Source organism: Panthera tigris, chromosome D1 (assembly GCF_018350195.1).
Source record: "Panthera tigris isolate Pti1 chromosome D1, P.tigris_Pti1_mat1.1, whole genome shotgun sequence".
Taxonomy (NCBI): domain Eukaryota; kingdom Metazoa; phylum Chordata; class Mammalia; order Carnivora; family Felidae; genus Panthera; species Panthera tigris.
The window spans coordinates 107,779,764-107,887,270 of record NC_056669.1 but is presented as its reverse complement, the minus strand read 5'-3'; the positions used below and the strand labels follow the sequence as shown (position 1 = coordinate 107,887,270).

Sequence of the window (107,507 nt, the reverse complement as noted above, 5' to 3'; positions counted from 1 at the left end):
TAATACTGAATGTATGTGAAAATGTTCATAATTAAAAGGTTAAAATAATTAAATAAAATCTACTGAGAAAACAACAGCCACAGTCAGTTTTACTGGTGAGTTTTACCAATTGTTCAAGGAAGAAATCATTCCAAACTTAAACAGACTCCTCAAGTGAATAGAACAGGGGAGATTTTTCCTCCAATCTTTCTGAGGCTGGTACAATTTTGATACCAAAATTACACCAAGCCGGGGGCGGGGGGAAGGAAAATGACAGCAACTTCATTTACAAATATAGTTGCAAAACCCCCTCCTCATTTATCAGTGAATCAAGTCAACAATGTAACGCACTGATGACCAAGCTAGTTTTATCCCAAGAACACAGGACTGTTTCCTATCAGGAAGTCCACATCATACTCTACATTAACAGATAAAGGAGAAAAATCATCTGCTCTTCGCTATAGATGTGGAAAAACATTTGAAAAAAAATCAGGGTGCCTGGATGGCTCAGTCAGTTAAGCATCTGACTTTTTTTTTTTAATTTTTTTTTTCAACATTTTTAATTTATTTTTGGGACAGAGAGAGACAGAGCATGAACGGGGGAGGGGCAGAGAGAGAGGGAGACACAGAATCGGAAACAGGCTCCAGGCTCCGAGCCATCAGCCCAGAGCCTGACGCGGGGCTCAAACTCACGGACTGCGAGATCGTGACCTGGCTGAAGTCGGACGCTTAACCGACTGCGCCACCCAGGCGCCCCAAGCATCTGACTCTTGATTTCGGCTCAGGTCATGATCTCGTGGCTCTGGGTTCAAGCCCGGCATTGGGCTCTGTGCTGACAGCGCGGAGCCTGCTCTGAATTCTCTCTCTGTGCCTCCCCTACTCTCTCTCTCTTTCAAAATAAATAAACAAAAACTTTTAAAAAGAAAAAAAATCAACACCTACTTACCATACACTTTCTTAGTAAACTAGAACGAGAAAGGAGCTACCTTAACCTGATAATGGATGTGTACCCCAAATTATATATAACCTAAGGACAAATACTACAAAAATATATTATATTTTCAATAACTCCACGCATTATTGGTGGCAGTTGGTGTTATTCTGAGAATGTTTTGTGTACAATGTGAAATACATCAAATGAGTAATTGGTCGATGTCATTGAGAACAGAGGTATTTATTTATTTACTCCTTTATTTATTTATTGTGATAAAATATACATCGTATAAAGTTTACCATTTTAACTATTTTAAGTGTACAGTTCCATGGCATTAAGTATACTTCTATTGTTTTGCAACCATCACCACCATCCATCTCCAGAATCTTTCCACCACCCCCAGTATAAATTCTGTACCCATTAAACACTGACTCCCCATTCCTTCCTTTCCCCAGCCACTGGTAACCATTATTCTATTTTCTGTCTCTATGAATTTGACAATTCTATATATAAGTAGAATCATACAACTTGGGGAGGGGGGAGGAGCAGAGAGAGAGGGAGAGAGAGAATCCCAAACAAGTTCTGTGCTGTCAGCACAGAGCCGGACACGGGGCTCAAACCTATAAACCATGAGATCATGATCTGAGCCAAAATCGAGACTCGGTTGTTTAACCAACTGAGCCACCCAGGTGAGCCCCCCGCCTCCACTATGCTTTCTTCTAAGAGCTTTATGGTTTGCCTCTTTAAGTCTTCAATCTATTTTAAGTTAATTTTTGTATATAGAGTAAGGTAAGGGTCCGACTTCATTTATTGAAGGTGAAATTCCAGTTTTCCCCTCACCATTTGGTAAAAAGACTGTCCTTTCCTCATTGAATAGTCTTAGCACTCTTACCAAAAATCATTCAACCACATATGTGAGAGTTTGTTTTTCTATTTGTTTGTTTTCTATCTATTCCATTTCATCAATCTATGTCTGTACCACATGGGCTTGATTAGTATTCTTTTGTAGTAAGTTTTGAAATCAAGAAGTCTTACTCTTCCAACTTTGTTCTTCTTTTTCAAGATTGTTTTGGCTATTCAGGGTCCCTTGAGACTGCATATGAACTTAAGGATGAATTGTTCTATTTCTGTAAAAAGAGAAATGAGATTGTTTTCTAACACTGGAGAAATATGTAAGATGATTGAGGGTAAGTTAAAACCCTGTAGTCCTAAATTTAAAAAGGAGATATCAATATGAACTCCTAATACATTTTATATTATATATATATATATATAGCCTAACTGTTCATTGAAAAGATCTACAATGACTAACCCAGTACAGTAAGGGATCAGTAAGGGATCAGTAAGTACCCCTAGCACTCAGGCTGTGGTCTCTAAATACCATTTCCCACTAGGAGGAATGAGGACTCTTCAGAAACCTTCCCAATTCCAGATCTTAGACACTAGAATTGCGGAACTGTGTCAAAAGGAGTGAAGAACAAAATTGAAAATTTTTCCACTGGCCAAAGATGGAACAATTTAAACTTCAATAAGGAAAACAATAGATCAAATATTAATAGATCAAAATGCATCAAATATGTTTAAATCCATGCATTAAGAGCTTTTTTAAGACTGGCTATCTTTAAAAACAATTTTTTTTTAAGTTTATTTATCTATTTTGAGAGAGAGCACAAGCTTGAGCAAGGGAGGAGTAGAGAGAGAGAGGAAAAGAGAATCCCAAGCAGCCTCCTCGCTGTCAGCACAGAGCCCTACACAGGGCCCAACCCCATGAACCCCTGAGATCATGACCTGGGCTGAAATCAAAAGTGGGAGGTTTAACCAACTGCGCCACCCAGGTGTCCCAATATATGTGAATTTTAAAAAGAGGATCATGCAAGGATCAATGATTGTGTATCATTAACCAAAGATTTTAAGTAATCACTTCTGTCGACCTGAATGCCTCCTTCTCAAAAGTGAGCTGACTCTTCAAATCGGGGCCCAAAACAGGAGAAACTGAAATGAGTGGGAGGGGTGGTTAACTGTTTTCACTTTTCTCTTCCTGTTTTTTCAGAGCCTGGGAAAGCAAGTCAGAATTTCCAATCTTTTCCAATTCCCACATGATTCCCTAATTTAGAACGAGTTCAGTCTTTCTCCATCTGGGGAAGAATCTACCGCCTGCCTTGGAGCATCTTCGTTTGGGGAAAAAGCCCGGGGGGGGGGGGGGTACTCCAGCCTCCTCCCTCACCCCACAAAGAGGCCTTGAGCTTGGCCTTGGGGACTATACCTCCGCGGAGAGGTCACAGGAGGGTTAATTAGTGGAATTGCTTTAGCAGATGGTTGGACCCTAGCAGTAGGCCCTGGGGAGATGGGCGGGGGAGGGGGGTGCAGGACTTTGCGGGTTTAGGTGGCCCCAGGGGTCTGGGACCTTCCAAGACACAGGCATCAGGCTATAAAGACGAAGCTCCTCGGAAGATTTACCCTTGGGCGCCTCCAGCCCTACCATCGCCCCTGGGGGCGGGGGGCGGGGGGGGGGCGCTGGGGGCCTGGGACCTGGGGCTGACAATGTGAATGAACCATAAGCGCATATGAACCTTAAACCTACTAGCCCTCGGTCCGCCCTCGCCGGCGGGAGCAGATGCGGCGCAGTGTCCTGGTCGCCCCTTGCGTTCTGCAGGCTCCGTGAAGCCCACGGTCCAAGCACTGCCAGGTGGAGAGGTCCGGAAGTTCCCCTTTGCCCCTGCTTTGTTAGATTGGGGTGAATGGCTAATTAAAAAGTGCTTCTGCCGCGACACCACCAAGAGGCACCTTTGGCGATTAGGAAACTTTGCGGAGGTCAGCCACCTGGCCTTTGCGGGCGAAGCAGGCCCGGGCCTTTCCCCGCGCAGGGCGGGCGGCCGCAGCCCAGCAGCCCTGGCTGGGCTCCAGACCCGGCCCGGGTGACATCACCCAACTCCTCCGATCAGCGGGAGGGGGCCCCGAAATCCCCTAAAAACATTGTGAGTAATCGCTGGGCCCGCCCTCCAGGCGGGGCCTGGACCCGGGAGGCAGCCCAGCAGCCCCGCCAGCCTCGAGAGTGGCGTCGGGACGAGCAGCCTCTTGGTTCCCGGAGCGGCGCGCTCTGGTTCCCAGACTCCAGCGGCGGCGGCGGAGGCGGCGGCGCGCGCGGCCTCTCAGACTTGAGCGCGGCGCGCGCCTGGCCCCGCGCGGGTGGCGGCGGCCGCGGCGGCGGCGACGGCGGCCGAGCGGTGCAGCGCGCAGGCGCGGCCGGATTCCCGGCAGTGACGCGGCGGCGGGCGCGCGCGGCGCATTTCCGCCTCTGGCGAATGGCTTGGCTGTAGCGCGCGCTGCGGGTCCAGCTGCGACCCCGGCCCCGCCCCCGGGACCCTGGCCATGGACGGTGAGGGCACCCTCTGACCCCGCGGGGTGGCCGCGTCGGGGTCTCCGGGACGGCGACGGGAGCCCCCCGCGCCGCCTTCCGCCCCTTCCTGCGCCGACGGGCGCTGCGCAGGGAGCGGCCGGCCGGATGGTGGCGCGGGGCGGGGCGGGCATGGAGGGGTCTGACTCAGTTTCCCCTTTAGGTGGCGGAGACTTGACTCAGTATCCTCTGGCGGGGGGGGGGGGGGGGGAGGGGGGAGGGGTGGCTGTGAGCTCTGACTCAGTTTCACCCCGGGGCCGTGGGGGCAGTTCCGACTTGGTTTCCTTGTCAGGGGAGAGACTGTGTCTGACCCGGTTTCCTCTCAGGATGAGGTGTGGGAAGTGCCCTCCCTTAGTTTTCCCTATGGAAGTAGGAAAGGCCCCGACTCCATTTCCCTCCGTAAAGAGAGGACGCTATACCCAGGGTTCCCTCGCGAAGCAGGTGCTTCTGCCTTCTTTACCCCTTCTCCTTAGTTTCACCCGCAGGTCCCAGGGAACAGGCCTTGACAAAGTCTCCTTCGGAGGGAGGGAGCCTGGCTCCATCTCCTCTCCGTGGGGAAGCAGGCCCTCCCTGGTAAGGATGGGAAGTGGGCTTGTGCTGACCCTCGTCTCCCTCCCCTTTCAGACCTGTTTCCCCTCATCTTCCCGACTGGTAAGTGGACCAGCCTTTCCCAGTGACTGGGGAGGAGCTCCCCAGGGTTAGGGGCAAGGAGGGCAGCCGCCTGACCTGGGCTGGTCCGTGTCCCCGCCGCAGAGCCGGCCCAGGCCTCTGGCCCTTATGTGGAGATCATCGAGCAGCCCAAGCAGCGGGGCATGCGCTTCCGCTACAAGTGCGAGGGTCGCTCCGCGGGCAGTATCCCCGGCGAGAGGAGCACGGATACCACCAAGACCCACCCCACCATCAAGGTCAGCATGGCTGTTAGCGGTGGGGTGGGGGGCACAGAGAGGGTCTGCGGGAAGGAACTGTGGTAGGCTTGCTTCCGGGCCCCGGTGCAGTGTCTGGGAGTTGGGTCTGGAATTCCTGAGTTTCTCGATGTTCTCTGTACTTTGAACAGATCAATGGCTACACCGGGCCAGGGACAGTTCGCATCTCATTGGTCACCAAGGACCCCCCTCATCGGCCTCACCCCCATGAGCTGGTGGGAAAAGACTGCCGGGATGGCTTCTATGAGGCTGAGCTCTGCCCAGACCGCTGCATCCACAGGTGAGCTCCTGACCAGCAGGGCATGGGGGTGGGGGGACAAGAGGCAAGGCAGTTGTGTAGCTGTTACTGTCTTACTCCATCTGGACAAGGGGCCAAATGCCTCACTCCCAGCTCTGCAAGCAGATTCCCTTGGTCTTGGAGTTACCTGTTGGCGCGTCTCCACTGTCAAGTAGATAAGGGCTCTGTGGGCTAGGGCTGGATCCCCAGTCACCTCAACACCTGAGATAACTTCACAGATGAAAATAAAACGGTGTTAGGTTGGAAGAATAATCTCCTGGTGGAGGGGAGGGAGGGAGGAGAGCCAGGAGGTCAGGAAAGGCCTCTCACTTAAGGCTTGAGTAGTGAGAAAGAGCAAAGAAGCATGGAAGGAACATTCCAAGCAGAGTGAACACATGCGAAGGCCTCAAAGTGGGGCTGAGTTTGGCGTGTTTGGAGAACAGACAAGAAGCCGCTATGGCTGAGGGCAGGGAGCCAGCAGGGACCGTGGCTAGGGCCGGGTCGCAGGGCACAGGTGCTTTTCAGCCAAAGTAAGGAGTGGGGTTTCTTTGCAGCACAGGAGGAAGCCATTCGAGGGGGTAAAGCACAGAGGTGATCTCGTGCGTGGGGGGAGGGGGGCAGCCTGGGCAGAGACCGTGGGACTGATGCCTGGTGGGGGACTCAGCTTCCAGAACCTGGGGATCCAGTGTGTAAAGAAGCGGGACCTGGAGCAGGCCATCAGTCAACGTATCCAGACCAACAACAATCCCTTCCAAGGTGAGGGGGCGAAAGCCTGGGCCTGCTTGAAGCACCCCTACCCTCTGTCGCCCCTCTGAAGCCACCTTCCCTGCACCTCATTGGCCAACAGTCATAGCGCAGACGGAATCTTGCTGCCCATTCAGTACACACTCCCATTTTACCATTGGGGAAACTGGGAGCCAGTGAGGGGACATGACATCCAGGGTCCCATGAGGGTCATACAGGTCAGTGATGGGTCTAGAACCTTGTCTCTGTCCTGCTTTAGGACTCCTACTGTTTGACACACCCTCAACTAACCCTCCTGGCCCAGAGCTCCCTGCCCCCCCTCATTCCCTGCCATGCCTCCCAATCTCCTGACCATGTGCTTTTGTGGCAGTTCCCATAGAAGAACAGCGTGGGGACTACGACCTGAATGCGGTGCGGCTCTGCTTCCAGGTGACAGTGCGGGACCCGGCAGGCAGGCCCCTCCGCTTGCCACCTGTCCTCTCGCATCCCATCTTTGACAACCGTGAGTGGCCGGGGTAGCCGTGGAAAGGAGAGGGGGATGGGCCTGTGAGGAGGAAGGGGGTTGGCTGGGTATGGCCTGCGAGAGGAGCTCTCGCTTGGTTCAGGCATCTTGTGGATTTGTCACCTCTTCTGTGTCCAGCTCTGTGCTGGCTGGGGGGACAGGGCAAAGAAGACCCGGAGCTGCCTGTGAGGTGTCGCTTCTAGGCTGGCAGGGAGTCGATGCGAGACAGGCATTTCCACTACATGATGGGAGGATAGTGTGCCCGGAACGGTACTAACGACTCCGGGAAATGAACTCCCAGGAACAAGAAGATGTTACCAGAGTGGTAATTCAATGATGAAATCTCATAGGAAGTTCACAGATGATTTGGGCCAATGTTGATCAGTTGCAGCCTTTAATCAAGTAATCAGCAGGATGAATGGGACTAAAAGGGCTCTGGAGCCCCAAGGACAGAAAACCAGGATGAAGTGGAGGTCAGGAGGGAAGGGTCTGTTACCAAGCAAACTGGGTCTTGAAGGGTGCTTGGGTCTGATGGAAAAAGAGGATATGTGACCAGATTGGTTCCCCCAGACTATAAGCTCCACGAGGGCAGAGATGATTAAGTTTTGTCGTGTTTTCCGTGCGTGGAACAGTGCTGGGCACATAGTAGATAAACAGTTGCTGAATACGTTGGGCTGAGGGGTCCTGGGAACGGGGCAGCCTTGGCTGCGGAGGTGTGGTCCGCAAGCTGTGAACAGCCTTGACTCTGGGATGGACAGGGATGTTGCACCCCCTGCAGGCCAGCCCCGGAGACCTGCGACGGTTCAGGGCTTCCCTCCTTATTCCCACGCCCTCAGGTGCCCCCAACACCGCCGAGCTCAAGATCTGCCGAGTGAACCGAAACTCAGGGAGCTGCCTCGGGGGGGATGAGATCTTCCTGCTGTGTGACAAGGTGCAGAAAGGTACACACCAGGAAGAGGGCTGGACTCTGGAACAGGAGGTGAGGGGCAATGCTGAGCGGAGATGGTGTCAGGAGACTGGCTTTAAACACTCCCCCTAATGCCTCGGGGGCAGCAGAGTGATGTATCTCGGGAAACAAGTCTCAGCGATTGTGGGGGGGCGGGCGGCGAGCCGTATGAGTCGAGCACGGTGACCCACATTGCTCCCCGTCTCCCGCAGAGGACATTGAAGTGTATTTCACGGGACCCGGCTGGGAGGCCCGAGGCTCCTTTTCTCAAGCTGACGTACACCGACAAGTGGCCATTGTGTTCCGGACACCTCCCTATGCCGACCCCAGCCTGCAGGCCCCCGTGCGTGTCTCCATGCAGCTGCGGCGGCCTTCAGATCGGGAGCTCAGCGAGCCCATGGAATTTCAGTACTTGCCAGACACAGGTACACAGCTGGGGAGGGAAGCAGCAGGACTGTCGTCTCCAGCCAGCAGACGTGAGGCTAGGGCTAGACGTCTGGGGCTGTAGTAGTGGGTCAAGAACTAGAGTCGGGGCAGGGATTTATACAGGAATCAGATTCTCTTTCTTGTCTCAGTTAGTAGTAAGGATCCCTGAGATTGACTGAGTCCTTATATGTTTGCTCCTATTCCAAGCGGATCAGTGAATTACCTGATTTTGTTCCCTCGTGAGCTTTTTGAGGTAGAAGATGGCATCTGAGTTGCCTGAGGTCACGTAGATAGTGGCAGAGTTAGTATTTAAACTCAGGCCATCTGGCTCTAGGGTCCTGTTGCCAGGCGATGTGTCTCGTCCCTCCCACGTAGCCATGATTTGGTCAAAGCTTTTGGGCATCTGACCACATTAGGAACAGCCAGAATGATCTTCGATCCAAAGCCCGTCGTCGAGCCTGAGAGTGTTTTCTGTCCCAGGAGCAGTCTAATAGCGTTTGGAAAGCAACCCCCGAAACAGCCATCGGTTCATTCCACAAATAGTTACTGACAACCACGTGGTGTCAGGGCCCGTGCCAGGTATTGTGAACACAAAGACGAATGAGATGTGTTCCCTGCTCTCCAGAAGCTCAGTCTCATGAGAAAGACAAACAAGCAGGACAGATTCTTAAGTGACAGAAAAACCTGTGAAACAGAGGGAGCTGCGTGCAAAGAGCTGGAGATGGCTGCATGGGGCAGGAGTGTTTTAAGGCGGAGAAGGCCCCAGAAGCACATTCTCCGGGTAGGCGGACAGACACCTGGAGGCGCAAGGGCATTGGAGGGTGCCCATCGCATTTGGGGGCAGCCTTGTGGGAGCTGTCGGCGGGCACTGAACAGGTGCTGGCAGGAGGGCCTCGAGTGTCAGACTCAAGGCATTCATCCAAGATCTCATCCTAAAGACAGTGGGGAGCCACCAAAGGTTTAAGAAGGAAGGGACACGCGTGGATCTGGAAGCTCACTCCGGCAGGAATGTATAGAGGATCCGAGAGGGAGAGACTCCAGGCAGGGAGGCTCTTGCGGAAGATGCCGTAGTCCGGTCCAGGAGAAGACGTGGTGTGAACCTTGCAGAGCCAACGGCAGAGGAAGACAGTCTCCTCCAGCGCTGTCTCCCTTGGGTGCCCTCCGCCCCCAGGCCCTCCTGTCCGACACACACTAAGCTCAGTCCCTCCTCGGGACCTGTGCTCCAGCTGTTGCCTCTGCTTGGAATGCTTGGATCTCCACATGATGGGCCCACACTGGTGTTTCCACGGCCGCCTCTAAGCTCGACTCCCCAACCTCACTTCCGGTTCTGTTACATCAGCCTGTGTCTCTTCCTCAGAGCTCCTGTCACTTGTATGTGGTTGTGTCCCCGTCCCCCCGTCATGAGGATGTCCACTTTGGGGGGAGCAGGAGCCTTTGTCTGCTTACAGCCATACCCCCGGTGGCTAGGATGGAGCCTGCGCATGGTGGGTGTTGGTCAACGCGTGTCGTGTTAGTGGACGGTGGAGAGTGAGAGAAAGGAAGATGCTGAGGATGATTCCAAGGTTTCTGGTTGGGGTGACAGGGCAGACAGGTGGTGAGGGGCCACTGGAGAAGGAAGGACCAGGTTTGTGAGGTGAGATGATGAGGCTGGCTTCGGACTGACGGTGTTGAGTACTTTGGAGTCATCCATATGCTCCGATACTTAGCAAGGCAGTCCTGGAGGCTCCAGACTGAACTAGCAAACCATCAGAGGTAAGAATACAAGTCCTCGTTGGTCTTTAGCAAGCCTATTATGCTGCCCCAGAGTGCAAAGATCATGGCCAGGCCCGGATCAAGGCTGGAGGTGAGCTAGGACGTGGGCAACGCAGGTAAGAGAAAAAGCTGGAGACGGCTTCACGAGGGCTCCTGTCCCCTCAGAGCATGACCCCTACTTGGAGGCACCCACGTGGCCTTTGAGGGGGGTGGTCAGATTCAGTGACCAAGGCCTCCTCAGAAAGCTGTGGGACTCTCAGAATTGCGTGTCAGTGTCATGAGGCCCTTCTCACTGGCAGGCAATGTTTGGAGAAAGGGTCTTACGGAAAGGTGGTCTCGTCATCTTCCTCCTGCGGGTCCTCTGAAGGCTCTGGGGATCCAGCTGAGAAGAGCAAGACCCACTTCTCCCCATTACTTTTCTAGATGATCGTCACCGGATTGAGGAGAAACGCAAAAGGACATACGAGACCTTCAAGAGCATCATGAAAAAGAGTCCTTTCAATGGTGAGAGGGGCAGTGCAGAGAATTAGAAGGTGGTGGATAGGGGAGGGGAGACCCTGGGGGCTAGGAACTGACCCAGCCTTGCCCCACAGGACCCACCGACCCCCGGCCTCCACCCCGGCGCATCGCTGTGCCTTCCCGAAGCTCAGCTGCCGTCCCCAAGCCAGGTAAGGATTTCCTGTTGCCCCACCGGAACTGTGGGCTCAACTCTATTCAGCCTGTGGCTCTGGGCCGGAGGGGGTCAGCTTTACCAGCGGGTGTCTGAAGCTTACTGTCTGTGGGGCTCACAGGGCTTAAGGTCTCGTTACCCACATCAGAGTCATTTGGGGGGGTAGTGAAGATGCCCATTCCCCGGGCCCATCACTGACCTGTGCAATCCAGAGGCTCTGGAAGCGTGGCCCAGGAACCAGCTCATGAATTAATGCACGTTGTGGTCTGAGAACCACTATGTCAGCTAAACCCCATACTGGATGCTGCAGGAGACCGTTCAAAGATGCAGTCTTCGCCCTCAGCTCTCAGTTGAATTAGGGAAGCAAAAGCTCCTCCAGCAGAATGGGCGTGCTGGTACGTAGCTCACAAAAGAGCGACCAAGTGCCCTGCTTCAGGCTTTGACTCGCCGGGCGCTCACTGGGCTCATGGTCTGCGGCTTGGGTTTTACCAGCTGATCTCTGACAGCATCCCTTCCTCTAAAAGGCTGGGAGAGCTTTGCGGGCTGGAGGGCTCCACAGGAGGACGTGGGGATGGAACCGAACAGGTCAGACTGAGGAAGAAGGAGTGAGGGTGCTAGCCATGACCTCCTAGGGAGGGACCTCCTCCTAGGGACTGATCCTAAGCACTACTGACAGGGGCTGGGGCACAGGTGACAGGGTGGGTCTCTGCAGCCTTGTCTGACCCGACTCTGTCTCTCTCTCCCAGCTCCCCAGCCCTATCCCTTTACGCCATCCCTCAGCACCATCAACTTCGAGGAGTTCTCCCCCATGGTCTTCTCTTCCGGGCAGATCCCAAGCCAGACCCCTGCCTTGGCACCAGCCCCTGCCCCAATCCTGGCCCCGGCCCCTGCCTCTGTCCCCGCCCCTGCCCCGGTCCCCGCCCCCGCCCCCGCCCCGGCCCCCGCCCCCATCTTAGCCCCAGGCCTTGCTCAGGCTGTGGTCCCGCCTGCTCCCAAGACCACCCAGGCTGGGGAAGGGACGCTGACGGAGGCCCTGCTGCAGCTGCAGTTTGACGCTGATGAAGACCTGGGGGCCCTGCTTGGCAGCAGCGCCGACCCGGCAGTGTTCACAGACCTGGCATCCGTCGACAACTCTGAGTTTCAGCAGCTGCTGAGCCAGGGTGTATCTGTGGCCCCCCACCCAGCTGAGCCCATGCTGATGGAATACCCTGAGGCAATAACTCGCCTGGTGACGGGATCCCAGAGGCCCCCTGACCCAGCTCCCGCTCCCCTGGGGGCCTCGGGGCTTCCCAACGGCCTCCTCTCGGGGGATGAAGACTTCTCTTCCATTGCCGACATGGACTTCTCAGCCCTTCTGAGTCAGATCAGCTCCTAAGGGGGTGACACTTACCCTGCCTGGGGTACTGGGTTGCAGGGGATTGAAGCCCTCCCAAAGCAAGCACTTACGGATTCGGGGAGGGGGGTGTGCTCCAACTGCCCCCAACTTCTTTCGGTGATGTCTTCCGGGGGGTGCATTTTACTCTTTTACTGGCAGTGTCTATCTCTCTCTCTTTTTGGAGGTGCTTAAGCAGAAGCATTAACTTCTCTGGAAAGCGGGGAGCAGGGAGGACTCAAACTCTTCCCCTATCCTGGTGTTCCGCTCCCTTCTCTTTACAGGGAATTCTGGGGGCCCCCATCCCTACCTTCCAGCTTCTAATACTCTCCTAGAGAGAGGGACAGGCTGGAGCTATGGCCTTTGAGGCCACAAAGCCTTATCACCAAGTGTCTTCACATGATGGATTCATTCACATCTTGTGCCAAAATAATGCCTGTTACCAGCCCCTCTGTGGTGCTGGCACGTTGTCCTTGAACTGACACCAGCATTCGAGGGCCTGGCCTTCTGGCCCTGCAGAGGTCTCTGCCAGCTCTCCTTGCTCAGCTGTGGCTGTAAGGGAAGCGGTGGGACAACACTGGCCCTGTCCGGGATCCCGGGAGGTTCGGTCTGAGACCTCTCTGTTCCCCCTTTCCTCAAGTGCCTTAATAAGTAGGGCTAGTTGTTTGGAGAGTAGGGGGGAGGGCAGGCTGGCAGCTCTCCAATCAAGAGGCTCAGTTTTTACTGAAGAAATCAAAGCAGTTGGACTCTTGCTCTTTCTATTCTGAACTAATAAATTTGTTGCCAAGCTGGCCAGAGATTCCCCTTCTTTCAGCAAACAGCACGCTCTTTGCTGGTCGTGTCAGGCTGGACATTAGCGATACAGAGTTGGATGAATAGTTACACTGTCATCTAGAAGCCTGCGGTCCGAGGATGTCCTTGGAATGAAATGCCCGTGGATGAAAGCAAGCAGCTAATAGGGGCGGTGTCCCAGCACAGGGAGAGCTCAGCAGGGCCCAGTGGCTGTGGGGATGGAGTAGTTTCAGGAAGAGCTTCACAGAGGCCATAGGGGCAATCGGCTTCAGGGCTTTGATCAGAGGAGGGTCAGTCTTGCAAAGGGTCTAGCCAGCGTTGGAAGGTGAGCGGGGTAAAAGAGACAATGTTGGAAAAGTTGGATGGGGCCAGGCTATAAAAAACATGAAGGACGCTGGACCGAGAGGTTTGGATTTCATCTCTTGGGTGGTTGAGGGAGAGTTCGCATCTGTTGGGGAAGGGAGGTGCCAGGTAAAGGTCTATGCTTTGACATCCTGTTCTGCGAGGACCAAAGAAATCTTAAACCCGCGGCCCCGAGAGCCTAAACAAAAGCCGGGCCACAGCCCAGAGGCCTGGAGCTGGACGTACTTCCGGCTTGACCCGACGCAGGCGCAGTAAGGCAGTGTTCGCGAAGGCTCTGCCCGCAAGACCCCGCCTTCTCAAGTGCGCACGCGCACAGGCGGCATTCCGCGAGGGGCGGCCCTGTAATGCGCTTCGGGGAAATCGCAGTCCTGAGTCGGATGGCATCTAAGTTCCGTGCTCTGCACGGCTGCGGGAGGGTGAAGGTAGAGGTATGCGGGTTACCGGTGGCGCTTGCTGCAAAAACTAGCGTGTACCCTGGGAACGACAGTAGGCCCTGGCTGCAGACTCCGGTGGTGGACTGCCTGCCGGCGAGGAAGACGCCAGACAGCGGCGAAGTGCCGGGCTATCGGAAAGCGTCTGGAGAGCCAAGCTTGCGTTCCAGCCTCTAGCCCAGCGGGCGGAGCCAGGGGTGGGGCCCGAAGCGGGGTGGGCCACTCAGGGACCAGGCCAAGCTGCGCGTCCGCGTAAGGGGCGGAACCCGAGTGTGGTCGCCAGGTCAGGACCCCTGCGAACCCGCGACCCGATCGCCCAGAGAGGCCGCGCTCGGTGGAACCCCGGCCCCAGAGGCGGGGCCCGGGCGAGCCCGAGGAGGGAGGTGAGAAGGCTCCTGACCGGAGGAAGCGGACGGCGTAGCTGCGTACGGTGGCCCCAGCCTGAGGCCCGAGGGGAACGAACCGAGTGAGCCCTGGTGCCCCTACCCGGGCCACGCCTCTCCCTTGGCCTTCCCAGTGTCTTGCAGTCACCTGCCAGGGGTCGAGGGAGCTCCAGTCTCGGGGGCTCGGTGACTACAGAGAGGAGAGGTGGGGCCTTCCCTGGAGGGCAGGGCCTGGAAAAGGACTTTCCATCGGAGCATAATCAGCCTCTCTCCTTGACCCCTAAACTCCTCCCCCACGCCTGCAGGCCCACCTCTGTCCCTCTGCCCCTGGTCTCACTCCCTCAGGTTTGGTTCCAGGGCAAGGGCCTGGCTGGGCCTGGCTCCCAGATAAAGCCGAGTAAGTGTGGGGCGTGGCCATCTGCTTCCCAACAGAACAAATAAATGTTTGTGGGAGAGAAACCAAGGGGTGGCCTAGCCTCAGAGAACCCCCTCAGCGAGTGCCGACCTGGGCCTGAGCCAACGTCCCCAAGGCCTGTCCTTCTAACTGGTCCTGGGAACTTGGCAGGAGCCTCTGGGGTCAAAACCGATTTGCGCCCTACTCCCCCCCCCCCCCATCGTGTCATGAACACCCGCACAGACACAAATAGTAGTGGCTTCTTTACTCCCCAAAGTCCCCTCTTCTCCACAGAATATTTACAAACAGGGACGGGGGGTAGGGGCAACTTCACCACCAAATAATGGACTGGGGAGTGGGGGCAGTGCTAAGACGCGCCTCTGCGCGCAGGGAGAGTTCCTGAGGAGGGCCCCGGGCCCGTTGTGACCCAGGTACCCGGAAGGACCTGAGCAGTTCCAGGCAGGTCCACAGCCAGGCTGAGGCTGGCCCAGACGGCTCAGTCCAGGTCGGCAGGAGGTGAGCCCAGCTGCTTGGAGGCCAGGAGCAGGCGCGTGGCTGCGCTCTCCGATTCGGCCTGCAGCCTCCGGTTGTTGTGGCGCAGGCTCCGCACCTCCTCCTCCAGGGCCGCCTTGTCTGCCTTCTCCTGGGACCGGTGGGAGGCAGGTGTCAGAGCAGCGGCTCCTTTCCCAGGGCGGCCCTGTAATTCCCCGCCGACCCCCGATCCGCCCCGCGGTCACCTTCTGCAGATCTTCCTGCAGCTTCCTGAGCATGGACTCCAGGCGAGAGACCTTCTCCGACAGGTTCCCAGGTTCTGGCCTGAGGACGTGGGGGACAGGTTCGTGGGACCAGGGTAGGTGTCAGCACCTCCGGCGGCCTCCCAGCCCGCTTAAATGAGACGGGCCCAACCCCTGTGTTCGCAGACTTCTGTGGGTGTGAGCGCGGAGCCCCGCCCGGGACAACGCTTAACTCTAGCGGACGGGCACGTATGGAGGCCACACAGGTACAGCGAAGGGGCTAGATCCGCAGGGGGAGGCTTACTCAGCATCAGACTTCGGAGTTCCCTCGGCATCCCCGCTCTCTGGGATGGGCTGTCCTGTGGGGACAGAGGGACCATCTGGGCAGGAGGATAAAGGGAGAAAGATCCCCGCCCCATCCTGGCTCCTACCCCCGGCGCCCTGGTGGCCTCACCCTCCCGGGACAGTGACTCCAGGATGGTGTTGCAGGTGGAGGCGATCTCTGAGATGGACTGCCACTCGTCCTCCAGGGTCTCGCTGCCCGCCTCTGACATGACTGTGGGCACAGGGAGGTGGGCTCAGCCCAGGGAGAGCCCAAGCCAGCCCCTCTTCTGCCCGCCCCCACCCATGACCCACACCTTGGTCCAGACTCACTTTTGCTGATGGAGTTCCTCAGAGACAAGGTTCGTGGCAGGAAGGAGGCCCTCAGCTCTGGGGCCGGGTCGCCCCTGTCCTCACAACCACTGGGGCTGCCTGGCCCATCCTGAGGGGTGTTAATGGGTACGGATGCAGTGACGTCCACCCTCCCTACTGTGCCCACCACCGCCCTTTGGGCTCGAGTCTTGTTTTTGCTCACCCGGGTGGGTGGGGTCTCCCGGCCAGCACCGGGTGCTGACGGCTTGGCCGTGGCGGCCAGGAGGAGGTCCGGGGTGGTGTTAGGAAGGACCGGGGCCTCGTCTGACAGGGAGCTGGGGAGAGCAGAGACAGTTCAGCGAGAGAAGCTGCACCCCAGGGCCCCTGCTCTCACAGACTGCGGCCGTCCAACTTCACTGGGCTGGACGAGAGGGAGGGCCGAGAGGGAGCACCTGCGGGGTGACGGTGACGGCGAGTCCTGGCTGTGCAGGAACTCGGTCCTCTCTTCAGCCAGATCCCCAGGCCCCGTGGCGCTGCCACCCTCCAGCAGGCACGCTTGTAGCAACTGCTGCGTGGTGGGCTGCAGGGTCGCCGCCCCGGGGGCCTCATCCTGCACGGGCTCTGGGGCCCCCCGCCGGCTGGGCTCCTGCAGAGACAGCGTGTACAGCTCCGAAAAGCTCCTGGCGGGAGAACGGGGCGGCGTCAGGCAGGAACACCCTGTCCCCGGTGTCCCGCATCTCCAGCCCCACTCCCGGCTGTGCCCGAGGCTCATTTCCAGGAGGAGAGCTCTCCAAACACCCTAACGACAACGAAAACTGTTTGCCTGACTGCTGGCCATTTTTTCCAGACCCAGCGCTGCCCCTGTGTATCCTGGGCAAATCACTCTGAACACCCGTTTCTCCATCTGCGAAATGGGTACACTGTACCAATTCACAGCCCGCTGTGAGGATTTAAGTAATGACACAAGTAAATCACCCGGGGTAGAGATCTAAAACCTCCTGCCTGGGAGCCAAATCCAGCCTGCGCCTTTTTTTTTTTTTTTTTTTTTTTCCTGTTTTAGCAGATGTGCCTGTTTTCCTACTCCTGTGAGCCAAGAATGGTTTTTACATTTTTAAATAGTTGGCAGAAATCAAAAGAACATTTCATGACACATGAAAATCAATAAAATTCAAATTTCAGTGTCCACAAATAAAGGTTTAGTGGAACAAAGAAAACGAATTCATTCATGTGTCCTCTATGGATGCTTTTGTGCTACAGCACCGTTGAGTAGCTGTAGCCGAGGCCAGGTGGCCCAGAAAACCTAAATATTTACTGTCTGGCCCTTTGGGGGAAAAGTTTGCATATCCTGGCTTAAGCCGGTAAGTGGCCGGTTGCATGTATGCGTCTGTGGATGATACTTTTAAAAAGACGGGGCTGCTGTTGGATCTTGGCTTCACTCTGCACCTGCGACTCAGAGAGATTAAGAAACGTGGGATTCTCTGGAGGGGAGCCCTCCCCACGGGTATTCTTGGGAGAATGCTAATGGCGACACGGGAGGCACAGGCTCCGCGGTGGCCAGCTGCCAGGTCCTCCCACCTCCCCGCATCCAGGCCCTGACCTGCGGGGCCGGCCGCTCTCGTCGGGGGGCAGGACGGTGACGCAGACCTTGGGCGCCGAGCGCAGCAGCTGGGCAGCGGCCTCCGGGCCCAGCCTGGGCAGCGGCTGGCCGCACACGCGCAGCAGGCGCGCCCCTGGCCTCAGCCCCGTTGTCTCCGCGAACGTGAAGCGCTCCACGTGCGTGATGAATCCCTCGGCGTCCACCTCGAAGCCCAGGCGGCCTTGGCCTTCGCGGGGCAGCGCCAGCTCGAGGGTCTCGCAGCCTCGGCTCACCAGCTGGGGCGGGGCGGGGCGTGAGCAGGGCGGGCACTGCGCCAGCTCCAGTCCAGGTCCCAGACCGCCTACCCCGCACCCCCGCACCCCTACACCCCGGCAGATGAGGGCCTGAGGCTCAGAGACCGGAAGTCACCTGCCCGACGACCTCCCCGCTCCCCCCCCCGCCCCCGTTCCAGCTCTGCAAAGCGCCAGGGCAGGGTTTGCCCCCGACCCCCAATTTCCCCTTTCGCGGGAGAGGCGGCAGAGCGAGGGGTTCCACAGCCCGCTCCGCCCCCGAGGTGGGGAGGGACCCGGCGGCGAGTTGCCTTACTCCCGGGCCTCACCTGCAGACGCGCCACCACCTCGCCTACGGCATGGCCGGGGGGCCCGTCGAACCGCAGCGTGATCGCCTCCCCGCGGCCGTGGTACAGGTCGAGCCGCTGCTCGGAGAAGGTCCAGGCCAGCACGTCGCGACAGGCGCAGTTGAAGACCACGCGGCCGTCGCGCGGCGCCACCAGCACCAGCGTCTCAGCGGAGATGCCCAGCAGGCAGGGCACCTCGGCGTCGTCGGGACCACGGGCCTCGGCCCCCGCGGCGCCCCGCGCTCCGGGCGCCGCGCGCACGGCCCACACCAGCGCCCCCGCCGCCTGCAGCTCGGAGCCCGGGCCCCGAGGGGGCGCCTTTCGCCTCCCGCCCAGGGAGGGCAGGCCAAAGCGCGAGGCCGAGTCCAGCGACGTAGTGGTCACCTCGTTGGTGGCCAAGTCCTGCAGGTACTGCTGACGCGTGCGCGTGGCCATGGCGTGGAACTGGCGTGCGTGGCCTGCTGCCTGCTCGCCATTGAGCGCCTTGGCCAGCAGGAAGGCGCGGAAGTCGGCGTTGGCCGGGAAGGGGCCTCCGCCCTGGGGCAGAGACGGCCCAAAGGCAGGGGTGTCCTGGGTGCGGCTCACGGCCACCCTGAGGGGAGGGAGGCGGTAGTTAGGGGCCACCGGGAGGGCCCGTGGCGGTGGCAGAACCGGGACCACCCCGGCACCCACCTGTAGGAGGTGTGTGGCGTGCAGGGTGCATGAGCCCGCACCACCAGGAAGACGTGCTGGAAGTGCGAGCGGATGGTGGCGGGGCAGAAGGGCTTGCTGCCGGGTTCCTGGAACACGATGGTCACGATGTCGTTGCCAATGTGGCGCTTCCGAAGGAGCTGGGAGTTAGATGGCAGGAGATGTAACCCGGACCTGTCTGCCCAAGTCCCTCCTAATTCTGGCAGGGCGGAGGCTGGGCATCAGGGGCTCCCCCACCTGCCCCTGGGGAAGGTCTGGGGTGATTGTCTTTGGGGAGGGTTGTTTAGGCCTCGAGAGATCTCAGGTCAAGGTGCGAATGCCACCGCCCACGTGACCCCCCTCCATGGTTCCCCAGAAGCCCGTGGCCATCCCCCAGCCCCGTCATAGCTCTTCACACCTGCTGCTGGTTATTGGGGGTGTAAGGCAGCATCGTGGACACGTGGAACATGATCTCGTGGTCCTGGTACGTGGTATACAGGGAGTGTGTGCCTGTGGAATCCGCTGTGGCCAGGGGTTCGGGGACACGGGGGGAGAGCAAGAGGGATCGGCTCGAACTTGGCATCCCTGCTTGCGGTCTCGAGCTCCTGTGCCCCCCAGCCAGCAGGCGGACCACCCCTCATGCCACCAGGTCACGAAGTCGTGGCTTCACCCGTGGCCGCTCCCTGCCCCTTCCCCCACAGGCTCCAGCCTCCAGCCTAGTCTCGGCGTGGGCGTGCGGAGATAGAACGAGGACCTCAGTGAGGAGTGGCCTGCTCTGAGGGGGGGGCGGAGGTGGATGTCCCAGGAGAGGACAGATTTGGCCCAGGCACCCGTGGAGCAGCTGAGAGGGGAAGGAGGCCAGAGGTGCTCCGCAAGCGGCCGTGGGGCCCTTCTAACCCGGGAGGCAGGGGCATTCCCGAGGAAGCAGGGCTGGGGGAATATGTGTGTTTGACGGAGGGAGCGGTGCCTGCCAGCCCGCGTGGCTCCAGCTCAGGCAGTAGGGCATCAGGGCCTTGGGGGACCATCCTAGTCCTTCCTTGCAGCCCGTGGCTTGCCTGGCCAGTGTGGCCCCTGACCCACGTCCTCAACCTGCCCAAAGAACTCTTCGACCCGGGCCTCAGACCCAGGACACTACAGGGGGAGTGGTGACAAGCCAGGGGGCTCTCACCAAGGCCGTCTGCCCCTCAGCACCGGTCCGCCCCCACTCCCAGCCCCCCGGGCCTCACTTTTGGTGTCCAGCTGGGCCCTGTAGCTCTCAAAGCCTTTGAGCCGCACCACGTCGCCCAGCAGGGTGAGGAACTGCGTGAAGGCCGGTCCTGCCTCCTGGTTGTTGTACATCTCCTCCTCCGAGCCCTGGCCGGCGCGGCAGTACAGGATGCCCACCTTGCGCTGGAAGCTCAGCTGCGGGGCAGCACAGGCAGAGGGCCCAGGCCTCAGTCTCTCGGGCCCTGCGCCCACCGGGTCTTGGGCAATGGGCTGGGGGCTGGGCTGTCTCTGCCAGCGGCCCTGAGCACCTCCCTCGCTAAGCCACCTCTGTGTTTCTGCCTGTAAGTGGGCTTGGTCTGTCCTGCCCCCTCCCCCCACCCCACCCAGTGCTCAGGAGGGTAGAGGAAGTCACAGGTGGGAAGGGACCAGGAGGGGGGTGGTTCTCATGTGACCACAGAAGAGGTGATTCGTGGAAAGGACCCGGCCCACGGTGCGCTCGCTCCATCTCTGTGAACGTTCACATTGTCATCCTCCTTATCTCAAGGCTAGCCTGTCCTCCCCTCCCTCGAATCCCAGGCATCCCCAGCCCAGCCTCTGGAGGCCTTGAGCCCTGCACCCCCTCCGCTCACGCTGCTCCCGGCTCCTTTCCATCCGGGGTTAACCGTGCACAGCTCAAGGTGCTCTGGCCCCTCGGGCTCCAGCCTCCTTTCTTCACGAGAAGCTTGTCTACACTCAGTCCCCACTTCAATTTCATCACTCCTGACTCCCGTAGCCCCGCTTCCTCCCCAGCTCCAAATCCCTGCGGCTCCTTCAGCCCATGGGCGTGCCTTACCCTGGCACGCTGTCTCCATGGTGGGCGCCTGGGACAACTGGAACTTCACTTTACCTGAAACCCTAACGACCCCACTGTCTCCGGCCTGGGCCTCTTCTCCGCCCACGGTCTCTGCCCTCGGTGACGGTCGCAACCGTCTCCACGGGAAGAGACTCCAGTCTCTGCCTCCAGCTCAGACCTTTCTTCTGAGCTCCAGACCCGTTTCTCCGGCTGCCCAAGTGTCCTTCCCCCCACTTGGCACCTCACCCCCCTCACTGTGCCGCTCCCATCCCACCCACCTACCCCTGGACTGTCATCTCCTCTTCACCTCTGCCATCATCACCATCAGGTCTGGCTTGGATGACTACAACAGCCTCTGGCCTGGCCTCCCTGCCCCTCCAGTCTGGCCTCCACACTGCCACCTGAAGGCTGCTCTACCTTTCATGCCTTCCATGGCTCCCCAGTGCCCCCAGGACCAAATACAAGCCTTCCCCATCCCCCTTCCCCCCAAGTGCTACTCCTGCCACACAGAACTGCCTATAGGGCCCCAGTGTGACCTGCCCTCAGTCACTAAGCCTTCACACAAGTTGTTTCTTCTGTCTAGAAGACACCTGTTCTTCCTGAGCCAAGCCCTTACATTTCCACCATGATACTAAACCCCAAGCCAAGGAAGGGCTGTCAAGACTACCCTTGGCGCCCCACGGAGCCTTCAATATTCCTCTTTCACCGCTCCACGATTAACTGTGGGTCTCTCTCTCTCTCCCCGCTGGCTGTGAGCTACTACTCCAGGACAGCACCTGGTCTGGACATGTCCCCACGTGTCCAGTCCGGGGCCCAGCCTCAAGTTGTGAGAAAATGTTTGTCGAATGGCTGACAGACCGAATGACACAGAGGAGGAGAATCGGAGCCAGTGGGCAGCTTTCAGCACAGGGCCGGGAAGGACTTCCACTGGCTTGATCTGACCCACAGAGGAACAGGCAGCCCCAGGAAGGAGTGAGCACCCCACACTGAGAGGAGACTAAGCAGCACCTTGCAGGGCAAACTGACAGGGAAGGAGAGGGACTTGCAGGAAGGGGAGCAAGTGTTTCTCAACTGAAATGTACATGGCAATTAACTTGCGATCTTCTGAAAGTACAGGCTCTGATGCGGCAGGACAGGCAGGGCCCAAAAGTCTGCGTTTCTAACAAGCTCCCAGATGGTGTGGATGCTGCTGGTCTACGGGTTATACTTTGAGAGGCAAGGCTCTGGATGACCTGTGCTGCCCCCTCTGAAAAGCCAGCTCTCTTGGGGTCACCGTCCAGCCCAGGATCAGGGTCAGGGCTAGGTGGCCGGGAGCTGAGCAGACTGGGTTCAGACCAGGTCTAGCTGTAGGGGCTGCGCGGGGACACCGGCCACTCACCACTTGCTCGTCCAGTGTGAGCAGCGTGCGGGGCACCTTCGGTGAGGCTGAGCCCAAGCGCAGGCAGGTTGGGCTCAGCCGCGGCGCCACGTGCTCCAGAAGCTTCCTCGGGGACAGACCCCGCGGGGGCCCCGGCGGCAGCGCATCCTCCGAGATGGTGCCGCGGAGGGTCCGGAGCTGAGGAGGGGACATAGGGGCGCTCAGGATCCACACAGGCTTTCGAGGAGGCAAAGCGCGCTCGGGTCCCATGACCTCGGCCCACCTGTGTGGTCCGCACGATGACGCGGTAGCTGTGCAGAGTGCCTCCTCCGCTGCCTTCCTTCTCCTCCCGCCGCAGGCTCACTGCCACCGGGCCCAGCACCTCGTCCAGTCCGAAGAAGTTCTGGTGTTCTGGAGGGGGGTGCGGGGGAGGGCCGGTCGGTGGATGACCGGCCCCACACCCCCCCAGGGGTCCCACCCCCGCTCGACCACGCCCATCACTAAATCCACCCCCCCCCCCCCCACGCCCCATCCCCTCACCTAGCAGGGACCCTAGACTAAGGCCCACTCCCTCCGCAGCCCCGCCCCTGTTCTACCAGGCCAAATCCCTATCCGTGTTTGGCCCTCTGCCCCGCCCCCTGGGCGGCTCGGCACACCTCACACCTGCCCCAGACCCAGGGGGCCAATGCCCGCTGGCTTCCAGGCCTAGATCCTGCCGGGGCCCCGCCAGCCACATCCTCCCGTCTTCTGCTGCAGGACGTCTGGGGCCCTCCCTTCTGGGAACTGACGAGAACGAGGTTCCCAGGTGCAGAGGTTTTCACACCTCACTCTTCACCTCACAGAAGTGTTGATAGAAATTCTCTCCCCAGCCCGGAGGGGTAGGAGGGGTAGGCTGAATCGATGCAGGCAGAAGGCCTCAGGGAGGTGGTTAAAGCTAGGCCCTGCAGGGCAGTCTTGGCCCCAGAGGCAGACCCTGACCCTTCACGCAGCTGGCCGGAAACTTGACAGGGAAATGACAACTCCTGAGCCCTACCGTGTGCTGGTCAGGTGACAGGGCCTGCTGCCCAGCCCTCCCCTTACCTTTGCCGTAGAAGTACTTGCGGTAGTAGCCAGCTCCCAGGTCTGCGTGCTCCAGGCTGTAGGCCGAAGTTCGGTTCTGCGGCTCCTCCAGGATGGACACGGCCGCGTTGGGCAGTGCAGGGGGCACGGGTGGGGACGCCGGCCCACCCAGGCCCAGCTCGCCCTCACCCCCGAGCTCACTCACGAAGCCAGGCGCTTCGAGCAGCAGGTCCGAGCTGGCGGACGGGTCCTCAGCGGAGGCCGGAGTCCCAGAGCCAGCCTCTGCGTGGCCGCCCGTCCCCCGCGGCCTCGGAACCCAGTCAAAGAGCAGACTCTGCACGTCATAGTGGGCGAACCAGTGGGGCTCAGGCACCGGCGGGAAGGCGGGCTCCGGCTCCTCGGCCGGGAGCCCCAGCAGTGCCAGGGGGTCAGTGAAGAGCCGGGTAGGGGTCGCGGCGGGGCGGCTGGCCTCCTCGTGGCTGTGGGCCCGGGCGCGAGGGCTGGCCGGTGTGGGGGGCCGGGCCTCGCCGGCATCGCTGCCGCTGCGCAGGAGCGGGCCCCGGGCTGGTCTTGGCTCGAAGGTGTGCGGTGTCAGCGGGGGCCGGGCCGGCTGGCGCAGCTTCCGAGCGAAGAGGTCATCGGTGGGCGCAGGGGCCGGGCCCCGCCGAGGGCTCCCCACGCCACCGGCCCACATGGGCGTGATGTGGGCCTGGCTCTCCGGGGGCCGGGTCGCATTGGCAGGCACGGGTGGTTGGTGCCCGGGCGGCAGGCCAGTTCCTGCCCTGAGGGAGGAGGGGGCTGTTCAGTGGGGCCTGGGGAGAAAACAGGAACCCGGGGCCCCCAGCCTGGCCCTCCACCACGCGGGTTGGCTTCCGGCCCCCCTCCGCGACCATCAAAGCCTCTTCCGCTTTCCTGGCCACTTCCTCGTCTGCCCTAGGCTGAGGTTTCCAGCCCCCTCCTCCAGCTAAGTGAGGGGCAGGGCCAGGGGCCGGGCTGTCTGGGCCTTGGCCCCGAGGGTCTTGGAGTCCGGGCAGCCCTGGGGCGGTCAGTTCCTACGGCACACACCGTGGCTCTGGCCTGGGCCCAGAATGAGGGTCCCCACCAAGTCCCGGCCCAGCTAGACAGACGATTCGTCTTCACTGGGACGGGAAACCCATGGGGCCACTGATGTCTGGGTCTTACCCACTTGACAAAGGGAGGACGTCCTGTCCCCAGAGACTTTCCTCCCTGCCCCTCCCACTTCCTTCAGGGTCCCGCAGGAGCCGAGCGCCCAGAAGCTGGGTCTCAATGCCCGGGCCCTCATGGCCTCAATACCTCAAGGACACAGAGGTTCCCGGGGGGCACTGGGAGGGCAACAGAAACGACAAGAGTACTTCCTTCAGTACAGGAAGTGGCCCCAACTCTGAGCCCAGCCCCCTGCCCAGCACCATATCCTGAGGAAGGTGCTGGGGTCACACCAGCTCAGTCATGGGACCCATCCCCCTGGCCCGAAGGACAGGCCCAGGCTCACTCTCTGCAGCCTACTGTGGCCATGCCTGGGGGCAGGGGAAGGAGTCACACTGACGGAACCCCTTTGCTGGAACTGGGACCCACGGGGCAGCTGCCTACCTGGCCTCACTGATGCTGACAGGGAGGTCTGAACCCCGTGTGACAGATGGTCAAACAGATCCAGAGAAAGGGATGCTCTTGCCTGAAGTAATTCCATGTTACAGCAAGGGTTTGAACCCGGCTCTGTCAATCTCCAGGGCCTAGACAGCGCAGTACCTGCCCACTCCCGTCCCTGTGTGTGTAGGTGTGGGGTGAGCGGGGGGTGTTGGGCTGAGGCTCGAGGTCTCACGGGATGTAAGACTGAGATACCCAAGGTCCCAGGGACCTGCTAAATGCGGAAACGTGTCGAGGCCAGGGGCAGGTGCCAAGGGTAGTGTGAGAAGGTGAGGGAAGCCACCCCAGGTGAACTCAGGTTGGTGTGGGCAAGCAGGACAGGGATGTGGGACCCTCCACTAGGAACACAGGCGACTGCCGGTAGGGCTTTGGGCATCCTCCGGTGACACTGTGTGTGGCCGGGGTGGGGGCCAGGGCTCCGTCCACCCCTCAGCTTAAGCTCTAAGACAAAGCAAGGGTTGGCCACCACGCTCGGGGTGCCTCCTCCCTTAGTTTCTCCTAGGACAACCTCTGACCTCACCCCTGAGCCTCTGTTCCCTCATCCCTAAAATGGGGTTAACCTTCTGCCCTTTCCCAACACCACTGGGAGCCTGAAAGGAGGTTGAAGAGTGTGAGGCTGACCATGTGTGGTGATGATGCAGGCCCTGGTCTTGGGCCTGGGTTGTGAAGTGTGTGTTGGAGTGGGAGGGGACACGAGAGAGGGGAGCCGTGTAAGCCCCTGCTCCGCGTGGGCTGAGCTCTGTGTACGTGTCTGTGCACAGCCCGTGGGGTGCCTCTCGCTCTGGCCCAGTGCTGGGCTCTAGCCTTGCCTTGGGGGGTGTTCTTGGGCTCTGCCCCCCACCCGGCAGCTTCACACAGGGTCCATTGAGGCCGGGACATTCCTCGCAGCCTGTGTCACTTGGGGGGAGGGGGCCGGCCCCGCCCCCACAGATCCGGAAGGCCTGGCTGCCCCAGGAGGAGGCCCTGGACGCCTCCCAGCACATCTGGAGGTCACGACCCCATTTCTGCTGCCAAGGGGGCGACAGATGTTTCCTCCCAGGCCAGGCCCGAGACTGGGGGACGGTGCGCAAAGGCTGAGGAGGAGGCCGCCCCGAGACAAGGGGAGCCCCAGAACAGGGGGAGCCCCTCGCACAGCCGGCAGCAGGGGCAGTCGCCAGCGCCGCCCAGAGGAGTCGGGGGCCGCCGCATCCAGTCGCCGGCACACTGGACGGGCCGGGCCATCACGCAGAGCAGAGTGGGGGCCGCCGGCCGGAGGCAGGGGACTGGACGTACTGATTCGGGACTGGAGCTGGAGCCCGGACGGAGGTTGGGAGGGTGCAGGCGGCGAACGCGCCGAGGACCCCCCTTCCACACACACACCACCCAGGCCCACGCCAAGCCACCTTTTCCCCTGTCTGGCCCGACCTCGGTGCTTCCACTCCCCCGCTCCCGCCGGTACCTCTAGGGCTCCCGCCTGGTGGCCGCCTCCCGCGCTGAGGTTCCGCTGCCTCTCCCGTTAGCGCTAGGGCGCTGGCTCCGCCTGGGGGCGGGGCCGTGCCGGGGGGCGGGGCCGCCGCGGAGCGGGCGGGGCCGGCCTGGGAGCAGCCTGGGCCGGCGGGAAGCACCGCGGGCGGGGACTGGCCAGGCGTCGGCAAGGCGGGCGCGCAGTCCGAGCGCTGTGGGGCCTCCAGCCTCCGCCGAGAAACGCTGAAGTGTACCTGCCGTCCAGACCAACTCCGAGGGCTACAGCAGGATTCCTGGAGCGTTTAGCAACCCCCTCCCTTCCCACCCATCCACCCCACGCAGCAGGTGCCCAGAAACTGAGTATTCATGAGCACTTACTAAGCACTGAACCCTACTCTCCACGCGCTCTCATTTATTCTTAAAACATTTTGGACAGGTGTCCTCTCTTCTTTATAGCTGGATAAATTGAGGTTCAGAGATGGGCTTCGGCTAAAGTCAAGGCCGATAATTATAGGCACTAGCCTCATGAACTGGAAGTGTTTGAAAATACAGGGATGAGAAAGTGAACAAAATGAACTTCAGACCAAGGCTTCAAAAGGAACAGGTTAGGGGGGGAAGGGACCTAGGGCTACGTGAACCCTACCTGGGCCTTACCTCTATCTCCATCATAACCCAGCCCCACATCCTTTATCCTCCTCTTGGTGCTCATCTACCTTGACCTGGCCGCCACCTCTACCCTCCACCCAAACAATCCCAGACAGAAAAAAGAAGACGCCAACCAAAATCAAAAATAGTGTTATTAATTCTGGTGTCTCTGAAGCACGAAAAAAAAAAAAAAAAAAAAAAAAAAAGAAAGAAAAGAAAAAAAGAAACCACCCTTCCCACATTTCAGCCCCTGGTCCAGGCCAAGGGACTGCCCCTGCAGGCAGTGCAGGCCCAGGGGCCAAGACAGTCCTGGCCACGGGCTCGAAACGGGACCAGCCCATGGGTTTGACTTCTAGGGCCTGGCTGGGAGGCTGCCTGCCTCAGTTTAGGGAGCCCAGGCCCTCGACTAGGGATGAGAGATCAGGGATCAAGGCCAGAGGTCTGGGCCACTTAGTTCCGGTACGCTGGCTAAGGCAGCCAGAGGTCAGGGTTCAGATGTGGAAGCCAAAGCCACTCAGTTCTGTGGTCCAGCAGAGGGCCAGAGACCAGGGATCCAAGTTACTGAATCCTAGGGCTGGGATCCAGAGGGTACCAGGCCACTCAGTACTGATGCTCCAGCAGGGGCTGGGCAGCCGGGCTCTCACGCTCCTCAGCAGGGGCAGGCCAGTCACCCAGGATCCCAGTGGGTGTGCCACTTTCAGGAGCACTGCTGTCCAAGCAAGGAATGTCCTGGGCTGCTCTGGCGGGCGAGGAGGCATTGGTGCTGATATCCGGGCTGAGGCTGAGGTCTAGGGGCGCCTAAGGGAGGGGAGAGAGGTTGGTGGGAAAGCAGACCCGAGTAGCTCAGGACCCAACCCTTCCACAGGACCCTTACCTGAGATTTGGGGGTGCCTCCTTTGGGGCTCCCTGAGGCTGGCTCTGCCTCAGATCCCCCCAGCCCCTTCCGACCCCCCAGGGTCCACTTCCCGCTGGGACCCTCAGAACTGAGGAGACCGGGGCCAGGGGTTCTTGAGGGCCGGGGACCCTCAGTGGGGGCGGGAGAAGAAGGGGTTGGTCCAGGGAGCCGAGGGGGTGGCCACTGCAGCAGAGGAGGGGGGCGCCCGTCACCAGAGCCGCTCAGGGAAGGCCGAGGGCCCCAGCCTGGACCCGGAGGGAGGGGCTGGTCTCCACTGCCTGTGGGAGACAGATAAGAGGGTAGAGATCTCAGCTAGGCCGTCCTCCTCACCCACCAGTTCGGCCCGGCCTCGCCAGCTCACCTGCTGTGTTCTCAGGTGTGGGGTGTGCCAAGGGGGGGTTATTGCTGAGGGAGCCCAAGCCACCGCCTCCGCCACAGTCCGAGTCATCCACGTTCCCGCCACTGTTGCAGCCGGCGCCACAGCCCTTATGAAGCCTGGGATGGGGGCAGTGGGGAGGGACAGGTTGGCAGGGGGAGGGCCAGCGACCTTGCAGGCACAAGCCCCCGGCTCCAGGACAAGTCACCTAACATCTCTGAGCCCCAGGATCCTGTCTCTAACAGATTTTGCCATCTACTGTGCAGGGTCTTCTAAGAGAGGCGTTAGCAATGGCTCTTAAGGCTAAAGGCCACCTTCAACTCTGGGAGAGCAGGATGAAGTCAGGTCAGCTCTGGGACGGTGTCAGCTCTCGGGGCCCAATCCTGGCTCCAGCACTTCCTCATTCTGAGCCCTAGGAGGAAGTGGCTTCACCTCGCTGAGCCTCTGCTTCTCACTCCAGGACCTCAGCCCCACAGGCTCGGGGTGGTGTTCTGGGCTCACCTCTCCCAGCTGTGCAGAAGCCAGCGGGCAATGGCACTCAGGCTGACAGGGCCACCCCACAGTGCCCGCAGCTGGGGGTGGCTGCCGGCCAGCGAGGTGGTGAGGGGGGACACATAGATGGGGTAGCCCAGTGGCTGGTCACAGGAAGAATTGATCATGTTGCGGAGGGCCTGCTTGGCGTTCTGGATGCTACCGCGTTCGGGGTTGCGGTTGCGCAAAAACACCAGCTCCTGCTGCTGCCCGGCCCACAGGCCGCGTACGCACTCGCGGTTCACCTGTGGGCGGCCACACACAAGGGTCAGGGGGTCAGTGCCAGGAAGGGGGCCGAGCGGGCACGGGGCGGGAAGGGGCATCCCCACCTTGATGACTCGGAAGCTGAGGTGGCGCCGGTTAAGCATGATGATCTTGTACTCGTCGGAGGCGTCATCCAGGACGTGACGCAGAGCCAGCAGCGAGGGCGTGTTGCTGAGGATGGCGCTGCGCCAGGCTGGGTCGCCCTCATGCGAGATGACCAGCCGCTCCTCGTTGGCTGCGATGGCGTCGTACAAGGCGGCAGGCTCCTCATACTCATCTGGGGACGTGAAGTGATCCTGCGGGATGGACCGGAGGGCCGCGTCAGTGGCCCCGCCCTGGGGAGGGGCTTCACCCCACGCCCCGCCCTGCCTGGGGGCGTGTCCCCTACCTGGTGGAGCTTGAGGGCCATGCGAACTCCAGGCGCCACCACACGATGAAGTAGGTCCATGTCAGCAAAGACCCACTCGTCGCGTGGGGAGGTGATGCGGAAGTCCCCCTTGAACAGGGCGTGCAGGCCGTACAGGAAGGGCTCCAGGCTGTGGAAGAGAAGGCACAGGCGAGCGTGAAGGTTCCTGAGCTCTGGCTCTCCAGGCAGTGGTCAGAGCCGAGACCGCTCTTCCTGCGGGGCCTCAGTTTCCCCAGCCTGACAAGGTCCGTCTCCATCTGGGTCCTTCACGGGGTGGTGAGGAACAGGCATGATCATAACTGGGAGGTGTCTTGCCCACAGAGAGGAGCCACCCTGAAGGAAGGACTGATGTGGTTCCTGGGGGCTTCTGGCCCAGAGCTGTTCGTGGAAGGGGCAGGGGGAGCACAGGAGGCGCGGCCAGGCCTGTGGCACTCACCTGGCAGACATGCTGTGCGAGGCAGTCCCCAAGGCCCGCCGGCCCAGCACGCACAGGCCAAAACACAGCGTGACCAGCGGCGAGTTCCAATCCTGGTCCACGGGCTGCGGCACAAGGACCCCGTCCCCAGAGCCCAGCTCAGACCAGGACAGGGAATTCGGGGCGGGGGGCAGGGCCCGGGCCAAGGGAGGCTGAGAGCAAGAGGGACTCGCACGGGGAAGGGAGAACCGGTGGGGCGAGGGAGGGAGGCAGCCCCAGGGTCGTGGTGGCCGGACCTGGCTGCGCCGGGAGGCGCAGTACTGGATCCACTCGAGGTGCACCGCGCAGAAGGAGGGCAGTGAGAGGCCGGAGAGGCGGAGGTCATAGTCCTCATCCACGCTCAGTGAGAAGGTGGGGTCCGAGTCGGCGTAGCCCGGCGCCCTCACGGGCCGCAGGGCTGCCGCAATGCCCTCGTGGCTCAGCCACGCCTCCAGCTTCGGTGAGCGGCTGACGTAGTAGATGATGCTCTAGGAGGAGAGGGCAGCCATCAGAGCCGGGGCTGGTGACTGCGGTCATGCCCTAGTCGTGGAAGAGAAAGCACCAGGATGCTCCCTGGGCCATCCACCCTCGGCCCCTCTGAGTTCCCTGAAGCCACGCGGGCAAGTGTGTCCCCCTCTCTTAGGCCAGGAAGCCCCCCTCCTTACACAGCATCGCCTGGAAGGTTCTGCCCTGTGGCAAGTGCTTGTCTGCTTGCTTCAGAAGATCCCTCATTCGAAGAGAGACTGGGGCTTAGAGAGCAGACTTGCCTGAGGTTACACAGCAAAGCGGACGGAGCTAGGGGGTTCTAAACTGAACCCCCAGAACTTTCCACACCATGATGCTGTGGGATCCAAATCTCAGAGACCTTGGAAGGTCAGGCTGAGGTAGTGGGGCTGCCTGCAGGCCATGCCCGTAGGTCATGGGTCCCTTTAGGCAGGTGAGATGTGACAGCCACAGGGCTTCCACTCAGAAAAAAAGGCAAAGGCACAGTACCCTGTGCCCAAAGTCGGCGGCTCCTGTACCCCTTAAGTGAATGCTGGTTGCTGAGCAGGTGTTTGGGCAAATGGAGAAGAGCTTCTGGAAGATAGACAGTCAGGATGGATGGGCAGTGTGTGGCTGGCAGCTGGTAACCAGCAAGGTTACAGGGATTCCATGGGCACCCTGGGATGGAGCCGATCTGGTCCTGTGCCTGGGGACAGGGTGGCCAGTCCGGGGCTGGGGAGGGTGCTGCAGCCGGCCATGAACAGAGGGCACCCAGACAGCAGGACGAGGAACGTCCAGCAGGGTGGCTCCGGTGGGGCACCCTGCCCCGCACACCCGCCACCACGCCCGACTCATCCTTCCGAACTTCACCCCACACTGTCCTTGGCAGAGCACCCCCCAGGTCCTCCACAGACACCTGTACCCAGCTCTGACCGCGCCCAGCTTTGGAGGCAGCTGCATCCGTGGCAAGTCAGCTTCCCCGTGGCACATTAAACTTGGCTGGGGTGGAGCTCGTCTCAGCCTGCCAGCCCAAGCCTGGCTAGGTGCCTGGTGCACAGCCCTGAGAAGGCTGCTGTTGGCCTTGAGCTGGGTTTCCGGGAGGCAGCAGGGTGACCTCAGTAAAAGCACTTTTCTGACAATGGGGGTGGGGGGGAGAGGTGGACAGAACTGTGACCCCTGGATGACCTGAAGCTGGGAATGTCCCGGTCTGGACCACAGCCTCCTCCTAGGTGACAGTGAGAGGTGTGAGGCTCACGAGCCCTTCCTTAGAAGTGGATGGGTGGCTAGGAAAAACCACTGAAGAATTACAGTTTCTCTGACGTGTGCTGCAGAAGGGATGTCACTGGAGGCGAGAGGACAGCTGGGAGATGCAGACGCCTGGCCCAGAGATGACCTCAGGTGAGCAGGCCTGTCTGGGCCCCAGGAGGCCTCCCCTCCAGACCCCGCGCCAGGAGCCCCAGGGCAGATGTTAAGAGGGCACAAGGGACTGTGGCCAGTAACCACCCTCACCCCACTCCCTCGGTTCCCTTACTCTGGGGGGTCACAAAGCTGCATCATTCCTGCCATCTCACAGAACTCCAGTAATCCCCACTTCTCAAGCGGATAAACCAGACACAGCAAAGGAGGTGACATCGCAGGCTTCCCAGAACCCAGTCCAGGGCTCCTGCTGGACCCCACACCATGCCTCACAAACCCCACCACCCCCAGCAGGTGCTTGGCACACCCAGACTGAGACAGGGAGGCCCAGGCTTGGGTCTAAGACTGGCTCTGCCACTTTCCTCCTGATTCTGGGGCCTCAGGCTAATCGCCTCCTTCTGCGAGCCAGCTGCCATGGCCGAGACATCAGGACCTCTCTTGAAGGGTATGGTGGACTTCAGCCAGTTTAGGAGCCTGTCCCTTGGTAAGTACCACCGCTTGGCAGCCACTTCTATGATTATCATTTAACGCCACCATTGGTAGCATTATCGTCCCTCTGTGCTGGTGGGACCTGGGCCAGGGTCCTGGTGGTCTAGAAGACTGGCCTCAGCAACTGCCCTTCCCAGGACCAGCAGCCCAGTGAGGGGACCCATGCACATACTGCCCACTTTCCCCCGATACTGCCCAAGGTGCATCTTCCAGAGGAGGGTGACAGGGAGACCCCCGCCCCCCAGTACCCTACTGCTAGAGCCACACAGGCCACTGAGGCCCCCGAGTCCTGCTGTCTGGTGGTGGGTGGCACCTTGGAGGATGCTTAACCTCTCTAAGCCTTCTGCTTCCCTTGGGAAAAACAGGTTCCCAACAATCCAGAAGATGACACTCAGGACGCTCCTGGTCAGTGAGCATTCGCTAGTGGGGACCCCTGCCGCCCAGCCACCCGCCCGACATACCTTGACGTAGTAAGTGATGAGGATCTTGCGGAGGTCAAACACCTGCAGCATGGAGGCGGCGTTATTGTCGCTGATGCTGTAGCCCTCCAGGACGTACTTGCTGGCCGTCACCTCCCAGGCCAGCCAGCGCTGCCCAAAGGCAGCATTGAAGGACAGGACCCGTGGCAGGTGGCCAGGCTCACAGCAGCAGCAGCCCTCATCCTCCTCCACGCCCTCCGTGATGGCCTCTACCTCGCGCTGCTGGCAGTAGGTACCTGGAGGGGGGGGGGGGGGGCAGTCAGGGGGTCACCAGGACATCCCGCCTGCCTCTTCCCCAGCCAGCACCCCGGCCTTCGTCATTCCCTGCCCGGGGATGCCGTGTGAGTAAACGTTATTAAATGAACGGATCGACAAATGAACCCTTTCTCTTCCTGACTCCCAGGGGCCACAGCAAAGACCGAAGCTCGGGGGCGCCTGGGTGGCTCAGTCGGTTAAGCGGCCGACTTCGGCTCAGGTCATGATCTTGCGGTCCGTGAGTTCGAGCCCTGCTTCGGGCTCTGTACTGACAGCTCAGAGCCTGGAGCCTGTTTCAGATTCTGTGTCTCCTTCTCTCTCTGACCCTCCCCCGTTCATGCTCTGTCTCTCTCTGTCTCAAAAATAAATAAAACGTTAAAAAAAAAAAAAAAAAAAAAAAAAAAGACCGAAGCTCATAGAGAAGCGACCTGCTCAAGTTCATGGTGCTCATGAGCTGTGCTTAGAGCCCCTCTGCACCCTCAGGGGCCTTTTCTGAAGCTGACATCCAACATGGACGTCTTCCGAGGGCAAAGAGCTAGCTCACCCACCAGGGGTCATAGGTGGCACCCAACCTGGGCCAAGCCCAAGACCACAGGGCAGGCAGTTGGGAGCGGAAGGGCGATCCCAGAGCTCCGGGCCCAAGCTTGTACGAGTGCAGCCTGTTCAGTCCCTGTGGACCCAGAGTCAGGGCAGGGACACAGCTTGGCCAAAGGAGACCCTGCCGCCTCACCAGTTATACCGGGAAACCCAGGCCCAGGGAGGAAGAGTGCCTTGCTCAAGGTCACCCTGCAAACCAGGGCAGGAATGGACTAGAATCCAGCCCTCACGCGCTATGCAACGCAGCAGCCCGCGTCAGGCCCAGGCCCCGCGGCTCACCCCGGAACTCAAGGCCACGCAGCTGGAAGGTGACGAGGCCATTGCCAACCTCGATGAGGTGCACCAGGGCGTTGAGGTAGTCAGAGGCCAGGACGAAGCAGTCGCCGGGGCCGTAGTTGCCCCAGCGGCCCAGCACCAGGTCCCCACACAGCGTGTGCTGCAGCGAGCGCGTCAAGTGCTCGTAGAAGATGGAGTTGAGGTTGTTGTCGTCAGCGCCTGAGACCCAGGACAGACAGACAAATGGGCAAAATGACAAGTAAGCGAGGCTCCCTCCCCAGGGAGGCCCGGCGGCCCTAAAAGCCCCCAGATGGCCAAGTACACACCTGGGTTCCGATCTAGCTGGGTGACCAGGCGGGTGTTGGAATGATCCACACGTTTAGTGCTGTTCAGAGAGAAGGACAACACAGTTGGCTGAGAGGGTGAGGCTGCCCAGGATTCAGACGATGATTCCCGCCAGCCCACCATCGCGTCCTCTGAGCCCACACCCCTGTTCTCTGGGCAGATGCCATGACAGCCCCACTGCACACGAGACTGAGGCTTCGGGACGTGAGGGGACTCACCTAGGACCACATGGCCAGGAAGCCCAGGGTGTGAGCCCGAGGCTCGGCCTGACTCAGGTTTTGCCCTCATCAGATCACCCATCTGAAGCCCACCGTGCCCGAGCACCTGCAACCTCGCTGTGGCACCCCCCTGCACCCCACCCCACCTGGGCCCCGAGCTCCTCTCCCTTCCGGGTCCCCTCTGGGTGACCCGCCTGCTCCCGCAGTACTCACTTGTAGTCGCGCTCCCAGAACTTGAGGGGCCGCGCGTAGGACATGATGAAGACGGCACTGCCCAGCAGGGGGTTAAGTGGCGTGGAGAAAAGTGCCGAGAGCAGGGCCTGAACGAACAGCATGGCCGAGTCTGGGCGCAAGTCAAGGAGGTGGCAGGCATACAGGACCCTCCCTGACCTCCCTCACCACTCCTTGACCCCCGTCAACCTGCCCCGTGCCCCCAACCCCCCCCCCCATCCAAGCCACAGCCCTCCTCGCACACCCCCACCCAGGCAGCGGGCGGCAGGCTGGGTACGTGGCACGGCAAAGGGCTGGGCAAAAGCGTGGAAAGCCGAGCCCCAGGTGATCTGCCAGGGCGCGATGTAGGTCAGCACAAAACGCAGCTTGTACAGCAGGTCCCACAGCTGGCAAGGTCGGAGAGGGGAGAAGTGAAAGATACACAGGTCACTCACAGAGGTGGGGTCTATCAAGTACCCATTCACAGCCTCGAGCCTACCCCAGTGGCTGCCCACGTGCGAGTCAAGCTCAAGATCACTCCCGGCCCTTTCTCCCTGGACCTGGCTCAAAGTATCCGTTACCGTTAGCAAACCCTCTACGGGAGCATTAGCCATCTATTTGCAGGACCACCCTGGGAGCTTCCTATTGCTGTCCCATTTCACAGATCGGAAAGGTGAGGTTCAGAAAAGGTAGGGCAGGCAAATGACTCGCTCAGGCCATCAGTCAGTGATGAGGCTGGGCCTCAACCATGATACTGAGAGTCAAGAGACAGTCACAGGCCCCACCCTCAGAAGGGGATACAGTTTGGATCCCTACCACTCTGGGCCAGACCAGAAAACCAGACCAGAACACCCATGTAAAAGAAAAAGGCTCAGGGTTATGCTGGGATCTTTGCTGGGATCCCAGGGCTATGAAGGTACCACTACAGGCTTCCAGTATAGTGCCGAGGAATGGTTCTTTGTTCACAGTGATCCCCTCCCCCAACCCCTGGTCAGGGGATCCCACAGCCTGGCAGAGCAGTCTGGATATACCCAGGCCCCAGGGGCTTCTGAAACTCAGCTCTTAACTGCTCCCCAGGGCTGTGGCTGGCAGAGGGGCAGAGCTCAGAGGCTGGTATCTAGAGGACAAGGCCAAGTCTGAACTGCCTTAACTGCTTATAAGGAAAGTGACCACATACCATGATTCAGAGAACAGGCAGCCAAGTGAGACAGACCTGGATTCAAGTCCTGGCTGGCTACCAATTCTCTGGGGGACCTGAGGCAAGTCACTTCAGCCCTTTAAACCAGTTTCCTCCGTGCCCCTGGATAAACTGCTGCGAAGGCCCACGGTGGGGCTGATGTGGAACAGCAGCTGCGAGGGCCGCAGGCCCCTGGGGGAGTTCTCCCCGCCACCCCGTTCCCGCTGCACAGCCCAGAGACTGCAACATGAGCACCTCACCTTGCTGCAGAGCAGAGACATGAGGAAGTAGTCAAGCAAAAAGCCCTGGGAGAGGCGTGGGTAGTCGAAGTGGAAGAGCAGAACAGTGAAGGCCAAGGTCAGGTACTGCTGGGGCGGGCAGCAGAAGGCTGAGCGCAACAGCTTCAGCCCAGCCACGGTCATCAGCAGCGCCCGGCAGCTGTAGACGAGAAGCAGGCATCATGTGCCAGGCAGGGCTCAGGAGGCAGAGGAGATGGCTGCCCATCCCTCCCCGGCCCTGGCCTGGGCGCCGCTGGGCTGGGCCCTGCTCTTTGGGGCTGGTGACTCTCAGCCTCTGCTCTCCAAAGGGGTCGCCCTTTTTAGACACATCTGGGAGACACGTTTGTTTTCCAAGAGGCAACTGTCTCAGCAGAAAGGGTCAGAAGCCCGAATCCTGCTTTAGTTGGCTGGGCAGCGGAGGCAGGTTTTCATTCCCTCTGTGGGCTTCAGCATCCCACGTGTCACGTGGGAACGCAAGTGGTGGGATGGTGGGGGCGGGGCAGTCCTCACTAGAGGCAGAACTTGTCCGGGTGGCTGACGACAGCATGGGCGTCCACCGTGAGGGCATTGAGCACCACGGCGGGGTAGATGAGGTACTTCTCGATGCACTGCAGGCCGGCATACAGCTTCTCAAACCACATCACCTGGGCAGCGCCTGTGAGAGAAGGCAGGACTGTTGACTCTGTGTGTTCCCCTCTTACCGCAGGGCCAAGTCAGGTGCGCTCCCAGAGGGAACCTGGAGGGAGGGCAAACCAGGGGACATGGCTCTCCAGGTGCCTAGAAGCTTTGTGGCAGCTCAAATGAGGGCAATGAGGCCCGGACAGGGCACATCAGGGGCCCAGGGCGCACTCTTTGCCTGTTCTGCTGTCTGAAAACAAATGGAATGAGGCCATCCAACATGCCCACTGGAGCCACGGCAGGCTGGGTGAGGCCCCTATGCGCTGTGACCTTGAGCTGCAGGGCCCTTCGTAAGGGGCCACTGCCACCTGGCTTGAGCTGATCATCGTCACTCGGGGATGGGCAAAATCTTTTATCACTGAAGTAAAACAGGGCACGTGGAACTTTGCATAACAAAACCAGATGATTAAACAGAGACTTAAAGGTGTTTTTATCACAGGGCTCAAATGAAAATCAGCCAGGCAGACCTGGTCTACTGGAAACCAATCTGTGATCCCGGACGACAGATCCCTTTAGAGCCTTGGAATTCTACTTCCTCCATCTCCTCAGAGAAAGCAAAAGAGGCGGGAAAAGGGCAGGACAGGCAGGGTGAGAGCAAAGCAGGGGCCAAGCTGGGGCACAGCAGGCAGGAGAAGGCAGGCAGGGCCCTCGAAGGGGCTGCAGGGTCAGCGCGGTCAGGACAGCCTGGGGGGAGGCTGCCCCCTGCCGGCAGGCTGCAGGTCAACCAGGAAATCAGGGCAGGAGGGGCGGAGGGGTGGGGGCAGGCACTCACCTCGAACTTCATACTGGCTGTACTCCAACGGCTTCAGCACAGGCTGCGACAGGCAGAACCAGGGCAGCTGTTTGCGGAGCTGCGGCAGCAGGTAATGCGTGAAGAAGCCCACGGCCCCAGCCAGTGCGTACAGTACGAACCCCAGCACCGACTGCAGGAGGGAGAGGCCAGAGGCTCAGCCAAGGAGAGCAGGCCAAGGAGCCAAGGGGGCCTGGGCACGGGCTGGGCAGGGGCAGAGAAAGACACGAGGCCATGGCTGCCCAGGGCCCTCAGGTGGAGGAGGCTCCGGCAAAGACCCAGGGGACAGGGGTGGCCCATGCCACACGAACCTTCAGGGCGATGAAGACGGTGCTGGCGCTGATGGCAAAGGTGAGCACGGCGATCACCACACACATCACCAGGTCAGAGTGCAGGACCTCACGCTGCAGGGCCGGGAAACACCAGCGTGGGTGCCCGCCGCCCGGGGGGCTGACCACACCCTGTCAGCTCCCCACCCCAAGACTAGAACCCCACACTCCAGCCCCTCACCACCGACTGGCGCATCTTGTCTGGCAGTGGGTCTGGGGGCTCGGCCCGAGCCATCTCCAAGCTCCGCTCCTCCAGCTCGGGGAAGAGCTTGCTCCGAATCAGAGACCTGGGGTGGGTGAGAAGAGGCAGAGGCCCGGGTCTGCAGAGGCCACGCTCCTGCCGCAGGCACCAGGGTCGGTTGGGGCCAGGCACGTGCATGGAACCCCCCCGCCCCCGCAACCCTTGCCATGCACGGACACACACGCAGACACACACATGCGCACGGACAGGCACGTGCAGGCACCCACCAGAGCACGGTGGGGTCACTGCTCTGACGGCTCAGGTGGTAGGACAGGGCCACCAGGAGGCCACAGAAGACCGAGAAGAGGACAGGGACGTGCTGCTCCGGCCAAGGAGTCTGGGGAGAGAACCCATGCTGGTCAGGGGAGGCAGGGTAAGCGTGGGGGGGAGGGGAGGATCCACCGCCCCCTCTCCCTGCCCCGGGAGAAGCCACTGCTGAGCCCAATTCACAGTCCTGCCCCAACAACACCCCTGGGCCTCAGCATGCCCCCCACCCCACAGGTCATCCCTACCTTGATGGCCCCAAGGCAGAAGCCGTAGAGCAGGGCAGCAGCCAACAGGCTGCGGGAGAGGCTAAAGACGGCAGTGAGCGGGCTGGTGGCGGCTGTCAGGTGAGAAACAGCAGGTAAGGCCCGACTGCTACCTGCTGCTGCCCCACCTCATCCGCACCCCACTGCCCCTCGATTCTCACAGGCTAACCTCCCTGGGACCCATCACTAGCCCATTGTTCTCTGCTCCTCGAGCCCTGAGAGGCCTTCAGGGCTTCTGGCGTTCTTGGGTTTAAACCACTTGTTTGGGGAGGGGAGGAAGCAGGGGGAGGTGACGGGCTCTTGATCCACACCTACAGATACCCACAGTATAGACACAGGAGAAGACTCAGCAAAAGGCTGGAGCCACACACCCAACCCAAGGCCCCTCCTGGGCCCCACACTGCCTCCCGACACGCAAGCCACCTATGGGCCCCCTACCTGTACCCCCAAAGCCGTGCATATCTATCTGCTCCAGCAGGTACATGAGGCAAGTGTTGACCTGGGGCAGGAGGCCCAGGAGGAAGACGAACGGGAAGCACAAGGTGAACACTGCCAGGGAGGGAAAGCAAAGGCCCGGCCGGTCAGCCTGCAGGCCACCCCTTGGCCCACCGTTGGGGCCTCACTCCCCTGAGTCACCTCAAGGCTGCCCAATCTCACCAGTGGCCACGTCCCGGGCACAGAAGAAGAAGGAGGCGGAGAAGAGCGTGAGGCCGTACAGGGAGACGGGTGGGAAGGGCTGAGCTGAGCCCAGGGCGTCCAGCAGCCAGATGAGCAGACAGCAGATACAGAAGTAGACGGGCCGGCTATATGCGATCACCCAGTTGTGGCCCTGGGGAGTGGGACTGTGAGGGGCCAGGCCTCCCCCACTGACCACCCCGCACACATGTGCGCACACACACGCACATGCTCACGTGCCCTACCCGTGGCCCTGGATCTAAGACAGAAAGCCTGGCAGGGTGAGGGCAGCAGGACTGAGAATCTGAGGCCATACGGGTGGTGAGGGAGCCCTGCCCCTCCCAGACCCCTGCACACCTGGTCTCAGCCCCTGCCAGCCCCACATTTGAGCACCCTCGGGAAAGCACTCTACTCACGTGCATGGGAGATGCCGCATCAGGCTGGACACTCTGGAAAAAGACAGGAGCTACATTCGCAACAGAAGCCAGAGCCCAGGACCCGCTTGGTTCCACCACTGGCTGTCAGGAGTAACCAGGGCAGGATCCTAAACTGTCCTGAGCCTTGGTTCTCTCATTTGTAAGGCAAGGGGCTGGTTACAGGGAATCTCAAGCGTCTTATCTGCTTTCCAGCTCACACCCCTCAAAATGGATTATGGGAAAGGAGGCATGTGGAAAGAGGTGGGGCGGCGGGGGGGGGGAGGGAAGGGAGGTGGCCCGGGGAGTAAGGACTGACCTTCAGCAGGGAATACTGGCAGGAGGCAATGACCAAGCAGAACTGGAAGACCCAGATATCCGTGAAGAAGCCCTTAAGCAGCAGCAGGTAGCCCAAGAAGGCAACGAGGCTGCTCAGGCCTACGCCGAGTATGTTCTCCACCAGCCCCCGAGTCCTGGAGAGACAGCAAGGTCAGGGCACACCCAACTCCTTACCGGCTAGGGGGGCAAAAGTGGGTGGAGCACAGAGGACAGGACCCAGCCACAAAGGCCCACGTTTGTGCCTGTGCCCGCGCCACCCCCTCATCCTCTGAATGTCGGAATCTTTACCTCTCAGGGATGGAGGCCAGTTCGCACCTCTTCTAGGAAGCCACCCCATTGCTAACCTGAATCCCAATCTCCGTCCCTTCTAGACCCTGTAGGCTCCAAGTGCCACCGCTCCGGGGACTGCCTGTCTCTAGCCTACGCGTGCCATGCACACAGGCAGTGCCCCACAAACACTGGCTGCAGTGCCGGGAGGAAATCCAGACCATGGAAGCCAGGACACGGGCTCTTAGGCCCAAGTCATCCATGCAGACAAGAGAAGTCACTTGACTTCTCTATCTGACTTCCTGGGCCTCAGTTACCCCTGAGAAATGGGAAAGCTGAGACAAAGAGTTTGCGAGCTTTTTTTAGACCGTGGGCCTCTATTCAATAAAATCTAAAATAGAAACAGATATAAACAAGAGACCGGACAAGAATGATTTGTCTTGAGGGGCGCCTGGGTGGCGCAGTCGGTTAAGCGTCCGACTTCAGCCAGGTCACGATCTCGCGGTCCGTGAGTTCGAGCCCCGCGTCAGGCTCTGGGCTGATGGCTCGGAGCCTGGAGCCTGTTTCCGATTCTGTGTCTCCCTCTCTCTCTGCCCCTCCCCCGTTCATGCTCTGTCTCTCTCTGTCCCAAAAATAAATAAAAAACGTTGAAGAATGATTTGTCTTGAGTGGAGCTTTGGGACAGAGGAGTAACTAAAGCACCATCCGCTTGGCCACCCCTTCACCCCTTCACGCTCCAAAAGGACCTAGCAGAACCCCACTCCAGCCCTTGACACACCTTCAGTGACCCCCAGCAACGGTTAAGCTTCCTGCTGCCGTGATGGCCTCCATATGTTCATAGGGTTCAGAAGGCCGGGGGGCCAGGGGCCGGGGGCCGAGGCGGGTGAGCACTCACCGGTCCAGGAGGGCCAGGAGGGCCAGCCGCTCATAGCGCACAGACGTCCAGCGGCCAGGAAGAAGCCAGTACTTGTAGCTGTGCTGGGCACGAGGTGGTGCCTCCTCCATCAGCGTCTGCTCCTGGGATTCGTGCAGGGAGTCCTGGTCCAGCAGGTCAAACTGCGGTCCCCACAGCCGCAGCCATCAGCCCCTCGCCCCCCACACGGTCCACTGCCACCATCCCCCTGCCCGGTGCACACTGGCTGGTCAGCCGTTTCCTCCAGCACAGAGTCCCCGCCATCGAGCAGCCCTGTGGCCTGTCCTGACGCTCCATCACAAAGGCCCGATCCTCTCTCCGGGTTCCTAGGACTCAATGGCTCAATGGCTGCTGGGGACCCGCTGGGGCTGCTGCGGGCCACAGTCACCAGTGCCATCTGTGTCTGTCTTCCCCGCTCAGGCAGCCTCTCCCACCTCTTCCTGGGCTCGGTGAAATCCACATTTGGGACGCGGTGCAATGCTACCCTCCTCCTGGACAGAGCCATCAGGCTCACTCTGACCATCCTATCCCAGAGCACACAGGGAACCAGCCCTGATGACAGGCCTGGGTGCCAATGCCAGTACTGTGAGGCCCCGGGCAAATACCTAATCTCTTTGGATTTCTTGCATCTTTCGTTCAACACATACTCATGGGGCACAACTATAGGCCTCGCCCTGGGCCTTAGGGATACAACGCAGAGCCAAAGATGCACAGCCCCTGCCTCTGGATGTGGCCATCAGCTGTCTCAGGACCGTGGTGCCTATCCCGTGTGACAAGTAAGGAGAATAAATGCACCAGAAAGGGACACGTGGGGCTTCTGGGCACTGCATATGCTGTTTGTGACCCTGAGTGTCAGACGAGTGGGTGCTCCTTTCACGACTGTTCTCTAAACTCTGACTCTGGCTTTGAAGCATCTTTAATGCTTCTGCCATTATTAGACAGATCCTGTAAACTGTTGTCCAAACCGGGGTACTTTTGGGAGTGAGATGGGAGCCCGTGAATAACCCCGCTAAGGCAACAAGCACGAACAGAGTGCCCCGTGCTATGTGGTGCACCTGGGCCCAGCACAGGGAGCAGCACAGCCAAGTACGTGGAAGAAAGCGCCTCTTCCACAGGTATCACTGTCGACACTCGTCATCCCCACTTAGTAGGGACCCCTCTGGGATAAAGGAGATACCCTAGACACGCCTGTTGAATAAGCAAATAAACAACTCCTTGGGCCCCAGAGATCCAGAGAGCCTGCACGCCCAGTGCCAGCCATCAAAGGTCAGGACGGACACCTCAGGGCCCCCGGGAGCCCTTACTTGGAACGGCTCATCCCTCCTGGTACCTGGGCAAGTGCTCAGTGACCTGCCCCCCCCCCCCCACTGCCCCTCCCGCAGGTCCTTCCCTGACCGCTGGCTCCTCACCTCTGGGATCTCCAGGGGCACGCGGCGCACCTGCATACCCTGCAGAACCACTGGCCTTGGCTGCAGCAGGTTCAGGCCACCTGCCGCCTCAGGGACATCAGCCGAATGGAAACTGGAGGACTGTGAGTGGCGGTCCCTGTGGGAACAGCAGCCATGAAGGTTAGGCCACTGGAGAGCCCTGGGACAGCGGGGGCATTGAGGCCAAAGTCAGGCCACAACTGGGGCCTTGCAACAGGGGGTTGCTCAGATACAGAATACAGGAAACAGGTGGCAGAAAGATCTCCCTCCCAGGCCCTGGTTCCTAGAAGCCTCCTGCCTAGAGATGTCGTGTTCCTACAGCGTAAGCACCCCTATAGGCCTGCCCTTTGCCACTCTCCACCCTCTTCTCCTAGAGATTCTGAGCTGCCCCTGCCCCAGCCCAGGGAAGAGAGAATATCCCTAGAAACAGCGGCCCAACAGGCTGCCGGCCGGGCGAGCCCAAGCTTGGAGACTCACCAAGCTCCATTGGCTGCCTGCTCCCCCTGTTGCCCCACAGGGTTCTCGTAGCCGCCTCCAGCCAGGCCAAAGGTGTAGGAACGCCGCACGCCTGGGGCAAGGGTATGGGACACAAAGCAGCAGATCAGGGACAGGAGCACCCAGGCCTGACCCACGTGGACCGTCATGCAAGGAAGAACCGCGTGCTACATCCTCCTGGGTGGCAGCCCAGCCCCTAGGGACCATGAGCTGGAGAGGAGAGAGACCGCGGGTCAGCTCGCCCTGGGTTTGGGATTCTCTCCCGCCACTTGCTCAGCTGTGATTTCAGTCTGTGTCTCAGCCTCCTTAGCAGCAGGGCAAAGATTACGAGGCTACCCCGTGCCTCGGGGCGGCTGCAAGTCTGAGGTCAGGCAGCACAGGTAAAGCGGTCGGTCACCACGGGGCTGAGGGCGCGGTACGTGCCCGACAGAGCAAGCGCTGCTGCGAGGACTACGAAAACCCCCGCGTGAGGGCCAGGGGGTGTGGGGTCAGCCGGGCTCAGGGGCTCGGCCGCTGGACTCGGGGGAGGGGCTCACCGCTCTCGTCGTAGAAGTAGTGCACGGCGCCCTCGGAGGTGTCATCAAAGGTGCAGGCCTCGTGAACGGTGGCGCCGGCCCGGGTGAGCAGCAGCGAGGAAGCAAAGTGCAGGGCGGAGGGCAGCGTCAGCGCCCGGGAGTGAGAGGCGGCCCGGCCCCGCTGAGCTTCCTGCAGGCTGCTGAAGAGGGGGGTCGGCCCACGGGTCAGCGCCACTTAGAGCCACGGGCCCCCACCGCCCCTCCAACCAGCCAGCAGGGGCTCACCTGGGCGGCGAGCCCATAACAGAGGCTGGAGGGGTGGGGTTGCTTCCCGCATTGTGGCGCCTGCGGATCGCCTGAGTGCGCCTCACACTGCTTGTGCGGTCCCGCTTGCCGGTCTCCTCGGCCGCTGCCCAGAGAGAGGCCCCAAGCGTAAGCGACACGGGCTTGGACACGTTGGGGGGGAGTGCGGGGCGGGGGGGCGGGGGAGCAGGCAGCAGCTGCTCCTGCACGGAGCTAAGTGTCAGGCCTCATTCAACTCCGTCCTGCCTCTGGGGCCTAGCCAGGTCACCTAACCACACTTGTGCCTCAGTTTCCACGCTTGGAAATGAAGATAGGACCTTGCCCTGCCCCACTGGCGGCCCAGGACAACGAATGCAGATGCTGAGGATCCTCGACGGCCGGAGGCTTTGTACTAACTGCCAAGATCTGGAGCCAGGTGTCTGAGGTCTCTCGGCCCTGCTCAGCTGAGGGGTTCAGCAGACGCCTCTCACTCACTCAGTCCACCTCCACCGGCTCCCTGAGACAGAGGCTGAGCCGACTCTGACCAGCTCCTCTGCAGCCTGGCCCTTGTCCAAACCCAAGCCCATAGCTAGCTCGTCTCCCCACCCCACCCCCAGCAGAGCGGGCACTCACCTCCCCCCACAGCACCTTCCTCTTGCAGCTCCCCCCGCCAGCCGGGCTGGTTGGCGGCAGGTCCCCTGTGGGCCTCAGCAGGCAGCAGAGCGGGCTCCCCAGCAGCCAGCTCCACCCCCGCCTGGGCCTCCAGCTCAGCCTTGGAGCCAGCCAGGGGGGCCCTGAGGACATCGCCCCCTGCCCCATCCATGCTCAGCACTCGGGCATGCGTTTTGGCGCTGGCGGTACTAGGCGTCCGCTGGGTCCCATAGGGCCGCTTGGGGGGCACAGCCGTCCCCTCCTCAGCCCCATGGGGGGCCCGTCGCTTCCGGGGTCTCCCTGCTGCACCACGGGAGCTCTCGGGGGAATAGCAGGAAGTAGAAGAAGAGCTGTCGGTACTGTAGCGGCGCTGAGATCGGAGGCTGGAGGCCGGGCTCAGTTCGCTGCCCTCACTGGTGTCTTCGTCCTCAAAGAAGCCCCCGCCTTCAAGCAGGGGCCGCCGAGGGGCACGGCCAGGTGGGGAGTGTCTTCGCATGGGTGGCCGCCGTTTGCCGGGCCGCAACAAGGCCAAGTCCTTGGGCCGCACGACCAGGAGCGGCTCGGCTGGGCCCGGTGGCGTCCCTGCTCCTATGACCGTGTCAAAGGAACGCAGGGTGTCATCTGAGGGGACTCCAGCATCTGGTGACGCAGGCAGCTCAGCCTCAGAGGGTGGGTCTGTGTCGCTGCCCTCCGGGGCTTGCCCCCCAGGGGGGCTGTCCAGGTGGGTGGAGTTGGTTTTCTCACTCTTGAAGCTGCTCAGCGTCTCCCTGTCAGTGCCACTGAAGCAGGAATCCGAGGAGCCGGCTTTCTGGGGTGTGGGCTCCCCAGAGCCCCGCCTGTCCAGGGGCTGGTAGCCGCCTGCCGCCCGGCGTTGTTCCCGTCGACTGCTGGTCCTCACCAGGGCCCGGTCAGGCCGGGTCAGGGTCAGGAAGCTCTTGCTCAGCTCCTGGCTGAGGCTCCCCTTCAGAAGGGGGCTCATGGGAGTATCGGCCACACTGCTCCCCCTCCAGGGGGCTCCATCCCCAGCCAGGGGAGAACGTTCTGAAGAGTCTGTGCTGGGGAGAGAGGGGTCTGGGGCAGCCCCCGGGGGTGTCTGGGGAAGGTCTCCAACTATCAGAGAAAAGGAAGACAGAAAGTGAGGGAGGGGCATGTTGCAAAAGGAACCGGTCGCTAAGAGGGTCCTCAGGCTGCTGCCTCCCCAGAGCCCAGCGGGGGCAGGACAATGAGGAGGCCCCAACCTGAAGGACAAAGAGAGCCCCGGAGAAACAAAACTTGGGGTGACTCAAAGACAAGTCAGCTCGTCCTCCCCCCGCTGCCAAGTCCCTGCCCTATCATGCCCACTCACTCAGTTTCTCCTGTGAGCTTAACTTCAGCATCTCTCGATCAGCCGAGGTCACGATCACGTTGTTGCTGCCCTGCTCCCGAACCAGCTCCTTGATGTCTGCGACCATGGCCCCACAGGTGTCAGCAGGACTTCAAGGCACCGGTGTGCCATCCCGTTCCACACCACCAAACTCAGCCCTGAGCAGGAGCCACCTACCTCTGAGGGGCCCGGAGTCCTCCATCCGGGGCAGCAGCTCCTAGGCACACAGACAAACAAATGAAGGAACACGCCGGGTAAAACGAAGGTTCAGGACATACCCACAGTGGGGTCGGGCTCCCAAGAGAGAAGTGGGACAGACTGACGCTAAGGACCACTCACCGAGACCTGATTGAAGCCAAACACGGAATGCTGGGAGCTACAGCGTACCGGCGGTGTAGAACTCACTTTCCGAAACACTGTCATCTCCACTCCGGGGTCCCTAGCAGAGGAGAAAAACATCAGCTTTCGCCTGACCTCCCCTCTTCCCATTGTACTTCCTCCACCATCCCCGGCACTCCTCTCTTCTCCAGGGTCCTCTCGAAGGTCTGGGGCTGACCGCAGAGCTAGCACTCAACTGCTCACGGAGCCAATGTCCCCTAAGCCCCCAAACCTTAAGGCCAGGCACCAGGACCCCTCAATTCCCAACGCAACCCCTACCCCACCAACCTGGGCAAACTGCTGTCCCCCTGTGCAGGCTCTTCTTCCGGCTCCCCCATGGTAGAGTTGCGCTTCTCCACGATCTCGCCCTGGTCGAACATAGCATGCAGCCGATAGTTCACAGTCTTGATAGTAGCGAACATGACAGCCACCACAAGGCAGTACACACCGGCCACCATCAAGCTGGGGGGCAGGACCTGGAGATGGCAGCAAGTCAGGCTCCTCTTTATACAGCCCCGGCCCCATGGGGTAGGCCTACCGCCACAGTCAGAGCCGGGATTCACAAATTCACAAGACTTCATCGCCCATCCCTTGCTACAACTGGTACCGAGACCTTGTCGAGAAGCTCGGTCCTCTAACCGGAGTCAGATTAAGTGAGGGGCTCAAGGTCACCCAGCCCAACAAAAGAATACTTTGGCCACTCTTCCACCTACCCCAAACGCTGCAGTGAATCCTCTCCACACCCCAAGTGCCCAAGGCACAGCCCGGAATCCCTACCAGGTTGGCACCCCTCCCTGACATCCACCCTCCCTTTCCCCGCGAGAGTCACAGGTGGCGGCAGCATCTCACCATGTACAGCAAGAAGGGAAAGGTGAGCAGGAAGATCCAGACATAAAGGTGGAAGCAGTTGGAGAAGGTGCTCTGGTGCGGGTCGAAGAACCAACCGCCGGTGAGCGAGGCCCACACCCCCTGGCGCAGGATCTGCAATACCTGCGACCCCATGGCCCCGCCGCTGATGCGCGCGCCCCCCTCCCGGGACCCTCATGGGGGCGGCCGCCGGCCCATGCCCCGCCTGGCGCCCGAGGGCCCCGGGGCCCGGCCTCGAGCTCACGCCATGGCCTCCCCCAGCGGGGGAGAGGGGTCGCCCGGGCAAGGGGGCGGGCAGGGGGCGGGGCCGGCCGGAGCAGTCAGCGGAGCGAGGCCTGGGCGCGGGGGTGGAGCCTCATCAGGGGCGGGGTCCAGGCCCCCACCCCCGGCCCAGAACTGTTCCGAGGGGCCGATCCGGTAGGCAGGCGCGGGGCACGGGCCGGGCACCCGTCGGCGGCATCCAGAGATGGGCGTGGAGTGGGTGCTCCGGGGGTGCAGACGACGGCTCCCTCGGCTCTGGCCCGGGGAGAGCCCCGGGACCCTGAGGTCCACTTCCGGGGTTACAGGTCACTCTCTTCGGGCTCCGCGCTCGCCCGGCTACTGCAGGAGCCGGCCCAAGGGGGAGGCCGGAAGGAACCGCGAGCCGCCAGCCAACAGTGGCGCATGCGTGCGACGGGCCTGGTTGAGACCCGGAAAAGGAAAACCTGACCGCAGGAAACCCGACGCACGCGCAGGAAGGTAGTGGAGCGCTAAGAAGCGGCGGAGCCCTTTGGGCGTGCGCAGAGTCCAGGTCTAAAAGAGCTCAAAAGTGGTAGCGCTCGAGCGCATGCGCACACCTAGGCGTTGTCAACACAGTAGACCCCACTGGGCGGAACCGAAGGGTTAGTTGATGAGTGGCCACTGGGTGACGGCGGAATTAATTGGCACAAAACTCTCCCAGTGAGTTACAGGAGGCGGGGTGGAGGCGTGGACTCCCCAGGGCTACAGGGACAGCTCTGCACCACCAAAGCACGCCCCTCTCGGTCCGCCCCTTTTAGTGCTGGACCTCACACCCGCACTCTCGCCCTAAGCGGTGTCTACTTCCGGGTCAGAGCTCAGATTTAGCGGTTGGAGAGTAACCTTACAGAACAGGCATGAGTAATAGAAATAGGATAACGTCGTTTTTCTTAAAGAGACAGGCGCAAGGCAATTGGAGTCCATCCAGCGGCTGTGAGGGCGATTTAGCTATTCTGAATCCAATCGCTGGGCGAAATTCTGGAAGACAGCCTCAGGTTTCAGCCCACTGGGGAAGGGGCCTGAAGAACCGGATTGTTTTCCAGGTGAGGAGCAGAGGACACCTTAGACAACCCGTTCCAAGAGCTTGAGGTGCAGCCAGTCCCGTCCTCCAACCTTGCCCACTCTCATCCCAAACTAGCTCTACAAAGCAGAGTTTCTGGTCTCTGTTTCAGCTATGAAGGGAATGAGGCGAAGAGAAGATGAGTCACACAGTCCTTCAACTTCGGAGCCAAGACTAGACTCGGCTTTGCCCCACTCCCAAGCCAGGTTCTTTACCCCGTTTTGCTGATGCGGATGCAGAGGGGATGGCCTGTCCTTAGCAAAGACCAACCTTGACCCTGAACCTCCTGCGATGGGCGGTCGGGACTACCCATCCCCTCATTGCCCGCCTACCCGGGAACTCCCGGGACCTGCTCCGGCAGCCTCTGGGAGGGGAGCAGGGCTACCCGCCCGCGTCATCTGATGCTGTTTCCTGCAGGAGGGAGAAGAGCGGAAAAAAGTGAAACTCCACCCTCCACCTCTGCCTCCCGCCCCCGGGGCCAAAGTACAAAGGGAGGAGGAAGAAGGGAACGGGGTTGGAGCCGTCGGGCTGAGGGAGCCGGGCTGGGAAGCGGCAGCTCGGCCCAACCAGGGACACTCCAGCCACCCCCTGCGCAAAAAGACCCAACCGGAGTCCAGGCGCTGCCCCTTGCTGGCCCCACCTTACACTCGGCGAGTGCCGGAGCCAGCCTCCCAGGACTGCTCCAGGACTGAGGGACTTTCGGGCCCCTCCAAGCTGGCCATGGTGAGACGCCGGAGGCCCCGGGGTCCCACCCCCAGAGCCTGACCACACTGCCCTGGGTGGCCCTCTAGAAGCCCGAGATGCGGGGGGCCGGGAGGCAATACTCCTGGCTCCCCAGAGAGGTTTGGGTCTGGGGCTGAGGGCCAGGGCCCGGATGCCCGGGTTCCGGGACTAGGGCCTTGGCAGCCAGCAGGGGTGGGGACCAGGGGCACCCAGGGAAGGTACCCCACTTGCCCCAGTATTGGGTCCCAGCCATGGAGCCCTTGAAGAACCTCTTTCTCAAGAGCCCGCTGGGGTCGTGGAACGGCAGCGGCGGTGGGGGCGGTGGGGGTGGCGGCGGAGGAGGCTGGCCAGAGGGGTCCCCGAAGACAGCGGCTTATGCCAACCCTGTTTGGACAGCCCTGTTTGACTACGAACCCAGTGGGCAGGACGAACTGGCCCTGAGGAAGGGCGACCGTGTGGAGGTGCTGTCCCGGGATGCAGCTATCTCAGGCGATGAGGGCTGGTGGGCGGGCCAGGTGGGCGGCCAGGTGGGCATCTTTCCATCCAACTATGTGTCTCGGGGCGGTGGCCCGCCCCCCTGCGAGGTGGCCAGTTTCCAAGAGCTGCGGCTGGAGGAGGTGATCGGCATCGGTGGCTTCGGCAAGGTCTACCGCGGCAGCTGGCGAGGTGAACTGGTGGCTGTGAAGGCAGCTCGCCAGGACCCCGATGAGGACATCAGTGTGACAGCTGAGAGCGTGCGCCAGGAGGCCCGGCTTTTCGCCATGCTGGCACACCCCAACATCATTGCCCTCAAGGCCGTGTGCCTAGAGGAGCCCAACCTGTGCTTGGTGATGGAGTATGCGGCCGGTGGGCCCCTCAGCCGTGCCCTGGCTGGGCGACGTGTGCCCCCGCATGTTCTGGTCAACTGGGCTGTGCAAATTGCCCGCGGGATGCACTACCTGCACTGTGAGGCCCTGGTGCCCGTCATCCACCGAGACCTCAAGTCCAACAACAGTGAGTTTTGGGGAGCATGGTTGGAGGGCGGCGTGGGCCGAGCACACACCTGCCAACTCTCAGCTGAGCCACCTGGGGATCTAGGAGAGGCAGGAGCTCCTGCCCTAGGGGAGTCCCAGCTGACTAGGGGCGCCATGAGTCCACACGGGCCCCAAAGCAGGAGTCCCAGGCACCAAACCGTCCTTCACGCCCCAGCCTCAGATGGAGCCCTTAACCCGAGCTCATAGCTGCCAAGTTAAAAAGTTGGGAGCTCTCAGGTGAGCCATAAGCATCCTGTCTAACCGTGGACACCACTTCAAGGAAGCTGGATACTGGCGCTCATCTTCCTCTCCCCTAAAGCTCACACTTGTGCTGTTGCTGCTCTGCTCTTGTGGTGGGAAGCTTCTCCAGAACAGAGATCTTGGAGAGGAAAGCCCCCCACCCTTCCCACCCCTGGGGGTCAAGGCTGGGGACAGGGCTGGAATTCTGGTCCCGCCCATGCCCCTGACTGCATGACCTTTAGCTCCTTATTTCAACTCAGATCCTCAATTTCAGACTCTGTAAAAAGGGAGTGACCAGGAAGGTGAAATGGCTTAAGGGACTGGGCAAGCCTGGCATCTGATGCCTGGCACGTAGTAGGTCTGCAGCTGTGGGTGTGAGCATTTGAGGGCTGGATCACCGAGAGGGCCTTGCCTGGAATGAGCAATTGGGGTGGGCATGGTGGGGCTAAGGGAACCTCAAGCAGTAAGATTACTCTGTCTCCAGCCATGTCAGGCCAAGAGGCAGGACCACCCCTCCCAGTAGTGGGGACGCGGGGCTGGGTCTGCTGGGGCTCAGGGTACAGGCCGTAGAGCAACAGGAGGTGCGGGAGGGGCTGATGGGTTATTGGAGAGGCATGGGCAACTCTTGGGGGAGGTAAGCATGGATATTTTGGGCGGCCTGGCCTGAGCTGACCATATACAAGTAGCTTATGGAGAGCAGAATGCCCTGACCCAGTAATATCCAAGTCCTTGACAGGCCTGGAGGGGCTGGGGAGGCCTACCAGCCACCCCCACCTACTCCCCTCATCCAGTGGGGCACTTCCCTCTGCTCACCCTTACTTCTTGGCCCTAGCCTTCCAGGGACCCCCACTCACTGCCCCAGCCTGAGGGAGATTCCCCGAAGGCCTTGGGGGAGGGGACTCCCTTCTTCTGTTTTTCCTCCAGTTTTCTTTCCAGAGAAAATGGAACAATAGCCCAGGCCCCTGCTCCCCACCCTCCCCACTGCTTCCTGCGTTTCCTGCTGCCCCTGAGCCGGCTTCCTGCCCCTGCTCCAGCCTCTGCTCCCTCCCCAGCCCAGCTGCCTGCAGGGGAGGAAAGAGCCAAGGGTTGGGGAGGGGGGGGGTTATGGGAGAGGAAGGAGCCAGGGATTGCACACACACACCCCCCCCTCCAGTTCCCCTGTTTCTCTCCCAGAGTCTGGGTGGTGATGAAGGCAGGCAAGGTGCCCTCAGCCTCTCTGAGCCTGGCCTCCCACCTCGAAGACCCCGGTCCTAGGCCTGGGGTGCTGTCTGCGGGATGGTGGGGGGAGTCCCTGGGCCGGGGGGGGGGGCACAGGCAGGAAACAATGGCGTGATTTTCCTGGACAATGGGGGCCTTGTGAGGAAGCCTGGCGGGGAGTGGAGGGGGAATTCTCTAGGCCCACGAGTCACAGGACTGACCAGCCAGCCCGGCCTGGGTCTGACCTCCCCCAATTCTCCCCCAAAGGGCTCCCCCCCAGTTGGAAACCTGGACCAGGCCTCCCAGAAAGGAGAAGTAGGGACCAGGGAAGGGAAGCGGAAGAGGTGTGAGCTGCTTAGGCCCCCAGAGGCCAGCCTGTGGAGGGAGCTGGGGGCCAGGCCCCTTTCAGAGGCTAGGGAGCCCTAAGAGGGGGCTGAGAGCTTGGGATCTCCAGCTCCCTCTCCTCCAGGTGGCCCCCGATCACCCCATCCCCAAGGTTTGTATCAGATGCCAGAAGAGCAACTTGGGTTGGGACAGATTCAAGGCACTCGATATAAAGCAGGGGATGCGGAGGTGAGGATGAGTCTTCAAAGGTGTGAAGCTGGGGGTGGAGGGTGACGGAAAGGCCACCAGGGACAAAGAAGTCCTGAGACTTGGATGAGAGGCTGCCTATCTCTGGGCCTCAGATTACCTGACCGAAAAGGGGAAGCTGGCCTCCCAGCCAGAGATGCTGGTGGGAAAGTGCTTCACTAGTCTGTGAGGTACAAGTAGCTAGAGACCTGGCCAGTTGGTCTTCAAGAGGGTGGGTGGGTCCTGTCACCAGGAGAGACCAGCACGTAGACCCTCGGGCCCTAGCACATAGACCCCTTTGCTTGGTGCCACTCCAGCCACCTGCCGCCCTCCCCCCCCCCCCCCCCCGCCCGTTGCAGTTCTGCTGCTTTGGTTTACTAAATGGTCCAGTTCTGAGCCTCCAGCAGCCAGCCCAGAGTCCATTGCAAAGCAGGGAATATGTTGTGACGGAGGACCGCAAGGAGAGTCAACACGAGAGGGTAGAGACCTAATCTTTAGAGGACAGCTGACACTCAGTACCAGATGTCACACCCTGTGCTAAGGATTTAAGAAGTGTGATCTTGTTAAATACTCATGACGACCCTCTGCGGTGGCTTTCGTTGTCATCCTTAGCTTTATTAACTGTTTGGGACTCAGCCCCAGTCTGGCTCGGAGGAGAGGATGGACTGCAAGACTGTTCTCTGAATTAGGAGAAATTGCAGGGAGATTTGCTGTGTGCGGTGGGATTCAGAAGGTGGTTGTTGAGGGCATTTGGACAGCAGACGGGGCGGTGATGGGCAGCTGAATTGGCTTCTGGCCTAGAGCTTCAAATGTGGGAGAGTCCAACAGGGAGGGGGCAGCTGGCACTTGGGAGAGGCCAAGACAGCCTGGGGGCAGTGGGCAGAGGTTGAGGAGAGGCCAGGCTCTGAGGAGCACTGGCACCAAAAAGGCTGAGGGGAGGGGAGGCCCTAAGGAAATAGCACAAGCAGCCAGAGGCCCCAGAATCAAAGACAGCGGTGGGGGGGGGGGGGTGGCAGTGCCAGATGCGGCCGCAAGGCCCAGAAAGCTTGGCCAGCAGCAGGAGCAGGGGTTATGGTTTCAAGCCTGGAAAAGTGAATACCCTGGTTCTGCCACCTCCTCCAAGAAGTCCTCCCTTTTGCCAGGCTGGGTTAGGTGCCCATCCCCTCTGCCCTCAGTACCCTGAGCTGCCCCCGTAATGGTGCTTTCACCCTGGACAGCAGGGCTGAGTGGTTGGTGTGCCCTGAAATGACGTATGTTCAGAAAGGTAATTGGCTTGGATGTCACTTCTCTACAATAACCAGCAGAGTGAGAGGCCCCCTTCAAACCCTTGATGATTCTATGACTTTATCCTCTTTCTGTTCCTCAAAACCTCTCATCTGAGCCATGTTTGTCCCGATGAGAGATTTGCAAGTTGCTGCTTCTCCTCTGTCTACAGACTATGGTGGCCCCATTGGGGTCAACACCATGAACCCCTACCAAATCTGACCATCCACTCCCGTGTTTGTCCCAAGCTCCTCCTTTCTGGCCAAGGACCTTCACTTCTCAGACTCCCCATTCTCTTCATGTCCAGCTGCATCAGTAGATATCTTTTGTTGGGAGTCTTTCTGTCCTCACGGAGAGTGGCTGCACTAGCCAAGACGAGACATGGGTACCGGGGGCCTGCAGTGCCTGCTGGGTTTCCTTTCTCACCAAGGGGTTCCCTCCTGTTCCCCACACGAACGGGGGTTCTAATTCACACTCCTGTCTCAGCACCATGACAAGACATGGGTTTCTGTCCAATGCAGCATTAGGGAAAAGTTAGAACGCTGGCTTGAGAACCACACAGACTAGGTTGGACTCCGTTCTTTATCTGCATATGATCTTGACTAAGTGGTTTCTCTGCTCCGTTTCCTTTTCTGTAAAATGGGGATAACGATGAGTACCTCGGAGATGGTTTTGTGAATGCTAGAGCTGAGTGTTAATGCCTGGCCTCAAGTAGCCCCTCCGTTAATGTTTCCCAGCATTATTATTTTTGTCTGATTCTACCCCAACCTCCAGCTGTGAGTTCTCCAGCGCAAGATCACCTCTGTGCTTCCAGTACCTAGCCAGCCTGTCTGTGAGATGATGGTTTGCTCCTAGCTCCTCCCTTGTCCCCACTAACTGAGCATGGAGCACCCACAGCCCTGCCCCCCACCCTCTTCCCCAGTTCTGCTGCTGCAGCCCATTGAAGGTGATGACATGGACCACAAGACCCTGAAGATCACTGACTTCGGACTGGCCCGAGAGTGGCACAAAACCACACAAATGAGTGCTGCGGGCACCTATGCCTGGATGGCCCCTGAGGTTATCAAGGCCTCCACTTTCTCTAAGGGCAGCGATGTCTGGAGGTGAGGCCTGGGTAGAGACAGGACAAGGCCATCCGTGGGGCTGAAGAGGGCAGAGGTGGCTGCCAAAATCTAGGGCTGGGCAGACAGGCAGAGCCCAGGGGGAGGGACCCAAATCATTTGGTTCCTAGTTGCTTTGGGGTGAAATAGTGATAAGTAAGTAGAGGACGGGACACAGACCCTTTGTCTTGCTTACAGTTTTGGGGTGCTGCTGTGGGAGTTGCTGACTGGGGAGGTGCCCTACCGTGGTATCGACTGCCTTGCTGTAGCCTACGGAGTAGCTGTCAACAAGCTCACACTGCCCATCCCTTCCACCTGCCCTGAGCCCTTCGCACAGCTCATGGCAGGTAAGGATATGGGGCTGAAGGGTGTGGGGCAGAGCCCTTTGGCACGGGACACGCCCACCCACAGACCCTTTCTCATTCTGTTCCCCCTCCACTCGTGTCCCCAGACTGCTGGGCGCAGGACCCCCACCGCAGGCCCGACTTTGCCTCCATCCTGCAGCAGCTGGAGGCGCTGGAGGCGCAGGTCCTGCGGGAAATGCCGCGGGACTCCTTCCATTCCATGCAGGAAGGCTGGAAGCGTGAGATCCAAGGCCTTTTCGACGAACTGCGGGCCAAGGAAAAGGTGGGAGGGGTCGGGGTGACGGGATTGGGAAGAGAGGCCGGGAAGTGCCTCCACGGTCTCCGTGGGGGCGGGCGCTAGGGTCCTTACTGGGCTGATCCCACCACCTTCCTTGTCCCGGGCGCAGGAACTTCTGAGCCGCGAGGAGGAGCTGACCCGCGCGGCGCGTGAGCAGCGGTCACAGGCAGAGCAGCTACGGCGGCGCGAGCACCTGCTGGCTCAGTGGGAGCTGGAGGTGTTCGAGCGCGAGCTGACGCTGCTGCTGCAGCAGGTGGACCGGGAGCGGCCGCACGTGCGCCGCCGCCGCGGCACCTTCAAGCGCAGCAAGCTCCGCGCGCGAGACGGCGGCGAGCGCATCAGCATGCCCCTCGGTAAGGGGCGGGGTCTAGCGCGCCTCCCAGTCATTGGTTATGAGCGGAGAGGTGGGGTCGGGCTTGTGCTGGCCTCACTGGGATTGGTCTGGGGTGCTGGTGGGTGGGACTGTGAGCCGAAGGCTGGAAGGGGTGGGGCCGGGAGTGTTGTTTTTCTCATGTGGGCGGGCTCTGGCGGAAATATTTGCATGGCGGCCAGGGAGTGGCTGCTCCCGGAGAGGGGCGGGGCTCATGAAAGTTCGGGGAAGGCCGTGGGCGCCCGGCGGGTCGCCTCCGGGGAATCTTCGGTTGGTGGAGTCCTGGCTGTCCGCTTTCCTTATGGAGAGCCTGAGGCCCGGGAGAGCGGTGACCCCGGCTTCAGTCACGCAGCCACCGTGCCTGAACTGCCTTCGTGGCCTGGGAGCTGGCTGAGGGCTCTTGAGGGTTGGAATCCTGGCTCTCGTTCACCACAAACCTGCACCCTGCTTTCCCCCCAACCCCAGACTTCAAACACCGCATCACCGTGCAGGCCTCACCCGGCCTGGACCGGAGGAGAAACGTCTTCGAGGTTGGGGCTGGGGACTCGCCCACCTTCCCCCGGTTCCGGGCCATCCAGTGTAAGAAACCTCTCCGCATGCTTTTCCCCTCAGCACCATATCCTTCTGTCAAACCTTACCCTGGGAGCTGGATCCCACTGTCTTCTCCTAACTCCCCACACCCAGACTCCCTCCCCTATCTGTTTAGACCGATATCTCTGCGTGCCCTGGGCGGCATTTATTTGATCTAAGTAAGTTTTATAGATGAGAAAAATGGAAAAAGTAACTTGCCTAATGTCACATAGCTAACGAGGGGCAGAGCCAGCAAACCCAGGCAAGTTTGCCACAGCATGCGAACTACTAAACAGCAAATGCCAACTGGAGAACTAGATGAGATACCCCACCCCACTGCTAACCCCAGAACCCAAACCTACCTACCCCATCCCAGTTCTGTTCAGATTCTCTGTGGCCCAAAGCCCACCCTCGGAATAGTATGGGTTCCCACCTGATCCCCCATCTTCTAAGAAGTTGTCCCTGGAGCCAGACTGTTATGATTGGAGGACAAGGATCAGGGCTCTTGACCTCAGCTCAGACCCTCTTGGTTTTCTACCCACAGTGGAGCCTGCTGAACCAGGCCAGGCATGGGGCCGCCAGTCCCCTAGACGTCTGGAGGACTCCAGCAACGGAGAGCGGCGAGCATGCTGGGCCTGGGGCCCCAGTTCCCCCAAGCCTGGGGAAGCTCAGAATGGGAGGTGAGTGCCAGAGAGCCCCCGCCCCAGCATCATCTACCTCCCCAATAGTCCTGAGATTCACGAAGCCCAACCTCCCTCCCCTCCCCAGGAGAAGGTCCCGCTTGGACGAAGCCACGTGGTACCTGGATTCAGATGACTCATCCTCCTTGGGATCTCCTTCTACACCCCCAATGCTCAATGGTGAGTGGCCTTTTCTCCCTCCCCCTACCCCCACCAGCAAACAGCAGACTCGTGCTGCGCTCCTATGGGTACTATGGGGAAACTACAAAAAATCAGCAGCAGGGCAGGTCGTTCCTAGAACCCCCATCTGACCTATATAGGTCCACAACTGAGCCAGGTACAGCCCAGGTTTCAGGGGGCCCATAGTGCAGTCCTCGTGGTCAGGCCTGGCCCGCAAAAGGCCTCTTTTCTGCCCCGGTGGCAGCTGCTGTGCCTCAGCAGGCTGTAGGGAGGGAAGGAAGACAGCAATGGTACTCCCCATTTGGGACCCAAGGGAAGCTGGGTCCAGAGAGGGGAGGGAAACTGTGCCCGTGGAGTGGACCAGGCAGGTGGCTGCCACACTGTGCTCAGAGTCCCTTCTGAGCAGCCTGTAGGTAGAGGAGAAGATGAGAAAGCTGAGAAGGTGGGGATCCAGAGCCCATTCTCACTGCACCTGGGGCAGTTCTGAGCTTTTCTGTCCTCCATGAGGATACGAGCAGTTACTGCGCGTCAGGCATTCCCTTTAAGCAACAACCCTGTGAGGTAGGTGCTGTTATTATCGGCATTTTAGAGATGAGAAAGCTGTGGCCCCGAGAGGTAAAGTAACCTACCTGGGGCCTTCAGCTAAGGATTTGAATGCAGAGACACTTTGGCTTCCTCAGATGCTTTCACCTGAAGAAAGGGTTTTTCGCACACAAACTGCTTGGGAAGCTAGTGGGTTGGGCAGAGATCAGGGCTCCTGTGTCAGAGGGACAAGCAGCTCGGGATTGGCAAGGGGTAGAAAGCTGCATCCTTCTTTGCCTGTGGATCCCGTCAGAGCCCCTCTCGCCCCACCCAGCACATCACCTCCACCATTATTTGAGTAACATTTGATAGTAGTAACAACAGGTAACATTTACTAGGTCCTTCGTATGTGCCAGGCAATGCTGGGTATTACGATTAGGACCATCTTATAGAGGCACAGAGAGGTTATGTGGTTTGATGTAGGGCACACAGCAGAACAGGGATCTGAACCCAGGTCTGACTCCAGCAACAGGGCCACGGACCCTCATCTGCCGCTCCATTTTCTACTCCAGAAATTACACTGCCCCAAGCTAGCTGTAGAGATGGAACTGAGAAGTAGAAGGCCCAAGGGGCAGCTTGGTTCACCTGCTCTAGAATGTACCAAGCTAAAAGGGCCGGTGGAGAACTTAAAGTCCTGTCAACCCAGGTGTGTAGGTTGAAGCGGCCCCTACCGTGTTCTGCAGAGCCCTTTGACCTTGCTCTTTCTGAGCAACCAGGAGCCGGGACACAAGGGTCTGAACCCCATCCTTCTCAAGCTTGCCCCTGACCTGGAAGGATATCCCCTATCCCAGCCCAGCCGCCGGCTGAACACTTGGTTCCCTAGCACGAGCCCACACTCCAGTGGCCATCTTGGGCCTAGGAGAGTACGTGACCTTGACCTTCCAGCCACCCACACAGTCGGAAGCCTGGCTGAGAGTCAAAGAGGACCCTGTGAGGTTGTCCCAGGCACACGCCATACTACCGGGGAACGGGTTGCCGTAAGGTGCCTGTTGGTGGATACAGTCCGCCTATGCTGACGGGACTGCTCTGTGACTCTCTGGAGCCGCTAACTGCCACACGGCACGTGCTCTCTGTGAGGCCCCATGGAAGCGATTTCACCTGCATCTCTGGGTCAAGATGGCCGTGCTGCTTTAATTCAAAGCAACAGAGTTGCCAACTCTTAGTGCTAGGAAGAGTGGAGGCAAATTCAAATCCCTGCCGAATTACCTTGAGCAAGGCACTTACCTCTCAGAACCTCAGTTTCTCAAAGCCATTGATCACAGGAACTTCTTCACACTCTCATATTCTGTGCTGACTTCCATCCGCCCTTACCTTTGTCTCATTTTTCCTGCTCGTTTTAGTTTTTTTTTTTTTTTAATGTTTAGTTTTGAGAGAGAAAGAGAGAGTGTGGGGGAGGGGCAGAGAGAGAGGGAGACAGAATCCGAAGCAGGCTCCAGGCTCTGAGCTGTCAGCACAGAGCCCGATGTGGGGCTCGAACTCACAAGCCGTGAGATCGTGACCTGAGCCGAAGTTGGCTGCTTAACCGACTGAGCCACCCAGGCACCCCTTCCTGTTTGTTTTAAACATGTTTTTCCCCTGTTCAGTTTAATATCATTATAACTATCAGTTTCATCATCTGTAAAGTCGTATAATAGTGATCACCTTATGGGGCTGTTGCAAAGATCATAAGAATGGATGCCCCCATCAAACATATATTGATGCATTTTGTGAGACAGGCATCGTACATATTAGAAATCAACCCTGGGGCTCCTGGGTGGCTCAGTCAGTTGAGTACTTGCCTCTTGATTTCGGCTCGGGTCATGATCCCCCAGGGTTGTGGGATCGTGCCCCACCTCAGGCTCTGAGTGTGGAGTGTGGAGCCTGCTTAAGATTCTCTCTCTCCCTCTTTCTCTCTCTCTCTCTCTCTCAAATAAAAAAAAAAAAAAAAAAAAAAAGAAGAAAGCTCTCTCTTTCTCTCTAATAGAAAGAAAGAAAGAAAGAAAGAAAGAAAGAAAGAAAGAAAGAAAGAAAGATCAACCCTGCCCTGCCCTGGGGGAGGGCCTAGTGGGGGGGAGGGGCAGACTCAGAAACAAACAAGTGGTGGGGCAAAGGCTGTATAAGGCATAAGGTGAGCAGTAACTCCACAGGTTAGGAGAGATTCTGGGAGGGCTTCTAAAAGAGGAAAAAAACTCTTGTTTTCCTCTAGGCACTACTCACTTCACTTCTGGCACCAAATGTGGGGTTCCCATTCAGTTCTAACACAGTCTACCTGGAGTTCGCATCGGGCCCTCCAGGTGAAGGGCTCAGTCCCACAAGACTGCCCCCCACCCCCCTTCACATGCCAGTCACAAGTCCAGGGTGTCACGTGTGCTTCTGACCAACCACCTATGGGCCAGAGGTTCCCGTGACCTCCTCCCCAGGTTTGGTAATTTGCTAGAGCAGCTCACCAAACTCAGGAAAACAGTTCACTTACTAGATCACCAATTTATCATAAAGGATACAGATCGAGAACAACCAGATGGAAGAGGTGCTTGGGGCAGGTCTGTGGCAAGGGGGGAAGCGGGGCTTTAGGACCCTCTCTGGGTGCTCCACTCTCCTGGCACCTCCACGTGTTGACCAGTGGAAGCTCTCTGAACCCTTTGGCTAGGGGTTCTTTTTTTATAGAGCCTTCATTATGTGGACACGATCAATTGATTGAATCATTGGCCGTTGGTGATAGACCTCAGTCTCCAGCTCTCGTCACGTGGTTCATTCGCCCCGGCGACCAGGCTTTCCAAAAGTGACCTCATTGATGTGAACTTAAAATTATTTTTTTAATGTTCATTTATTTTTGAGACAGAGAGAGGGAGGACAAGAACAGGTCGGGGGAGGGGCAGAGAGAGAGGGAGACACAGAGTCTCAATCAGGCTCCAGGCACTGAGCTGTCAGGACAGAGCCTGACATGGGGTTAGAACCCACGAACTGTGAGATCACCGCCTGAGCCAAAGTCAGATGCTTAACCGACCGAGCCAGCCAGGTGCCCCATCGTTAATGTGAACTTAAATGTGATTCAAAGGGGCTTGTCAGGAAGAGCCAAAAACGCTCCTTTCACTTCTATCAATGTGATCACTTAGGAAAATCTAAGAGTTTTCGGAGTTCTGTGCCAGGGATGAGATGAAAACCAAATATGTATTTCTTATTATAATTAACAGTATTACAGCTTCACAGGGAGGTGCTCTTTCACCCGGGGCTTGAATGGTGACTGAGGGATCACAGAAAGCCGAGGTGGGAAAGTTGTGCTGGGCAGAGGGAACGGTGCGTGCACAGGCACGGGGCTTTCCACACCCGAGGAAGAGGAAACCTCGGAGGAAAAGTTGAGAGCCAGGGAGTTGCAGGCCTGAAGCCACAGGTGGGGGCCAGGCCTTCATCCTCTGGGTCTGTGGGCCCGGCTCAGCCCCAGCAGATGTTTGTTGAATGAATGAGTGCGTGACGCTGGAAAAGGAGGCAAGAGACAGTTTAGGAAGGGCCTGGAAACGATGGGGAGTTTAGCCATTTGCATTTTGGAAGGCAGGGGTCTGGGCAGGGGCAGATAAGTCAGAGAGACTGGGTAAGGGTTGTGGCTGAGAAAAGGGACCCTGAGCCAAGCCCTGGTAGTAAAAGTTCAGTTTCCCCAGCCTTGCATTTCCTCCTCTGGACCCCCAGCCCCATGTCCCACTCCAGGCCTGGCCCGAGGAGGGTGGAGTAGAGGAGAGAGATAGAGAGAGAGAGAGAGAGAGAGAGACAGAGAGAGAGAGACAGAGAGAGAGAACGCGCGATGGGCGAGATCGGTGGGCAGGGAGGAACCGGGTGGGGGAGTAAAGGAGTCAGGGAGGACGTTGGTGGGGAGCAGAACTCAGTCCTTGTTCTAGGCCGCTGAGGGCCCCCTGTGGCCCCCGCCCGGAAGACGGCCTAACGTGTGCCCGCCCCCGCTGCCAGGTAACCCCCCGCGGCCGAGCCCGGAGCCCGAGGAGCCTCGGCGCCCAGGCCCCGCCGAGCGCGGTAGCGGCTCCGGGACGCCCAAGCTGATCCAGCGCGCGCTGCTGCGCGGCACAGCCCTGCTCGCCTCCCTGGGCCTGGGCCGCGACCTGCAGCCGCCGTCGCCGTCGCCGTCGCCGTCGCCGGGCGGCCCGGGCCGCGAGCGTGGGGAGCCCTCGCCAATACCCCGCGCGCCGCTGCCTACACCGTCAGCCGCCGAGCCACCCCCCTCCCAGCTCATCCGCTTCTCCCCCAAGAGGCCCGACGCCCCCGCCTCCCCGCTGAGCCCGGACGCCCCCGGCCCGCCCACCCCTGCGCCCCTGCTGCTGGAACTCGGAGTCCCCGTGGGCCAGCTGTCAGCCAAGAGCCCCCGGCGTGAGGAGGAGAGGCGCGGTGAGTGGCCCGAAGCAGGCCTCCTGTGGGTGACAGCGGGGAGGAGAGGCCGCTGGGGACGTGTGGGGCAGTAAGGCTGGGGCCACAGCCATCTATCTGCTGGATCCCAGACCAGGCCCTCAGGGCACTGGGGACGCACAGAAGGAACTGAGTTCTAAGTTCAGCCACCCAGTGGCGGGAGAGGGGGCTGGGGTGGGGGGGCATGGCCAGGCAGGTTGTGAAAGAATAGAAATAGTCCTGGTGAGATAATGACAGCAAACGCCTACTGGTTGCTTACTTGTGCCAGGCGCTGTTCCTTGAGCTGCGGAGAGATTGTCTCACTTAATTACATGACGGGCCTGTGAACAAGATACTCTTGTTATACCCATTTTTTAGATGAGGTTTAAGGCACAGAGAGATGAGGGACCCAAGGCTCTCACCAGTTAAGTGGCAGAGCTGGGATCCAAGCCCAGGCCCGTCTACTCCAGAGGCCTTGCTCTTAACCGCTGGGTAATTAAACAGATGCACCACAGAGTATAAAGGGCCATGGAAGTTATGAGTCAAGCAGCTCGCTGTGCAGATAGGAAAGCTCCAGAGGTGGGCGGTGCCTCCTGTGGACACCCAGGATTTGGTGGCTGCCTGACCCCGTGCCCCCTCCCTCAACCTTCCTAGGAAGTGCTGTCTCACCGCCGCCAGGGATATCACGCTCTGCTCCTGGCACCCCAGGCACCCCACGCTCACCGCCCCTGGGCCTCATCAGCCGACCTCGACCCTCACCCCTTCGCAGCCGCATCGACCCGTGGAGCTTCGTGTCAGCCGGGCCACGGCCTTCGCCTTTGTCCTCGCCACAGCCTGCGCCCCGCCGGGCACCCTGGACCTTGTTCCCAGACTCGGACCCCTTCTGGGACTCTCCACCTGCCAACCCCTTCCGGGGGGGCCCTCAGGACTGCAGGGCACAGACCAAAGACATAGGTGCCCAGGCCCCGTGGGCGCCAGAGGCAGGGCCCTGAGTGGGCGGGGCTGCTCCCCCACGCTCCAGCTGCCCTACAGGAGCCACAGTATACACTGGAACAGGAGCCGGGCGAGCCTCTGTAGCTGCCTTGGTTTCCCCCAGGGACCCCACCCCCTTTGGGGGTCAGGAACACTACACTGCACAGGAAGCCTTCACACTGGAGGGGGGGAGCCTGCACCCCCCCCACACCTGCAACCTGTGGGTCCCCCGACTTACCTGCCCCGTTGGGGCCCAACACTGTACCCAGCTGGTTGGGAGGACCAGAGCCTGTCTCAGGGAATCGCCCCCAGGGGTGGTGCAGGAAGGAGGGGAAGTACAGGGGAGAGGGGCTGGCCTCGGCTGTCACCAGCACTCTTGACCAAGCCCTGCTACTGTGGCCCCCGCCCCAGGGCTTAGTGCCCGGATGCCCCCACCCCTGCCCTGGGGGTCCTCTGGGGCCAGGACTCTCTGGGTGCCCTCCTGCCGCCCCGGCCAGGGTTGGGGCCTCGGCCTCAGGATCCTATGAAGCCAAATAAACTCCCCAAGCTGTCTCCCCGGGTGCAGCCTCTCACCTTTTTGGGAGGTAGCCGGGGGATCCGAGCCATCACGCAAACCTGGTGACTTCGTGCCCTCAGCACAAGGGGCAGTTGGCCTGAGGCTAGGCTGGGACCAAGGGCACTGGCCTCGGTCAGGCATTCCAGGCCCGCCTCAGCCTCCTCGGCACCCACACGCGCTGCTCTCGCCCACCTTCTCCCCACCCTTGGCAGGCCTTTCCTGCCATTTCAAGAATCGCCCCGTTCTTCCTGCTGCTTATCCTCGGGACCCAGCTGCAACATCACCTCCCCTGGGGCGTCTTCCCTGGCCATGCTGTGCCCGCCACAGCCAGCTCGCGGAGCTCGGGCGTCCAGAGCCCACTGGGCAGAATCTTGGGGGCTTGTCCTGGGTTTGTCTCTATTCCAGGGTCTGGACCAGGAGGAGTGACCACCCTGGCTCATGGCTCCGTCCACACTTCTCTTACTGGCTCATGGCTCCGTCCACACTTCTGTGGGTTCTGCGGGGGGGTGGGGGGCACCCTACACCAGGCCCCGGGGCGGGGCCCTTGCGCTCAGCCCCTCCATGGTTCAGGGGAGTAGTAGTCTAGGCTCCCCGCCCCTGCACACACCCTGGCAGCCAGGCTCACTGTGTCCCCAGTGTCCAGTGGGGCGGGACTCAGGAGGGCCCAGCACAGGGTTCTCAGGGAGAACTCAGAATGGAGGTGTGAGAGCGTCCTCTAGGCGGCGGCCTTGGCTCCTCTCAGCTCACTGCCCTGCACCCCCCCCCCCACTCTTCCCAAATACCCACTCCTGTCCCCACTCCTGTCCCCTCTTCCTTGCAGGCTGCCTGCTGTACCCCCCTCGCACCCCCCTCCCAATAGGTCCACCTAGGCCACTCTTGTCCTCTCGGCCCTGTGTCCTAACCCCCCCACCCCCCCACCCCACGCTGTTCCTCTCACACCCCAAGCTCTCTCCCACCTTGACTGGCTTCTGTTCCCCAGCTGAAATGTCAGTCTTCACTCTTCCAGGGCCTTCCCCCAGAACTTCAGGGTATGTGTGACAATTCAAACTTGTCACATTCTCTTGCTAACAGGTTTCTTGTGGAACAGCAGGAGGAAAGGGACCTGTGTCTGTCTTCTTGTCCAGTGTCCTCAGGAAAAAGAAGTACTTGCTGAGGGGATGCAGGGAGCGGGCCGGGCTTGAGTGAGCTCCTCCCTGAATAAGCCACCCTGTGTGACTTTGAGCCAGTCTCGCTCGCTCTCTGGGCCTCGACCTGCTCCACCCCGCCCCCATCTCCCCGGCTTCGGGGAACTGGGCAAATAATGTCTCGTCCCCAGAAATTAGGAGGAGGGACCCGGACCGACCCCCTTGCCGCTCACTCACACTCTCCCTCAGTGAGTCCCTGGCGTCTGTCTTCAGCCTCCCACGGGCACCTCCTCCCGGCCGCACCCTGCCAGCCCCTCCCAGGTGCCCGTGGAGCCGCCAGCTCCCACAGCACCTCCGACCCCAGGCGGCACAACATGGGGGCTCTAAGGCCCTGGGCCCGGTTCCCACTACTGGTTGTGGCCCACCTGCTGGCCCTGGGGATTGGGGCTGCTGTGCTTCAGGCCCTGGAGGGGCCGCCAGCCCTCCGGCTCCAGGCCAAGCTCAGGACCGAGTTGGCCACTTTCCAGGCAGAATATGGGGCCTGCCTGCCACCTGGGGCGCTGGAGGAGCTGCTGGGCACCGCCCTGGCGGCCCAGGTACGCGGGGTCTCCAGCCGGGGCGATGGCTCAGAGGCTGGGAACTGGGATCTGCCCTCGGCCCTGCTCTTCACTGCCAGCATCCTCACCACCACGGGTAAGGCTGCCAGGCGGCCGGGCAGGCGGGGGCTCCTGGGGGGCCCTGGCGATGTAGCCCTTCCCTCAGCCCCAAAAGGCCAGACAGATCCCAGGCCTGACTCGGCCTGACATCAGAGCCGGGGCTTCCCACACCAGTACCCCAACTGGTACCTCAAGTTCAGCGGCCAGGCAGGGTGTGTCCTCCTCAGCCACACACCCCGACGCCCCCTGACATCCGGGAGAGATGCCCAGACCCCGTGGCCCGAGGCAAGGCGGGGAGCGGGTATTGTAGGGCGGATTCTTGAACGGAGGAGAATGGAGTGAACCCAGGAGTGCAGGTCAGGACCACCGACTCCGGAGAGAGTGGCCAGGGGGAGGAAGTCCTGATGGAACGCTAGCCATGGCAAGAGGGCACAGAGATGAGGGATGACGGAATTCCTGGCAGAGGGAACAGCATGTGTGAAGGCGCAGGGAAATAAAGGAATGGGACCCGCAGCCCTGGAGGTTTTTTTGTCCTGTGAGTGGACATCGTCCGTACAAACATCTGCAGAGTGTCTAAATGTCGTCTGAATCTGTATTCCCAACTTCTCTCGGACAATCAGGAGAGCTATATCCCCTCCGAGCCAGAATCCCTGCAAGGCGGCATATTGTCCGGAGAGGAACAAGGCCTGTACTTTTGGACAGAACGCTTCCACTCCGGGCCAACCCAACGCTCTTGTCTCACATCTGGCCCCTCTAGGCATTTGCGTTTACAACCTCCGGACCAGCTGGTCCTGTTCTCCCAGCACACCCTGCTCTCCCGCCTCTCCCTGCCTTGCACATGCTTTTCCAGTCCTGACTGCCCTCTCTCACGCACGCTGCCTCTTTTGCCGCCGTTCATGTCACGTCTTCACTGACTTTCCTGCATTGTCGTCTCCACCAAAAGGCAGGGCCTGGGCAGACTCAGATGCCAGTGCAAGGCCTGGCACACAGGGTGTCTCAAGACACTTTTGGGCAGGGGAAGAGTGCGTAACGTTCTTCCCAGTGGATTTGGAAGCATCGTATTGGTCAAGGGCAGAGCTGAGGAACCGGAGAAAACCCAGCTTCCTCTGGGGCAGGATAGGGGTTCTCAGAACTGTCCCAGCCCCAAGAGGCCTAAGGTGACTGCCTCTTTTAATGTTCCATTTCCCAGAAAAGAGTGGGCACAGAGGTAAAGGGACTTGTCCAAGACCCCCAGCGAATGAGGAGCAAAGCCAGCCAGAGCACAGGCGGGAGCCGGTCCCTCGATCTCAGCCACTAGAGGGCGGTCTTCTGCCAGAGGCCTCGTTGGGGGAAGCGGGGGGGGGGGGGGGGGGGGGGGAACCACAGCGGGCATCCCGCTGGAGTGCTCATCGCCCCCGGCCTCTCTCCTTTCCAGGTTATGGCTGCATGGCCCCGCTGTCGGCGGGCGGAAAGGCCTTCTGCGTGGTCTACGCGGCCCTGGGGCTGCCAGCCTCGTTAGCGCTCCTGGCCGCACTGCGCCGCTGCCTGCTGCCTCTGCTCAGCCGCCCAGGGGCCTGGGTAGCGGCCTACTGGCGGCCGGCCCCGGCCAGGGCCGCGTTGCTAGGGGCAGCCGGACTGGGCCTGCTAGTGGCTGGCGCCTTCGTGCTGCTGCCAGCGCTGGTGCTGTGGGGCGTCCAGGGTGACCGCAGCCTGCTGGAGGCCATCTACTTCTGCTTCAGCTCCCTCAGCACCATCGGCCTGGGGGACCTGCTGCCGGGTCACGGCCGTGGCCTGCATCCGGTGCTTTACCACCTGGGCCGGCTCGCACTTCTCGGTGAGTCCAGCTGCCAAGGAGCGTGAGGGCGAGAGGAGGGAAGAGGAGCCCGGACTACGACTCCGTAAACCACTGGGGAGGCCTAGCCGCCCAGGTGCAGGAACCCTGCCCTGGGCTGTGGTGTGGGAGTCGTAGAACCCTGACGGCACCCCTGAGTGGCGCCGGGTGCCGGGGTGGCGGGTCACCTGGCTGGGAGGTGGCAGGGAGCATATGGGCACTGCAAAGAGCTGTGCCATCAACCTCTCCTCACCAGGTTACTTGCTCCTCGGGCTCCTGGCCATGCTGCTGGCCGTGGAGACCTTCTCAGAGCTGCCACAGGTCCGCGCCGTGGTGAAGTTCTTTGGGTCCAGTGGCCCGCGGACGGCTGAAGACCAGAGCGGCATCCTAGGCCAAGATGAACTGGCCCTGAGCACCCTGCCATCCTCGGCCGCAGCCCCAGAACAGACCCCAACTTGCTGATGGGTGCGAGGTGATGGAGTTGAGCTCTGTTCAGGCGGACGAGCTTGAGGAGGAAGCCCCCAGTGATGGGAGGGGAGGGTGTGATTGTAAGGACCTCAGGCAATAGTGGTTTGTTTTGTTTTGTTTTTTTAAAGAGAAAGGCAATAGCCCTGTTCTGGTCCCTTCTTTCAAAATGGGACCCCTAGGGGCGCCTGGGTGGCTCAGTCGGTTGGGCAACCGACTGGGCTCAGGTCATGATCTCACAGCTTGTGAGTTTCAGCCCCGCATCGGGTTCTGTGCTGACAGCCCAGAGCCTGGAGCCTGCTTTCGATTCTGTGTCTCCCTCTCTCTGTCCCACCACTGCTTGCACTCTTTCTCTGTCTCTCAGAAATAAATAAACGTTAAAAAATTAAAAAAAAATTTAAAAAAATGGGATCCCTAAAGCGATCAACGACCCAAACCCCACCATCCTTAAACCCCATCATCCTTTGAAGGCGAAGGCCGAGGGGGGGTCCTCCCCGCATCTGGGAACCTCAAAGCCCGCCCGGCCCCATCCGGGAACCTCAAAGGCCGCCCGGCCCCACTTCGGATCGCAGACAGCCTTATCGGCCTAGCCCCGCCCCCTTCCGTCTATTGAAAGCCCCAGGGCTGAGAAAGGCAGGCCTGGTGTGGCCTCGTCCAACTTTATTGCTCGCGGAGATCAGGAAAGGGGGGAGGGCGGGGGCGCAGCGGTTCACCGGCCATCCCTGTCCCCCCGCTGCCATCGGGGAGGGGTTCTGTAGGGGTGCTCCTGGGACCCCCAGGCCCCGCGAACACACGCACACACACTCACACGGACAAATAAATACGGCCCGGACGGCACGGCCGTCCAGCCGCTCCTGTCTGTCGGGCCCCCAGAGGCCGCCCTTCTTTCCCCCACACGGGGGCGACGGCGGCCCCTACGGGCGGCGCGCCGCGTCCGTGCGGCCCGGGTCCTTCGCAGCGCTAGTCCGGGGCGGGGACCCGGCGCGGCAGCGAGAAAGCCTGGTCCGAGTGGTTGAGGCCTCAGCTCAGCGAACAGCGCTCGCGCCGGCTCAGCTGCCGGCTCAGCTTGCGGCGCCGCTGCTCCAGGCCGCGTTCCAGGCGCTCGTCCTCCTCCAGGGCGCTGGGAGGAAGCGGCTTGAAGTCAGAGTCGGGGCCCCAACCCTAGTCTGCCCCCCTGGCCAGAGCGAGCCCTCCTCGGGAGTCCGCCCCTAGACGCGCCCCCCCCCCCCTCCCAGCGCGGTCCCCACCCCACTCACATCCGCTCTTTGTGGTCCAGGTCCCGGACCAACTCATCCCGCTGGTTCACCAGCGACACCAGCTCCTCCAGCAGAAGCTGCTCTCGGCGTTGCTGCGCGGCCGTTTTCAGCCAGTCTGAGGGCAGAGGAGGCCGAGGGTCAGGAGGCGCCCGTCCCTGCTCTGTACTGGCTCTCACCCTCTCCGGGCCCCATCTCCCACCTTCGATGGCTAGCATCGCCCGTAGCTCCCGGCTCAGCAGCTCGAACCTCCGCTCCAGGTCTTGCTCCTCGATACTGGGGTGGACGGTGCGGGGTGGGTCAGGAAAAGGGGAACAGGAGAGGAAGGGGTCCCGGGGCTCTGACTACTCCCTGGCCTCCCATCCCACCTCATTACCAGTTCGTGTGGAGGGCTGGGCTGAGGAAAGCGCTATACCCCCGTCCCTGCCCCAGATCATCTTCCTTCCAACTGTTCTCCTAATGCTGGATGCTTATAGTGTCTCCTCCCATCCCCACTGCTTTTTATTTTTTAATTTTTAAATATGTATTTATTTTTGAGAGAGACAGAGCATGAGTGGGAGAGGGGCAGAGAGAGGGGGAGACACAGAATCCGAAGCAGGCTCCAGGCTGTGAGCTGTTAGCACAGAGTCCAACGTAGGGCTCGAACTCATGAGCCATGAGATCATAACTTGGGCCAAAGTCGGACACTTAACTGACTGAGCCACCCAGGCACCCCTCCCTTTTTTTTTTTTTTTTTTTTTTAATTAGGAAACAACCTTGCAGGATCATTTGGATGAACATTATTCAGCAGCAGCAAGTATGAGACGCTAAAATTATTCTGAAAAATGAATAACCAGCTCAGATCTCGGTGGGCCTCAGTTTTTCTTATTGGAAAGGAACAGGGTCAAAGGAACAGGCACTCAGCCCTGACTTGCCTGTACCACGTTTTTCTCTGGGCCTTAGTTTTCTGATTCATAAAAACAGTACCAATAAAAGAGGTGTACAATTCATACAGGACTTTGGAGAAGAAGAAAATAAGGCGACTGAGCAATTTTCCAAAAAGACCTTTGCAGAAAGGAGAAAGTAGTGAATAGCTCTAACCAAAGTGGCCAAGATTCCCCTCTGTCCTGCACGGCCCGGGGCGGGCTGGGGGCGGGGCCTGGAGTGGGAGGGGCTCACTCACAGCAGCTGCAGCTGGTCCTGCCTGCGGATGAGAGCGTTCTTCTTGTTGACCAATGTGAACCACTCCTGGATCAGCACCTCCTCCTGCAACCTGTTGGCACCTGAACCCGGCCAGGACAGTCACCAGGCCTGCCGTCAACCCAGGTGGCAAGAGTAGGGCGGCTGGGGACTGGGGCTCGCTTCCTTACGGCATCCCAGAAGCCGGAGCCTGGTGCCTCCGGCAAGCTGCTTCCCTCGTCCCGCTGTAAATGGGGACAGAGACCCCAGCCTTGCCTCCTCCCAACTCCTCCCCAGATCAGGAAGGGCTGCAGGGCTGGGCAGATCTGGTGGCATGTGTTGGGGAGTGGACTCCAGATGTCTGCCCCACCTGACTCCATAAGGCTCCTCAGCTGTGTCTCCACCTCCGCTGCCCGCCCATCTATCTGTCTCTGCTCCTGTTCCAGGGCCTGCAGCTCTGCGCACACGTACTGACTTGTGTCCTGGAACCGTTGCTGCAGAAAAGGGGGGGGGGGGGGGGGGGGGCTCTCAGTCCAGGCTCTGCCTGGGAAGTGCCACCCACCAGCTCCTCCCTCCTCAGCCCTCCTTACCAGCCCAGCCTCTTCCCCTGGACTTGGGGGCGGCTCCTCCGGTGGGGAACTCCCACCTGCAGACAGAGACCGGGCTAAGGCACCTCCATCTGACGGCTGCCCCCAGGGCGTCCCCAGCTCAGGATCTGTGAACAGCCTGAACTGAGCTGGGTCACTACTCCCTCACAACTACTCACCAGGGGGCTGCTGTGGGGCTGTGGTTGTAGATGGGCCAGGGGCAGGGCTGGGGTCAGGGCCCAGGCCTTCCTGTGGAGAAAGGGGCCGGTGAGGGCTTGCAGGGCTCCCCGACAGCCCCGCCCTAGGGCCAGCCAGAGCCTCATGCACACGCAGGGGAGGAGAGGCCCTCAGTTCCAGGCCCTGCCCACCCCAGCTGCTTCTCCAGTCCTGCATGCACAGAACTCCACCCTCCGTCCCCTCCAGGGAAAGTGCCTCCCCAAGGGAAGGCCATGGCCTTCACCCTGCCTGGCCCTGTGATCCTGGGCCAGTCCACTCCCACTCTGGGAGCCTCACAGTCCTTGTTCCCTGGGTTGGGTTTACAAGGCTTTTGTGAGAGTCAGGGGTGAAAGGCTGTGAGGGGCCTGGCTGGGGCCTCTCCTTCTCCCTCGCCCCTTCCTGCCTGGAGCTCCCTCAGGCCACCTCCGACTCCCATCACCTAGTGCTTGAGTCTCCATCATGGCCAGGGGCCCACGCGGTGACACTGAGCTCCCTTGACGCATGCACCTCATCTCCAGACCCAGGCCATCTTGGGCGAGCACCTCCATATCCTGGCCAAAAGGGGGCACCCTCCCACCTTATCAATTCCCACGCCCAGACTGCTGTGCTCTTCATAGAACACTCAGAACACGTCAGGTGGGCTGGGCCTACCAATTTCAGTCTCCAAAGGCAGGGCTGGCCCTTAATGTGCCCTGCCCCTGGCGACTTGCTGGGTGGGTGGGGGGGTCAGCTCTGGGGGCTCAGGTCAGCAGACAGCCTGGCCCCTCTGATGGCTCCTGCTCGGGCCACCCTTCTAGGTCACAGGGTGGGGAGAAGGTTGAACTACCCCACTGTCCACTCCATCCTGCGCTTCTCTGAGAAGCGTCCCTGGACAGATGGCGGTCAGATGCCATCCTCTCTGGCCCGTGTCAGTGGCCACTACCCATTCCCTGCCTGCTGACTCTATCCTCAAGTCACAACTGAGGGGTCTTCCTAAAACCTTCACCGGATGGTGTCACTCCCCCAGCCCCCCGACCCCTCTCAGCGCCCAATCTCGTCGCCAAGGCCTGTTGGCAGCTCCAGCCTCAACTCCTACTACCCCAGACCCCACCCAGACACCAGCTGTTGGCCATAGCAATGGACTTTCACTTCCCCAAATTGCTTCCTCAGCCTGGACTGGCCTCTATCTGGAGAAACCTGACATCAGCGACCTTCATGACCCGGCTCGGCTCCACCTTCGGGAGCACCTTCGGGCTCCCACACAGCTTTCTGTCTCTCTTCCCGAACTTCACCCCTCCTGAAGCCCGGAGAGTGCCCCCCTCCATGGCCTCCCAGGCCTCCCCCATCCCTGCTTGCACCCCCATCATAGCTGCTGGTTATCTGTGTCTCCCTGCCCAGAGGCAGCCCCTGCAGACAGGATGGGGCCCAGAGAATGCACTCAGGGCCCACCAATTAGCGCTGTTGACTAGACATTGATGCGTTGGACACGGTGCACATGACTCCACCAGTCCCCCCAACAGCTCTGTGATTCAGGGGTCATAACATCACCACTTCACAGAACAGGACACCAAAGGTCAGAGATGAAGCTCATACAGGTCTGGCCGAGGACCCAGGGCTGTCTAATCCAAAGATGTGTTCCCAAGCTGGGCCACCCACTGGCTGTTTGCCTCTGGGCCAGTCATACTCCCTGGGCTTCTGTTTGTCTTTATGTGAGAGAAATCCGAACCCTGTGGAAACTGGGGGTGGCAGGGTTCCAGAAAGGCATCTGGGGAAGAACACAGTTCCCCTTTCTTGACGGCACCCTGAAGTAGTATCTCAAGGCCACTCCGTGAAGGACTTAGGCATTTGCTGCTTCTCCTCAGGGAAAGAGGACAGAAAGGTTACGTGGCTCGCCCAGAGTCCCGCAGCCAGCCAGCCAGTAGTGCTGAGCCTAGTAGAGGGCACCGTTTCATAGTTCCGGCTTCACGGGGGTTCTCAACTTTCTCCCTGAACCTCAACGTTCCCACCTGCAAATGGGGTAATCATTCCTCCCCGGAAGGGACGTTGGGAGAAGTCAGTTGGGAGCTAATAAGGGGTCATGGGGGCAGGGCCTGGCACGCAGCGTGCACTCCGCCCACAGAGCAGGCAGAGGCAGAAGAGTGGAGGAGAAACCCCAACCTCAGCAGCCACTGAGCTTACTCACTCAGCCCCGATGGGAATTCCAACGCTTCCTCCCGTCTGACCCCAATTCCCCTTTCTATACCCTCACGCATGGCCCCTCCTCCAGGAAGCCTTGCTGGGCCGCACCAGAGGCACCCTGCCCTCCTCTTGGCGTTGCTTCGGCCCCACCCCAGCTTCAAGGTGCCTGACTTCATCCCATCCAGGATTTTGGGAGCTCCCAAGGGCAGGGACAGGCCTGACCTCCTCCTACTGCATGCATAGGGCATGGGGGATGGGAACAGCCAATAAGGAGGGGTCCCCTCCAGCCCCGTGGGTCACAGATCTCCTGTGGGACAAGGGCTCGGGAGGGGCCTGGCTCAGAAGGACCAGCTGCTGGGACTTGGGCAGAGAAGGGTGTAGGACAGAGCCTCCCCTCTAAGATTTAAGGAGCCAGTGACATATTAATGAGGCTGTGGCCAGAGGACAACAGACAGGCCAGGGGTGACTGTGTCCCTCTGGCCCTTGCGTATCACATCTCCTAGGGGTGCCTCTGGTGCCCTCTCTGTCTCTCATTCACAATGCTGTGCCTCTGACCCGCTCAAGGCTCCCGCTCTCCAAACCAGCCTTATCGCTACCTGCGGACCTCGTGGGAGATGACTGGCAGATCCCTAAAGGAGACCTGAGCTTTCCTGCTAAGAGCACACTTTTACTTAAGCAGGTCCCCCCCATTTGAGAACCATCTCTTCCCATCTTATCAGCCTAGCTCACATGGCTGCTTCTTCCAGAAAGCCTTTCCCGGTTTATTCCCTCGTTTCTTTGGAACGTCATCCCTGGGCAGCTGAAGGCTTGCAGTGGCCTGACAGGGCTGCCCCTGCTGTTGCGGGCAGGATGGGTGCAGGGGGTGGAAGGAACCCCAGCTGGGAAGCCACTTCAGTGGCACTTGTCCTTGAGCAAATCCCTGCCTTCTCTGGGACCACCTCTCCTTCAGTGCAATGACCATATGATACCCTGGGAGACCCGAACCTGAGAAATGCAGGGGCTGGGGGAGTGGGGTGGAGGGGGCACCAGGCAGGGTCTCCCAGCTTCAACCTCCCATTATCAGAGAAGAATGGGTCTCCAGGATCTGGAGTTAAAGATCCGAATCGGAGATACTTGGAACAGGGAGGCCCTGGCTGGCCCCGCTGAGGACAGAAGCCCTGCCCGGCTTATAGGGCAATGGTGGCTGCTGAGCGACCCAGGGCCAACCGCAGGGAAAGAAACGCCCCCACCCACTTCACAGTCCCTAAAGAGCAGCGTGCTGAGTGCTGACAACCATGGAGCCTCCTAGGAACTTCCTGCTACAGCCCGTGATTCCACTACCTGGATGTCAGGCGTTAAGGACCATTAGCATAGATTCCAAGCTGGGAGCAAAGGTGGAGACCCCGCCCAGGCGGCCGCTCTGGGTCTGGGGGGCCTCGGCCTGCACGTGTCCCCTGAACGGGAGCCCACTCCGTCGCCGGGGGACTCTTCCCGGACACCACGGCCCCCGCACTCAGAAAGCGCCTCGCCGCGCCCAGCCGAGTCCTGCTGCCCTGAAGCCGCCGCCCCTGCGCCGTCTCTGCCCTTGGGGCCCCTCAGGACCCATCCCTCTCTGCCCGGCCACCCTCGACCCCGCGCCACAGGAGGGCACTCACCGCAGCCGCGGCCCCGGCGGCCCCCGCGTCCGGGTCGTCCACCGAGAAGGAGTTGCTGTTCCGCAGCCGCGAGCGCCTCTTCTTCAGCAGGTCGGCGTCGCGCACGTGGGAGAAGGAGCCGTGCGCGCGGGGCGGGGGCACCGGCCCGGCCTCCCCGTTGACCGACGGCCGCCGCAGCCTCACGCCGCCCCCGGCGCCCGGCGCCCCCGCCCCGTTCACCAGCCCCTCGGCCGGGGGCGCGGACGCCCGGGCTCCGGGGCCGTCGGCAGGGGCTTCCGCGGAGCGCGCCTCCGGGGCGCCCTCCGCACCGCGGTCCTTGGAGGTCGCCTCGGGAGCCGCCCCGTCCGCGCGGTTCTCGGGCTCCTTGGGCCCCTTGGGCCCCTTGGGCTCCTCCGGCGCCTCGGCCCGGTGCTCGCGCAGCCGCTGCGCCAGGCCCCCGGCGTCCAGGCCGTCGGGCGGGCTCGGCTGGGCGCTGGCCACGCGGTACGTGCCGGCGCCGCCGCCGCCCTCCAGCTGCACCAGCTGCAACTCCTGCCCGGTGCAGAAGGCGCGGATCTGGCACAGGTACGTCATGACGATGAGCTTGTCGGGCACCGACAGCAGCACCATGTCCGCCGGCTCCAGCAGCCGCGACACGCCCAGAGCCGCGAAGCCATCGAAGGCCTAGGAACGGCGCGCTGGGGATCAGCGGCGGCGGCGGGTGTTACCCACCGACGCTGCGGCCCCGCCCAGGACCGCCGGAGGAATCCCCGCGACTGGCACGCCGGGGTTTTGCCTAGCAACGCCTTCACCCTTCTATTGGGGGAAATCTAGCAACAGGGCCCGCCCCCGCGTCACCCAGCAACTGCACACCAAAGGGCGGTTTTGGAAAAACCATCTGGGGGAAATAGGATTTAAAACAAAACAAAACTAAGAAAAACGAACAGTTTAAAGACCGAGAGGGTACAAAAGTGACAGAACTTCCCAAACCCACTTGCTGGGGCCCTGCAGCCCGTAGGTTCCTCTCCTAAGGACAGACGGACCCTAAATGTTGGATCTACGGCCTGGCTCTGGACCCTTTCCCCCCAGGCGTCGCTCCCTCTCCATCTCACCTGCTTGTTGTTCTGCTTGATGTTGAGTGGGTCCAGGGAGGCGTAGTCGCTGCAGAGAGAGGGCCGGTCAGAGGCTGAAATCACACCGCCCTCCCAGCAGGCTCCCTCATTCATTCCCACCCCCTCTGGCAGCTCACATCTTGTCTGGGTAGAAACGGTGCAGGATGGCACAGAAGGCCAAGCCGTTGCGCCAAGATGTAGTGAAGTTGGTGACTCGGACACCACGGTAGCCAGCGGTGACTTCCTGGCACCACTCCAGCAGGGATTGACTGGAGCTGACCAGAGCACGTGGTGCCTAGGGACACAGGGATGGGCTCAGGGAATGTGAACGGAGGACCTGTACCCTCTGACCCCTGGGCACAAAACAGCCCTGGCTCTGGGTTTGCAGGGGTCACCAGAGACCACTGGCCAGAGCCTTGGGACTAGGCAAAGGGTTTCCAGCTCTGTGGTTATCTACCGAGGTCACCTAAAAGGTCAGTGGCCCCCAGGCAAGATCAGAGGTCACCAGCAGCCACACCTCAAGGTCAGCCCAGAAAATCAGCTTAGGGGTGTCCGGGTCCATGCAGCCCAGGGAAGACAGATGGGGGAGCCAGGGCATCCTGAGAGAGGAGAGGGTGAGGGGGGCTCCTTGAAGCCGAGCCCCTATCCCACCGCACCCCAGTCGACCAGGTGGGTCCATGCAGAGCCGCCGTTAGCTCAGCCCCAGGTTAGTGGAAAGCAGCGGACTGGGCCCTCGGCGGCCCCCATCCCTACCTGGCTGCCTGGCAGCCTCCCGTCCTCTTCAGGCTCCTCTGGGGAAGAGGCCCCCGAGGGCTTGGGCACCCCAGCCCCTGCCCCGCTGGCCACCTGCACCTCAATCAGGCTGGCCTCCGGGAGGTTTCCCTCAGCTTCTTGTCCCTGCTCAGTCCCTGAGAACCCGGCCTCTGCTTCCTGGGCCTCAAAAATACCAGATTCGTTCTCTGGAGGCCCTAAAATCTCCGTCTCTGCTTCCTGGGCCCCCCAAGCCCCAGACTTGGCCTCTGAAACTCCCAGCACCTCAGCTTCTACCTCCTGGGCCCTCAAAACTGTGGTCTCTGCCTCTGCTCCCTGGGGCCCTAAAACTCCACGCTTAGTGATGGAATCCTGCAAAGCTTCATATTGGAGAGTCTCCCAGAGCCCAGTCTCTGCCTCCTGGACCCCCAAAGTCTTAGCCTTGTCCTTCTCAGCCTCTAAAACTGTCGTTTCTGTCTGTTGAGTCCCCAGTCCCTCAGCCTCTGCCCTTCCAACTCCTGGCCCTGAAACCCTTGAATCCCCCACCTCTGTCTCCAGGGCGCCTGCTATCTGATTTTCTATCCTGGGAACCCCCGAACCCCCAGCTTCTATCTCCTGGGTCCCCGGTATCTCAGCTGCTGCTGTCTCAGTCTCAAACCCTGGGATCCCTGAGCCCCCTACCTCTGTTTCCCGGGTCCCTGCTGTCTCAGATTTTATCCCTGAACCCCCCACCTCAGCCTCTTGGGTTTCCAATATCTCAGCCTCTGCCGTCCCAGCTTCTATCTCTGGCATCCTGGAACCTCCCACCTCTGTCTCCTGGGCCCCCAGTATTTCACGTTCTGCTATCTCAGCTTCTATCCTCAGTATCCCTGAACCACCAGCTATCTCCTGGGTCCCCAATATCTCCGTCTCTGCCATCCTAGTCTTTGTCCCCAGAAACCCTGAACCCTCAGCCTCTGTTTTCTGGGCTCCCAGTTCCTCAGACTCTGCCACCCCAGCAGCCTCTGACTCTAGGACCCCTGATCTCACGATCTGTGTCTCCTGGGCCCCCAACGCCTTGGCTTCTGCTGTCCCCATCTCTATCTCTGGGAACCCTGATCCCTCCACTTGGGTCTCCTGGGTCCCCAGTACCTCTGACTCTGCCACCCCCGTCTCTGTTCCCAGGACCCTTGAATCCCGAGTCTCTGCCTCCCAGACCCCCAGATCCCTAGACATCACCCCCTGGTCAGTTGCTGGCGGGGCTCCCTGGTACCCGCTCACCTGGGGCCTGGTGATTGCTGCTCCAACAGAGGGACCCTGCTCCAGGCCTGTCCCCCCAACACCAGGGGCTCTGCCTCTCACCCCTGCACCCTCTCTCTCCTGGCCTGCAGCAGCTCTGGCCCCACTGAGGTCACCGAGATGCCTGGTGTGCCCTGCAGGGTCCGCTGGGGGTGGGCTCAGGACTGTGGGAGCCTCATCCCTGGTCCTGACCCCTGTCTTCCCCTGAGAGCCCCTTGGAGGAGCCTCGGGAGTCCCCTTGAATCTTGCCTCAGACATCACCCCTACAGCCTCTGGTCCCTCAGTGTCCACATGTCTCACCTTTGACATCTGCTCAGCATCCACTTGACTCCCTTCTAAACTCTCTTCAGGCTCCCCGGCTCTGACATCTGACCTCTTAGTGTTCACCTCTCTGACTCCTGACTCCTGCTCAGTGTCCGTCCCCCCAGCCCCCTGCCTATCCCCAGCGCTCCTCCCCTTAACCTTAGGTTTCTGCCCCCCCAAAGAGTCTCTGGAGCCTCCACCCTCAATGCCTGGGGCCAGCCTGGCTCCCTGAGCCTCTGTCCCTTCCTGCGGGCTTTCCTGGGCCTGGGTCTGCCCAGAAGAACGCACTCCTGCCGGGGGATCCCCTGAGGCTTTGGGAGCCTCATCTTCCCCTTGGGGGACTAGGGGCCAGGGGGCATCAGAGCCTTTCCGGAGCCGAGGGGCTGGGGTGGGGGCCACCTCCTGGCCTGGCTGTCTTGAAGACCTGAGGAGAGAGCAGGAGAGAGCATTTTTAGCCCCATCCCGGCCCTTCAGGTTCCTAGGGCCCTGGAAAGGAACGCTGGTAGGAGTGCAGCTTTCTAACAGTGGGCAGGGGACAGGGCTCGTGCCAAAGCTCACCTCTTCTCTGGTGGGGTTCCCGGGGGCCTTGGGGCCTTGAGGCCCACCTGGCCCCCTGCTACAGTAGCTCTTTCAGACCCCTGGCCCTGGGAGGTCCTGGCTGGGGGCGCAGGGGCACTCACAGGGGCCGGGCTGGTATCCTCCACACTAGAGGGGTTGGCAGCTGGGGAGGAAGGAAGGGAGGGGTGCTGAGGCCTGGGCCCTGAGGCTGGAGGTCCATTCCCTCCCCGGTCCCAACCTGAGCCTGGGCCTCACCTGCCTGCTGGTGCTGGGCCCGGCCCTCCTCCTCCTCCTCACAAAGTGTCTTCAGCTCCCGAGGGGGATCTGGGGTGGAGATGGTGGGTGGGGGGGGCAGGTCAGCCCAGGGGAGGGCCCTGCAGGTCTGACCCCCTCCCCCCAACCAGAGTCCTGGGCCTACCTGGGAAACGCCCCAGCCTCAGGGCACCGCCCCGGCCTGCGAGAAGAGACAGGCCCTCGGATGCAGAGAAAGAGAGAGAGAGAACCACAAGGACAGACAGAAACAAAGCCTTAACAAGCAAAAGAGAGGGATGAGGAAGCCAGTGAGGAGGGCCAGGGTGGGTGGCGAGGGCTGGGGAGATCAGACTCCCCTCTGCGCGTTTGGCCCTGCCGTCTCCGGGCAGGTACCCGCTCAGGGCTGATGAGAGGGCCAGCGGCTCTGGGAACCCATCCTGCAGGACTCAGCCAAGAACCCACGCCGCCGCAGGACCAGGAGCCAAGTTTGGACAATCAGGGCTGCCGGGGCAGGTTGGGGCTGCCCGGGCCGTAGTGAGCCCCCTCACTGGGCGTGCTCAAGGCAGGCCCTGGCCCGGCACAGCGAGGGGCTTATGGGCGGGCTTATCCTCCACCCTCCCTAGGTCTTGGAGATCTCAGTCCATGGTAGGCCGTGAGCCCACCTGGCTGGGGGACACGAGCCCGTGCCTCAGGGGCACCTGGACCATTGGCCTCCTCCTCGTCACTCTCAGCGAAGTCGTCCAGGTTGCCCACGTCACTAGGCTTCACGCTCATGAGGCTCGCAAGACTCTGCATATCATCGTCCCTGGGGGTGGGGGTGGGGTCAGAGGTCAGGGGTCGGGGCTGGGGACAGAGATTACAGACTAAGGCCAAGGGAGGAGGATGGGCACTCACGTGGCACGGCCCTCGCGCAGCAGAACCCCCGAGAGAGTGAGGCTCAGCTCCGCGTGTACCACCTTCACCGACTTGGGCTTCAGCCGCAGCCGCAGGGGGACTGGGGCAGGCACGGGCCCCGCATGGCGGGCCAGGTCCACCTCTGCGGTGGCCAGCACCTTCCGCTGCCCCTTGGATTCCTGTGGGCCGGGGAGAAGGGCCGGGGGGAGGAGCATCAGTGCCGCGCCCGAGGCCCCAAGAGCCCAAGCCCCGGCCTGCCCGGCCACTCACATTCTCAATGATAAACGTCCACTCTTTGGCCTCGTACTGGTCCACGTGAGGGTCCTGGGGAAAGGGGGAAATGGTGAGTACGGGGGCTGCTGGGGTGAGGGCGGTACGGGGAGAAGGGCCAGCCGTCTCTCACGCTGCTTCTGGCAGCTGTGTGTGCATGCTACCCGCTCCAGAGAGACCTCCTGGGCCGCCCACACTGAGCAGGCTACCCCCACCCCCGTCTTGCTTCTTGGCCTCACCCCTGCATTCTGATTTGGATGGATAACACACTGGGATCCCTCGTGGCTGCCTGGGTTGTAATCGCCCCCTCCCATTCCCACCTACGCAGGAAGGTTAGAGACTCACCCTGTATAGGGTCACAGAGATGTCCACATTCTCTGGCACCATCCACACCACGGTGCCCCGGTATGGGTTCTGGATGCCTGGCTGCCAGCTGTGGGCCTGCAATGAGCAGTCTGAAGCCTCCCCTGACTCTTAAGTCTCCCCTTGTCCCCTGTCCTTATCCCCAAACTTGACCTCATCTTTCTCTCCATTCTGTGGATTCTTTTGTGTTTTTTTTTTTCCTAATGTTTATTTAGTTTTGAGAGAGAGAGCACAAGCAAGGGAGGGCAGAGAGAGAAGGGGGACACAGAATCCGAAGGAGGCTCCAGGCTCTGAGCTGTCAGCACGGAGCCCAATGCGGGGCTCGAACCCCCGAACCACGAGACCATGACCTGAGCCGAAGTTGGATGCTTAACCGACTGAACCACCCAGGTGCCCTAGCGTTGATTTAGTTTTTAGAGACAGAGAGAGAGAGCACGAGCAGGGGAGGGGCACAGAGAGAGGGGGACAGAGGATCCGAAGCAGCCTCAAGATGACAGCAGCAAGCCCAACGCGGGGCTCCAACTCGTGAAGCACGAGATGGTGACCTGAGCCCAAGTCGGAGTTTCAACCAACTGAGCCACCCACGAGCCCCCTTTCTGCGGATTCTGGTCCAAACCCGAAGCTGACTCCACTCTCCCATCAGTCCTCACCCACTTACCCCGCACCCACTGTTGGCCTCACCCCCAACCTGGACCCCCCAGCTGACAACCTCCCCCACCTTGGAGCAGATGCGTCTGTTCCGCCGGGTCCATACCACCACCAGCTTATCCGGTTGCCTAGGGGTGGGGAGAGAGGGGGCTACTCAGTCGGGCCCACTCGCCCAGCCTCTCCATCTCCCCCGGGGTCTTCCTTCTGCCCACACCCTCCTCGCCCGGGAGAGGGACTGGACAGCCCATTATCTGGAGCCACCAGGAGCAGGGTGGAGCTGCTTGAGGCAGGGTGAGGCCCAGGGCAGAAGGGCAAAGGCCCAGATGTGTGTGGGTCGACAGGGATTATGAAGACAGGCAGCCAGGGAGACAGAGACATATAGAGAGACAGGCACACACAGAGACAGGGAGATACACATAAACACAGCGAGGACCCGGCAAGAGACACACAGACTTAGAGACACAGGGAGAGACAGACTTGGAGTAAAACAAACCCAATCACTCACAAATATGTGGGGAGTGTGCACTGTAAGCCCAGCCCAGTTTAGGGGCAGAGCAGAGCACAGAAGAAATGAGACCCTCTCGGGGGCTGAGGACAACAGAGGCAGGGGTGGAGTGCCAATCAAGAAAGAAAATAAGTGAACAAGCTGGCTTCAGGGAGATGGGAGAGAGCCACTGGGGTCTCCTTGAACTTGGGGTGCCTGAGCAAGGCATGAGTGGGGGAGGGACAAGCTCGTGAGGCTCTGGAGAAGGAGGGTTCAAGAAGGGATGGCAAGTGCAAGGGTCCGAGGTTGGGGACGGAGCAGGGGGGGTGGGGGCTCGGGATCAGAGCGAGGGGCAGAGGGTGGGAGGTGATCAGAGACACATAGGGTCAGTTTGTCATCAGACAACCACCCACCCTTCGCTGGGCTCAGAGGCCCTGAGAGCCAGCCATGCCTGCACCTCTCAAACCCAGAGCCCTGGACTCTAGCTCTGCAGGGCCCCTGACTCCCACAAGGGGCATCAAGAAAGACTTCCAGAAGGTGACATCCAAACCAACTGCATACACCGGGGCCGACTCAGAGAAGAGGCAGAGACGTGAAGAGACAGACGTGAAGACAGACGTGAAGAGGCTCTTGTTTTCAAGAGCCAAGAGTTGCCCGTGCAGGGCCCAGCCCCACAGCGATAACACATGGGTATGGGGAGAAGGTCCTTTTGGGTTAGAGAGTCCAAGTGCTGCCCACGAGGGTGGGGGTGGTTGAGGGGACCATCAGGCCGAGGGCAGTACAAGAGCCCTCTTTGCCTGCACCCGGCCCCAGGCCAGGGCACTTAGGTTCACCCACCTCACTGCCCCTCTGTAGGCGGAGCCAGGATAAATGGCTCTCCTGTCAACCCCTGAGAATCCTGAGGCCCAGAGAGGTTGGGAGCCAGGCAAGGTCACAAAGCCAAGCGCAGAGCCCGCCAGCCTGCAGCCAAGCTCCTCTCCCCAACCCCAAACTGCAGGTGATGGCTGAGCAAAATAGCCACCACAGGGCCTTCCCAGAAAGGGGAAGCAGACAGGGGTGCCTAGAGAGGGCGGGGCCTGGCTGGGCAGCCTGACTCAGGCCAGGCACGCCCTCCTGGGGAGCCTGAGATCCGGGCAGGGGCAGCTTCCTAGCCTGGGCTCCTAGCTCAGAAGCCCAGTAGGCCCTGCCCACCCCCGTGACTCAGATGCATTGACACTGCCCGCACCCTAGGCCTGCTCTCTGGGACCATGCCCAGCGTCCCCTTGGGCTCATCCTGGATGCTGGGGCAGAAGGTAGAAGCCAGAGACCAGAGTTCAAGTCCTAGCCCTGTGCTGTGTTACCCTAGTCAGCCCCTGTCTTCTCTGGGCCTCGCCAAATGGAGTGAAGGGCCCTCCAGCTGGCCCAGTCAAAACCACGGATATGGCTGCTGCCCAGGGGACCCTAGCCTCCTGCTCACTCCCCTCCTTTTGGACCCCATGATCCCTTCCTGCCCCAGCAGCTTTCTCTTGGGAGCCTAAATTTAGCCCCGCCTGGCGGGCGAGGCCCCCACAGCTGCGCCCTAATCCAGCCAAGGGAAGCCGACACCAGTGAGCACGTATATTTAGGGTGTGACGCAGGGGTCCGGGCAGCTGCGGGTGGGAGCCATGTGAACAAGATGCCCCCGGCTCCTTTGGCAGTCTGAGCCAGGTTCTGTGCTCTCTCACATATCTCCCCCGACCAGGCCACCTCGCCCTCCCTAAGCCCTCTCCTCCCAGACTCACAACCTTCTAGGCCCTCAGGCCCCTTTAAGCCAATCCCTGCCTCCCTCCTCATCCCTCTCAGTACTCAGTTTCCCCTTTTAAGGACATTGTGGAGACATATCCAGCCTCCCAGCATCCACTCTGGCTGAGGCCTGCGTGTGTGCGTGTGTGTTCCTCTGGCTCAACAAGTGGGCAGAGGGGGAGGGGGCAACATCCTTGTTCTGAGCTGGACCCGTCGATGGAGGTTTCTGCCGCGGCCTGGCCACCCGCAGACCTCAAAATTTGCTCCCTTTTCCGATGCCACCCGGAACCATCCCTCTGGTCAAAAAAACAGGAGGCCTCCCTTCCCCCAGCCCTGAGCGCAGCGGAGGAAGGTGTGGGCACAGACAGACAGATTCCCAGGCCTGCAAATTCTGACCTCCACTCCCCAACAGCTACCCACACCACCAAGTCTAGGGGCCCCACAAACTGCAGAGGCACTTTTGAATCTCTGTCTGGGACGCCAGGGCCCAAGGTGGGGCAAGGCGCCTGTTTGGCCCCTGGGTTGGGGGCAGGGTTCTCTCAGGCTTCAACGCCACCGCCACAGGGTCCCGGCCAGCCCGCGGAGTCCCCCAGGCCTCCCTGTCACTCACCATTTCTTGGTGCACTCCACCACCAGCTCGTGGTAACAGGCCACAAACTGGAACTTGGCGGCCCGCTTGCCCACGCGCTGCAGGCGCTTCCACACCGAGGTCATGGCCCCCGCCGCCCCCGCCGCCGGATCCTCAGACTCTGGGCTCCCGCTGGCCCGAGACCGCTGGCCGGCCCTGGGTCCCCATGGCCTCCGGGGCTGCTATCCGAGCCGCCCGTCCCGTCCGTCGGAGATGTCCGAGGCTCGGACCCGGGGCCGATCTCCCCGGGGAGGCCGCTGGGGCCCGCCGGGTGGTCCGGCTGAGTCGGCGGGGTGTCCGGGGCGCGTCGGGTCGCTGGAGCGCTGAGCGGCGAGCGCGCCGTTTCCTGGAGCCGCACCCCCGTCGGAAGGCGGGCGGGGCTCCGGCGGGGGCGGGGGCCGGGGCCCGGGCGGGAGCGGGGGGCGGGGCGGCCCGGCTTCCGGGGCCTCGCGCCTCTACCGCGGTTGGCGGGGAGGGGAGGGGTACCGAGGGGGACGCCCGGAACGCAGCGCCGGCTCGCAGCGCGCCGAGGCGGTGCGGACGCGGGGGCCAGGGGAGAGAGCAACCGACAACTTGGTGCCGCCCTCTCGAGCATTGCCCCGGCCGCCACCCTTCCTGCCCGCAGCCCTGGGAGGTATGTACTGTTGGCCCCATTTCACAGGTGGTGGAAACAGAGACCCGGGAAGAACAGACTTGCTCAGGTCAACACTGAGAACCTGGGCCAGAGCCAACTGCCCTCGACACGGGTGGCGGACTTCTGCTGCCACTTAAGTCTTAACCTAAGTAGGAAGGAGCAGAGTCAGGGGTCAACCTGGGTGGCCCTACCTGTGGGCAGCACCCATTTGCCAGTCTCAGAACCTGACTCCTTAGCTGGCAAGTGGGAAGATAGCCCCAACATCACACAAACAGCTGACTTCCAACAAGTGTGTGACCTTGGGCAAAGCAGCAACACTCTGAGCCTCAGTTTCTACCTCTGTTAAGTAGGGATAATTATAGTTCTGCCTCTTCCACAGTCACTGAGAATATGAAATCCTGGGAAGCGTTTAGTACGGAGACTGGCTGATTTTCTGAGGTCTTATTAAATGGAATCCGCTACCTGGGGCACCTGTGTGGCTCAGTCGGTTCAAAGTCCGACTCTTGGTTTCAACTCAGTCCCGATCTCATGCTTCGTGAGTTCAAGTTCCGTGTCTGGCTCTGCACTGGCAGCATGGAGCCTGCTTGGGATTCTCTCTCACTCTCTCTCTTCCTCCCCTCCCCTGCTCACACTGCCGCTGGCTCTCTCAAAATAAATAAACTTAAAACAAATAAATGGAACCCGTTATCACAGACTGGAAAGTGTGTGTGTGCACGCACAAATGAGTTTACTCTCCCTGCCCTAAGAAGCCTGCCCCAGGCATTAACCGCCCTGTTCACACCTAGATTAGAACCCTTATCGCCTACCTGCATGGTAACAAGCACCTGCAGGTATCAGGCCGAGTTAGAGAACTGCCCCGGGACAGCGCATCAGTCCCTTTCCCTCCCTGCCTGCACTCTGCAAGGCTTGTGAGTGGACTACAGGCTGGTGCTTAGTAAATACTCGGTTTGAACAGGATAACTGATCTGCCAGGAGTGCCTGCCTTTGTGTCCAGGAGGCAAGGGACCGTACAGCAGGGTGTGGGGGTGAGCAACCTGTAAACCTAAGCTGTGCAATTTCGAGGTCCTCTGTTTTTCATCTCAGGAAGTTATGGGGGTGTTATGTGTGTGCCTGGAGGTCTGAGCACGCACCATACCCAATTGTGCAGGCTTCCTCCAGCGAGCCTGACACCTGGGTTTGGGTTTGGCTCCCAGACCCAGCAGTGTGGTCTCGGTTTCTTCTGTAAGAGAAAGCCCTTTACATATAACTCTAAAGGTTCCAAGTGCGATGGGGGGGGGGGGGGGGGGGCGGCTAGGCAGCCTGTAAGCGCGGAATGGGAGTATCTGGCACCCAATCGCCCCTCACCAAAGCTGGGTCTTCTGCACGGAAGCCCGGGGCCCTGCCCCCAGCTCCCCTCCAGGGCTTGTGTGGCCTCTAGGGAGGCCTGGGCCAACGCAACTTCACCCCATTCGGCTTCTGCAGCTGTTTCCTTCCACCCAAAGAGCACTCACTAACTCCCAGGCCCTTCCTGGAGGCGTCTTCCCCTCTCCTGCCGAGGGGCCCCTAGGCCCGCTGGCTCAGGCCCACCCATTTCCTGTGCCGCCCCAACTCCGCCCCCACTCGGGGTGGAAAGTTTCTCTCAAGATAGGCGGCTCCTTCTCCTTCCTTCCCAGCCGGCCAGGAAGGACCAAAGCGAGGCGGGGGGGAGAGGGGCTGGACTCCTAGATGTCCGGCCAGAGAGGGGAAGTTCCTCGCCAGCCGTCGCAGAACCGCGGGACCAGCTTGGCCAGCTCCCCAACCCCGTCGGTGGAAGGAGGTTTCGCCTTCCATCACTGGCCAGCCTTTCTTCCACTCGGGGGTCTTGGGCGCCATCTGCCGGCGAAGCGCGGGGCCGCACTTGCCAGAAACACCGCTATCTTCCAGCCGCAGAGCCAGGCAGTCAGAACACAAGAACGCTGAGAGAGTATTTATTTACCTCCGTGCCCAGGAGTCTGGCCCCTAAACTTAAATATCCAGCATGGAGCCTTGGCCCTCCTGGCCGTGGGTGGGTGCAGGAATGGGGATGCCCTGGTCTAGAGCAGTGGAACCCAGGGACCAGAGGTGGGATGCCCCTGAGCCAGCAGCTGCCAGTAGCAGCAAAAGGTGAAAAGGTGATGGGAACCAGGCACTCATCCCAATCCCAGAGACGCTAAGGGGAGTGCCAGATGCTTTGGGCCCCACCACCAGACTGAAGGTTGGCCAAGCTGGGGTGCACACGTGTGGCAGAAGTGGAGGTCCAGTGCCATGGGCAAAGGCTGTAGGCCAGGTGCCTGCCCCAGTGCCAGCTAACCAGAGTCAGGAGAGAGAGGGTTGGCAATTTTGCCTCTGAGGGGCCCAAGCCTTGCCTTCCTATAAAGTGAGGTGGTATGGGGGAAAGCAGGCACTAGAAGTCTGAGTACTTACTACGGGTGAGTTTCTGAGCCTTTTGCATGGGTGCATATTCCCCCCACCCCCAGCTCTTCAGAGGCTGATGTGGAAGGCGTCCTGCAGCCACTGGTCACGGGCATTGTGTGTCTGGGGCACAGTGAGGGGTGGCGGGTCCGGGGGCAGGCTGGCATCAGGAGGTTCATCATCATCAGATAGGCCAGCATCAGGTGGATAGGAGCTGTCTGAATGCAGGGAGGATGACAGGTCCTGGCACAGGCTCAAGTCTTGGCACAGGTGCTTATAGTCTTGGATTGACTCGTACAAGCCCCACAGCTGGCACAGCAGGGACATGTCCAGCTGCCGCAGCCCCACCTGCAAAAGACTGAGGGTGGGCTGGGGTTGGGGTCCAGGCCACCCTCTGCCCTAGCCAATCTTCCTGCACCTCTCTAAGCACAAAGTTTGTGGACATCAGATGCCACCTGCAAGCTATGAATCTTTAGGCAAGTCACTGACCTTCATCTGTAACATGGGGATAACGTTTATCTAGCAGGATGGAATGAAGTAACACGAGTAAAGCTCTTAAAAATACATGGTAACTAGTGCCATAAACAGTAACTATAATTATTGTTACCATATCCCCTCTGACCCAAGTAGCTTCTGTAGATCTTGAGACGCAAGCTATGCGTTCCCCGTTCCGTGCCTCTGCCCGCCGCCCCGCCCCGGACCCTCACGCTCAGTGGCAGACCCCCGCCCAGTAGGTCCGGGGCCCAGCTACTCACCATCTCCTTGCGCAGCGCTGCTAGTGCTGAGTCGAGATTGACAGGACGACGCGGACCGGGGGGACCGGCGGCGGGTCCCGCGCTGGTGGCGCCCGAAGCGTAGCGGGGCCCATCTGGGACGCGGGCGGCGCGGCTCAGCTCGTCGTGGATGCGGCTGCGCTGGCTGTAGACGCGCTCCAGCTCCCGCCACGAGCCCCCGCTTGCGTTGAGGAGACCGCTGAGGCCGCGCGGCAGCGGAGGGAGCCCGGCTAGGGCGCAGCCAGCGCCACCCGGCGCCTCGGCCGAGGGCAGCCCATTCATGGCCCGGCCGGCGCGCACCCCGCTGCGGCCTGCTTCCCTTCAACGCTGCGCCCGGGCCGCCGCCCGCAGGCCCCGCACCGCGCGGCCCAGCCGGCCGAGCCCAGCCGCCGCCCGCAGGCCGCGCTTTGTTCCTTCCCCGACTCCTCCGACTCCGCCCCTGCCCCACCCCCTTCGCACGGGCGGGGCCTCCCTTAAAAGGGCTATGGTGGTGGGACCACATCTCGAAAAGCTGAGAAAACGGAATGGGGCATCCACTGAACGGGAGCCAGAAAAGGGGTGGGGGTGACCAAAAGCGGCGCACGCGGTCCCTTCGTGGTTCTTTTTTGCTCCCCGCACAACAATGTGTTTAATCATTCTGCCCAATTATAACTCCCAAGGGAAAGGATCCAAAACGAGGGGGCTGGGGCGGTCGGGAGACTTGGGTAAGTCCATACTTGGTCCCTGACGTCCTGTCAAGTGTCTGAGTACCTGGGCTGGGCATGAGGTGGGTCAGGATGATGATACCAGAATACTCAGGGGAAGGAGAAGATGCCAAAGGGGCCTGGAACCCCCAAATGTCACTGGAGGATGGGAAATGAGCACTGGATGGCCGAGGAGGCTGCAGGGGTGCGGAGAGGACCACCCCTCTTCCTTCGGCTTTTGAAGAGGCTTTGGCCTCCTCCTCAGAAAGCAAGTATCACATAGTCCTCTCCCTCTTCGCTCCTTCTGGGCGGGGAAACCAAGCAGAGAGAAGCCCAACGAATCTCTCAGGGCATCAGGGAGAGCAGACAGTAGTAGGGTAAGAGGCCAAAGGCAGGGAAAAGGCTCATGGAGCCGGGGCTGGCATGCAACTCAGAACCAAGAAAAGAACAAACCACACGAGAGGACAGCTGTTTTTCTAGAGGGTTTTTCTCAGGAGGGGCCTCTTAGTGTCGAAGCTGCCGCAGGCTGCGCAGAGCCTCAGCACAAGCTCGGATTAGGCTACACAGCTGGATGCTAGTCTCCAGGGAGGTGCTAGAGCCCAGCTCAGCTGAGGCCCAGGTCAGCTTCTGCAGGAGGGCCTCCTGCGTGCAGGCCAGGACGTCTGCATTTGGAGGCCCAGCAGGAGGGGGTGGCCCCTGGGCTGCCTTGAGCCCTGCTGCAGCTCCCTCACAGTGCTCTGGACGGGGTACTGGGGGCTGAGGGGCTGGCCGGGAGCCCAAGGGGAGCTCCGAGGCAGAGGCAAGCTGGTGTTCCCGAGCTTGGGAGAGGGCAGCCTGGGCGTTCAGAGCTAAAAAAAGGAGAAAGTGGGTGAAATGGTCAGGACGCCTGTCCCCTCTCGGCCCTGAGCCACCACCTCCTTAACTCTTTACTGCTCTGCTCTTTCTATGCTTGAGATGTTTTTCCTAACCCCTCTATTAGGTAACGCATCCATTTTCTTCTTTGTGTCGAAGTTATTCGTGCCCTTGATTCATCTCTCCCATCAGGACCGTGCCCGATGGCGCTCAGACTCTTCACAGTGTCTGGCACAAAGTAGGTGTTTAGTGCTCTCACTGAACGAATGGTCCTTTCTAGAGCCGAAAGGAGAAAGCACCTTACCTCCGCCCCACCCGCAGACTCCACTGTCACCTCCCAAACCTACTGTTCCGGGGCTTCTATTAGCACGCATGTTCTCCACCAAGCACACTCGACCCCCTCACCCGGATTATCTTTATCCACGTCTGAGTCGAGCTCCTGACAAGCCACGCAGTAGATTTTCCGCTGTTTGTCTTGGAGGAGGATCGTCTAGAAGCAGAAAGTACGGGGGCAGGGGTGAGACGCAAGGCCATGGAATCCAGGGGGGGAGAGTTGAGGAAGGGCCGTGGAGGCCTGGTCCGCGGCCCCATCCCCGATCCCACGTCCCGAGTCTCCTCACCCCGCAGTCCGCGCACGTCTCGCCCAGCATGCGGTAACCACGCAGCAGGTAGTCGCCCATGAGTCTGGAGATGCGATCCTGTCGCTCCCGTCGCGCTTGCAGAACCTTCGTCTCCGCTTCGGTTGGGGGCTCCCAGGAGAAATCGTCGACTTCTGGCGGAAGAGAGTCACAAGAGACAGAGAGGTCTTGCCCGAGCGGGTTGCCTCCTATATCCCGCAACCACAGGCCCCCGCAGCCCAAGTCCTCACCAGCGCCGTTCAGGGCCATGTTGCCGTTGTCGCCACTAGGCTCACCGGAAGTGACGTACAAGCAGCGCGCTTTCCACCCGGCTCCGCCCCCTTCACTCCCTCCTAGGATGAGGGCGGAAACGGCACCCCGCAGACGTCAACATGCCAGGAGTGGGGCGTGGCTGCTGCCGGCGACGCCGGCCTGCTGGCGAGCCCCGCATCCGGAACCGGGTCTGCGAACGTTGGGCTGGTGGGGCCGCGGGAGGGGAGTCCCCGGGGTAACGCCGCTCGGGTCGCAGGACCGGAAAGTGGTGGGTGTGCGGGGTCGCCTGTCTTACCCGTCGCAGATGAAGAAGACCACTTGGCTGGTGAAATCCCCGCTGGCCTCCACCTGCCCTAGGGCTTCCCTTTCCGCACCGGTCCCACCGGCAGGCCGGGCAGTGTCGTCACAACACACTTGATGGTAACTAGTGGCCCCCTGCGCGCGCGTCGAGCCTCCTCGGGCCTCAGTACTTCTCACTTCAGAAGGCAGGCCAGGCGGGGATCGGTCTCCCTTTCTATTCCTTTCAGCCTGTTTCAAGACACTCCCACCCTTTCTGCCTGTTCGGAGTCCCGATCTGCCGACCCCTTAGCCCCAAGGCCTGGGACTGATGCAAAGTCCGCCCCTGACTCACTCTCTCTCCCTCTCTCTCTCTCTCTCTCTCTCTCTGATGCAAAGTCCGCCCCTGACTCTTTCTTTCTTTCTTTATTTCTTTCTTTCTTTCTTTCTTTCTTTCTTTCTTTCTTTCTTTCTTTTCTTCCTTCCTTCCTTTCTTTCTTTTTTTCTTTCTTTCTTTCTTTTCTTTCTTTCATCTGCCGACCCCTTAGCCCCAAGGCCTGGGACTGATGCAAAGTCCGCCCCTGACTCTTTCTCTCTCTCTTCCTTCCTTCCTTCCTTCCTTCCTTCCTTCCTTCCGACTGATGCAATGACCGCCCCTAACTTTTCTTTTTCTTTCTCTTTTTCTTTCTTTCTTTCTTTCTTTCTTTCTTTCTTTCTTTCTTTCTCTTTCTTTCTTTCTTTCTTTCTTTCTTTCTTTCTTTCTTTCTTTCTTTCTTTGACTGATGCAATGACCGCCCCTAACTTTTCTTTTTCTTTCTTTCTTTTTTTCTCTTTCTCTTTTCTTTTTTTCTTTCGACTAATGCAAACTCCGCCCCTAACCTACCTTCCTTCCTTCCTTCCTTCCTTCCTTCCTTCCTTCCTTTTTTTTCTTTCCTTCTCTTCTTTTTAAAGTTTAAGCCCTCAATGGGGCGCCTGGGTGGCTCAGTCGGTTAAGCGTGGGACTGACTTCAGCTCAGGTCATGATCTCACAGTTCGTGGGTTCCCGCCCCACGTCGTCGGGCTCTGTGCTGACAACTCACAGTCTGGAGCCTGCTTGAAATTCTGTGTCTCCCTCTCTGTCCCTTCCCCTCTCCCTCTCCGTCTCTCTCTCAAAAATAAACATTAAAAAAAAAAAGTGTAAGCCCTCAAAACGCTGGCTGACTGAGAAGTGCTGTACTGGGCAGGCACAAGAGCTGGTCCAGCTGCTGCGGAGGGGTTCCCGCTGGATGGTGAGGCTGAGGGACCTAATAGTTATGACTGTAATATTCTTTTTTAGGTAGTGCTCCCTGAACTACCTGTAATATTCTTTTTTTACTAGTGCTCCCTGAACATTGGTCTTGATTTTTCCCTCTCTTCTGTGTTCTTTTTCTTTATACATTCTCTCCTTTATTAGATTTAGAGAAGCCAGACGGGGCAGGCAGTGGTCCCCAGATGTGCAGCCTGAAGTGCCTTAAGACTGTACCCCAGGGCAGAGGAGAAGGAGCTAGGATTTAGACCCCCATCATCTAATCGGCAACTTCCTTCTTTGGCTACACAGCACGTGCTTCTGCAATCTTACCTGGAGATTGAGTGCCCTCCTTTTGGCCCCATCTTCTTTCTACATGGACTCCCCAGAACTGCCATTTTCTGACCCTTGCTGCCTCCTGCTTACTTGGACAGCTCTGTGCCCCTCTTCACTCTCTCCATTTACCAGCAGGCTTCTGGGCATTAGTGCTCTTGACTCGCAGGCTGACCCGAAGTCAGTTCAGCCAAGCTGACTAGAGGAACTCTTGAACTCTAACCTGGATGCACAGACCCTCCAGGTCCATACCGCTTCAGCTCCCAGCCCCATCCTAAACTCATCTCATCAGCATGGCCAGTATCCCCTCAACAGCTTATTCTTCCTGGAACCAACTAAGATCCTGACATTCATCCTCCTGTTTCATCCCTTTAGTTTACTCCTCATGACAGCCTTATCCAGAAGGTACTACTGTTACCCCCATTCTACAGAACAGGAAACAATAATGCCTTGAAAATTTTTTATAACATTTATTCATTTTTGAGACACAGAGGGAGCATGAGCAGGGGAGGGGCAGAGAAAGAGAGAGACACAGAATCTGAAGCAGGCTCCAGGCTCGGAGCTGTCAGCACAGAGCCTGACGTGGGAATTGAACCCACAAACCATAAGATCGTGACCTGAACCGAAGTTGGATGCTCAACTGACTGAGCCACCCAAGCGCCCCAACAATAATGCTTTTAAGACATATATCAGGGGGCGCCTGGGTGGCTCAGTCGGTTAAGCGGCCGACTTTGGCTCAGGTCATGATCTCACACTTGGTGAGTTCAAGCCCCACGTCGGGCTCTGTGCTGACAGCTCAGAGCTTGGAGCCTGCTTCGGATTCTGTGTCTCCCTCCCTCTCCTCCCCTCCCCTGCTCCCACTTTGTCTTCCTCTCCCTCTCAAAAATAAATAAACATGAACAAAAAGACACAAATCAAGTCATATCGCTCTTTTGCTCAAAATCCTCTGGCATCCCCCCATCATACCTAGACAAAAATCCAAAGTCTTTACTATAGTCTCCAAGGTCCTATGAATTTGGCTCCCGGCCCACTTCCTCTCTTCCCACTCTCCCTGCAAGCCCACTCTCCCATTACTCAAGGGGATTCTCATCACCTCTCTCTCCTCAGAGCCCGTCCCTGCCTCCAGTTGTGCAGGAGGGTAGGCAAGGCACAGGTTGGGCGTCAGGTAGGCCTGGCTTTGATCCTGGATCTGCCGCTTACTGCCTCTGTCACCAGCAGTAATTCCCTTCACTTGTCTGGACTTCCAGCTCCTCATCTGTGAAACTGGGTCAGTTACACCTACTTGGCAGGGTTGCCGTGGGGATTTAGTGAGATGTGAGGAGAGAGGTGGTAGGAGACCGTTGTCTCCCAGCCTCTCACACGAATGCAGGTTTCGTGAGCAGAGACACTACCTTTATTCTGAACTATCTTTCCCAGGATGTTTGTATAGTCAACAGCCTTGGACAACAGAGATAGCGGCTCCCTCTAGAGCAAAGGGCGGACATACTTATTGCCCGTTATGAAATCCCTGGATGGCCCAAGCTCAGGGTTCCTCTACGGTGACACAACTCGCCCTGTGTGTAGGCATCCATATGAGTCCACCTGCATTGCCCTGGTGAGACCTGAGGGTAAGGGGAAGTGACAAGTATTCTCGTGTTCATAACGCGTGCTGTGCGGTAATGAAGTCCTTTATATCTCTGGCCCAGAAGTCTCAGGTCTTCTGCCAGTATCCCTGAAATCGTGTCACCTTGTTTATTTGAAAGTAGGGTGAAATGAGAGACCCTATGGCATACAGGTGTGCTGTTTCGAAGGGACACATGCACCCCCATGTCTCTAGCAGCACGATCGACAACAGCCAAAGTATGGAAAGAGCCCAAATGTCCGCCGATGGATGAATGGATAAAGATGTGGTATATCTATACAAGGGAGTATTACTTGGCAATCAAAGAGAATGAAATCTTGCCATTTGCAACTACGTGGATGGGACTGGAGGGTATTATGCTAAGTGAAATTAGTCAGTCAGAGAAAGACAAAAATCATATGACTTCACTCCTATGAGGACTTTAAGAAACAAAACAGGTGAACATCAGGGAAGGGAAACGAAAATAATATGAAAACAGGGAGGGGGACAAAACAGAAGAGACTCATAAATATGGAGAACAGAGGATTGCTGGAGGGGTTGTGGGAGGCGGGGATGGGCTAAATGGGTCACGGGCACTAAGGAATCTACTCCTGAAATCAGTTGTTGCCCTATATGCTAATTTGGATGTAAATTTTTTAAAAAATATACAATTTTAAAAAATAAATAAATACCATAAATTGCAAAAAAAGTAATACTAAGAGACCCTTTCACAGTTCTGGGCTGTTCTGGCACTGAGGATGAGGTGCTGACGGGAGCAGTTTTCTGTAAGAGGAAGTATGAGGACCTCAAGGGCTGATGAACACATGTTGAGGGGAAGGCCAAGGGACTCAGCAGCGCACAGGTGGACCAAATCGTACAATCAACCAGTCAATAAACGGCCTGCGACTTCCTTTCCTGTTCATGAGAACGAGTGAGGGAGGTCGTTGCAGGTGGAGTACCCGGAGGTAGGGTCGAAGCCAGCTGCCAGACGCCGCCCAGGTTGTTGCTAACTCTCCTCTGGGTGGGACTGGGGGATGCAGGGCTAATTGCCCACAGCCCGGCAGTCAGCCTCGGGTCTGCCCCGTTGTAACAACCAGCCCTAAGACTCATTTGGGGCATACGGAAGTTTCCAGCCCCTTTCAGACGGCACATACACACTGAACAATGAAGGGAGGGAAATTTACTACCACTATGGACCAAAGTCGGATGAACCATGAGAATTTTGTTGGCTCACTTGGGAGATGAGAAGGACATGGGATGCTTGTTAAGGAAGGACAGTAACAGCTGGACCATCTAACAGCTCAGTCCTTCCTACAGTCTATCATGCAAATCTTTTTTTTTTTTTTTTACATTTTTTTAATGTTTTATTTATTTTTGAGAGACAGAGAGAGACAGAGCACAAGTCGGGGAGGGGCAGAGAGAGAAGGAGACACAGAATCCGAAGCAGGCTCCGGGCTGTCAGCACAGAGCCCGACGCGGGGCTCGAACCCACAAACTGTGAGATTGTGACCTGAGCCGAAGTCGGACGCTCAACCGACTGAGCCACCCAGGCGCCCCTATCATGCGAATCTTATACCCATGCCAAGATGATGATGAAAGGTCTCAGCTTTGCTTAGTTTTTTTTTTTTTTTTTTTTTTTTGCCAATGAGTCCTAGCTGCTATATCGAAGCTTTATCCCACTCAGGGAGATTCTCTTGAGACAGACAAGCTCCCTTAGAAAACCATAGATGAGGCATGGATTGTTCTTTGGGTTCTTGTTGTCTTAATATGGGTTCACAGTGCTGCTAAAGGTGGCCAAAAAAAATCTGGATAAATTTTTGTGATCAGCTCCACTGCCCTAGAAAATGCTCCTCGCCCTTACATTAAAACCAGGAAAAAAACAAGATGTTATTATCACCATGAGACAGAAAGAGCCTCGACCAAGGTAGTTTCCTTTAAAAGTCACAGATGTGCAAGTCAAGCCCAAGTACTGACAGACATCTATAGAATATTCCACCCAACAATAGCAGAATGCATATTCTTCTCAAGTATATATAGAACGTTCTCCAGAAGAGACCATGTGGTAAACCATAAAACAAGTCTCAGTAAATTCAAAAGGGTTGAAATCATACAGAGTAAGTTCTCAGACCACAATGTAATGAAGTTTTCAATAACAGAAGGAAATTTAGGAAATTCACAAATACGTAGAAATTAAACAGCAGACTCTAAAATGACCAATGAGTCATAGAAGAAATCACATGGAAAAAATAACATGAGAAATTAGAAACTACTTTAAGATTTATGAAAACAAAAACACGACATACCAAAACTTACGAGATACAGTCAAAGCACTGCTTAGAAGGAAATTTATAGTTCTAAAATCTTATTTTTTTAAATTTTTAAATGCTTATTTATTTTTGGGAGAGAGAGAAAGAGAGAGGATGCAGGCAGGGGAGGGGCAGAGAGAGAGGGAGACACAGAATCCGAAGCAGGCTCCAGGCTCTGGGCCTGGAGCCACCCAGGCACCCCTAAAACCTTCAATTTAAAAAGAAAAAAAAAAGATCTAAAATCAATAGCTTAAACTTCCACATTAAGAAAATAGAAAAAGAGGGTGGCTCAGTCAGTTAAGCGTCCGACTTGAGCTCAGGTCATGATCTCACGGCTCCTGAGTTCGAGCCCCGCGTCAGGCTCTGTGCTGACAGCTCTGGGCCTGGAGCCTGCTTCGCATTCTGTGTCTCCCTCTCTTTGTTCCTCCCCAACTTGCGTTTTCCTCTCTCTCTCTCTCTCTCTCTCAAATATAAATAAACATTAAAAAAAATTTTTTTTAAAGAAAAAAGAGAAAGAAGTATAAGCTAAACCCAAAGCAAGCAAAAGAAAAGCTACAGTAAAGATTAGAGAAAAATCAACTAACCTACATATTAGTTCATTGAAAAGATCAACAAAATTGACAAACCTTTTGCTGGACTGACCAGCTCAGGCCCAGGTTGGCCAAAGGGTATGAACCTGGCAGCTGCAGCCAGAAAGCAATGTGGCTGCGGTTGCTATGTCAGGGAGTCCCCACACGTGAGGTCAATGCCAGTGATAGTAACCCTGCCGGCCAATAGGGGGCTTCGCATGGCAATGCTTTCGGCTAACTGTGGAAACAAACCACGGCTGCTCAATACAGATCGCTCATGTAGCTGCCCACGCCATGGGCCATTCTCTAACGAGACTGGCAAGAATCAAGCTGTTGATCGGTCCTGCATCACCCAGGTTGTCTCCCTTTCTTCCTGGGTCTTTCATCATACGCAACACGTCCACCACCATAGAGTGGGCACAAAGGAGAAGATTCTAGGCTTCTGGTACAGAGGCCACCACTCCCTGCCAAACTTGTGACTCCTGCCGAACGTTCATCTGTGTGTCCTACGACTAGGGAGGCCGCAGCGTAGGTAGTGTTGCCCCTGTTCTCTCGGGGGGAATTGACTACATAGAACCTTTCACTCCTTCTTGGGGCTATCGGCGGTGCCTTTTTCAGGGTACGGTGGTGCTGTGCCAGTCCAGCCAGGCAGCTTTGGCCACATCATTGTGGTTCTTGAGACTCATCTGTGCATTTTACTTTCTGGATGATTTGTAGCATAGGAACAGTGCAACTGTTATCCCAAAAGCCACGCAACAAGGGGGGCTGATGGTCTAGGGATTTGGTGGCCCTTTCATGCCATCATCCGCAGGCAGGTGGCACTGTTGAGTGTTGAAGTAGTTTTCTCAAAACTAAACTCAAAAAACATGCAACTCTTGATCTTGGGGTGGGGAGTTCAAGCCCCACGTTGGGGGTAGAGTTTACTTAAAGAAATAATAAACTCAAAAATATTTCTGGCCCTCCCCCCGGTCCATACAACTCAGTACAGCAGTTCAGTCACTGAATGTGGCTGTCCCCAGGATGGGACCATCTCCTCTTGGCTATGTCCTTTGTAATGATCAGGATGAGAGGGGTGGGGTTTAGATAGACCAGTTTTAAAAAGTCACTGGGGCACCTGGCTGGCTCAGTTGGTACAGCAGGCGACTCTTGATCTCAGGGTTGTGAGTTCGAGCCCCATGTTTGGTGTAAAATCTCTAGAAAACAAAAAAATACATGATTCTTTGTTTCCCCTAACACTAGCCCCAGCCTGTTGCTGCATTTCCTCGGTGGCAGCTCAAAGGGGACCTATGAGATTTACATTGAATTGTGGTTCAACCACCTAGGTTCTCTTGTTGGACAGATGTGGTCCTGGATCGTGAAAACAACTGGAGTGTTCTCTCTTTGAGTCCTCAGAAGTGGCCCAAATGTAGACTGGGGGACCTAATGAGTCCCTGTAAGTTTTATAAAAATGTCCCTGTCAGGGGCGCCTGGGTGGCTCAGTCAGTTAAGCATCCGACTTCGGCTCAGGTCACGATCTCATGGTCTGTGAGTTCGAGCCCCACGTCGGACTCTGTGCTGACAGCTCAGAGGTTGGAGCCTGCTTCAGATTCTGTGCCTCCCTCTCTCTCTCCCTCCTCCCCTGCTCATGCTCTCTCATTTCTCAAAAATAAAAACGTTAAAAAAAATGTTTTTTTAAATGTCCTTGTCCTTCTTGCACCAGACCCTTCCAGATGAAAGATGTCAGTAGGGAATGATTGGAAAAAGGTGACGTTCTGGCTACTGGAACAGAACAGATTGATTTTGTAACAATGGAAGTGAAACAACCACCTGGGTCGGAGGGAGGACTTCAGACACAGGAGCCATGAGGGAGAGAGAGACATTAGTGATCTTTGTCTTTCCAAGGCACCTGGAGCCTCCCTTACTAAGGAAAACATCCTGGTCCAATGCACGCAAACTGTCACGAGTGCCTTAAACTTAACTGTCTGCTGGGTCTGTTATCGTCCACTCGACAGCTCTGACCTTGCTTTGATTGCCATTCCGCTTAAGCTGAGAGACCGGGAGCAGCAGAGGGTGGCCTCGGCTCCTCTGCTTCCCACATAGAACACCTGCCAACACCAGCACCTCCAGGCGTCTTCCTCATCCCCAAGCCTGTAGCCGTCATCACTCAGACATTCCCTGGGGTAGATGAATGCCATCTGGCTGGTGGCCAGGGCAACCCAGAGAGGTTGGGCCCTCAATCAGTCCCTCCGAAAACAAAGACTAGACTCCATTATTTGACTTGGACTGGGCACTCTAAGGCGACTAGCATGCGGAGAAGCCACATTGGAGGCGCCGTCAGTTGTGCCCCCAACCGAGGCAGGTCCCACTTGGCGGGGGGGGGGGGGGTTAGGTTTCTTCCCAGAAGCACCATGTGGATCCTTGAGACTGCACGACTTGTGTGGAAGTTAAATGTTAACTTGCCTCTTTCTTGAAAACAGGATGACTTCAAATTTATCCGACATTCTGGGGCGCCTGGGTGGCTCAATCGGTTAAGTGTCCGACTTCAGCTCAGGTCATGATCTCACAGTCCATGAGTTCGAGCCCCGCGTCGGGCTCTGTGCTGACAGCTCAGAGCCTGGAGCTGGCTTTGGATTCTGTGTCTCCCTCTTTCTCTCTCCTCCCCCGCTCATGCTCTGTCTCTCACTTTCTCAAAAATAAAAACGTTAAAAAAAAATTTTTTTTTAATTTATCCGACTTTAGTTGAAGTGATCAGTGGCACCACCTTGGCCTAGAAATCTTTTAGGAGAGTTTTAATTCACTACCTCGTGTTGCTATGGATGATAGAATTTCCCTGGACTTCTTCCTTGCCGGCCGGGGCAGAGTCCGTGCAATCGTGATATATTCTGCTATACCTACCTGGGTTAACACTTCTGGTCAAGTGGAAAGGTTGATACCTAGAAGCAAGCAACCACCCCCACCCCGCCCTTTTTTTTTTTTTTTTTAAGTAGGTTTCACACCCAGCACAGAGTCCCATGTGGGGCTTGAACTCAAGACCCTGAGATCAAGACCTGAACTGGGGGACGCTTGGGTAGCTCATTCAGTTAAGCATCCAACTTCAGCTCAGATCATGATCTCACGGTTCATGAGTTCGAGCCCCACATCGGGCTCTGTGCTGATGGCTCGGAGCCTGGAGCCTGCTTCAGATTCTGTGTCTCCCTCTCTCTCTGCCCCTCCCCACTCACACTCTGTCTCTCTCTTTCAAAAATAAATAAACATTTAAAAAAAAAAAGACCTGAACTGAGATCAAGAGTTGGGTGCTTAACTGGTCACCCTGCAACCTCGCTCTTTAAGGGAGATCTGATGCTTAATGAATCTGTTGAACTAGGACCCTGAGGGACATGGTTGAGGTTGAGGTCAGTACTATAAATTGACCTCATTCTGCTGCTTGAATTCCTGTTGAGAGAAGCCTTACGTAATGCTGTGTGTGACAAATTGAACAGATTTGGTCCCAGACTCTGTTGATCAGATTTACTGATGATGTGGTACCCTCATGGGAAAATCTGCCAAAATCAAAGTTCAGAAATGAGGATTGGTTATTATTGCAAAATAGTTCTCCGGGAGTCTCTTAAGTTTCTTCACATTTTGCAAGAGAGGGACTATCTCCCTTGTCCTGGACTCCTCTCAAGGATGTTGGTACAGTGAGCAGCCATGGAAGAGAAGATGGAAACAATGTCTCCTCCAGAGCAAAGGGCAGACATGCTTGCTGGCCATTAGAAAAGATGTGGGTTCATGGGCGACTGGGTGGCTCAGTTGGTTGGGCGACCAACTTCGGCTCAGGTTATGATCTCACAGTTCATGAGTTTGAGCCCCGCGTCGGGCTCTGTGCTGACAGCTCAGAGCCTGGAGCCTACTTCGGATTCTGTGTCTCCCCTCTCTCTACCCCTCCCCTGCTCACACTCTGTGTCTGTCTGTCTCTCAGTAATAAATAAACGTTAAAAAAAATTTTTTTTAAAAGAAAAGATGTGGGTTCATAAAGATGTGTATGTACACACACACACACACACACACACACACACACACACACTGGAATACTACTTGGCAATGAAAAAGAATGAAATCTTGCCATTTGCCACAACGTGGATGGAACTGGAGGGTATTGTGCTAAGTGAGGTAAGCCAGTCAGAGAAAGATACCATATGTTTTCACTCATATGTGGAATTTGAGAAACTTAACAGAAGACCATGGGGGAAGGGAAGGGAAAAAAAGTTACAAACAGAGAGGGAGGCAAACTATAAGAGACTCTTAAGTACACCAACTAATCTTTGATAAAGCAGGAAAGAATATTCAATAGAATAAAGACAGTCTCTTCAGCAAGTGGTGCTGGGAAAACTGGACAGTGACATCCAGAAAAATGAACCTGGACCACTTTCTTACTGGACAGTGACATCCAGAAAAATGAATCTGGACCACTTTCTTACACCATACACAAAAATAAACCTAAAATGGATGGAAGACCTAAATGTAAGACAGGAAGCCATCAAAATCCTAGAGGAGAAAGCAGGCAAAAACCTCTTTGACCTCAGCTGCAGCAACTTCTTACTCAACATGTCTCTGGAGGCAAGGGAAACAAAAGCAAAAAATGAACTATGGGGACCTCATCAAAACAAAAAGCTTCTGCCAGAGAAGGAAACAATCAGCAAAACTACAAGGCAACCGACGGAATGGGAGAAGGTATTTACAAATGACATATCAGATAAAGGGTTAGTATCCAAAATCTACAAAGAACATATCGAACTCAACACCCAAAAAACAAATAATCCAGTGAAGAAATGGGCAAAAGACATGAATAGACACTTCTCTAAAGAAGACCTCCAGATGGCCAACTGACACATGAAAAATGATCAGTATCACTCATCAGGGAAAGACAAATCAAAACCACAATGAGATACCACCTCGCACCTGTCAGAATGGCTCACATTAACAACTCAGCCAACAACAGATGTTGGCGAGGATGCGGAGAAAGAGGATCTCTTTTGCATTGTTGGTGGGAATACAAGCTGGTGCAGCCACTCTGGAAAACAGTTATGGAGGTTCCTCAAAAAATTAAAACTAGAACTACTCTACGACCCAGCAATTACACCACTAGGTATTTATCCAAGGGATACAGGTGTGCTGTTTCAAAGGGGCACATGCACCCCAATGTTTATAGCAGTGCTATAACATTGGAAAGAGCCTAAATGTCCATCAACAGATGAATAGATAAAGAAGATGTGGTACACACACACACACACACACACACACACACACACTAAAGTATTACTTGGCAATCAAAAAGAATGAAATCTTGCCATTTGCAACTATGCGGATGGAACTAGAGGGTATTATGCTAAGAAAAATCAGTCAGTCAGAAAAAGACAAATATCATATGACTTCACTCATATGAGGAATTTAAAATACAAAACAGATGAACATAAGGGAAAGGAAGCAAAAATAATATAAAAGCAGGGAGGGGACGAACCATGAGAGACTCTTAAATATAGAGAACAAACAGAGGTTGCTGGAGGGGTTCTGGGAGGGGGGACGGGCTAAATGGGTCAGGGGTATTAAGGAATCTACTCCTGAAATCATTGTTGCACCATATGCTAACTAACTTGGATGTAAATAAATAAATAAATAGATAGATAAATAGATAAATAAATAATTAGAAAAGAGAGACTCTTAGGTACAGAGAACAAACTGAGGGATGATGGGGGTGGAGGCAGGGAAAATGGGTGATGGGCATTGAGGGGGGCACTTGTCGGGATGAGCACTGTGTGTTGTATGTAAGTGATCAATCACAGGAATCTACTCCCGACGCCAAGAGTACACTGTATATGCTGTAAATTAGCTAACTTGACAAAAAATATATATATATATTAAAAAAAAGAAAAGATTTGGGTTCTCTAAATTTAGAGTCCTCTCCCTAGTGCAACCCACTGTGTGTAGACATCTATCTGGCCCATTGATGCCACCTCCGTGGGACTTAGGGACAAGGGGACTAATGTCAATAGGCTCATGATCACACTGTTTACTGTGCCCTGAGTAGTGAAGTCCTTTGTCTCTGACCCAAGAATCTCATGTCTTCTGCCGGCATGCACAAGACAATGGTGGGCTCACTTCTTACTCTGCAAGTAGGGGGCAGTCTCAGCCCCTTGCCAGTCTTTGACAGGGGTACAAAGAAGATCCTAGAAAAGCTGGTGGTAAAACTTATTCATAGTAGTCATGGAAAGCAGACCAGTTGTCTGGGAAGCAGTGGGCTTGGACTCTTTCAGACTATTCCCTCACCAATGAATCTATCACACCCTCATGTAAGCCAGCCCAACATCTGTCCCTACCTGTGGCACTGCTGACATGGCAGTAGTTAGGCCCATTCCTCAGTGGCAGCAAACACCACGGTGGCAGATATACTCGCACAACTCAATAACAGCCACCCTTGACTGCCTCATTTGGAGGTCAGGTTCACATGGTACCAAGTGGTCTATGATGCATAGCTGTGATTCTGAAAAATATAATTTAAGTTATTGTATCTTCACACTAACAGGCACCCGAAAGGTATCAGCTTTTCTTCTTGTTTTTAACTGTAATGTTAATTGACCTGACATTTCTGTGGAACAGGAAAGGGCTTGATGATACAGTGACAAAAATACTACTACTCAACTTGCGGTGTATGTTTTCTTTGGGGTGGGCACTGTGCTAAGGGCTTTTCACGACCTATCTCGCTTAAATGCTCAGGACGACACCGTGAATTAGGTCTTATCATCATCTCTAATTTACAGATGAGGAAACTGAGGCTTGGACAGGTTAAGAGATTTCTCCATGACCACTCTGCTCGGATGTGACAGGGCTGGGACTCCATCCAGGCAGTGTACCTCTAGAGCCTGATTCTCAGTGGGCTTTTCCTGTGTTTGAAAGGTGGAGAGGGGTAGCAGGGCCGAAGATGCTGTCTGATTGATCAAGCATGAAGAAAGCGTCATTTCATTTCCCAATCCCATCCCTTTGTCACAGTATGTGGCACACGGGAGGGACTCAGTGAAAGCCACTCTCGCCAAAGTGTCTTGGGAGAGAGATTCTTCGGGGCAGAATCGTCCTCTCCAGGCCTCTGAAACTTTCCACCCTCACCTTCAGAACTGATGCATAGCCCCCCACTCCCCTACCCCCCAGAGTCATGTCTTCAGAGCCTAGAAGCTTCCTAAAGACATTCAGAACTCTGAAGGTGGCACAGAGCCCCTCTTCTAGTGGTTGTACCCCACCTCCTCACAAGCAGCCCATCACGGTTCCCAGACCCAGATCACAATGACAGGAGTTAACATATACTGAGTACTTACCACGTGGCCAGCACCCACTAAGGGGTTCCTAAATGCCAGCTCATTTGCATCCCTGTTTAACAGTGAGGCAATTGAGACAGAGAAGTTGAAGAGTTTTCCCAATTCCCATAGTTGGTACAGGATGCAGCCAGGAAAATCTAAGGCCAGAAAACCACCGCTGTGCTCCGCTGACTCCTGAAATATAACTTCCTTACGCAGGCTGCCTCTCTCCTGTCCCGCCAACTCCCCCAATGAGGCATTGGGAGCCCTGGGTTTGAGTCCTGGCTCTGCTGTTGACCGGCGGTGTAAACTTGGCCAAGTCCCTTGCCTTCTCTGGGCCTCAAGAACTCCCTCCACACGGAGCCGTCCCTAAATTTAAGCAGGTCTGAACATTTCCTGGGCCTGGGTCCCCTGCCTCATGTTTGTCCCGTCCCAGTGGAGCTCGTCATGGCCCTCAGGGCCCCACGCACCTATCTTTAGGACATTTGTGGGACCCTTCTCACTCCTCCCTCCCAAGAGTACTTGTGTATGTTTCGGATCAGGCAGCCTTGAGTCCCATTCCCACACTTGACTCACCTGATGACCTGAGTCTAACTGTTTCATCTTTCAAAGCCTCAGTACCCCCTTCCCGGGGTCACTAGGAGGATGTAACAGTGTAAAGGTATAAAGTGCGTGGTAAATGATGGGTGTTCTTGTGGCTCACTCCACCTAGCCAGTCAACAAACTTCAGCACCTTCTGTGTGCCAGGCCCTGTGCTAGGATCTGGAGACAAAGGTGTGCCTTCCTGGGATGGCTGGGAGACAGAAAATAATGAAGTAAACACACCTATAGGGGCGCCTGGGTGGCTCAGTCGGTTAAGCGTCCGACTTCGGCTCAGGTCATGATCTCACGGTCGGGCATCACCACGTTGGGCTCCGTGCTGATGAGCCTGGAGCTTGCTTCAGATTCTATGTCTCCCTCTCTCTCTGTCCCTCCCCCACTCGCGTTCTCTCTCTCTCTGTCAAAAATAAATAAACATTAAGAAAAAACTTAAAAAAAAAAAAAAAGAAGTAAACACACCTATAAAGAAGAATGTTCCAAGGGTGACTGGGTGGCTCAGTGGGTTGAGCGTCGACTCTTGATTTTAGCTCAGGTCATGATCTCACCGAGTCGGGCTCTGAGCTGCTACCGCAGAGCCTGCTTGGGATTCTCTGTCCCTCTCTCTCTGCCCCTACCCTGCTCATGCTTGTGCGCGCTCTCTCTCAAAATAAATACACATGAAAAGAAGAAGGAGGAAGAGGAGAAGGAGGAGGAGAGGGAGGAGGAGGAGGAGGGGGAGAAGAATGTTTCAGGCTGTGATGCATACCAGCAGGAAACAAATAGGTGATGGGACCCAGAGGGCCAGAGGTGGCTGTTTTAGAGAAAGACGTAAAGAAATGCTTCCTAGAGGCAAGAACCCTAGACAAAAAGGATTGACCCCACCCTCATTCCCTGCAGAGTCAAGAAGTCAGCACCTCTGAGGCACAGAGGACCTTGGGGGCCAGCAAGCAAAGGGAAGCCACTGGAGGCTTTTTAAGCAGGGGAGTAGCATGGTTGGAATCGGGTTTGTTGGTTTTTTTTTTTTTTAAGTTTATTTATTTATTTATTTTGAGAGAGAGAGAGAGAGAGAGAGAAAGCACACACGCACGTGTGAGCAGGAGGGAGAGAGAATCACAAGCACGCTCCGTGCTGAGAGCACAGAGCCCAACGCAGGGCATCGGACTCTTGATTTCAGCTGGGGTCATGATCTCACAGTTTGCGGGTTCGAGCCCCATGTAGGGCTCTGCACTGATGGTGCAGAAACTGCATGGGATTCTCTCTCTGCCCTTTCTCTCTGTCCCTACTCGGCTCGCACTCTCTCTCTCTCTCTCAATAAACAAACTTACAACAACAACAAAAAAGGCAGCTCTGGCACCAGGTAGAAGACGGACGAGGGCAGAAGTGGCAGTGGGGAGACCCGTTGGGCAGCAGAAACGATCTGGAATGACCGAAAAGGTCATGGTCTCCTTGGACTTACAGGAGAACTCTATCCAGGAGGCATGGAAGCATGCTGGTAGATCCTAGGGAGATGGGGTGCTGGGTATAGCGACGCAGGAGATGAGGCTAGACAGGGGCAGGCCCCAAGAGCTGGACTGCCAAAGTCTACCCTGCTGGTCCACTCTGCCTCTTTGTCCTCCTTGCTCCATGACCAACCTCATGTGCTGAAACCTCCCAGGGGCCCCTGCCCACAGGCTGCTTTTGGGGCTAAGCCCCTAGGAGGCCCAGCAGGACAAGAGGAGACGAGAGTAATATTGCCTCAGCCCAGCCCCCTCTCTGGTGCCCAGGGTCTCTGCTGCAGGCCCCAGCTCCAGCTCCTGTGGTTCCAGGCTTAGGTTAGTGGGGTAGTTGGTCCCCCCCCCACCCCCCAGTCCCTTCAGCGGCCAGGGCTTCCCTCTGTTGCCCCTGGTGGTCTCCTTGCCCTCTGTAAGCGGTCCCTCCCATCCAGCCCCCTCAGTCACCCACATGCAGGTGTCCTCTGTTCCCTGCCGGCTCCCCACTGAGCTTAAGGAGTTTGGTGATGACGACAGATAACATTTACTAAGCACTCAGAATGTGCCCGGTACTGGACGGAGTGCTTGCTTTCGCTGCCTTAAGTCACCGAGTCCCCTCAGCAGCCCCTGAAGAAGGGCTGTCACCACGCCCTCCTGCTTTCGGCAGCAGGGGACACTGCTGGCCACACACTCCTCCCAAACACTCCTCTCAATCTTTCCTCCGTGCTCCCTCCTGCTGCTCTTTGTGAGTCACTTCCGACTCTGCCTCCTCTCCCTGACCTGGGAGTGGGGACCTCCCTGGTTGACCCAGGGCCCGCTTCTCTCCCAGGCTGAGCCCATCCTTTCCCGTGGCCATCGATGCCCCTGTATGCTACGGACCCCAAGTCTGTGTCTTCGGGCCAGACGTTCTGTCTGAGCTCTAGACCGCTGGGTTGAGATGTCTCTATCTGGATGACACAAGCATCTCAGACTCAGCAAGGCCCCAAACAGAACCCCAGGCTCTTCCCAGCATCTCCCTCTCCGCCACCTTCCTCACCCACCCTCGGGCTCAGGCCAGACTCCCTGAGCCATTCGTGCCACCTGCCTGTCGGGTACCGGCCACTCACCCAGTGTCTAGATTCCACCTCCCAAATACATCTCCACTGTGCCCAGGATGTAGCATCTCTTCTGGGGTGATGGCAGCAACATCCCCTCTTGCCCTGATACAGTCCCACTGAAATGAAAAAAACCAAATTCCTCTGGGTGGCCTCCCACATCCATATCCTCTCCCATGTTGCACCCTGTTGTTTTGCTTGCCTTCTTTTAGTTCCTAGAAGAACTGAATCTCTCTCCCCTCCCATCCCCCAGCCCTGCATGCCCTCTGTCCATCCCTGCGCCCTCAATCCCTCAGGCCTCCTGCAGGCTTCCCTCCCGCTTGGCTGGCTTCACACGTACCCCCATGAACTCCTGTTCCTCCTCCAGCTTTCGGCTTAGAAGTCCCTTTGTCAGAGGGGCTTCCTGGACCTCCAGGTCCCACCACAGCAGCGGCAGGCCTCCATTGTAGCCACAGTCACCTGTGAATTGACTTGTCGCATGTCAGTCTCCTCTACAGAGGCTCCAGGTGAGGCCGGGATGGGTCCTATACCTTAGCAAGAGCTTGGTACCTGGTGGATTCTCAGTTGGTTGAATGAACAGAGCCCCATTTCGCAGGTGAGAAAACTGGGGCTTGGAGAGATTAAGACTCCAACCCTGGTCTGTTTGTGCTGTGTTCCAAGGGGAGCCACAGCCTGTTCTCAACAGAGGAGGGTCAGGTTCAAATGAGTAGGAGGAAAAAATGACTAAGGACCCGCTCAGCCC

At 58.6% G+C, this 107,507-nt stretch overlaps 8 protein-coding genes across 21 annotated transcripts; 3 read left to right on the top strand and 5 right to left on the bottom strand.

Annotated features, from left to right (window-relative positions):
* Positions 1-4,183: 4,183 nt before the first annotated feature.
* RELA (RELA proto-oncogene, NF-kB subunit) lies at positions 4,184-12,710 on the top strand. Its single transcript, XM_042957655.1, has 11 exons — positions 4,184-4,289; positions 4,932-4,958; positions 5,061-5,212; positions 5,362-5,510; positions 6,172-6,263; positions 6,622-6,753; positions 7,590-7,694; positions 7,912-8,124; positions 10,301-10,381; positions 10,471-10,545; positions 11,294-12,710. The coding sequence occupies exons 1-11, from the start codon at positions 4,283-4,285 to the stop codon at positions 11,920-11,922; spliced, it is 1,662 nt and encodes a 553-aa protein (XP_042813589.1). The 5' UTR covers positions 4,184-4,282; the 3' UTR covers positions 11,923-12,710.
* Positions 12,711-14,532: 1,822 nt separating this feature from the next.
* Positions 14,533-26,167, bottom strand: SIPA1 (signal-induced proliferation-associated 1). Of its 3 annotated transcripts, none has more exons than XM_042957653.1 (16): positions 26,086-26,167; positions 23,007-23,767; positions 22,210-22,337; positions 21,948-22,124; positions 19,758-19,932; positions 18,950-19,053; positions 18,535-18,692; positions 17,845-18,454; positions 17,247-17,521; positions 16,102-16,329; positions 15,873-15,984; positions 15,671-15,779; positions 15,471-15,572; positions 15,321-15,396; positions 15,020-15,098; positions 14,533-14,925 (listed from the first exon to the last, which is right to left on the bottom strand). In XM_042957653.1, the coding sequence occupies exons 2-16, from the start codon at positions 23,677-23,679 to the stop codon at positions 14,779-14,781; spliced, it is 3,153 nt and encodes a 1,050-aa protein (XP_042813587.1). In that variant the 5' UTR covers positions 23,680-23,767; positions 26,086-26,167; the 3' UTR covers positions 14,533-14,778. The 3 variants fall into 3 exon arrangements, with proteins under 3 accessions (XP_042813587.1, XP_042813588.1, XP_042813586.1); XM_042957654.1 differs by having other exon boundaries at positions 15,321-15,375; XM_042957652.1 differs by having other exon boundaries at positions 15,671-15,984.
* Positions 26,168-26,869: 702 nt separating this feature from the next.
* On the bottom strand, positions 26,870-47,527 carry PCNX3 (pecanex 3). Of its 6 annotated transcripts, none has more exons than XM_042958381.1 (35): positions 47,020-47,527; positions 46,459-46,646; positions 46,132-46,231; positions 45,970-46,009; positions 45,775-45,870; positions 44,412-45,539; positions 43,782-43,905; positions 43,518-43,696; positions 42,964-43,054; positions 42,469-42,604; positions 41,042-41,202; positions 39,860-40,013; positions 39,544-39,576; positions 39,110-39,281; positions 38,891-39,001; positions 38,435-38,526; positions 38,150-38,259; positions 37,863-37,968; positions 37,664-37,756; positions 37,335-37,485; positions 36,395-36,539; positions 35,867-36,044; positions 34,728-34,836; positions 34,433-34,562; positions 33,983-34,041; positions 33,660-33,875; positions 32,511-32,764; positions 29,919-30,149; positions 29,644-29,747; positions 29,190-29,337; positions 28,867-29,097; positions 28,508-28,782; positions 27,992-28,125; positions 27,610-27,908; positions 26,870-27,533 (listed from the first exon to the last, which is right to left on the bottom strand). In XM_042958381.1, exons 1-35 carry the CDS (start codon positions 47,170-47,172, stop codon positions 27,336-27,338), a joined length of 6,129 nt encoding a protein of 2,042 aa, XP_042814315.1. In that variant the 5' UTR covers positions 47,173-47,527; the 3' UTR covers positions 26,870-27,335. The 6 variants fall into 6 exon arrangements, with proteins under 6 accessions (XP_042814315.1, XP_042814317.1, XP_042814318.1 ...); XM_042958383.1 differs by having other exon boundaries at positions 41,042-41,184; XM_042958384.1 differs by having other exon boundaries at positions 41,042-41,163.
* Positions 47,528-47,700: 173 nt separating this feature from the next.
* MAP3K11 (mitogen-activated protein kinase kinase kinase 11) lies at positions 47,701-63,389 on the top strand. Of its 4 annotated transcripts, none has more exons than XM_042958398.1 (13): positions 47,701-47,775; positions 48,210-48,356; positions 48,486-48,579; positions 48,791-50,089; positions 54,302-54,482; positions 54,678-54,826; positions 54,931-55,106; positions 55,231-55,474; positions 55,957-56,070; positions 56,606-56,741; positions 56,830-56,921; positions 61,437-61,868; positions 62,520-63,389. In XM_042958398.1, the coding sequence occupies exons 4-13, from the start codon at positions 49,348-49,350 to the stop codon at positions 62,855-62,857; spliced, it is 2,604 nt and encodes an 867-aa protein (XP_042814332.1). In that variant the 5' UTR covers positions 47,701-47,775; positions 48,210-48,356; positions 48,486-48,579; positions 48,791-49,347; the 3' UTR covers positions 62,858-63,389. The 4 variants fall into 4 exon arrangements, with proteins under 4 accessions (XP_042814332.1, XP_042814330.1, XP_042814331.1 ...); XM_042958396.1 differs by lacking the exon at positions 47,701-47,775 and adding an exon at positions 47,822-47,918; XM_042958397.1 differs by lacking the exon at positions 47,701-47,775 and adding an exon at positions 47,886-47,976.
* An 860-nt stretch (positions 63,390-64,249) lies between these two features.
* KCNK7 (potassium two pore domain channel subfamily K member 7) lies at positions 64,250-67,688 on the top strand. Its single transcript, XM_007091881.3, has 3 exons — positions 64,250-65,210; positions 66,588-66,986; positions 67,240-67,688. The coding sequence occupies exons 1-3, from the start codon at positions 64,694-64,696 to the stop codon at positions 67,443-67,445; spliced, it is 1,122 nt and encodes a 373-aa protein (XP_007091943.2). The 5' UTR covers positions 64,250-64,693; the 3' UTR covers positions 67,446-67,688.
* Positions 67,689-68,073: 385 nt separating this feature from the next.
* On the bottom strand, positions 68,074-84,097 carry EHBP1L1 (EH domain binding protein 1 like 1). 3 transcript variants are annotated; one of them, XM_042958388.1, is made up of 19 exons: positions 83,716-84,097; positions 80,931-80,988; positions 80,195-80,290; positions 79,850-79,903; positions 79,580-79,758; positions 79,348-79,490; positions 78,689-78,757; positions 78,434-78,596; positions 76,298-78,299; positions 75,682-75,839; positions 75,545-75,593; positions 74,454-75,116; positions 70,626-70,695; positions 70,450-70,505; positions 70,230-70,353; positions 69,864-69,963; positions 68,904-68,977; positions 68,705-68,819; positions 68,074-68,568 (listed from the first exon to the last, which is right to left on the bottom strand). In XM_042958388.1, the coding sequence occupies exons 1-19, from the start codon at positions 83,817-83,819 to the stop codon at positions 68,469-68,471; spliced, it is 4,377 nt and encodes a 1,458-aa protein (XP_042814322.1). In that variant the 5' UTR covers positions 83,820-84,097; the 3' UTR covers positions 68,074-68,468. The 3 variants fall into 3 exon arrangements, with proteins under 3 accessions (XP_042814322.1, XP_042814323.1, XP_042814324.1); XM_042958389.1 differs by having other exon boundaries at positions 78,275-78,299; positions 83,716-84,092; XM_042958390.1 differs by lacking the exon at positions 76,298-78,299 and having other exon boundaries at positions 78,556-78,596; positions 83,716-84,092.
* Positions 84,098-86,297: 2,200 nt separating this feature from the next.
* FAM89B (family with sequence similarity 89 member B) lies at positions 86,298-88,595 on the bottom strand. Its single transcript, XM_042958402.1, has 2 exons — positions 87,532-88,595; positions 86,298-87,124 (listed from the first exon to the last, which is right to left on the bottom strand). Exons 1-2 carry the CDS (start codon positions 87,829-87,831, stop codon positions 86,846-86,848), a joined length of 579 nt encoding a protein of 192 aa, XP_042814336.1. The 5' UTR covers positions 87,832-88,595; the 3' UTR covers positions 86,298-86,845.
* A 95-nt stretch (positions 88,596-88,690) lies between these two features.
* On the bottom strand, positions 88,691-90,600 carry ZNRD2 (zinc ribbon domain containing 2). Of its 2 annotated transcripts, none has more exons than XM_042958401.1 (4): positions 90,270-90,600; positions 89,705-89,856; positions 89,490-89,574; positions 88,691-89,080 (listed from the first exon to the last, which is right to left on the bottom strand). In XM_042958401.1, exons 2-4 carry the CDS (start codon positions 89,762-89,764, stop codon positions 88,737-88,739), a joined length of 489 nt encoding a protein of 162 aa, XP_042814335.1. In that variant the 5' UTR covers positions 89,765-89,856; positions 90,270-90,600; the 3' UTR covers positions 88,691-88,736. The 2 variants fall into 2 exon arrangements, with proteins under 2 accessions (XP_042814335.1, XP_007091944.1); XM_007091882.3 differs by lacking the exon at positions 90,270-90,600 and adding an exon at positions 89,953-90,263.
* Between the last annotated feature and the right edge of the window lie 16,907 nt (positions 90,601-107,507).

Coding starts and splice junctions, on each gene's coding strand:
- MAP3K11 (XM_042958398.1), top strand. CDS start 49,348: ATGGAGCCCTTGAAGAACCTCTTTCTCAAGAGCCCGCTGGGGTCGTGG. Junction 55,475..55,956: donor GCGCATCAGCATGCCCCTCG/GTAAGGGGCGGG, acceptor CCCCAACCCCAG/ACTTCAAACACCGCATCACC. Junction 56,922..61,436: donor TACACCCCCAATGCTCAATG/GTGAGTGGCCTT, acceptor CCCCGCTGCCAG/GTAACCCCCCGCGGCCGAGC.
- EHBP1L1 (XM_042958388.1), bottom strand. CDS start 83,819: ATGACCTCGGTGTGGAAGCGCCTGCAGCGCGTGGGCAAGCGGGCCGCC. Junction 78,300..78,433: donor GGAACCCCACCAGAGAAGAG/GTGAGCTTTGGC, acceptor CTCTCTCCTCAG/GTCTTCAAGACAGCCAGGCC. Junction 70,696..74,453: donor CCGCCGGGGCCGCGGCTGCG/GTGAGTGCCCTC, acceptor CTTTCTCCACAG/GAAGGCCTGGGCCCTGACCC.
- FAM89B (XM_042958402.1), bottom strand. CDS start 87,831: ATGAATGGGCTGCCCTCGGCCGAGGCGCCGGGTGGCGCTGGCTGCGCC. Junction 87,125..87,531: donor CAGCGCTGCGCAAGGAGATG/GTGAGTAGCTGG, acceptor AGTCTTTTGCAG/GTGGGGCTGCGGCAGCTGGA.
- ZNRD2 (XM_007091882.3), bottom strand. Junction 89,575..89,704: donor AGACGTGCGCGGACTGCGGG/GTGAGGAGACTC, acceptor TTCTGCTTCTAG/ACGATCCTCCTCCAAGACAA. Junction 89,081..89,489: donor CGTGGATAAAGATAATCCGG/GTGAGGGGGTCG, acceptor TCCTTTTTTTAG/CTCTGAACGCCCAGGCTGCC.
- SIPA1 (XM_042957652.1), bottom strand. CDS start 23,679: ATGTGGGCCGGTGGCGTGGGGAGCCCTCGGCGGGGCCCGGCCCCTGCG. Junction 18,693..18,949: donor CCCCCAATAACCAGCAGCAG/GTGTGAAGAGCT, acceptor TCTAACTCCCAG/CTCCTTCGGAAGCGCCACAT. Junction 15,985..16,101: donor CCGTCACCGTCACCCCGCAG/GTGCTCCCTCTC, acceptor TGCTCTCCCCAG/CTCCCTGTCAGACGAGGCCC.
- KCNK7 (XM_007091881.3), top strand. CDS start 64,694: ATGTCTCGTCCCCAGAAATTAGGAGGAGGGACCCGGACCGACCCCCTT. Junction 65,211..66,587: donor CAGCATCCTCACCACCACGG/GTAAGGCTGCCA, acceptor TCTCCTTTCCAG/GTTATGGCTGCATGGCCCCG. Junction 66,987..67,239: donor GGGCCGGCTCGCACTTCTCG/GTGAGTCCAGCT, acceptor TCTCCTCACCAG/GTTACTTGCTCCTCGGGCTC.
- PCNX3 (XM_042958381.1), bottom strand. CDS start 47,172: ATGGGGTCGCAGGTATTGCAGATCCTGCGCCAGGGGGTGTGGGCCTCG. Junction 37,486..37,663: donor CCGTCTTCATCGCCCTGAAG/GTTCGTGTGGCA, acceptor TCCCTCCTGCAG/TCGGTGCTGGGGTTCGTACT. Junction 34,837..35,866: donor TGTCTCTGCTCTGCAGCAAG/GTGAGGTGCTCA, acceptor CGACCTTGCCAG/CTGTGGGACCTGCTGTACAA.
- RELA (XM_042957655.1), top strand. Junction 6,754..7,589: donor GCATCCCATCTTTGACAACC/GTGAGTGGCCGG, acceptor CCACGCCCTCAG/GTGCCCCCAACACCGCCGAG. Junction 10,382..10,470: donor GAAAAAGAGTCCTTTCAATG/GTGAGAGGGGCA, acceptor CTTGCCCCACAG/GACCCACCGACCCCCGGCCT.